This window comes from Camelus ferus, chromosome X (genome assembly GCF_009834535.1).
Source record: "Camelus ferus isolate YT-003-E chromosome X, BCGSAC_Cfer_1.0, whole genome shotgun sequence".
In the NCBI taxonomy this organism is placed as follows: domain Eukaryota; kingdom Metazoa; phylum Chordata; class Mammalia; order Artiodactyla; family Camelidae; genus Camelus; species Camelus ferus.
In genome coordinates, this window is record NC_045732.1 from 41,134,496 (window position 1) to 41,248,855 (window position 114,360).

Below are 114,360 nucleotides of genomic sequence, written 5' to 3' on the forward strand. Positions count from 1 at the left end.
GGTTCCTGGTGCAACTATGAGGGTAAGGTAGAGAAGGTGGTACAAAAGGGACGCTGGGGAGATAAAACAATAGATGTTTACCTATAGTCCTCCTTTGGATTGCCCCATAAACCCGTATGCCATTTTCCCCATATCTACAGCTCCATAAATGCCCACACCTAACATAACCTATGGACAACTGGAAGTCACATGTAACTACTGCATCTAGAAGCAATTACATGGCATGGACATGCCCCTTCCTCATCTAGTTTAGTGACAGTCTATATGTGGCTCCTCTTGATTGTCCAACTTCCTGATAAACTTAACTGCCACCAATGTATCTAACACAACAGTAGAGAAATACTTAGATTAACCACAAAGTTCCCTTTTAGGAAAGGAGAGGGGCACACCATTATCAGCCACCCAGTCTGAGTCTGCACCATTTCCAGCTGGATTAAGAAGGAAGAAAAATAAATTACGAGTATAGAAAAACTTACGGGAGTCAGTTTATTGATGCTTCTTCTTTCTTAACCAGCCTGGACTTGGGCCCACTCTAGAAGAGCAGTGATTCTCAAACTTGAGCGTGCATTGAAATCAGGTGGAAAACTAGTGAGATCTGCAAAAGCTCTCGACACAAAAAGTCCATTCAAACACCAGCGGCACCAAGAGACTTAACCAAACTTTAATATGGCTTCTAGCTGCCTGAGTCTGGGATGACCCATCCGGAAAAACTCAGGGCTGTAAAAAGAATTTATAGTTTGCTCTAGCTGACACCTGACGATAGACTCCTGACCTCCCTTTCTTAGAGCATTTACCAAAAAGGACTTACAATTGTGACTTCTTCCCCATCCCTTTGAGATGTATATGTATTTCCTAACACTAGAGTGTGTGTTTCAAGGACCGGTCCTTTGAAATGTAATCATCAGAAGGGCTAGGGCCTCTGTTTAACTGTGGGAGGACAGAATCCTAAATTCAGTAACTGCCAGCTAGCAGACACAGCTGGCCTAACTGCATTTACATTTGCCAACTCTTTTTAAGTTTTCACTTCCCTGAGTCTACTTCAGCCCCTGCTCGCTCCTCTTCCCTCCGTCTCCCTTTAAAATGCTTGGTCACCTGTGCACAAATGGGAATGGAGCTCTGCTGTTTCCCTACTGTCAGTAATCTGTTCTCACTGTTTTAACTGATGTCGGGCTTTGTTTACCTTTGACATCACTTAACCACAGATTGCTGGCCCCACCTCCAGAGTTTCTGATTCAGGAGGTCTGGGGTGAGGCCGGAGAATTTATATTTCTAACAGTTCCTAGGTGCCAATGTGCTGGTCCATGTGCTTTGAGAATCACTGCTCTGGCTCATGGTCCTCATTCACCATATATGATTTTCTAGGGATACAACTTCCTCAAAACCTCATTTGACTGCCTGTTGATTTCATTTGAGGGGACTCACAACGCTAATAACAAAGTGCCAAGAATCTTGGCAACTTATGCTCTTTGAATCTTCAGATTTGCTAAAGGGAATAACCTGCCTCATCTTGTTGCAGCTGTTTCTAAGCTCTCTACCTAAGGACTTGGCTCCTTCTCCCTGGCATTCTGCTCAAGGTCTCCAGTTCAGAGCATGGATAGGAAACAGTAGGCTGAGTTCAAGGATGTGAAGCCTCTTTTTTCTAATCTGCTCTGGGAATGTTACACCTACCCTTTCTTCTTTGCATTCCAGCTGAATGCATTTACAGAGGAAGATATCACATTTGGGGGAGTTAGAGAACAAGGAACGCTATGGTGGTTTATACAGAAAATCTCATTCCAGTTGCCTGGATGCCAGATTTCTAATTAGTGAAACATTTGAAGTGAGACAGAATTCTACTGCTATAAGTCAGCAAAGCCCGTGAGTATCTGACCACCAGCAATTGCTGAACTCTTGATACAGGCAGAAGGGCTGCTCTGTTTTTGAGCCTCAAGACCAATAAGAAACTGCTTCACTGCCAAATAACACAGAATGTCAACTTCAAATAAATGATATGGGAGATCTCCAATCTCTGCCAGTTCCATAGTTTAGGGTCTGTAATTTGCCACACCCCATTTCTGGAATCAGTTCTTGAATTAATTTTTTTTTTGGTCATAAGCAGTTTCTAATCCAACTCTATCTTAAACAAAAATAATAAGGATATGAGGTTGCCTCAGAGAAACCAAGGACAAGAATGCCTGAGGAATGATCTAGAACCTGGGACTTAAACACAATGAAGACTCCCTGTCTCCCATCTCTGCTCTGAGAGTGCATTTTTTTTCCCTGCAGATCAGCATCTTTTACTTCTGTCCCTCTGTTGGGAAAACTGAGTGCTGAGAGCTTCTAAGTTTTACACTTAGAGAAAAACGGATCTCTCTGGTCCAATTCCCAATTTTTAGAGAATGAGATTCTGATCAACCCATATTGGATTCGTTGTCTACCTTTGACCCAATCAGGCACGGTTATGGTTAACCTGACAGTTTTTGCTGTAACTCTGTAAATGGGGGGAGGGTCGTGCTTGAAAAGGAGGGCTGAGCAGATAATCCAATAGGCATCCATTATACTAGAAAACCTCTATTCCTTCCATCCTCCATCCCTTCAAGCCACTGTTCTCCCTTCACTGTTTTCAAAAGCCTTATCTATGTGCATAGCTTCACCGTCTACTCATTCTTTGCCGGTCTGGCTTATTCTAGCTCCGCTATTCTTTTATGACAAATTTCTTTATGGAGCTTGAAGCTTTCTCAGCTTTTGCATCCTAATACACTGTTACCAGACTTCATTCACCTTCTTTACTCCTGGGTTCTGCACTTTTGTGTTCTAGCACGGCCTACCGTTTTCTCCCACCCTCCGTTAAGTTCCAAGTCAGATCTGGCTGCTACTCACTGTTACAGAACAGAAAGGATCTTGTTTTCTGTCCTCATCTTGCTGAAGCAGTGGACCCTAAAAGCCAGTCAGAAGACTGGCGCTATGTAAGAATCAACTGAGCGGAATGCCGAAAAATAGATTTTTCAAGATTTTGATTCTGTAAGTCTGGAATGGGGGATTTTACCGCTATTCTGCGAGAGCTCCCCGACAGAATGATTCACAGTGAGGTTTGGGAACAAGGGTCCTAACCATAGGACGTTGTAGCTCAGTGAGTGCCAGTAAGGTTCAACTTGTAGTTTAATTTGTGTCAGTGCTTATCTCCCTGACCAGAGATTCCGGGTACAACGGATATTTGATTTCACTGTGTTTCTGCATTGCCTTGGGCAAATAAATAATATGTTTCACCATTCATAAATTGGGACCAACAACTCATCTTCAAAGAATGACAGTAGCTAAAAGTTAAGTGTATTGCTACAGAAATGGTGGTGGTGATTATTTTTACATTTCATATGTGTCCTTTTCATTCATCAAAAGCTACGCACATTATCCTTCTCCCCCCACCCCCAGAAAAATTCCTCCTGGGGAATTTTAGCATACTTTAGCTGAATTCAATTAATCCACTCAGCTTCCTTTCCCATGATGCATCACCTCCGCCTCCTTTTCCCTGGAAAGGCGGTAAATAGCCTGAAGCAACTCGGTAGATGCAAAGAGATGGAGGGCAAACTTAAACGCATATCACGCCCCGCCACTTGAGACATTCTGAACGCAAGGGTTGACAGGCTTGGTAATCTTGTTACAGCACTATATCCCGAGGCCACAGAGAAGACTACAAATCCCAGGATGCCTCGCCGCTCCGCCCAGCTCCCCCTCCTCCAGCTAGAAAGCGTGTACCATAGAGAAGACGAGGCAACATGGCTCCCGGAGGTGGAAGGAAGAGGCTTCACCTCTTTTGACGCGGTGAAGAGCGGCCGGAGAGGGATAAAAAAGAGAAGTGACTAGAGCCCGTCATCGCTTTTATCCTCCCAGCCTCTCCTCAGTCCGGTCGGCCTCACCCTTCCTCTCCACCCAAATCCAACCTGTGGTCTCCTTCCCACCCCGCCCTCATTCCCTCGCTCGCTCACCCCTCCCCTCGGGAATCCTTTTCCCGCCCCCTCGCCCCCCGCGGAGTGCGCACGCGCCCGCCCCCAGCTTCGCGCCCAGAACGCCGCCTAGCCTGCTCGCGCAGCCTCCGTCTCGGCTGCCCACCGACGAAGCATGGGCGTCCAGGGCTTCCAAGAGTTCCTGGAGAAGCGCTGTCCCGGGGCCGTGGTCCCCGTGGACCTCCTCAAACTCGCGCGCACGGTCTCGCGCCAGCAGCAGCAGCACCAGCATCGCCAGCTGCCGCCTACGGCAGCCCTAGCGCCCGGGGCTCCACGCGCCGCCAGGGGCTCCGCGCCTCTGCAACCACCGCTCCCGCCCGCTGCCTTGGGTTCCTACTCCGGGGGCGCGGGGCCGACGCGGCACCATCACCCCGCTCACCACTTCCACCACCACGGCCAGGCGCACCCCGGGCTGCACCCGCCGCCGCCGCCGCCGCCCCTCCGCTGCCCGGGGCCCGGGTGCTGGTGGACGCGGGCTCGGCGCTCCCGCGGCTTTATGGCGGCTACCAGACGGATTGGGTGTGTGGCGGCCAATGGAACGCCATGCTGGGCTACTTGTCAGCGCTATGTCAGGCTTGTGCCTATCCCGGCGGCGACGGCCTGGAGCTGGTGGTCATGTTCCCCGGGGGCCTGGGCAAGGACCGGCTGGCCGAGTGGGGCCGTCGGTGCCAGGCTGAGCGGCAGACAGCGCAACTGATCGTGGGACACGTGGGCAACAAGGGCACCCCTCCTCCACGGGCCTGGTTCCTGCCACCGGCCTGCCTGAGCCACTGCGTGAGGCTAGCACTCATCCGCTTCCGGGTCAAGGTGAGGGAGGGGCCGGATCTTAAATAATACGCCCCACACCTATTCCCTCCCAACTAAACACCTAACCACCCACCCACTTACCTGCCTCCCATCTACCCACTCACCGCCCAATCAGCTAACCCACTTGCCCAACTACCCTTGGTCATTTTATCCATCTATCCAACCCTTCATACCACCCCTTACTGATTCGCTCACCTGCATAATCACATCTCTACCTATGTCATCCCAATAACTCCCTTTACCTTTACTTACCCAACTGGCCTATCCCTAGGTTTTAGCAGAATTTCTTTTGTAGCCCCATGTTTCTCCTGCTGTCTTCTGCCTCAGCTGAAATACCTTTTTCCCAGTTGATATCTCTGTTCTATATGTCTCTTTCCAACCTTGCAGCAAATCAATTAAACATGTTAATTGAACACCTTTCTTCTGCAACTTTCCCCCCGTTTTGAACCAGTGCTTCTTTTTCAAACATCTGTCCGTTCAACCTTTTTCATTTCAACATGTTTCTGCCTCATCCTTCTTTAGCCTAAACAACCAACCAAACCCACTGATTCAGTCACTTTTCAACAAATATTAACCCATTGAGAGTAAGGGGTTTAAAAGACGTGTGACATGGTTCCTGCCTTTGGCAAATCAAGTATATCAAATATATACACATGAAACATTTATTAATGATATAAATGTGTGTGATTAAGCTTTATGGTACAGTTTGTAAGTATAGTAGTTGTTTGGTGTGTGTCTGTGGAGGGAGGATATCTGTGGGTTAGAACGGTCGGAGGAGGCTTCCTTGAAGAAGCTGAACCTCAGCTGGGTTTCAAGGATAAGTTGGATTTGAATTGGTTACAGGTTTTGGAAGAGGCTTCTTTAAGTGGGAGAGGGAAAACGAGCATAAGCAAATGGGAATATCTAGCATGTGAGGCCCCATGGGCAGTTCAGTCCAATCTCTGCATGTAGTTGGTCACTGCATATGGGTCCTGGGGAACAGCTTGGCAGCATCCCCAGTTCTTGGCACAACTGCTGTTGCTCTGTTGCTTTCCCATACTCTTAGGTTTCAAGTTCCTACGTGTAGGGAATAACAAGGCTTGAGAAGTAGAGGAGGTAGGCAGGAAAAAGAAAAGTGGTACAGGGTTGGGTAGGATGAAACGGCAAACCCATTCCCCAACCAAGGCTCTTGGGGATGTGCTCACAGAGGACAGGAACATGGAATTGTGAGAATCATAAACTAAAGAAATAGTGCTGGGTGGAGTAATGAGGAGGAAAAATAAAATCGCAGCTGAGAGACTGAAAGATCTGCATAAAACTACTTGCAGTGATTATAGAGCTTGTGGCTGGAGTCCAGCCTCCTTGTGCCCAGCATCTAATCTGTGCCTAAACTGGGTAGGTTATAGCTGTTTTTAGTAGTTTTTAAAAAATTCCCTCATGAGCTATCTCAAACATACAAAGTAGAAAAATAACAGTGTATCAGACACTCATTTGCTTGCCTTCCTGACCGAGCATTTCTCAGTAGATTCTTCATTCATGGCCATTCTTTCCACTTGTTTTCACTGCTGCCACCCTCGCTTTAAGGACATTTTACCTCATTGTCATTAACCTGGTTATTGGCACCAATGACTAACACTGATGAAATGCTTACTGTGTGCCAGTTGCTAATCTATGTGCTTTAACAAAAAGCAGTTATCTCATTTAATCCTCACAATAACCTGAGAAGCAGTATTATCTATTTTTCAAATGAGGAAACTGAGGCACAGGAGGCTTAGAAACTTGCCCAAAAGTCACACAGCAATAAATGGCGGAGCTGGTATTCTGGGATTTGTGCCCAGGCAGTCTGGCTCCCAAGCTCATGCTCTTGACAGCAGTTCTCTAAAATGAATCTCCTAAAGTGCCAGTGTGATTAAATCATTCCCACAGGCATCAAACATCTTCCCTGGCTCCTGGGTAAAGACAGGTCTGAGCTATTCATTTATATTATTCAATTATTGAGTGCCTGCTCTAGGCTAGATACTGTGCCAAAGGAAAATAAGGGGATCCCTGCCCTCAAGGAGGTCAGAATTAAGTAAAAGAGACTGAAAACAAAGTGGCAGATACTGTGAGCTAATGGCTAATGATAAAAAATGTGGCATGGTTAATTCTGGGTGAAAGTTGGGGGAGGTTTCAGAGATGGGTGCTGAGCCTTAAAGAGGTCTGGGAAGGATGGTCCAGATAGTGGACAAGGGTGTGGAGACCTAATATGTCCTGCTAGGACCTCCGAATAGATTTTGATTGGAGGTTGGCAGCAGAGTTGAACACTGCTTACAGGTTTGTGGTTTTCAAACTTTTGTTCATGCACTCCATCAGTCAACATTTTTGAGAGGCAACCCTAATAGGGCCTGCCAAGATTTTTCATCATACATAGTCTTGTTCCCAAAATCCCAGCAGTTCATCAAGAAATAAGATGGGTTGGATAGATGGATTGATATGTGATAAAGCAAGTACAATAACAATGGTAGAATCTCAGTGGTGGGTATTTGCCTGTTCACTGTGAAATCATTTCAGCTCTGCCATATGTTTAAAATTTTTTATAATAAAATATTGGGGAAAAGAATTCCCAGCAATCCTCTTCAGTCATGAGTACTACAGTTGGGGAAATACAGAAATCTTATTCCCTATGCTAGATTATAAACTCTTTGGTCTTTTCATATTCTACATAAAATTTTGTGTATTTTAGGTATAGGATACATTTTTTTTCCCATGAATGAAGGGGTTAGTGATTTTAACAGAAGGGATTGTAGAAGTGACTTAAAACGTGTGTAGTGTGGCTGTTAATATAGTAGATTTAAGACTGGCCCAAAATTGTGTACATAAAGTATCTACAGATGTTACCAGTGAAGTTCTCTCTCCTGGTTCTGGTCAGTGATCTGTTGTTGGAATGATGGAGAACTTCCTGGTTTATAACACAGATTTGAAAGGTATTGGTTAATAATTGATGGTAGTTTGCCTTTTCAGAGGTGTATTGCACTATCTTGAAGTTTTTTCACTTGCGTGATCTGCATGCCTGCCATTTCTTCTGACTGAAATGCTAGTGCTTCAGAGCAAAACCCACCACTGAATTTCTCCTCCCCTTGGTTCTGTTCTTGAGGCTAGGCCACAAGATGGGCCTTTATTCCTAGTCTCGTTTTCATTTGTGATAGAGAAAATAGAAGTGGAGAGATTAAGAGATAAATTGCTGGGTTGTCTGTTTAGCTTTAGACAATTTGGGACTTCCCATGAGAAGATTCAGTGTATATTACTGGGATAAATTTTGTCACTTGATTGGCTTCATTTGTATGTTCTGCAACCTTTGTAAGTGGTAGTTGCCAGTAGGAGAAAAATGAAGTAAAACCAAAAATTGCTACCTGATCTCTGCCTAAGGGTCTCAGAAGTAGGGCAACCCTAAAGCAGTTTTAGAATGTGGTTTGAGAGATGATGTTGGGTGGTTAATGGGATGAATGCTTTTGTTTTAATGGTTATTGTATATATTAGAAAAAAAGATAATCAACACATGAAACTCACAATTTCACAGCTATAATTTTTTAGAATGGGGCCAATTAAAGAAAAGTGCGTTGACTTAAAGAAAAGTATTAAGTTGGCAGTACTTGGATATGGCATAAATCATGTTGATGGTAAATGAATAACCCAAATTTGAGAAGTCTGATCAAGAGCTGATGCCATTTTGTGCTTTTGTTCTCTAGAATACAGTATAGCAATGACTACTATTCCTCTTGATTGTTTACTTATCCTCAGTCATAGACACATCTTGAAAAGTCAATGACTCTTCTAGGTGCACTAGTGGTAGGAAAAATCATAATGCTAATCATAATAGTAACTATTACTACTTCTTAAGCACCAAGTTGTATAGAAAGTGCTTTTTAAATATCTTGTTTAATACTCACAAGCTCGCAAGAATGCATAGTAGTCTTCCCACTTATCAGTTGAATAACTGAGGTGCAAAGAGGTGAAATAATTTTTCTTTGGTCTGGACACTAACTAGTAAGTGGTGGATAAAAATCTTTGTTCTGGGTCTGTATTGCACAGCGTCTCTTTCCGCAATTCCACCACACGGTTTCCTTTTTGTACATTCTTTTGTAAGATTGTACACTTTTATTGGCCAGATAATATGCATAGATACATGAAGAAAAAACAATAATAAGTAGATTTAATGAGCACTTAGTTTGTGTCAGCATTGTTAAATGTACAGTACTGCCAGTACAAGGCAAACGTGTAAGCTAAGTGCCAAGTGAGTGAGGCATACAGTGAAGTTATAGGACTTCAAAAGTAGCAATCTCTTTTCTGCATTTTCAGTCTTTCCCCTCTGGTTTCCTTCACTTCTAATACTCAAATAACCTTAAAAAAAACAAAAACTTTTCCTTTACTTTGTAATTCCCTTAAGCCGTTATCCTTATTCCTGTTCTTCCCTTTTAACCATTATTTAAAAAAATAAAAGACTGCATTCATTCCCCATTCCCTAGTTTGTTGCTACTTGGTGTGTGATGTGACCATTCTGAAGCTGCCACATCCATTTCCATTCTCACCCTTCCTTGGTCCTCTTGGAGATACTGACACTATTGAGCCATCCTTTCCTTGAACTTCCTTCCTTAAATTCCATAATTCTGCTCATTGCTGATTCTCCTTATAAGTCTCTAGTTCTTTCTTCTTTCCTAAGTTATTCCTCCTTCTCTTACTGCTTCCTTAAGCCTTGGCGCTCTCAAGGCCTCTGTCCTAGTCATTTTTTTCTCCTTTCATTTCCTGAGCAGTGTCACCCTAAATTATTACGGCTTTAAGTATTAACAATATTCTGGTGATTCCTATAGCTCTTTCTCGACCCCTAACCTCTCTCATGAGCTTTTGACACATCTTTTCAGCTCTCTTCTACTCAATATCTTAAGGTCATTTATACTAAAAAATATCCAGAATGGAATTCATTATTTTTCCCCAAAACTTGTTCTGCTTTTGGTATTCTCTTTTTCTATAGATGTTGTCTTTCATCCATTTCGAGCCATAAACTATGGAGTCCTCAATTCTTCACTTTCTTGTCACTTCCCATATTCCCTTGATCACCAGATCCTGTCACCTCTACCTCAGAAATGTCTCCTGAGTCCAGCCACTTCCGCCCCCATTGCCATAGTTCAGGCTGCCATCGTTTCTTATCTAAACTGTGAAAATAGCCTCAACTTGTTCGTTTACCACTCTCTGGACATCTGGATCTGGAGATCTGGGCATCATCTGGTCCATCTTCCACAATGCTGTCAGAGACGCCATCCTGAAAACCAAAGCTGACTTTGTTGTGTGCCTGAGGATATCCACTGGCTACTTTTTGCCTACCTTACCAAGTCCGGACTTCTCAGCATAGCCGACAGTGCCTTTCACAGTCTGATACCAGACTCTCTCCAGACTTACTTGGTGCTTACCTTTGCCCACACCTGTTCCAACCATTGGAATGTCCCAACTATTCTGAACTTTTTTGGTTTCCTAGGCATACCATGTCCTCTCACATGGTGCTTTTCTTATGTAATGCTCACTCTCACATAGCAAATTCATACTTATTCTTGCTTAACAGTTATCACTATGAAATCTTTCCCAGCCAAGATGAATGATGCCTTTCCTTGTGCTACCAGAGTGTTCTTTTTTTTTTAACCTCTCTCATATTTTTTCTCCTGTAGTATTTTCATATTACATTATAATTTTCTTTCCCCCCCCATGTTATATGTTATATCCCCAGAACTTATCTTATAACTGGAAGTTTGTGTATAATTATCTGTCATTTGAGTTCCAAGAGGGCAGAGATTTGCTCTAGGGCTTGACACGTTATGTACAATAATGGTTGTTGAAAGAGAGAGATTTGTTGATTGACTGAGTGACTGTAGGAGACTTTGAAAGTCAGATAGGGAAGAATGTAGAACCAGTGTTTCATAATGTTACATGTTAATTCCATGTAAATTAACTCGATTCCAAATGGAATTGCCAAACTGTTAAATAAAAGTAAGTTTTGTAGCTGCTTAGCAATGCATTTATAGAATAAATTCCCCTTGGTGATAGTAATAATGGCTACCACATGGGCTGGGTACCTCACATAGATTCATTTTGTCATTTAATCATCACAACCACCTGTCAGGATATGTATTAATCTCCGTTTTCTAATAGCTAAAGTAAAAACAGGCTTAGCATACTCACTGGTCCAAGGTTACACTTCTGGAATGTGGTTGAGCCAAGATATGAACCTAAATATATTTGACATTAAAATCCTTCATCTTTAATGTATCTCAAAACAGTATAGTTGCATTTTAGTAACTTTTTCCAGAACATTTTTCTTATATTTCGTTTGTGTAGCGTAATGGTTAAGAGAACAGACCTTGGAGCCACATTGCCTGGGTTTAAATTCTTGTTCTTTTACTGACTAGTTATATAAAACTTGGGCAAATTAACCTCTTTGTGCCTCAGTTTCCTCATTTCAAAGAGGTAGATAGTAATAAGACTTACATCGCAGACTTCATTCTGAGTGTTAAATGGTTTGACATAAGTAAGATGCTTAGAATATTATGTGGCACATGGTAAATGCCATGTAAATGGTAGCTACAATTACTTTGACCAGAATATCTTGTGTGCCAAGAAGGCTGGACATTGATCATTTCACTCTCATGCTTTAAGTTTGGCATGGCATGGCATGGCATACAGGATACTTCATGATCTGCCTACCATTCTCTGGCCTCATTTCACCCCATTTTTCTTAACAGGGCAATGAGTGCTTTTCAGTCTAATTAACATTTTTTGAGCACGTACTCTGTGCCAAACACTGTGCTATGAACAGTGGAATTCATTCATTCAGCAGATGCTTATTGGGCTCCTACTGTTTGCCAGGCACGGTTCAATATTGAGAAGATAAAGCAGTGACCAAAAGAGATTTCTGACCTCATGAAGTTTATATTCTAGTGGGAAGGACAGACAATAAACAAGATTAAAAAGACTATATAGTATTTTAGGTGGTATAGTAAGTGCTGTGGAGAAAAATGAAGTAGGAAAGTGAGATAAGGGAGTGTTGAGGTCAGACGGGTACCCTAACCCTCCAGGAGTTCATAGTCTAGTAGGGGAGACAAGTAAGAAAATACTAACAGTACGAGCCCTGAGGATCTTTTCTGTGACCCTTGTCATAGGCCCAAAGACATAGTGGAAGTGGCAGAACCACAGTTTGCATATCAGACACCAAAACTTTTCATCCATACCACAAAGGAAATTACAAGGGTTATGGCAAGGATGGCAAACTGGCAGCCCATAGCCCCACACATTTTTTTAAAAACTTCATTGATTTTCACTGATAAACAGTGTTCATCAGAATCGAAAGTCAAATAGTGGGTTTGGATTGAATATTAGGCATCATGTAGCTGAATGATTTTTTATTTCCCTCTTATCATTTAACTTGCATTTTACAAATGTATTTCTTTTTTTTAAACAAATAGGAACTTGTTGCCAATATTTTAAAAATTATGAAATATTACCAAGAATTCTGACTTACCAACCACTCTTGAAATATCAGATCCTCTGGCAACACTGGTTGCCCTATTTTGCTAAACCACAAGGTCTTCATTTATTGGAGTCTCTACTACTCCATGGTGTCTCAATGACACAGTGACCAGGTGCCACTTGCCTTTCATAATAACCATCTTCTGCATGGCTCCCACTGATTCCTGCCTCCTGCTATTCACACTCTTGTTTAATCCACCCCCACCCCCTGTGTGTGGGCTGGACTTAGTAATTAGCTTTTAATGAATACGCTAAAGCAAAAGTAATAAGGTGTCACTTCCAAGATTAGGTTATAAAAAACTGGGACTTCCATCTTCTTTGCACTCTCTCTTGATCTCTCTGGCTCTTCTTGCTTGATCATTCTGATGAAGCAAGCTGCCATATTGTGAGCTGCCCAATGGAGAGGCCCACATGAGAAGGGACTGAGGGCAGCCTCCAACCAACAGCCAGTGAGGAACTGAAGCCCTCAGTCCAACACAACCCACAAAGAACTGAATTTTGCCAACAGCCATGTGAGTGAGCTTGGAAGCGGATCCTTCCCCAGTCGAGCCTTGAGATGACTGCAGCCCTGGCTGACACCTTGATTGCAGCCTGTGAAAGACCTTGAGCCAGAGGACCCAGTTAAGCCACACCCACAGATACTATGAGAAAATAAATGTGTTTTTAAAGCTACTTAAGTTTTGGGGGTAATTTGTTACATAGAAGTCAATAACTGAAACACCATTGATTGTTGTGCCTGTACTTTTTCATAGAAGTTTTGAAGAACATGAAATATTTCTCATACCCACATCTATGTAAAGTGAAAAACAAAGAAAAATGATCTATACAAGAAGATCATATATTTAAAGGAAAATCAGAGAGAGCCTATTTCCTAGTGGAAGTGATGAGTATTCCTTTATATCAAAATAAAGTATATTTGTTGAAAGACTACAATTTAAGAGAGCATTTAAAAATAAACTGTTGTAAGAAATATGACCAGTATACAAGAATGGTGAGTGCTTAAATAAAAAGAACTTGTAAAAGGGCTTGGAATTTCAATAGGTTGTGTTTTCGAATACAGACAGAATTAAGTAGTACTGCCATGAAATGCAATCATGTATTACATGAAAAAATTGCCAGGACTTGAAAGCCTTTTATAGGTAGTTGTTTCAGAAAAGAATATCTTTTGAGTACAGCGGAATTTATGTCATAAACAAGCACTTGCAAAAGGTAGTTAAGTACTGCTGCTCAGGATGTTAAAGATTGATGCCTGTACATTTTTTATGTGACAAATTGGGTCAAGAAGTTAAATTATTTGTGAAGTTTCAGATTAACGCTGGTTACAACAGATATAAACACTATACATGTAACTATACACTTAGCTTATATGCCTAGCCAGTAGTTCTCTAAGTATGGTCCCTGATCAACAACACTGTACTACCTGGAAGCTAGTTAGAAATGCAGATTGTCCGGCCTTGACCTACTGAATCAGAACCTGGTGATGGGACTTGTCAATCTGTTTTAACAAGCCCTCCAGCTAATTATGATACACCCTAAAGTTTGAGATCCTCTGCACCTAGATATATAATTCATGCATTAAGAATTTTGATGCAGTCTAATTCTTTTGGACTTGCCTGTGACAGGTACATCCAGAAATACCTGGATTTTGTGTGCTGAGAAAAGTCTTGAAATTTTTAGTATAGATTGGTCAAAATTAGTGACTATGACTACAGATGGTGCTTCTGCAATAGTATTACTGTTGGACTTAGGAAATTTCAGTTTGAATCTGAAACACTTTACAAGGACTTAAACTTGGAGCTATTCATTGTATCACTCCTTAGAATTCCACTTTTGTGCACAAATGTTCAAAATGAATTATGCCAAGAACTAGTAATTAACACTGGTTTGCTCCAAACATAGATTGAATACTTTGCTTGGTAAATTATTAGATTAATGTCATGGAGATCTGACCTATTATGGAGATTAATTGACCTAGATGAGGAATGGTACTGAATATACTGGGAAAAAAATGACTTATTTGGCATCCAAAAGGCATTCAGCACACCAGCAAAGACTGAAATTAAATATTTGACCTGTTTGGTTGACATTACAACTCATTTAGACACTTTGAAGAAAAGCAGTGTTGTTCAGAAATACCTTCACAATTGTATGGTTGTATTTGCTCATTCCTAGCAAAATTCTGGCTTTGGGAAACTCATTTGACAGGAGATAAACTGGTTGAATTTCCTTTGCTGAAATTAGTTTCCAAGAAATGACTGTGATGGCCTGAATTACGTTCCCCAAATTGTAGAGTTGTCTATCAAATTCCAGAAAAGACTCTGACATACTTTATGAAAATGAACAAGTATATAGTTCAGTTAATCTTTTCTCAATTAATGTTCATGGTGTGAAAGAATAGCTAGAGTGGAGATAGTGAATTACTGTGCCATGGTACTGAAGATGAAGCATGATGTCATTGAAATAGCAAAATCCTGCGAATATCTTGGGAGTAGTAACCCTAAATATAAAAAACATTGTGCAGAACGTCTGTCTGTGTTTGGAAATGTCTGCATTTCTAAACAGATGTTTTCCATTATGAAATAAGATAAAATTAATCATTATAAGGATTTAGGGCTAAATTCTTTCTTGCACATTGTAACACAGAAATATGAACTAACATTGACCTCGTGGTGCATAAGAAAGGCATCAGATCTCCTGTTCCAAGTCAGAGAAGAAATCACAGACACAAAAATGTAATTCAATTTTTTCTATTTTTAACTTGTGTTTTTAATTTTGAACTTAAAATGTAAACTCCAGTATTTTGCATGTTTATATTGTTACCACCCACAGCATAGTTTAGAAGAAAAAAAAAATTAATGCAGTTGATTTTCTTAACTCACCCCCTTCATTCATTTATGTTAGCCGCCCAGACCCTGTAAGCATTTTCAGCCCCTGATTCAAGGACTCAGAAATTTCTTACCATCACTGTCCTCTCTGCAGTTCCTGGCTTCCTTTCTAAGGTAACCCAAAAGCTACCTTGGACTCTTGTTCTCCTCTTATTCCTAAGAATACCTTTGATCAGGCCTTCTGATTTTTCTATCATGAAGATTTGCGTTGGGCAGATCAAGTGCCTATTTTGAAATCTACTTGTTTCAAATGATTTCTGAGGACCTGTAGAAAGCAGTTCATACTGTAGACTTCATCTCTGCAGAATAAACAGTCTATGCTTTATTTCACAATCACTTTTTCAGAGCCTGTGTGCTAGGCATTTTATATAATAATTTGTAAATCTTACAGTTAGGTAGGAATATAGCAAAATATTCATTTTATAGATGAAGAAGCTAAGTGACTTGCCCGTGATTTGCTCCACCGCTTTGAATTTGAGTGTAGGTTCCCTGAATGCTGAAGTTCTTGCTGTATCCACTGTTAACGAAAGTTATTCTCAAAGTAGAGTCTCCAGCCCCCAAATGAGCCACAACAGATTAAATTAAATCTAAGTTTTTCCTTTGTTCTTAGAATGTGACAGGCAGTTTCACCTACAGATATGGGCTGGCTCCTGGCAGCCTAAGAACAATTAAAGGTACTAAAATTGGGTATTTACAAATTAAAATTAGCACCTTAATAGCGTTTACTGAACACTGGACCAGTATTCTACTACCTCTGGCTTGACTGTAGCATTTAATGGCAAATACTCTAACGTGCGTATGTAGATAACTAGAATTCCTATAGTTGAGAGGGAAGGCCACTTTGTCAGTGTTGCCTTGAATTAGCTATGGTTTTCGATTGCTGCTATTCTTACTGTTGCATTTTGACAATATTCCTTAGCTTCGTGTTTTGTCAATTTAGTTTCTAAATGGTTATTGAACTCCACAGAGTGTAGAGATGTACATTTGCATCAACAGTAGTTTTGGTCTGTACTTTCAAAATAGACTTCATAGGCCTTGCAGTTGAAATATAAACCATCCAAATTTCTACAGCCAAAGCAGATTTATACATAATCCACCCCTCCCCTTGACTTTTCTTCTAAGGTGATGCTTCCTTGTTATCTCTGATTTCTTTTTGCTTTGGAATTGAGAACAGGTGGAGAAGGTGAACCACAGAGCTCTGCCTGAGTCAGACACCAGTTTGATGTATTTAGCGTGGTATATGAGAGTGCAGCTGGTATCCCAATGGAATTTGGGACAAGCTGGAGGAAGTCGTAATACAGAGATCAGAAAGTGATACTGCCTCTGGATTAAGCTCTCTATGGTCCAGGCAAGGTTCTAGAGACCCAGATGGGTGTAATACAATCATTGCAATGAACAGTCTCACAATATTTGTTATTTATGGCCCTGTGCTTAATGTATTACTTTATGAATTGATCTAAATAGTGTATGTTCAGTTTTCCAGTGGCCTTTATTTGAGAAACAACATATTTGATGGAAAAAGCACTATTTTGAAGTCAGACCTAACTGGGTTCAATCCAAGTTCTGCCATCTGGTTAGGTGTGTGATTTGGGGCAAGTTATTTAAATTTTTCTGTTTAAAAAAAAAGAATGGGGAGGAAAATTAATGATAACCCATTTCATAGGGTTAGAAAGATGAGTGAGATATGTCTTAAATTGCTTAGCTCAGTGCCTGTCATGAAATATTAATCACTAGAATGTCAGCTCCGTGAGGACAGGAATTTGAGTCCATTGTTCACTGTTATATCCCCACACCTAGATTAGTGCCTGGCATGGATCAGTGCCTGGCTCAGTAAATATTGCTTGAAAGTTGAAATGGTTCATTGGTTCCCTACTTTGTATGGCTATTCTATGCCCTGGAGGTACAGCAGTAAACAAAACAGACCAAGAAATCCCAGCTTTCTTGGAGCTTCCCTTCTAGTGATAAATACTTCTAGTTGTTTTTAATAAAAAGTATTCTTCAGTAAAATATTTCCAAAAGAGCCAAAATATAAAATAGATAAAATGGAGAATATGAACTCAGATTGAAGAGAAAATAGGAGCACCTGTCCTATTATTTGGTCCAATTCTCCATCTACCCAAATCCCGGTTTGGGAAGCACAGTTTGAAAGCCAGTGCTTTACACTACCTGTAATTGGAAATGAGACATTGAACTTTTCTCAGAGAGCTATTTTCCCCTGAGTTTTACAAATAGGTGTCGCTTCGTCTAGAAAGTATTACCCCACTGAGTGCTCAGATGCCTTTCCTCTGTGTTTCCATGGTACCATGCTTATAACTTCTCACATGGATTTTAAGTGTCTTTGTCTTACTCTGTGATGTCTGCATCCTGGCACTTAGTAGTCACTCGATTCGTATTTGTTGGACTGAACAGTGAGCCAGCAATTAAAAGCTATAGACAGTTGTTCAGAATCTCAACTCTCACTTTCTTTGAAGCTCAAATGTGCTGTTTTTCTGATTATTTTGTTTGCATATGTTGTTGTTTAATCTCACCTAAATTATTTCAGTCTCCTGGAAAATTGCAAGGTTAACAATTAGGCTGGACCAGTTTGGGCCAGGAGCTCATGCTGCTTTAGAGGGCAGCAGTCATCATAGATATGGAAATGGAGCCAGGGTGCTCAGCTATTCCGAGGGGCATTGTGGCTGGAAGGCCTTTCCCTTGCCTTCGTCAGGATTTAATTACCATCAGCCATTCTAGATTGTATTTTGCTAGGAATAAGTTGCCATGCTATGTGATCTGACTACAGAGTACTGTTTCTTAAACTTGACTCTCATTGTGACAGTCACCTGTGGTTCTTGGAAGCAACCTAAGTGTCCCTTGTTGGATGAGTGGATAAAGAAAATCTGGTCTATACATACAATGGAATAGGAAGGAAATCCTGCCATTTGGGACAACATGGATAAACCTGGAGGACATACTAAGTGAAATTAGCCAGACATAGAAGGACAAACACTTCATGGTACTCTTACATGAGGAATCTAAAATTGTCAAACTTACAGAAGCAGAGAGCAGAATGGTGGTTGCCACGAGCTGGTGGGAGGGAGAAATGGAGAGATTCTGATCAGAGTATAAAGTCTTGGTTATACAAGTCCTAGAGATCTACTGCACAGCATAGTGCCTATTGTTAATACTGTATTGTATACTTAAAAGTTTGCTAAGAAAGTAGATCTTAAGTCTTCTTATCACAAGAAATAATAATAGAGGCAAGAGGAAACTTTTGGAGGTGATAGATATATTTACAGTATAGACTCTGGTGATGCTACTTATCTCTAAACTCATCAAGTAGTATACATTATGTGCAGTTTTTTGTATGTCAATAAATCTCAATAAAATGGTTTAAAAAATAGATCCCCAGCCTAGCCTTAGACCTATGAATCAGACTCTTCAAGGGAGAGCCCTAGAATGGCAGTTACCTCCAGGGAATGGAGATAAGAGGACTAATCTCATTGTATACCCTTCTGTATTGTTTGATTTTTCCTTTAACTTGGAGTATGTTTTGCTTTTATTCAGTAGTAATTTATCTTTTAAATAAGTTTGCAATTCATGGTACAAAAATTCAAAAGGTACAAAAGGATATATGCTGTTGTTGCTTTTTGGGGGTGGCAAGAGGTAATTAGGTTTATTTATTTATTTTAATTTTAATGAAGATACTGGGAATGGAACCCAGGACCTCATGCATGCTAGGTCACACTTGACCACTGAGCTATGCCCTCCCCGCACTAAAGGATGTATGGGAAAAAAGAATCTCTTTTACTGTTATCCTTAGCCACTAGGTTCTCCCCAGAGATAACCAATATTATCAGTTTGTTGTGTATTCTTCCAAAGATATCATGCATATAAAAGCAAATCTATGTAACTATACAAATAAGCACATTATATATATACATATTATACACACACAAATATACTTTTTCTCCTTTTTCAGTTTTATTAGATAGAATTATTACAGTTGGACTGCACATACACATTATATTGCATGTAAATACATGTATACAGTATACTGCACATTTTTTTAGTTTACATATATGTACTAATTATTGTTTCTAAGAACAGATTAGATCTTTAGCTTTTTAAACTTACATAGTTATCAAAGGAATAAAGCCAACTAAGAACTAAGAATCAACAGAATATGGTAATCCAACCATAAAGGACAGTCAAATGTGCTTACACATATTCAAGAAATTAAAATAATAATTAGTTCATTTGTGTCATTATGTTATTATTTTTTAGATTCCTCATATAAATGATGTCATATGGCATTTTTCTTTCTCTTTCTGGCCCACTTCACTTAGAAGGACGGTCTCCAAGTCCATCCATCTTGCTGCAAATGGCATTATTTTATTCTTTTTTATGGCTGAGTAGTGTTCCATTGTATATACGTACCACTCTTCTTTATCCAGTCATCTGTTGATGGACATTTGGGTTGTTTCCAGGTCTTGGCTATTGTAAATAGTGCTGCTGTGAACATTGGGGTGCATGTGGTCTTTTTGAATTTTATTTTTCTCCAGATATATGCCCAGGAGTGGGATTGCTGGATCACATGGTAAGTCTATTTTCAGTTTTTTAAGGAACTTCCATACTGTTTTCCATAATGGCTGCATCAAACTGCATTCCCACCAACAGTGTTAGAAGGGTTCCCTTTTCTCCACAGCCTCTCCAGTATCTATCACTTATAGACTTTTCAATGATGGCCATTCTGGCTGGTGTGAGGTGATATCTCATTGTAGTTTTGATCTGCATTTCTCTGACAATTAGCGATGCTGAGCATTTTTTCATGTGCCTATTGGCCATTTGTATGTCTTCATTGGAGAACTGCTTGTTTAGCTCTTCTGCCCACTTTTGTATTGGGTTGCTTGTTTCTTTGATATTAAGGTATATGAACTGTTTGTATATTTTGGAAATGAGTCCCTTGTCAGTCACATCACTTGCAAATATTTTCTCCTATTCTGTAGGTTGTCGTTTCATTTTGTTGATGGTATCCTTAGCTGTGCAAAAGCTTTCAAGTTTAATTAGATCCCATTTATTTATTTTTGCTTTTATTTCCAGTGCTCCAGGAGCTGGTTCAAAAAAATATATTGCCGTGATTTATGTCCAAGAGTGTTCTGCCTATGTTTTATGTTTTCCTTTAGGAGTTTTATAGTAACTGGTCTTACATTTAGGTATTTAATCCATTTTGAGTTTATTTTTGTACATGGTGTTAGAGAATGTTCTAATTTCAATCTTTTACAGGTAGCTGTCCAGTTTTCCCAGCACCACTTATTGAAGAGACTGTCTTTTCTCCATTGTATATTCTTGTCTCCTTTGTCATAGATTAATTGACCATAAGTGAGTGGGTTTACTTCTGGACTTTCTATCCTTTTCCACTGATCTATGTGTTTGTTTTTGTGCCAGTACCATACTGTTTTGATTATTATAGCTTTGTATTATAGTCTGAAGCCAAGGATTATGATCCCACCAGCTCCATTTTTGTTTTTCAAGATTGTTTTGGCTATTTGAGGTCTTTTGTGTTTCCATACAAATTTTAACATTTTTTTTGTTCCAGCTCTGTGAAGAATGTCTTTGGTAACTTGGTAGGGACTGCTTTGAATCTGTGAATTGCTTTGGGCAGTATGACCATTTTAATAGTATTGATTCTTCCAATCCAAAAATGCAGTATATCTTTCCATTTGTTTATGTCGTCTTCGGTTTCCTTCATCAGTGTGGTATAGTTTTTTGCCTACAGGTCTTTTGCCCCTTGGGTAAGTTTATTCCTAGATATTGTATTCTTTTTGGCATGATGGTAAATGGTATTGTTTCCTTAATTTCCCTTTCTGCTATTTCATTGTTAGTGTATAGAAATGCAACTAATTTCTGTATATTAATTTTGTATTCTGCAACTTTACCATATTCAGTGATGAGTTCTAGTAGTTTTCTGGTCGCTTCTTTAGGGTTTTCTATGTATAGCATCATGTCATCTGCAAACAGTGACAGTTTTACTTCTTCATTTCCAATTTGGATTCCTTTTATTTCTTTTTCTTCTCTGATTGCTATGGCTAAGACTTCCAAACCTATGTTGAATAAAAGTGGTGAAAGTGGGCATTCTTGTCTTGTTCCTGATCTTAGAGGGAATGCTTTCAGATTTTCCCCATTAACTATGATATTAGCTGCAAGTTTATCATATATGGCCTTTATTATGTTGAGGTATGTTTCGTCTATGCCCACTTTCTGGAGCGTTTTGATCATAAATGGGTGTAGAATTTTATCAAAAGCTTTTTCTGCATCTATTGAGAGTATCATATGGTTTTTATTCTTCAGTTTGTTAATGTGGTGTATCACATTGATTGATTTGCTTATATTGAAAATCCCTGTGTCCCTGGGATAAATCCGACTTGATCGTGGTGTATGATCCTTTTAATGCATTGTTGGAGTTGGTTTGCTAATATTTTGTTGAGGATTTTTGCATCTACATTCATAAGTGATATTAGCCTATAATTTTCTTTTTTTGTGATATTCTTGTCTGGTTTTGGTATCAGGGTGATTATGGCCTCATAGAATGAGTTTGAAAGTGTTCCTTCCTCTGCAATTTTTTTTGAATAGTTTCAGAAGGATAAGTGTTAACTCTTCTCAAAATGTTTGGTAGAATTCACCTGTGAAGATATTTGGTCCTGGACTTTTGTTTGTTGGGAGGTTTTTAATTACTGATTCTATTTCAGTACTGGTAATTGGTCTATTCCTATTGTCTATTTCTTCCTGGTTTAGTCTTGGCAGGTTGTACCTTTCTAAGAAATTGCGCATTTCTTCTGCATTCTCATTTTTGTTGGCATAGAGTTGCTCATAGTATCCTCTTATGATTCCTTGTAAATCTGTGGTGTCAGTTGTAACTTCTCCTTTTTCATTTCTGATTTTGTTAATTTGGGCCCTCTCCTTTTCTTGATGAGTTTGACTAAAAGCTTATCCATTTTGTTCATCTTTTCAAAGAACCAGCTTTTAGTTTCATTGATCTTTTCTATTGTTTTTTTTTTTTTTTTGGTCTGTATTTCATTTATTTCTACTCTAATCTTTATGATTTCTTTTCTTCTACTAACTTTGGGGTTTGTTTGTTCTTATTTCTCCAGCTGCTTTAGGTGTAGGTTAGGTTGTTCACTTTAGATTTTTCTTGTTTTCTGAGATAGGTTTGTGTCGCTATAAACTTCCCTCTGAGAACTGCTTTTGCTGCATCCCAGAGGTTTTGGATTGTTGTGTTTTCGTTTTCACTTGTCTCAAAGTGTTTTTTGGTTTCCTCTTTGATTTCTTCTGTGATCCACTGGCTGTGTAGTAGCATATTGTTTAGCCTCTACGTGTTTGCAGTTTTTGCAGTTTTTTTCTTGTAGTTGATTTCTAACCTAATAGCATTGTGGTCTGAAAAGATGCTTGGTACGATTTCAATTTTCTTAAATTTGCTGAGGCTAGCTTTGTGGGCCAGCATGTGGTCGATTCTGGAGAATGTTCCGTGTACACCTAAGAAGAGTGTGTATTCTGTTGTTTTGGGGTGGAATGCTCTATAGATATCAATTAGGTCTCTTGGTCTAATGTGTTACTTAGGGCCTGTATTTCTTTATTGATTTTCTGTGTGGTACTCTATGCATTTCCAGGACTTGGGTGACTATTTCCTTTCCCAGGTTGGGGAAGTTTTCAGTTACGATCTCTCCAAAAATTTTCTCAGGTCCTTTCTCTCTCCTTTTTCTGGGACCCCTATAATGTGAATATTAGAGTGCTTCATGTTGTCCCAGAGTTCTCTTAAACTATCTTCATTCCTTTTTATTCTTTTCTCTTTTTTCTCTTCTGAGGTAGTGATTTCCACTAACCTGTCTTCTAGCTCACTGATCTGTTTTTCTACCTCATTTAGTCTGTTCTTGGTTCCTTCTAGTGTATTGTTCATTTCAGTGATTTTGTTCTTAAACACTGTTTGGGTATTCTTTATATTTTCCAACTCTTTGCTAAAAACTTCACTCTGTGCATCTATACTCCTCTTGAGTTCTCTGAATATCTTGTCCATCATTACTTTAAACTCTTTCTCAGATAAATTACCTATCTCCTCATCATTTATTTCTTCTTCTGGGATTTTATCTTGTGTCTTGGCCTGGAAGATATTCCTTTGCCACCTTGTATTGTCTATCTTTCTTTGTGTTTGTGGATTACTTCCACAGGCTTTGGGTTGTTGTTTTCTTATTTCTAGTATCTGCCCCTGCTGGATGAGGCTGGCTAGAGGCTTATGCAGGTTTTCTGGTAGGAGCAGCCAGTGCCTGCCCACTGCTGGGTGAAGCTCGGTCCTGGACCTCTGGTGGTTAGGGCTGTGTCTAGAGGCCTTTGTGGCTTAGGAAGTCTGATGATGGGTGTGGCTGTGTTCCCACCCTGTATATTGTTCGGCCTGAGGCTTCCCTACAGGCTGTTGGGTGGAGCTAGGTCTTGGTGTTAATGATCCAATCAATATGTGAGCCTCCAGGAAATCTCATGTAGATGAACATTCCTGGAATGTCTGCCACCAGCTTTTAGGTCCCCTGGGTGAGCCGCAGCCATCCCCTACATCCCCAGGAGACCTTCCAAAACCAGCAGGCAGGTGTCTGGCCAGGTTCCTTTGCCACTGGACCCAGTGCACGCAAGATTCTGTGAGTTGATCCCAAGAGAATGAAGCCTCTATTTACCCTAGTCCTGTGGGCCTCCTGGAGCTAAGCCCCGCTGGCCTTCAAAACCAGATATCCTGGGGTTTCCTTCTCTTCCCAATGCTGGGATGGAGCTGGGGAGCCTGATATGGAACTTAGAGCTCTCACTCCTGTGGGAGGGCCTCTGCGACTTAGCAGATCTTCAGCTTGTGGGTTGCCCACCCAGGGGGTATGTGGCCCAATTATATCACGAGCACGCCCCTCCTACCATCCTGCAATGGTTTCCCCTTTATGTTTCCAGTTGCAGAAGATCTTTTTTGCTAGGTTCCAGTCTTTTTTTGATGGTTGTTTAGCATTCAGTTGTGGTTTCATTGTAGTCGCAAGGAGAGGCGAGCTCCCGGTCCTACCACTCCACCATCTTGACCCTACTTGACCCTACCATTGTTATATCCTCTTCTTTGATCCCTTAAGCATTATGTAGTGCCCTTCTTTGTTTCTTGTAGCAGTCTTTATTTTAAAATCTATTTTGTTTGATATAAGTATTGCTACTCCAGCTTTCTTCTGGTATCTGTTTGCATGGAATATCTTTTGCCATCCCCTTACTTTCAACCTGCGTGTGTCTCTAGCTCTGAAGTGGGTCTCCTGTAGACAGCATATATATGGGTCTTGTTTTTATATCTGTTCAGCCAGCCTGTGTGTTTTGGTGGAAGCATTTAATCCATTTACATTTAAGGTAACTATTGATAAATGTGTTCTTACTGCCATTTTGTTAATTGTTTTGTTTGTTTTTGTAGGCCTTTTTTTTCTCTTTCTTCTTTTTGTTCTCTTTTCTTGTGCTTTGAACTAGAGAAGTTCCTTTAATATTTCTTGTAAAGCTGGTTTGGAGGTGCTGAATTCTTTTAGCTTTTGTTTATCTGTGAAGCTTTTGATTTCTCCATCAAGTCTAAATGAGAGTCTTGCTGGATAGAGTATTCTTGGCTGTAAGTTTTTCCCTTTCAGCACTTTAAATATATCATTCCACTCCCTTCTGGCCTGAAGGGTTTCTGCTGAAAAATCAGCTGATAACCTTATGGGAGTTCCCTTGTATGTTATTTGTTCCTTTTGTCTTGTTGATTTCAATATTCTGTCCTTATCCTTAATTTTCTGAATTTGATTAGTATGTGCCTTGGTGTATTCCTCTTTGGGTTGATCCTGTGTGGGACTCTCTGAGCTTCCTGGACTTGGGTGAGTGTTTCCTTTCCTAAGTTAGGGAAGTTTTCAGTTATTATCTCTTCAAGAATCTTCTCAGGTCCTTTCTCCCTTTCTTCATTTTCTGGGACACCTATAATGTGAATATTTGTGTGCTTCATATTGTCCCAGAGTTCTCTTAAATTATCCTCATTTGTTTTCATTCTTTTTTCCTTTTTTGTTCTGCAATAGTGATTTCCACTATTCTGTCTTCTAGCTCACTAATCCGTTCTTCTGCCTTTTTTAGTTTATCTTTGGTTCCTTGTAGTGTGTTACTCATTTCAGTAATTTTATTCTTCATTTCTGTGTATTCTTTATATTTTCCAGCTCTTTGCTAAAAACTTCACTTTGTGCATCTATACTTCCCTTGAGCTCTCTGAACACCTTTACCATCATCATTCTGAACTCTTTCTTGGATAAATTGCCTATCTCCTCATCACTTATTTCTCCTTCTGTGGTTTTAACTTGTGCCTTGTCTTGGAGGATATTCCTTTGCCACCTCATTTTGTCTGTCTTTCTCTTTGTGTTTTTAGATGGGCTAGTTATGATTCTAGACCTTGGAGAGGTGGCCCTCTGTGGGAGACGTCCTTTGTGTCCCAGCAGTACATTCCTCTCTTGTCACCCGAGGGGCAGGGTCTACCTGGTCCCAGTGTAGAGTCTGGCCTGTGTTTGTGGATTCCTTCCATAGGCTTGGGACTATTGTTTTCTTATTTCTGGTATCTGCTCCCTGGTGGATGAGGGTGGGCTAGAGGCTTATGTAGGTTTCCTGGCAGGAGGGTTCAGTATCTGCCCACTACTGGGTGAAGCTTGGCCTGGAACTCTGGTGGTATGGCCCTGCCTAGAGGTGTTTGCTCAGAAAGTCTGCTGATGGGTAAGGCTGTATTTCCACCCAGTATGTTGTTTAGCCTGAGGGTTGCAAGCCCTTAAGCGTACAGGCTGTTGGGTGGGGCTGGGTCTTGGTGCTAATGATCCAATCAAGATGTCAGCTTCCAGGGAAGCTCATGTAGATGAACACGCCCAGAATGTCCACCACCAGCTTCTATGTTCCCTGGGTGAGCTGCAGCAGTCCCCTAACTCCCCAGGCGACCTTCCAGAACCAGCAGGCAGGTCTGGCCCAGGTTCCTATGCAATCACTGCCTCTGCCCCTGGACCTGGTGCACATGAGTTTTTCGTGTACGCCTCTCAAGAAAGTCAAGTCTCTGTCTCTCCCAGTCCTGTGGGTCTCCTGAAGTTAAGCCCCACTGGCCCTCAAAACCAGATGTCCTGGGGTCTCCTCCTCCCACTGTCAGAACCCTGGTCTGGGGAGCCTGACATGGGGTTCAGAACTCTCACTCTTGTGGGAGCGCCTCTGTGACTTAGTTGTTCTTCAGCTTGTGGGTTGCCAAGCTGGGGGAGTTGGGGCCCAACTATATTGTGAGTGCACCCTTCCTACCTTCCTGTTGTGGTTCTGTCTCAATGTTTCCAGTTGAAGCAGATCTTTTTTGCTAGGTTCCAGTCTTTTTTCTTGATGGCTATTCAGAAATTGGTTGTGGTTTTTTTGTAGTTGTGAGGAAAGGTGAGTTCGTGAGTTCCTACTACTCCGCCATCTTGACCGGAAATCACAAATACATCTTTTTTTAAAAAAAATGATAGTACACTTTTATATAATATTCTGTACTTTGCTACTATCATTTAATATATCATGTTGATTTTTCCACATGAGTACATAGAATTTTGAACTTATTCTTCACATTTCCACCCTATTCCATTGCATGCATATGTTATAATTTATATAATTAGTTCCTTATTGATGGGCAGTTAGATTGTTTCCACTTTTCAGCTATTACAAATAATGCTGTAGTGAACACTTTGTACAATTGCAGTGCCATTGCTTATACTTAAACACTTGCTTTCTTGTTCCAACTGCTTTACATATCTAAAAGGTAAATCCCTAAAACCAGAATTTCAGGGTCAGAAGGTCTGTGCATTTGTAACTTTGAAAGATCTTGTAAAATTGCTCTCCCTAGAGATTATACCATTTATACCCCTAACTTAATATCTCCGAGTGCATGTTTCCCTCACCAATACAATAATTGCTAATCCTATAGGCAAAATACCATGTTTCAGTATTGTTTTAATTTTCACTTATCACAAGTGAGTATGATTACCTTTCTATATGCTTAAAATCTATTTGTGTTTCCTGTTTTTGTGAAATGTTCTCTTGGGTTGTTAGGCTTTTTTTTTTTTTTTTTCTTCTGTGCTACAGAAATGAGCCCTCTGCACTATGACTTTCAATTTTTTTTTTTTGCAGTTTGTCATTTGTCTTTTGAGTTTACTTACATTGGCTTTTTCTAAGCAGAAATGTTTTGTTTTATGTAGTCAAGAAGATTGATCTTTCTCTTTACTGTTACTGGGTTTTCTCTTATATGTAAATTTTCCTGACTCTGAAATTATTTTTAAAAAATTCCCCTGCAATGTCTTTTATTATTTTTATGGTCATCTCAGTTAAAGTGTAAGGGAATAGATCCATTGTATTTTTTTGCAAATAAATGTCCAAATATCCCAGTATCATTTGTTGAATAATCTATGTTACCTTTATAGTTTAAAAAATGAGGAATTTTTTTTCAACAAATAAATGGTATTTAAATAGAAGGAAGGACAACTGCTATAAATTTAAGATACTTGGGAGCCGTATCAACCAGATGCAGCATGTTGACCCTATTTGGATCCTGACTTGAACAAACCAACTATCCAGAGGTGTTTTTGAGGCAATCGTGAAAAATAGATTAGAGACTGGATATTATTAAAAAACTACTAATTTTATTGGGTGAAATAATAGTATTATGTTTGTTATTTTTAAAGTCTTTGTCTGTTACAGATAAATAATGAAGTATTTATAGGTGATTTGATATCTGAAATTTGCTTTAAAGAATGCCCCAAATGACCAACAATCATATGAAAAGATGATCAACATCACTAATCATCAGAGAAATGCAGGTCAAAACCACAATGAAGTATTACTTCACACTCATTAGGATGGCAACTATTTAAAAAAAAAAGAAGAAGAAAGAAAGAAAAAAGCAAGTGTTGGTGTGGTTGTGGAGAAATTGGAGCACTTGTGCCCTGTTGGTGGGAATATAAAATGATGTGGCCACTATGGAAAACAATATAGAGCTTCCTTTAAAAATTAAAAATAGGATTACCATATGATCTAGCAATTCTTAATTTTTTAAATTTTATTTTCTGGGGGGCAGGTGATTGGGTTTATCTATTTATTTATTACTTTTTGGTGGAGGTACTGGGGATTGAACCCACAACCTTGTGCATGCGAGGCATGCGCTCTACCACTGAGCTATACCCTCCCCCCTAGATCTAGCAATTCTACTTCTGGGAATTTACCCAAAAGAACTGAAAGCAGGCTCTCCAAGGGATATTTGCTCACCCATGTTCATAGTAGCACTATTCACAATAGCTAAGAAGTGGAAGCAACCCAGATGTCCATTGACAGATAAATAGATAAAGAAGATAGGTATATACATACAATAGAATATTGTTCAGCCTTAAAAAGGAAGGAAATCCTGTCACATGCTACAACATGGATGAATCTTGAGGACATTATGTTAAGTAAAATAAACTTGTCACAAAAAGACAAATGCTGCATAATTCCACTTATATGAGCTATCCAAAGTAGTCAAATTCATAGAAACAGAAAGTAGAATGGTAGCTGCCAAGGGCTAAGGGAGGGGGAAATGGGGAGTTGTTTAATGGGTATAAAGTTTCAGATTTGCAAGATTAAAAAAGTTCTGGAGATCTGTCTCAGGACAATGTGAGTATACTTAAAACTACTGAACTGGTATGTACACTTAAAAATGGTTAAGATGGTAAATTTTATGGTATGTGAGGTTTTACCACACACACAACAAAAACATATTAAAAATGCCAGAGGGGGAAAAAATGCCATAGAAAAAAAGGGGCAAGGTAGAGGAATAAGAATGACTTAACATTGATATTTGAAAGTAGATAATGATATCATGGGGATTCATTATGCTATTCTCTTTACCTGTGTATGTTTACAATTTTATGTACTCAAAACTTTTTTTTTAAATGGAGGTACTGAGGATTGAACCCAGGACCTCATGTGTGCTAATCATGTGCTCTACCACTGAGCTATTACCCTCCCCCCACCATAATCAAAACTTTAAAAAGTGAGAGGGAGCTTTGTAGGCAGAGCTGAATTTTTTTAAATTGAGATAAAATTCACATACCATAAAATTAACTGTTTTAAAATGTGTAATTCAGTGGTATTTAGTTTAGTCACAAAGTTGTGCAACTGTTACCACTATCAAATTCCAGAACACTTATCACCCCCAAAGGACACGCTAGTACCTGCTGTCAGTGAGTCTCCATTTTCCCTTTCCCCCAGTCCCTGGCAGCCAGTAATCTATTTTTTCCATCTCTGTGTGCTTTCCTATTCTGGACAATTCATGTAATTTTTTCAAGATTCATTCATGTATTAGCATGAATCAGTACTTCATTCCTTTTTATGGTAGAATAATATTCCTTTGTTTGGAAATACCATATTTTGTTTATTTATTAGTTGATGGACATTTGGGTTGTTTCCACTTTGACTGTTATGAATAATGCTGCTGTGAACATTCATGTATAAGTTTTTGTGTGAACGTATGTTTTCAATTCTGTTTGTTACATACCGACATGTAGAATTTCTGGATCATATGATAGCTCTACATTAACCATTTGAGGGCCTCCCAGACTGCTTTCCAAAGTGGCTGCACCATCTTACATTCCCACGAGCAATGTATGGAGGACTCCAGTTTCTCCACACCCTCACCAACACTCGTTATTTTACATTTTAAAAATTACAGCTATCCTAGTATGTGTCAGTTGATTTTCTTTTGTGGTTTCTTGATTGGCATTTCTCTAATAACTAGGGAATCTTGAGCATCTTTTCATGTGCTTAATATCCAGCTTCAGTTTTTAGCTGTGTGACTTTGGCAAAGTTCTTCAACCTCTGGGTCTCATTGCTCCCTCATCTGTAAAAGGGAGATAATAATGCCTTATGATGTTCTTGCAAGATTAGTGAAACACAGTGTGCTTGGAACAGTGCCTGGTACAGAGTAGGTACTTGATTGATACTTAATATTACTTTGCTGCTTGAGCTGTAGTAGCTAACCTGCAGTCCCGGCAGCCTTTTCCTGGTGACTTTGGTATGTCTGTTGTACAAGTCAAATACTGAGATGATGGTGCCCTTTCATTTGCCAGGGCGGCTTTTCTTTTTAACAACCTCTGTAAGCCTTTCTTTGCTTTTCTGTCGACTCCAGCCCTGTGTCCTTAGTGCTGGTCAGGACCATGGAGGATACACACAAGAGTAAGAAAGAATCGATGATCTTAAAACTTAGAGATGATGGTATTGTCAAGCTAGTTCCATAACTGTGTCATGTGTCTCAGTGCTGTCAGAGTTAAGAGGAGGGAAATAATCAAAGAATTTATGTAAGAGGAGGTAGGCCTATGGAAAGTATTTGAAACACCAAGAAAGAGAAGCAGTTAAGGCATTCTAAGCAGGGAACCAAGTGAGCAAAGAGAAGAAACAGGAGTAATCTTGGAGAAGGGTAGTTAGGAAACTAGCCTGGTTGGAGAATTATGAGAGAGATTCGTGAAGTTCTTATTTTATTGTTTTCTATTACTTATTGCAGAATATGTAGTGAAAGAATTTTTATACCTGGAATCATGAGACTCTTGTTCTAATCCTGGTTCTGCTGCAAATTAGCTAGGTAATCATTTATCCTTTCTAGGCCTTAGTTGCCTAAGCAGAAAATGAGTGATTGGTTATATGTGTATCAAATCACCATGATGTACACTTACAGTTCTTTATCAATTCAAATATCTTACAATTCTATATGTCAGTTAAATTTCAATAAAGTGAAATCTTTTTAAACTGAGTAGTTGGATTAGTTCAATGGTTCTTAATTGCGAATGTGCATCGGAACCTACCAGAAGCTATTTTGGAGTATAGGCATTTGGATTATACTCAGGAAATTGTTTCAGCAGGTCTGAGGTGAGGCACAGATTTGTACATTTTGAAAATGCTTTCCAGGTGGTTGTGATTTACATTCCTAGTGTTATAAGAGCCACCAGGTTTCTTGAAAGTCACTAGACCTTGGCTCTCTGGAGTTGAAATCATTTGGATGGTGGCATAATCAGCTTCAGACCAGCTAAAGGTAATATGTTGTTGTAGAAAAAGCATCATGGACTGTCATGTTAGTCTGACCTAGGCTCCCATTTCCCAGCTCCGTGGGTGGCTCTGAGCATGGCACATTGCTTCTTTGAGCCTCAATTTATTCATCCATAAAATGGGGCTTATAATGCCTACATGGTCAGGTTGTGATGTTGAGAGAGAATGCGTCACATTCTGCACTATGCCTGGTACAAGGTAGATGGATGCTCAATCAGTGATTGGTATGAGGGGTATATGCTGGAAGCAGCTATCACCAGGGGACAGCATAAAACTACTCCTACCCTGACCCACCTGGAGTTAATCATAACTCTAGGCATAAATATGTTGTGGTGCAAAGTAAGGATTTTTGCTTCCTTTGTCTGGATATCAAACAAATACTGACTGTTTTGCTATCTGCTTGCCAGTGTGCCTCCCCTTGTGCAACTTAATGTGGTGACATGACTATCTACTATGGTTGGACTCTCTTTCTGTAGCTTAGCAAAAGCTTAATGCATTGAAACTCCTGTCAGACTCCAGAAAATTACCATTCCTTTACAACTTAAATGAAAAAAAAGTAAAAAGGTCAGTTGAGTTCAACGAAATTTTCAAGGTCTACAGGCTCTAGAGCTACAATGCAGGCTTTGCTCCTTATAGCCGTGTGACCTTAGGAATATAATGTAAAACAGGGATAATAATAGCAGCTATGTCCTCATGAGATTGTTTTGAGTATTAAATGAGTTAATGAATATAAAGCAATTGGAGCATTGCTTAGCATATGGTACATGTTCCTTATCTGTTAGTATTTATTATTCATACTACCATGCCTCAGGTCTTATGTGGGAGCCAGGAATACAGAGGTTGTAAGTAAAGCCTCTGCAGTCAAGGAATTTAGTGTAGTAGACCCAGTGTGCAGATCATTTCAGTACGCTTTGTATAAGGCAGGAGCGGCATGCATAGGAAGGGCACTCAACAGTCTGCCTCTGTTACATTAAAAATACTGCTCTCCAGGAAGAAACCTCATACAATGGAAAGTGTGCATTCTGGAGTCAGCTCAACCTGGTTTGAATCCTGTATATGCTCACTCATTATGCAACTTTGGGGATAGCCAACCTCTCACAGCCTTAGTTTTCCCATTTCTAAAATGGGGTGATACTTCTGACGTCTAATTGTTGGAAATGCCTGATTTGGGTGCCCTGCGGTTTAAGGTGCTCCTAAGAAAGAAAGCAGGGATTTTTTGAAAAAGAGTCAGATGAACTTAGACTCAGATTCTAGCTGTGTATTATTTAACATTTCTATGTCTGTTTCCACTTGTTTTTTCATCCATATTTACCTTGCCCACGGTTGTTCTGATGATGAGATAATATATGTAAAGTACACGCAGTGTTTAGAAGGTGCTGAGCAATATATAATAGCATTATCTTTCTGACAAAGGTCTCTTCTGTTATTGTTTAAAGTAAAAACTTAAATAGTATATACCACATTAATTTCAGTATTCTCTTAAAGAGCCTCAGATTATAGTTTCATGCGAGGAGTCAGAAAAAAAAACTGGTCATTTGAATGAACACATGGATAATGCTGCCTGTGTTTACAGTAATAATCAAGTTCTAGTCTGGGAGAGGCTTTTTTTTGGAAGAGTATTTTGTTCACTCTCATCGTAATCTTATTTTGAATTTTTTTGGGGGAGGAGGCAATTAGGTTTATATTTGCTTATTTTTTGACAGTGCTGGGGATTGAACCCAGGACCCTGTGCATGCTAAGCACTCACTCTACCATTGAGCTATACTCTCTCCCCGACCCTCATCATAGTCTTAAAATTTCAACAAACTATAAAATTCAATTACTAACTTTCCTGACTTCTAACCAAATACAGATCAGCTTCTGTTGCATGATGTCTTCTCTTCTTCTCTCCTAGGTCTTTCAGAGCCTTGAAGACCACCATTTGGAAGTGGTGGCTTTTTTCAGGGAAAATGGTTTCCACGGTCTTCTTGCCCATGATTCCGAGTATGCTCTCTACAATATTCCCTCTTACTATAGTTCCCATGCTCTGAAGCTTAGCTGGAATGGGAAGAACCTTACTACCAACCAGTTCCTGATGCAGGAGGTGGCCAAGCAGCTGGGCCTGAAGCGGATGAATTTTCCCATATTTGCTGCACTGCTAGGTAGGTGGTCCAAAGAACAGACTTTTGTGATCAGCCTTTTGGAGGAAAGTTTCCTCCTCCAGTGTTAAGGGATGTAGACCAGAGCAATTTAGCCTATCATGATTGAATTTAGCTTCTGAAAGTCCACGTGCCAAACACTGTGCTTCTGGACTTCTTACTAGAGACTCAGCATGTTTGCCTTATGAATTAATACAGGATATTCCAGAGCATTATTTTGATTCTTAAAACCCTTTTTCTTTTGTTAGTTGTGATAACCGTTTTATGCAGAGTACCATCTTAGCCCTAGACAGCTTTGGTTTCCCACTCAAAGCATTAGCACTTCTACTCCAGTGTTTAAATTTAGATCAAGAACACAAATTTTTCTTTATGGTTTTCTTCTTGTTTTTGTTGTGCTAACAGTTTTAGTATGAAAATTCCCAAACGTACAGCAAAATTGAAAGAATTTTGTGTGAAAATCCTATATCTACCACCTGTATTCTGCCATTAACATTTTACTATACTTGATTTATCATGTATCTATCCATTCTATCCATCTATCAGTCTTTCCTTTAAAGATGTATTTCAAAGTAAGTTGCAGAGTGTTGATTATGTTTCAGGTTGGTTTTCTAAGTACTGATTGCATGAAGGTTAATATCTTGAGTTGTGACCTCTGCTTGTAATCCCAAAGGAACTGAGCTTGGATAACCTAGTGGAGTCAGCACAAGTTTTGGAATTAGGCCTTGAGCAAATTACTGAAGTTAGACCCCTCTGGTTTCCATTTCCTCATCTGAAATGGAATAATAATACCTCATGATGTTGTTGATAAGGTTAAGTGAAATAAGATATATAAAATGCCCAACACTTAGTAGGCAGTCAGTAATTGGTGGCTGTTATTATAAAAGGCAGCATGAGTAGGTGATAGAAAATATGGGCTTTGGTATCCAACAGTTCTAGCTTCTTATCCTAGTGTGGGCACTCATTAGACGTACCCCCTTGGGCAAAGTCACCAAACTTGTTCAAACCTCAGTTTCCTTATCTGTGAAATGGGGATAATGACATTAGCATACACAGTTATTATAAAGACTGTACATATAATGCATGTGATACATGGTAGGTAATCAACACAGAGCTACTGTAGTTATCACATTAAGAACATAGACCTATGTGAATTATTTGATCATTTTCTCTCCCAGAAGTCCTTTCATGGCCTGGGAGTTCTAAGAAAACATTTGTAACATCAATAAATGACCAATATACTTTATAGGTAATCACATTCTCCCAGATGAGGACCTGGCTGCTTTTCACTGGAGCCTCTTGGGACCAGAACATCCCCTTGCATCACTTAAGGTAATGTACCCCACTTCCTGCCTATACATCCCTGCCTAGAGGACATCAGGTTTTGAATTTTTGATAGAATATCTTTCAGTGAACCTAACATATTTCAGATACTCACAGACAAAAAGTTTATAAACTGTGATCAATACACTTAAAAAGGAAAAAACTCAGTTTTCCACCTTCTGTGCAGGGAAACATCCAGTTATTCCCTCTTATGTCTTTCTTTCCTTTGTGTCTCATTTACTCCCCCACTACTGCCACACTCACATATAACACCTCACTTCTGATACTTCTGGTCACTGAGCATGTGGGGGGTTCTCCCCACACCAAGCAATTTTCTGTGACACCAGCTGGGTATCCTACAACTGAACTCAATTCTAACACTATCTACCTGGAGATGGTGTCAGGTCCCACAGGTTAAGGGCTCAGTCCCAGAAGCCTTCCCCCTAACCCTTGCCCACCTCAGACACCAGTCATAAGCCTAGGTTATCACCTGTGCTTCTGACCAACCAACTGGCTATAGATTAGAAGTTCCAATGACCCCCTTCTCTGATTCAATTAATTTGTTACAGCAGCTCACAGAACTCAGGGAAATGCTTAAGTTTATCAGTTTATTAAAGGACATGATAAAGGACACAGATGAAAAGCCAGATGAAGAGATACAGAGGATGAGGTCTAGGAGAGTCCCAAGTACAGGACCCTATGTCCTCATGGAGTTAAGGTACATCACCCTCCTGGTATGTAGATGTGTTTGCCACCTGGAAGCTCTCCAAACCCTGTCCTTTGGGGATTTTATCGTGGCTTCATCACATAGGCATGATCAAACATTAACTCCATTTTCAGCCCTGCTCCCTTCTCAAGAGAATAGTGGGGGAGGGGTCGAGGAAGACTCCAAGCTTCTAATTGTGGCTTGATCTTTCTGGTGAGCAGCCCTCATTCCAGAACCCACCCAGAGTCACCTCATTAGAGCAAAAGATGTTCCTAGTGCTCTTACCACTTAGGAAATTACAAGAGTTTCAGGAGCTTTGTGTCAGGAACTAGGGGGCAGAGAAAAATACATATTTTCTATTGTCTCATACCCTTATTATCTTAAAGATCCATAAAAACCTATGAAGAAAAATACTAATACCCCAATAAGTGAAATAATGAGCAAAGGACAGAAGCAGACAAGTCACAAAAGAGGAAATACAATGGCCAATATTATGACTAGGTATTCATCCTCACTAGTGATCAGACATACAAATTAAATGAGCAGTGTGATTTGTTTTTAACCTAACAGTTTACAAAATATCGAAAAGTTAGTCTACCTACTGCTATCAAGGCTGTGGTGAGACTGATACTCTCATACACTTGTGGTAGTATAAGTTGGTGGTGGTATTATTATTTCCCCAGTTCTTTCACTCTCCTAGACAACCATTTCAGACCTTTTCCTCTCTCCTCAAGCCTCTAATGCTCCCTCCTCCTTTCTCATCCTCTGCTCATGACCTGGCTTCCTATTTCACTGAGAAAATTGAAGCACTGGGAAGAGAACTTCCATCAGCTCCCATCTTCTCACCTGCATGCATCTGTGTGCCCACATGCTCTGCCCGCCTCATGTTCACTGTGGATGACCTGTCCATGTCCCTATCTAAGGCCAACCCCCTCCACTCTTAAGCTAGATCCATCCCCTCTTGCTAACTTAAGGGCATCACTTCAGCAGTTCTCCCCTCTTTCTTCCACGTCATCAATTTCACTCCTTTCATTGGCTCTTTCCTCATCAGATATATAAGCATGCACCCATCTTAAAAAGTAAAACAAAACCTGCTCTTGACTTCACTCCCTCCACCCAAGCTACTGCTCCATACTTATTCCCTTAGAGGAGACTCTTCTCAAGAGCTGTCCGTGATTGAGCTGTTTGCTATTCCTTTTCCCTGTTCTCTCTTCAATCTGCTTTGCTGAAATTGCTCTTGACAAAATCACCAATGACTGTGATAATAAATCCAATGACCAGATCTCAATTTTCATCTCACTTGACCAGTCAGCAGCACATGACCCAGTTGCTCACTTCTTCTTTTTCAGAACATATTCTTTACTTGGCTTTAAGGACACCACTCTCTTCTAGTTTCCTTCCTGTTTCACTGGCTGCTGCTTCTGTCTCCTTTGCTGCTTCCTGGATATCTTCTCTACTTAACTTTGGAGCGTCTTAGAGTTCTATCTTTGTCCCTTTCTCTTTTCTGTCTACACACACTGCCTGGATGATTGATTTCGTCTAGACTCATGACTTTAAATACCATTTGTCCGTTGATGACTCCTAAATATATGTCTCCAGCTTTGATCTCCCCCTTTGAACTCCAGACTCTAATAGCTAATGGCCTACTAAGAAACTCCTGATCATTACCCTAAACCTGTTCTTCCCACAGCCATCCCTAATTTTCATTATTGGCAACCTCATCCTTCCAGTTGCTCAGCCTAAAAATCTTGGAATCATCCTTGACTTCTCTCTCACGCCCCACATTTCCTCTGGCAGCTAATACGATCAGTTCTTCCTTCAAAATACATCTACTTCTCGCCATTTTCACCGCTACCACCTTGGTCAAGCCACCATTCTTGCTTGGATTATTATAACAGTTTACTAACTGTTGGTCTTTTGCTTGTGCTCTTCCCTGCCCTGTGCCCCACCTCACCCCTACCCCAAATTGATTCTCAATACCACAGCCAGAGTGATCCTTTAAAAAACTGACTCAGATCATATCACTGCTCTTTTCAAAATCCTCCAGTGGCTCTTCATGTTACCATGGCCTACTGTGCCCTCTGCCCCCTGCCTCTCCATACCCCCACACCCCTGTACAGCTCTGATTTAATCTTCCCTTCTCTTTTGCTCATAGAACCTTTGCACTTAACCATTTCCTCGACTTGGCATGCCTTTTGCTCCCACATAGCTATTTCCTCACTCCTATAGGTTTTCTCAAATGTTCTTTTCTCAGTGTGGACTTTCCTGACACTCTATTTTAAATTACTTGCCCCTTTCCCCCAAATCAGTTGCATTCCCTGGCCCTTTCTCTGCCTAGATTTCTCTGTAGCACTTTTCTACGTCTAGCACACTATACATTTTTTTAGGTCCTTCAACAACAAATTCTTTTTATTATAGATAAAAGAAATATTTTGGAAAATGTATTATAAAACATTTCAGTGAACTAGAAAGATATATCATTAATTAAGATTAATAAATCATTTTATAAATTGAGGTCTCAAGAATTTGGTCATGTGACTCATTTTCACAGAGCATGAATGCAGTGATAAAATTGAATACCTGAACATGCAAAGCTGAAAATCTATTTTTTAAAACACCTATATTGTAGTATGATTCCTGTACAGTAAACTACACATATTTCAGATGTACAATTTGATGAATTTTGATAGATGTATACACCTATGAAACCACCACCACAATCAAGATAACTAACATTTCCATTACTTTCCAAGAGGTGCAAATTTTGAATTTCCAATTTATTCCTTCCCACCCTCTTTACTCCCTGGTAACCATGAGTTTGTTCTCTATGTCTGTGAGTCTGTTTCTGTTTTGTAGATAAGTTCATTTGTGTCTCTTTTTTTAGATTCCACATATAGTGGTATCATATGGCATTTTTCTTTCTCTTTCTGGCTTACTTCACTTAGAATGACAAGCTCCAGGTTAGCACACTATACATTTTACTTGTTCTGTTTTTTTGACTCTTCTTATCCCATCCCAGCACTCCTACACTAGAATTTAAGCTCCCATGAGAGCAAGGATTTTTGTCTGTCTTGTTCACTGCTGTATCGCTGGTGCCAAGGACAGTAGGCAGTAAGTATTTGTTGAAGGAATAAATGGTACAGCCTTTGGGCTAAATAATTTATATAAAAAGCCTTTAAGAAGTTTATACCCTTTGGCTCAGTAATTACCATGCTAGGACGCTTGTAATTAAATAATAGAAAAGTGGACAACAAAAAATACCTACATTTCATCACAGCATTAAAAAAAATTATCTAAAAGAATTTAAAGCATCACAAAAATAGACAAAGGTATAATAATAATATAGTGAACTACCATTGCAACATCTTCCAGATCCAACAGTAATCACAGTTGTTGGGGGGTTTTTGTTGCTGTTACTAATGTATTTTAAAACAAATGCCAGACCTCAAGTCATTTCATGCTCACGTTCTTTGAAGTATTATTCATTTATTCATTAATGGAGGTACTGGAGATTGAACCCAGGACCTTGTGCATGCTAAACGAGTATTCTACCCCTGAACTATACCCTCCCCCCTCACACTCACATTCTTTGATATGCATCTCTGAAATATATGAGCATTTTCTTACGTAAGCACAATGCCATTATTACTCCTAACAAAATTAATGATAATTTCTTGGTATCATCTTAATATCCAGTCCATTTTTAGATTTTCCTGATGTCTCAAAAAGACCTTTTTGTGGTTAGTTCAAATCAGGATCCAAACGTGGTCCACACATTACAGCATTACCTTTAAGAGCACAAATTTGGAAGCAGCCAAAATGTATCATGAAAGAAAACTAATTAATTATAGCAATGTCAGAAAACAGTGGTTATCTTTGTAGTAGGGTTATAGATGATATGATTTTATCTTTCTTTATACTTTTCAATCTTGGTCCAAGTGTTCTATACTGAGAATTAGGAGGGAAACTAATTTAAATAAAAGGATTTAACTCTCTCAGTGAATTACTGAATTGAACTCTGTATCTCACCCCATCTTACCCCCTTTTCTTGGTGATCCATCTCTGATGTCAGTGTGCCTTGCTCATCTTACTTCTTCTAGGTCAGAGCTCATCAGCTGGTTCTTCCTCCCTGTGATGTGGTGATCAAGGCTGTTTCTGAATATGTTAGCTCCATCAAAGACCCCTCAAACCTGGACGTGGTTGGGAAGGACGTTTTCAAACAGTCTCAGGTAAGCTAGCCTTCCCCTTCCTAAGAATCACTAATTTTCCTACCTTCACCAATACCACCAGCACATCTGATCTTTTTTGTGCTGCCAACCTTCTCTCCCCCTAGCTGCTTGTCTTCTCCCTGCTTACAGACTGGAGCCCCAAAGTTTCCTTTAGGAAACATTACTAGGCCTGGGTTTAAAGGATTCTTTAGCTTTTCCCGCTGATTATTAAAGTTATACAAGCTCATTCTGGAAAATTTAGAAAACGTCACTTATAATTTCATTATCCAGAAGCAATTTGCTATAGTTATCACTCTGGTATATATCCTTCTCTCTCTTTTTTTTTTTTTTGTTTCAATGTATATTTTAATATAAAGGAGGTTTTGCTGATTAGAAGATAACGGGTCCTGAAGAAAACGACATAAGTAGGTCCACATAAAACAAGGACCAATGTTTCATTGTTAATAGTGAAAAAAAAAGAGCTCAACTAGGATTTTGTCTTGTAAAATGAAACTAAAAGTCAAGAAAATAAATTAGCTTTATTTTTAACAATTTCATTTATACTTGTACTCTGGGTTTTTTCAGTTTTATTTTTTAAATTAACATGTAGTAAAATGTACTTTTGCATATGTGTATGTACAGTTATATGAATTTTTAACACATGTATAGATTTATATAACCACCATCACAATCAGGATCAGAAACCTGGTTGAACCACCCCCAGAAGTTCTCATGCTATTCCTTTGTAATCACACCAAACCCATCCCTAATCCCTGACAACTACCAGTCTATTCTTTGTCACTGTGGTTATATCTCTTAGAGAATAGCCTATAAACAGAATCATACAGCATATAGTCTTTTGAGAGTGGCATTTTTCATTCAACATAATGCTTTTGAGGTTCTTCTAATTTGTTGAATGTTGCATCTATCAATAATTCATTCCTTTTTATTGCCAAGTAGTATACATTGTGTGGCTATATATACCAGTTTGTTTATCCAGTCACCCCTAGAGGATACTTGAGTTGTTTCCAATTTTTGGTGGTTTAAGTGGAGCCTCTTGATAGCAGCACTATATACAATAGCCAAGACATGGAAACAACCTAAATGGCCACTGACAGATGACTAGATAAAGAAGTTGTGGTACTTTTATACAATGAAATACTACTCAGCCATAAAAAAGAATAAAGTAATGCCATTTGCAGCAACATGGATGGAACTAGAGATCATCATTCTAAGTGAAGTAAGCTAGAAAGAGAAAGAAAAATACCATATGTTATCACTCATTTGTGGAATCTAAAAAAAGAAAAAAAGAGGACACTAGTGAACTTACCTACAAAAGAAAGAGACTCACAGACATAGAAAACAATCATGGTTACCAGGAGAAAGGGAGTGGGAAGGGATAAATTTGGGAGTTTGAGATATGCAAATGTTAGCCACTATATATAAGAATAGATTTAAAAAACCAACTTTCTTCTGTATAGCACAGGGAACTGTATTCAATATCTTGTAATAACCTTTAATGAAAATGAATATATGTATGTATATGCATGACTGGGACATTGTGCTGTACACCAGAAATTGATACATTGTAACTGACTGTACTTCAATAAAAATAATAAATAATAAATAAATAAAAATAAATGGAGCTTCTATAAACATTTCTGTACAGGTTTTTGTATGAACATAAGACTACTGAAAGAGGATATCTTTGTCTTGTTCTTGATCTTTGGAGGAAGCATTCAGTCAGCATTAAGTATAATATTAGCTATAGGTTTTACAGATGCATGTTACCAGGTTGAGAAAGTTCTCTTCTATTCTTAGCTTACTGAGAGGTTTTTATCATTAATGGATGGTATATTTTTTCTAATGCATATTGTTTGTTTATGTTGATAGGATCATGTGATTTTTCTTCTTTAGTCCATTGGTTTTTGAATATTGAACCATCCTTGTATTCCCAGGCTATAGTAAAAATGTATTACTCCCTTTTTATATTGTTGCATTTGAATTACTAGTATCTCACTGAGTATTTTTACACGTATTTTCATGAGTAATATTGCACTGTACTTTTTGTGTGTGCATGTGCTGTCTTTGTCTGGTTTTAATATCAGAATAATATCAGGATAATGCTAGACTCATAAAATGAGTTGGCCTACTCTTTTCTGCAGCAAGAAAAATTGCTCTCTTGGGTTTCCTTAAACGTTTGATTTCTGCTGTTGTTTTGACTCCCAAATTATAAATTGCATGAAAAAAATACTCTCATATTATTTCTTCTTCTGAACATCTGATGTTCCAACATCCAGTCCAGGACAGAAGATAAAATAGAGCGATTCAAGAAAGCAGTTGAGTACTATTCAGTCACAACTAAACTCTCTTCACTGCCAGTTGGTCCCTCCTCCTTTCTAGGTAAGGCTTCTACCTGACCCCAAGCTGGTCTGTCTGTAGGGGAAACTGAGTTAGTCCCTCAGGAACTCCTGGGCCAGAGTGGAATCACTTGTTTGTACTGCACCCTCCTAGAAGTCATTCCTGTTTGGTAGACATTCTCCTTTTGATTTCCATGTAGTAAGAGAAATGACATGAGACAGGGCCCTGATTTCTTGAATTTATAGATGAAATCCAATGCCATTTCCTTAGGTTGGACTTCTTCTGGTGCTAACCTCCATTGTGGCCTGTATATGTAAAATAGCCCTGTCTGTGGGATCAGGCCTGAGTTTGAATTCCACCTCTGCTATGTACTAGCTGTGTGATCTTGGCAAGTCACATTTGTATGAAATGTGACTCATGGTACCTCCTTAATAGGGTTGTTATCAGAGGAAATAATTTACGTAAGGTTCCTGGCATGGCACGCAGTAGCTGCTCAATAATTTGTAGCTTATTTATTAATAATTGCTCAGGTGATAGGGGGTTAGCAGAATGTAACAGGGCCGAATTATTAGGACTGATTAAATTATAGCCCTTTCTCTTTGCATCAGGTTTTCGGAATAACCGGCTTGGAAATCCTCCCCTTCCACGAAATCAAATGGGCACTATCTCTGGTGGAAAACCAATGGTAAGTATCTTTTAAGAAGCTTGAGACCATTTGATAGCGTTAGACTCAGCTTGCTTCCCAGTTTTTATAATCTAAGTTAAGGAGTTAGGATGATTCAGTATTATGAGAACATCAAAGCTGTATATACCTATGTCACATTCTCAAATGGAGGCTGGCAGACTGTGTAAACATCCAAATCAGTAACCACTAAGACATGTGAAGGTAGATTAGCTAATGTTGGAAGAATGGTTTTAGGAGACATAGATTGGTCCATTGTCCTGCCTTGGGAAGATTCCATCTGTACATCACTGTTAGAATTATTTCTTGTTATTCTCAGTAGGTTCTTTGTATCCCAACAATTCCAGCTACTGGCACCATCCACTATGTCACAGCTTCTGGGGCAGCCATCTTGGAGCCTGGTAAAATGTTAAATAAATAGCTTTTCTGTCTCTTTTGTCCTTTAGTTTGCTCACCATGTGCCCCAGAAAATGAAATATCCACCACCATTCCCAGTGGGACCCAACTCCTCTCTTCTCTTCTCCTCCCACGCTTTGGGGGAATCCCATGCTTTTTCTGAGGATCCCATGCTGCAGGACAGCCCCTTTGCCAGTTGGGCTGTCTCTTACGATTCCTCTGCATCCCAGTTTCCCAATTACCTGACTTCCAAAGCCTCACCTCCTTTGGGACCAGACTCTTCCCACTCCTCTTCCTCTGATGGTGATGAGCCAAATGGAGCCAGCTCTGAGTAAGTATCTGTATAGGCACCCCAGGGAACAGACTTCTGAAGCATCTGTGTTCTTTTGCTGGTAACCTGGGTAGGGGGTGTGGGAAAATGTATTTTCCTGGCTTTTTTTCTGGGACTTTCTGCTCTTAAGTGAAGTAGGAAAACTCTCTCTATGCTTGGCCACTTCATGCTCATTTGGACTGTGTGTAGGTGGTAATTTTCAGATACCCAGGCCACTGAGGTAGAAGGCATATAGTGGCTGGTTAGGGAAGCCCTGCCTGGTAGGAATGTGCTATGTATCATGGCTGTCATTTCTCAATTTGTGAGGGGGAATAGACTGAATGTAAAAAAAATAAAATTGAAAAGACTTTATAGAGTTGAAGTATTAGAACAGTTGAGTATGCAGTTATATTGCTTAGCAACTCAGACAGGGTTCTGAGGATTAAACAGTGGGATTTTGTACGAACTCATTTGTTTTTAGATAATTCCTCCAAGCAGATTATTCCTCGGAGGCAGAGCTGCTTCACGGTTTCAATTGTAATTATTTTCTCAGAACATAAGCAAATTCTAAACATGGCCTCTTAAAAGATATAAAGGATTCAGGATGGTTCCCATGGCTTTTGATCACTTTGGTTTATATCAGATGAAAGAAGCCAGGAGGGTAGTAATGGCCACTAAGAGGAAAGCTATCAGGTCCAGTGCTAACCCAGTGTCCTGGCTTCCAGAGGATTTGTAAGATTCCTTGGGATCAAAGCCAACATCTTGAGTTAGAATATTCTTATCAACCTCCTTTCTCTCTTCTACACTGTCTTTTTTTTGGTGTATATATATATATTATATATTATATATATATTATAATATTATATATATTTTGAAGTATAGTCAATTTACACTGTTGTGTCAATTTCTGGTATACAGCATAATGCTTCAGTTATACATGAATATACATATATTCCTTTTCATATCACACTGCCTTTTTAAACCTTTTAGTCACATCACAGAAACACTTCAGCAGCAGCCTGGATGGGAGGATCCAAATGGTGACAGAGGGTCCTGGGTGCAGCCCATCGATGCTGGAGTTTCAGATGCTAGCCTGGGTGATGGGGAGCCCCACATCCCATCTCTGCTGTCTATGTCTACGAGGAACCACATGGACATCACCATTCCACCCTTACCTCCAGTTGCTCCAGAAGTCTTGCGGGTTGCTGAACACAGACATCGAAGGGGTCTTATGTACCCATATATCTACCATGTCCTCACTAAGGTAAGAGAGTCTATCAACACCTACCTCCCTGCTCTCAACACTGTACTTCACACTTCCTAGGACAGTAAGTTATGAGAGAAAATTCTGATCATTGGTATTGAAGGGAGATCAAAGGAGACCAGGTGTGCTGGGGCCCCTTATTGTATTAAGGGTCCCTCATGAGGTGATACCAGCAGGAGATGGGACTGTGCAGTAAATGAGGCCTGGATGTGTAATGGTGAGATTTTTTTTTTCTTTTTAACCTTTTTTTTTTTAAAAATATATATATCTTGTTTAATGCATTTACCTATCAATTCTTGTTTGGGAGAAGAACACAGTCATGAGATTAGACTGCTGGGAAAATTTCAACAATCCCTTTGGTCCCAACGCTGAAAACAGCTGAGAAAAGCACACATCTAGAAAGGCAAACAAGAAACTGAGGCCACCAAAGAATCTTTTGAGCATTCTATTTGCTACATTTCAGAAAATGTAACATTGGTAGTATAGTTATTTTCATTTAAAAGATGGTTCTTGCAGCATCATTCATGTCTGCCTTCAGGAATCATGTTTGCAAGGATCAGTTTTTTGTTTGTTTTTTCAAATAAGTAATTTGAAAACAAAAAACAGTGTGATATTGGCCCTCTAAAAGGAAAGAATGAGACCCTTTTCCTTGTTTCAACCGGTGCTTTAAGAAAAAGCAGGCTAAGCACTGAGGCCGGCCATCACAGGTGAGCAGAGCCATCAAGAGTTTTGAAGAAGATAATGCACCAAGTTTGTGCATCTGGTCTAGGGACGGACACAATCTAAGAAGAGGTATTCTGCTTTTGTTCTTTACTTCTTCCTCCACTTCTCCAGAACTATTCCCCTTCTCCGGCCTTCCCATACAAGTCTAACCCCTAGCAAAATGTCTAAGATAAATTTTCCGCATTTAGTCAACTATAGTCAGTCATAGCAGAGACTTTAAAAATAGAAGATAGCTTTTAAGCTGGCTGTGGTCAGCTGGGCTTGTTACAGCTTCTTTTTAGTCTGAAATTCTGTCTAAATACGAGTAGAAAATTTAATAGGTGACTACAGAGGCTACAGTTCATTACTGGGGTTGTTCTTAGCTCAATTTGGTATTTCAAAACTCCAAACCTTGAGGTAATTCATTTTCTCCTTTCTTCTGAACCATTTTCTTGTTAGGGTGAGATTAAGATCCCTGTATGTATTGAGGATGAGTGTAACATGGAGCTGCCTCCAGCTGCTCTCCTGTTCCGGTCAGCTCGTCAATATGTATATGGGGTCCTTTTCAGTCTGGCAGAGACACAGCGGAAAATGGAACGCCTGGCCATACGGCGGCGGCTGCCTGTAGAAGGTAAGTGTGGTTCTCGCTTTGACAGTTTTCTCAAACTTTGGACTCAGAGCAAAATGTCTATGCAAGTACATCATATTTTTGCTATGGAACAGTCTTTGACAAAATGCATAATTCCCAGAATACATATTGGTATGGGAAATGCATTAACTTAAGCCCCAATTCTTTAATTATTAAGCATTCAAGGGTGACTGGTACTTATAAGAACCAGGCTGGACTTAACAAATGTGGAGGCGTGTCAGACAGTTTCTCCTCCTCCGTGAGGTTTTTGCTTTGGGATTTGATCCTGTAGGTAGTTGGAGCCATTGAAATGTTTAAAGCTGCAGAGTGACATGATCGAATTAGTGTGTTCAAAAGAAACAACTAGATTTCTGCTTCTGGGAAGATGGAGTAAATATACTTTTCCTTATTCCTCCTGCTAAATAAATCTAAAAGCTCAGGATATTATATATAAAAGAAGCACAAGAGGGAGGAATAACTTAGATCAATTAGGAGTTTGAGATTAATATATACACACTGCTATATATAACATAGATAAACAAGGACCTACTGTGTAACACAAGGAACTGTATTCAATATCTTGTAATAACCTATAATGAAAAAGAATATAGATAGATACATATCTATATCTATAGCTATATATCTGAATCACTTTGCTGTACACCTGAAACTAACACAACATTGTGGATCAACTGTACTTCAATTAAAAAAAAAAAGTACAAGACATTCAAGAAATTGAAGAGAAGTTGGCAGACTGGCTAAGGACCTTGGGATCCAAGGAATGACGTAGTAGTGAGTTCCCTGGGTTTTCTTTGTGCCTTATATATTCCAGACTGGGTGCAGGACAAGCTGACAGCCCAGAAACATGAACAGTTGCAGACTAATAAAAAAAACCCCAAGAAAAGCCTGCTTTCTCTAGCCAAAGTACCCAAAAGGAACAACCTAACAATAGAGAAAATTTTTGTATAATAACAGTTCTACTCCAGCCAAACACAAGAGAAAAACTGTAGCCTACTCCTACCCTGACCAGCAGAGGCCAAATAAAGAACCTAGCCTTCAACCCTTGCCAGACCATAGCAGAGTGTGCCGCCTGCCCCTGCTGTGGAGGTGTAAGACAAGGCCAAGTGGGGAACTAGAACTTCCACTCACACTTGGCAGTAATGAGTCAGCATCCTCCTTCACCCACCAGAGTGGTATCAGACAAGACCTGCTAAAACACAAAATTTAAATAAGATCCAGAGTCTTTCAAAATAATACCACAAATATCAAGTTTTGAATTGAAAATCCCTCATCCTACCAAGAATCAGAAAGATTTCAAACAGATCTCAAACTGACTGAGGAAGAAAAATCAGTAGATGCCAACACTGATATCACGGATGATTGAATTACCTGAAAAGGATTTCAAAGCAGCCATCATAGAAATGCTTTGACAAACAATTCTGAACATTCTTGATACAAATTAAAAATAGAAAGTCTTACCAAAGAGATATAATACATAGATAAGGACAAATGGAAACTAAGAACTTACAAAAAACAATAACTGAAATAAAGCACTCAGTAGATGGGTTAAACTGCAGATTGGAAACAGAAAATAATCAATGAACTTGGAGACAGAACAATAGAAATTGTATACTCTGAATAACTGAGAGAAAATAGACTGGAAAAAAAGAACAGATATCAGTGGAACTATAACAAAAGACCTAATATTCATGTCATCAGAGTCTCAGAAAGAAAGGAGAAAGGGGTTAGGGCTGCAAAAGTGTTCAAAGAAATAATAGCTGAAATATTCCCAAATTTGGCAAAAACATAAGCCCACAGATTCAAGAATGTGAGTGAATTATAAACAGTATAAACCCAAAGAAATCCACACCAAGATACATCACAGTCAAACCTTTGAAAGCTAAGGACAGAAAACTATTGAAAGCAGCCAGAGAGAAGTGATGCTTTACCTATGGAAAAAAGAAATACAAATTTAACAGCTGATATTTTATCAGAAGCCATGGAGTCCCTTCTGCCACAGCATTTTCAAAGGTCAAAAGAAAAGAATTGTCAAGGGCCAAGATGGTGGAGTAGGAAGACCCTGAGCTCACCTCCTCCCATGGACACAACAAAATTACAACTATCTACAGAGAGAAACTATCCATGAGAGTGACCTGAAGACTAGCAGAAAACATCTACAACTAAAGATATAAAGAAGGAAACAGAACAAGACTGGTAGCAGGGGTGGAATTGTGGTATAGTCAAGAGCCATTCTGCCAGGTGGGTGACCTACAAATGGGAGGATAATTACAATTGCAAAGGTTCTCCCCAAGGAGCTAGGGGTCCAAGCTTCACATCATAATCCCCAGCCTGGGAGTCCTGCACCAGGATGATAAACCCCTAGAACATTTGGCTTTGAAAGCCAGTGGACCCTATCTTCAGGAGGGCCAGAGGGCTGTGAAAAATAGAAACTCTACTTATAAAGGGTGTATACAAAATCTCATAAGCTCTAAAACCCAGGGCAGAAGCAGTCATTTGAAAAGATCCTGGGTCAGACCAAGTGCTGGTCTTGGGAGAGCCTCCCAGAGAGGCAGGAAGCAATTGAAACTCACCCCGAGGGCATAGAATCTGGCAGCAGCCATTTCTGGGAGCTCATCCTACCACAGGGATATTGGTGCTTGTAAGTGCCATCTTGGAACCTTCTCTCTAGCTTATTAGTGCCTACACCTGGCCTACCCACCAGCTGATCAGCACCAGTTCTGGGACATCTTAAGCCAGGTAGCTAGCTGAGTAGGGGCATAGACTCACTCACCAGTAGGCTGGCTGCCATACTCAGTCCCCAACCACCTAGGACCCAGCCTCGTCTACCTGCAGGCTGATAACAGCTCCAAGACCCTGGGACCTGACTCTGCCCACAGATGGGCCAGCACTAGCCCCAAGACCTGGCCTCACCCACCAGTAGGTGAACACCAGATACTACATCCCCTGGGCCCCAGCCCCACCCATTAGCCTGCCAACACTGGCTCCAGGACAAGCAACATAGAAGAGCATTACATAATGATCAAGGGATCACCCCAAGAAGAAGACATAAAAATTGTAAATAAATATGCACCCAACATAGGAACAACTAAATACAGAAAGCAAATATTAACAAACATAGGGGGAGAAATGGACAATAACACAATAATAGTAGGCACTTTAACACCAAACATACATCATCCAGACAGAAAATAAATGAAACACTGGCCTTAAATGACACATTAGTCCAAATGGACTTAGTAGGAATATATAGAACATTCCATCCAAAAACAGCAGAATACACATTCTTTTCAAGTGCACATGGAATATTCTACAGGATAAGTCACATGCTGGGTTACAAAACAAGTCAGAGTAAATTTAAAATGATTGGCATCATATCAAGCATCTTTTCCGACCACAATAGTATGATACTAGAAAGCAACTACAAAGGAAAAAAACCCTGCAAAAACCCCCCAAATACATGGAGGCTAAACAATATGCTACTAAACAACCAATAGATCACTGAAGAATTCAAAAGGAAATCAAATAATACCTGGAGACAAATGTAAATAGAAACACAATGATCCAGAATCTATGGGATGCAGCAAAAGCAGTTCTAAGAGGGAAGTTTATAGGAATACAAGCCTACCTCAGGAAACAAACAAAAAAATCACAAATAAACAACTTAACCTTACACCTAAAGAAAGTGGAAAAAGAGGAGCAAAAACCCCCAAAGATAGTAAAAAGAAAGAAATAATAACGATCAGGTCAGAAATAAGTGCCACAAAGACTTTAGAAAAATAGAAAAGATCAATGAAACTAAGACCCTGTTCTTTGAAATGGTAAAATTGATAGACCTTTCGCCAGACTCATCAAGAAAAAAAGAGGGCCCAAATCAATAAAATCAGAAATGAAAAAAGAGAAGTTACAACCAACACCACAGAAATACAAAGGATCATAAGAGATTCCTATGAAAAATTTTGTGCCAATAATATGGACAACCTAGAAGATATGTACAGCCTCCCAAGACTGAATCAGGAAGAAATAGAAAATATGAACAGGTCAATTATGAAATTGAATCAGTAATTTAAAAACTCCCAACAAACACTTGCATCAAAAAGAATAAATACCTGGGAATAAATCTAACCAAGGTGGTAAAAGACCTGTACTAGGAAAATTATAAGACTTTGATGAAAGAAACTGAAGATGACACAAGCAGACACAAAGGTATACAGTGCTCATGGATTGGAAGAATTAATGTTAAAAAAGACCATACTACTCAAGGTAACCTCCAGATTCAGTGCAATCACTTTCAGAATACCAATGGCATTTTTCACAGAACTAGAACAAACAATTCTAAAATTTATGTGGAAATACAAAAGACCCCAAATATCAAAAATAATCTAAAGAAAGAACAAAACAGGAGATAGCACAGCCCCTGATTTCAATCTGTACTACAGAGAGTTACAATAATTCCTAAGTATTTTATTTTTGGATGCAATTTTAAAAGGGATTATTTCTTTTCTTTCTTTTCATGCTATTTCATCATTAGCGTAAAGAAATTCAACTGATTTCTCTATGTTAATCTTGTATCCTGCTACCTTGCTGAATTCTTTTATCACCTGTAGTAGTTTTTGTGTGGAGCTTTTAGAGTTTTCTATGTATAGTATCATGTCATCTGCATATAGTGACAATTTTACCTCTTCTCTTCCAGTTTGGACCTCTTTTCTTTATTTTTCTTGCCTGATTGCTGTGGCTAGGACTTCCAAGACTATGTTGAATAGAAGTGGTGAGAGTGGGCATCCTTGTCTTGTTCCAGATTTTAGCAGGAAGGCTTTGTTTTTCACCATTGAGTATTATGCTGGCTGTAGGCTTGTCATATATAGCTTTTATTATGTTGCGATATGTTCCCTCTATACCTACTTTGGTAAGAGTTTTTATCATAAATCGGTGTTGAGTTTTATCAAATGCTTTTTCAGCATCTATTGAGATGGTCATATGGTTTTTTTCCTTTCTTTTGTGGATGTGGTGTATCACACTGATTGATGTGCATATGTTGAACCATCCTTGTTTCCCTGGTATGAACTAAACTTGATTATGGTATATGATCTTTTTTATGTACTGTTGGATTCTGTTTGCTAATATTTTGTTGTGGATTTTTGCATCTATATTTATCAATGTTATTGGCCTATAGCCTTCTTTTTTTGGTAGTGTCTTTGTCTGGTTTTGGTATCAGGGTAATAATGGCTTCCTAGAATGAGTTTGGGAGTATGCCCGCCTTTTCAATCTTTGGGAAGAATTTGAGAAGAATTTGTATGAGTTCTTCCTTGTAGGGTAGAATTCCCCAGTGAAGCCAACTGGTCCTGGACTATTGTTTGTAGGGAGGCTTTTTTATTCCTTTTTCTAGTCATTTCTAATAATCAATCTATTCAAGTGGTCTGTTTGTTCTTGATTCAGTCTTGGTGGACTGTATGTTTCCAGAAACTTTTCCATTTCTTCTAGGTTGTCCAATTTCTTTCCATATATTTGTTCATAGTATTCTCATGGGGTTTTTTTGTATTTCTGTGATATTGGTTGTAATTTCTCCATTTTTTTCTTATTGTATTTGTGTTCTCTCTTTTCTTCTTGGTGAGCCTGGCCAGAGGGTTGTCGATTTTATTTACTCTTTCAGAAAAATAGCTCTTGGTTTGATTGATTTTTTTCCTATTTTTTTTAATCTCATGTTTATTTCCTCCCTGCTCTTTACTATTTCCTTCCTTCTGCTGATTTTAGGTTTTGTTTACTCTTCTTTTTTTAATTCTTTTAGGTGACAGTTTAGGTTGTTTACTTGAGATTGCTCTTGTTTTTTGAGGAAGGCCTGTGTCACTATGAACTGTTAGGACTGCTTTTGCTGCATCCCATAGATTTTGTATTGTTGTGTTTTCATTGTCATTTGTCTCGAAGTATTTTTTAATTTCTTCTTTTGATTTCATTGACTCATTAGTTTTTTAGTAGCATGTTGTTTAATCTCCATGCTGGCATTTGTTTCTTGTTTGTTTTTGTGTGGTTGATTTCTAGTTTCATGGCATTGTGGTCAGAAAAGATGCTTGAAATAATTTCTATCTTAAACTTGTTGAGGCTTCTTTTGTGTTCGAGTATATGATCTATCCTAGAGAATGTTCCATGCGCACTTGAAAAAAAATGTATATTCTGTTTTGGGTTGATGTAATGTCGTAAAAACATCAACCAACTCCCAACTGTTCTATTGTGTCGTTTAGTTTTTCCATTGCCTATTGATTTTCTGTCTGGAAGATCTGTCCAGTGATGTTAATGGGGTATTAAAGTCTTCTACTATTAATTGTCTTCCCATCAATTTCTCCCTGTATGTCTGTTAGTATTTGCTTTAGTATTTAGGTGCTCCTATATTGGGTTCATATATGTTAACGAGGGTAATAGCCTCCTCTTGTATTACTCCTGTAATCATTATATAGTGTCTTTCTTTATCCTTCCTTATGGCCTTTGTTTTAAAGTCTACTTTGTGTGAAATCAGTATTGCTATACCTGCTCTATTGTCATTTCCATTTGCATCTTTTTCCATCCTCTCACTTTCAATCTATGTGTGTTCTTCACCCTAAATTAGGTCTCTTATGCAGCATTCTTGTTTTATTATCCAATCTGCTACTCTTTGTCTTTTGATTGGAGCATTTAGTCCATTGACATTTATGGTAATTATTGAGAGATGTGTGTTTTTGCCATTTTGAACTAACTTTTCCAGTTGATTTGGTATTTCCTCTTTGTTCCTTTTTCTTTTTGTGGTTTGATAATTTTCTTTTGTATTATCTTGGTTTCTTTTTGGGTTTTGTGACTCTGTTGTATGCTTTTGATTTCTGGTTACCTTGTTTTTCAAGTATATTCACCCATTACTATATCTGTTTGTTAAAAACTGATAGGCACATAAGCTCAAACACATCCTAAAAAGAACAGAAAACATAAAAATCTATGTTTTCTTGCTCCCCTCTCCCACCTTTAATAATTTTGATGTCCTCTTTTACATCTTCATGTTTATTCTATTGCAACTCATTGTAGTTATTGCCTTTCCAATTATGGTTTTCTCCTTTCTATAGCATCCTGCTTCTTTTCTATTTAGAGAAGAGCTTTCAATATTTTTTTTAGCATAGGTTTAGTATTGCTGAATTTTTCTTCAAGTTTTTGCTTGTCTGTGAAGTTCTTTACATCTCCTTCTATTCTAAAGGATAGTTTTGCTGGATAGAATATTCTAGGTTGCAGATTTTTCTCCTTTAGGAGTTTGAATATATCTTGCCACTCCCTTCTGTCCTGTAGTGTTTGTGTAGATAAATCAGCTGAAAACCTTATTGGGGTTCCCTTGCAACTAACTCTGTTTTTTTCTTGCTGCTTTCAGAATCATTTCTTTACCTTTAAACTTGGCCATCTTGATTATAATATGTCTTGCTGTAGGTTTATTTGGGTTCTTCTTGTTTGGGACCCTCTGTGCCTCCTGTACTTGGATATCTGTTTCCTTCTTTAGGTTTGGAAAGTTTTCTGTCATGATTTCTTCAAGTACCTTTTCAATCCCCTTTTCTCTTTCTTCTCCTTCTGAGGCCCCTATTATGCATAGGTTAGCATGCTTTATATTATGTCATAGGTCCCTTATATTGCTTTCATTGGTTTTTAACTTGCTTTTCTCTCTTTTGTTCTGATTGAGTGACTTCTGTTATCCTGACATCTAAGTCACTTATTTGTTCCTCTGCATTATCTTGTCTGCTTTTGACTGCCTTTAGCTCGGTTCTTACCTCAGCAATTGAGTTTTATCTTTTTAATTGTCTCCTCTTTATAGTTTCTATTTCCTTTTCATAGTATTCTGCATGTTTATTCATAGTCTCTTAATTCCTTCAGTGCTTTGATCACTCCCTTTTTGAAGTCATGATCTAATAGGCCATCGAGGTGTATTTCACTGATCATTGTTTCAGGGGATTTTGCTTGTTCTTTTAATTGAAAGTATTTCCTCTGTTTCTTCATTTTACTTATGTCTCTGGCACTATGGAACATCAGTTATCTACTGTGGTCCCGAAGGGCTGTTTTTTATTTTTCTTTAAAGAGGATGGGTTCCTGTGTCGACTGTGTGCCTCTAATAATTTTGTTGTGAGGTCTGTTTTTAGTATGGATGTTTGCTACGTCTTTCTTCTGTGAGTGTTGGCTGTTATCCCTTTGATTGGGTGTGTGTCCAGTGCTGTAGTGATCGGACCCTGCCCTGGTTGTTGAGCAGGGCCTCCTTTTTGTTCTGTGGTTGTCACAGCCCTGATAGGGGCTGGCTCTGTTCCAGTTTTATTGGAATGGAGGCTTGCATACCGTTTCTGAGCTGTGGTGCGTGGTAGGCGGGGTTGGAGCTCTTCAAGTACTCTTTGTTGACTTTGCCCTTGTCCCTCCTTTTGCTGTGGAAATGTCAATACTCTGCTCTGGTGTCCCCCATGTTCTCTGCCCTCAGAGGTATCATTGCAGATCTGCCAACATCTGGGTGTTGTGGCGTGGTGTGCTATCAGGTCAGTGCCATCTCCTACACCATGTCCACAAATGGTACACAAGTCTGCTGAAAATGCGGTTCCTGCACTCACCCCGCTGTGCAGACTCCACTCATTTATCTACAAGGCCAGCAATCACAGAGCCCCTAGACCCACAGTGATTGTGCAGGCATGCTGCCGGGTCAGCACCATCCCCAGTACCCCGTCCACATAGGGTATGCAGTTCTGCTGTAAACTGTGCACCTGCACTTGTCCCTGCTGTGTGAGAACTCTGCTCCTTGCTCATTTGTCTTAGAGGCACGGGTCCACAAAGGCACTCATGGAGCAAATCAGTCCCCTCTCCCTGGAGATTTAAAGAAATCTCCATCCCGCCTATTACATTGCAGAGTCCTTGCGTACAGATTCAGGTTTCAACCCCACTTCCACCTGGGAGCCATGCACCAGCAGATATGGTGGCTATGGCAGAGCCCTGCCGCTCTTCTGAGAACACACCAGCAATGGTGCCGCAGGCCTGCAGAGACAGAGGCTTCCACCCAGCTGCATCGTGCCCCTCCCCCCAACATGCACCAGCAGTGTTGCTTTTTTATGGGGGACCCAGGCTATTCTGTACTGTATACACTCACAGCCATGGCCCACAAAACACTCCTGCCCCCTGAGGCTGCCTCTACGCAGTGTGCCTCAGCCCCTCTGCCTGGCTCAGGCAGCCTGTTCTGGCCTACCCCTGCCAGCTCGCATCTAGGGCTGGGGATCACAGGGACCCTTTGTGCTGGTTTCTCTCAGTCCTTTTGGCTACGTGGTTGCTGTGCACTCCTCTGAGCCTCAGAGGTTCCCCCTCCGTCCCTGCTGACTTCTCTATTGGAGAGAGGTTGTCCCAGTGTAAGAGCACTATTCCTCTTTTGCCACTCCTTCCGCATAGGACAGGTCCTGCACTGATTTCTTTTTTTTTTTTTTCCTCCTGCCAGATTTTTGAGGAATTTTATCTTTTGAAGTGGGCAATGTTCTGTCAAAGTTCAGCAGGTGTTCTGAGTGAATGGGTGGGTCCGTGGATGTCTCTCTTGGTGTATTCACGGGAGAGGGTAAGCTAAGAGCTTCCTTCTCCTCTGCCATCTTGGCGCCTCTACCCTTGTCTTATTCTTGATATTAGCAATTTGTGTTTTCTGTCTCTTTTTCTTTGCTGTCTTGCTAGAATTTTGTCAATTTTATTGTTCTTTTCAAAGAACCAGTTTTTATTTCATTAATTTTTCTCTATTGTTTTCCTTTTTCAATTTCATTAATTTCTGATTTTATCATTATTATTTCCTTCCTTTGGTTTGCTGTAGGTTTGGCTTTCTCCTCCTACTCTGCTTAGATGATCAGTTAAAGACTTTTCCTCTTCCCTAAATGTGAGCATTTAGTGCTATAAATTTCCCTCTCAGCAATTATTTAGTTCCATCTTACAAATTTCAATATGCTGTATTTTTATTTTCATTTAGTTCCATATATTTCTTTCTTTACCTTGAGATTTCCTTTTTGACCCATTAATTATATAGAAGTGCTTTGTTATTTTCCATGTATTTGTAGATTTTTCTGTTACCTTTTGTTTTTAATTTCTTGTTTGATTCCATAGTGGTCTGAGAATATACTCTGTATGGTTTCAATTCTTTTAAATTTTTCGAGGTGTGTTTTATGGCCCAGGATGTGATCTAACATGGCATATGTTCTGTGGCCATGTGAAATGAACATGTGTTGGGCTCTTGTTGCGTGTTCTGTAAGAGTCAGTTAGATACTATTTGTTGATGGTGTCGTTGAGTTCTATATTCTTGCTGATTTTCTGTATAGTTGATCTAACCATTATTGAGAGGGGGATTGAAGTCTCTAGTTATAAGTGTGGATTTGTCTGTTTCTCATTTCATCTCTATCAGTTGTTGCATCATGTATTTTGGGGCTCTGTTATTTGATGACACACGTTTGGCATAGCTATGTCTTCTTGTTGGATTGACTCTTTTACTATTATATAATGTCCCTCTCTGTCCCAGGCAGTTTCTTTGCTCTGAAGTCAACTTAATGTGGTATTAATATAGCCATTGTTTCTGTCTTTTCATTGATGTTTTCATGGTATATTATTTTCTATTCTTTTCCTTCCAACCTACCAATATCATTTATATTTGAAGTGAATTTTTTTGTAGAAAGCATATAGTTGGGTCATGTTTTTTATCCAGTCTATCAATGTCTGTATTTAATTGGTGTAGTTAGAGCACTTACATTTAATGTAATTATTGACATGTTAGGACTTAAGCTTGTCATTTTACTTCTGTTTGTTCTCTCTGTTTTTCATATCTCTCTTTTCTTATTCTTCCCTTCCTGTGGACTACATGAACATTTTTTAGAATTCCATTTTTATGTATGTATAGCATTTTGAGTATATTATTTGTGTAACTATTTCAGTATATTCAGCTATTTCATAACACTAGGTAGTATGTCGTATATACATAACTTATCACAGTCTACTGGTGCTGATGTTTTACCAGTTCAAGTGAAGTGAACCTGACCTCTTCTGCATCTCTTTACCTTCCTTCGTCTATAGCTATCTTAAGTATTTTCTCTACAGACATTGAGAGCCATATTAAAGTGTTGTAGTTTTTGTTTCAACTGTGAAACATAATTTAGAAAACTCAAGAGAAGAAGGAAAAATCTGTTGTTTTTACCCATATTTTTGTTTTCCCATTGTTTTTCCTCCTGCATGATGTTACAAGATTCCTTCTTTTATCATTTCCTTTCTGTGTAGAGAAGTACCTTTAGCCATTCTTTCAGGGTAGTTCTGCTTTTTAAAAAAAGTATCCTAGTTTTCCTTCATCTGAGGATGTTTTCATTCCTGGAGGATACTTTTGTTTGATATGGAATGAGTTTGAAGGCATTCCTTCCTCTTTGATTTTTTTGGAATCACTTGAGGAAGATAGGTGTTAGCTCTCCTTTAAATTTTTGATAGAATTCTCTATCAAGCTATCTCATCCTGGACTTTTGTTTGTTGGGAATTTGTTTGTTATGTTTGATTCAATAGAAATTAGTTGTATTTCTGTATACAGGTTTAGCATAGTTCCTTTCTAATCCCAGCAGGATTCTGTGTAGATATAGACAAGATTATTCCAATATTCATATAGAAAAACAGAGGAACTAGAATAGCTAAAACATTTTTGAGAAGGAATAATACATTGGGAGCAATCACTCTACTTGATTACAAGACTTATTGTGTAGCTACATTAATTAAGACTGCATGGTACTGGCAATGGTATAGACATATAGGCCAATGGAACAGACTAGGGAACCCAGAAATAGCTCCACTCCAGTACAGACAACTGATTTTTGACAAAGTTGCAGAAGCACTTCATTGGAGGAGGGATAGTCTTTTTAACAAATGATACTGGATCAGTTGGACATCCATAGGTGAACAAGTACCACACATTTAGCCTAGAATCTAAAATATATAAAGAACTCTCAAAACTGAACAATATAAAAACAATCCAATTAGAAAATCAGTAAAAGACATGCACAGACATTTCACTGAAGAAGATATACATATGAAAAATAAACACAAGAAAAAATGTTCAATATCATTAGCCAACAGAGAAACGCAAATTAAAACCACAATGAAGTATCACTATATACTTATGAGAGTGGCTAAAATGAATAATGGTGATAATACCGCATGCTGGATTGGATGTGGAAAGACTGACTGGACCACTCATAATTTGTTGGTGGGAATGTAACATGGTACCACCACTCTGGAAAATAATTTGGCAGTTCCTTTTAATACTAAAAATAGACTAAGAATAAGTGTGTGGCACTTACCTTTTGGGGCATTTATCCCAGAGAAATGAAGACTTATTTTCATGCAGGAACTTGTACACGAATAATCATAGCAGCTTTATTCATAAGAGCCCCAAATTGGATACAAGATAGATATCCTTCAAAAGGTAAACCATGGTACCTCTACACCGTAGAATACTACTCAGCAAAAAAGGAATGAGATATTGTTATCTGCAACAACAGGGATAGGTCTCAAGGGCATTATGCTGAGTGAAAATGCCAATCTCAAAACGTTACATACTGATTCAATTTATATAACATTCTCAAATTGACAAAATTTTGGAGATGGAGAGCAGACAGTTGCTAGGGATTAAGAATGGTGCTGGAGGGTGTTAGGTGTGACCGTAAACGGGGTAGCAAAAGGGACATCTTTGTGGTGATGGAATCATTCTGTATCTTGATTGCGGAGGTGAGTACATGAATCTCCACATGATACAGAACTATACACACAGTTGTACCAATGTTAATTTCCTAACATTGATACTATAGTATAATTATTTTAGATATAACCATTGAGAGAAACCTCTTAAAGGACACATAGGACGTCTGTCTACTGTCTTTTCAATTCCCTGTGAATCTATAGTTATTAAAATAAAAGGGCCTTTTTAAAAAAGCACTCCAGTGGTTGTAGAGCATGGATGTTAGGGTGGCACAGACAGGACGAAGGCAGGGACAACAGTTTGGAGACTCTTGCCAGGTGAAAGATGATAAGATCTAAACCTTGACAATATTTGTTGTGATGAAGAAAAGAGAACAGACATAAGGGATGATAAGACAGTAGAATCAGCAGGACCTTGGAGATAACCTGATGTAGGAGGTGAAAGGCAGTAAGGACTCCGGGATGACTTCCAGGGTAACAATAGATGCTAATGTCTTAAGTAAAAGAAGCCATAGTTTAGCAGTCTGAGGTGTACTAGAAGTAGACAGAAGCCATATTCTCCTTGTCTGTTACACCTTTATAAATCTAAAAGATGTTGGTTTTTTGAGAATTTTGTGAAATTCTTTTAAGTCTTTAGGGATGTCCTATAGTCTGTTATGAAGCCAGGTATTCATGAAATTCTTCCTTGCTTCTTTCCTTGCCTAGCCTGGTACATCTACTTAAGAAATGAGTTTCAAAGTACAGTAGTCTTCCCTTATCCTTAATTTCACTTTCCATGGTTTCAGTTACCTGAGGTCAACCATGATCCAAAAATATTAAATGAAAAATTCCAGAAGTAAAGATGACATAAGTTTTAGATTGCACACTATTCTGAGTAGTGTGATGAAATCTCACATTGTCCTGCTCCCTCTCACCCAGGATGTGAATTATCCCTTTGTTCAGAGTATCCTGCCTATTAGTCACTTCATAGCCATATTGGTTATCAGATCAACTGTCACAGTATCACACTGTTTGTGTTAAAGTCACCTTATTTTATTTAATAATGGCCCCAAAGTGCAAGAGTAGTGATGCTGGCAATTCTAATACACCAAAGAGAAGCTGTAAAGTGCTTCCTTTAAGTGAAAAGGTGAAAGTTCTCGACTTAATAAGGGAAGAAAAAAAATCATGTGCTGAGGTTGCTAAGATATACAATAAGAACAGAAAGATCTATGGTAATAACGAGTCTCCTGTCTGTGAAAGTGTGAAGAAGGAAAAAAATTTGTGTTAGTTTTACTGTTGCATCTTGAACTGCAGAAGTTATGGACACAGTACATAGGTGCTCAGTTACAATGGAAAAGGCATTAAATTTGCACAGTAAGAGATTTTGAGAGAGAGAAACCACATTCACATAACTTTTATTACAATATATTGTTATAGTTGTTCTATTTTATTATTAGTTATTGTTAATCTCTTACTGTGCCTAATTTATAAATTAAACTTTATCATAAGTCTGTATGTATATCAAAAAACATAGTATATATGGGATTCGCTGTACATCCATGGTTTCAGGCATCCACTGGGGATTTTCAAAGATACCCCCTGAGAATAAGGGGGGGACTACTGTGTGACAGCAGAACTGTCTGACAACTGAGCTCTGATTTTTTTAATCTGCAGAATGAGCACTGCATTTTGTGATAATATAGTCATAATTCTTCTCTCTCAGGTTTGTTATGAGGAGTTAAGATTTACATTTATATGTAAAGTACTTAACACACACCAAGCACCTAATAAATACTACTCTTGCTGTTACTACTGCTAATAATACAAAATTACAGTGACAGAAAAGAAAAAGATGTTGAAATGTGATGGCGTGTATCAGTTGTGGCCAGCTGCAGAAATGCTTAGAGATTCTCTAGAGCCTGTTTTCCCTCAATTTCTATTTTCTAGTTCCTTCAGTGATCCTTAAGGAGTGGTCTGCCTATAAAGGGAAGTCACCTCAAACCCCTGAGCTGGTGTCTGCACTGACATTTCGGGAATGGACTTGCCCAAACCTCAAGAAGCTCTGGCTAGGCAAAGCGGTTGAGGACAAGAACAGAAGGATGCGTGCCTTCCTGGCCTGTATGAAGTCAGACACACCCAGTATGCTAAATCCAGCTAATGTCCCCACGCATCTGCTACTCATGTGCTGTGTACTCCGGTAAGCCATGTGACAGGGAGGTGAGCAGTTCATTTCTCTTTTACTTTCGTGGTATTTCCCTTAAGCAAATGTTTTTATGGTGTTTGGGGATGGGGTGGTTTTGTTTCATGTTGACCTTAGACATCAGAAACACTGGAATTGATTGCTATGATAGTCTTCCTAAGTTTATGATCCTCTGTCATAATCAGCCCATGCATGAACCCTCTTTTATGTTGGGTTTTATATTTGGTTTTTTTCCTCTTCAGGCTATTCCTGCTCCAGTTCCCTTCTCTTTACCCATAGTTATCCACTCTTCGGTATTTGATGTGTATCCTTCCAAGCCGTCTTCCATATATTTATTTAGACATATACGTATCCATGCCCAGTCTATAGTGATGTCTTTATGTATAGATCTTTTTCCTTTTTTAACATGAAAGATATTGTGCTGTACATCTCCTTCTATTTCTTTTTTCACTCAGTGTTATTTTTCAGATCTATCCATATTCATATGTGGTTCATTCCTGTTGACTGCTGGATTATATTCTACCCATATATCTTTATTTGTTGATCAATGGATACTTGTTTCCTGTTCTTGGATATTGTAAACAGTGCTGCAGTGAATATCATCCTAGATGCCTCTGACTCTTTGTGTTCCTCTGTCAGTTTATCTAAAGTATGTACTCAGTAGTAGAATTCCAGGGTCCTGTAAAATATGCATGTAGATTTTTCACCAAATATTGCCAAATTGATCTAAATTATATCTGCTATAATTTATAGCCCTATGAACAATGCATAAAGATTTCTATTTCTTCATATTACTGTCAGTTCTCATATATAACTTCTTAATTTTTGCCAATCTGGTGACTTTCAAGTACTACCTTTTATTTTATTTTACTTTTTAAAATATATTTTTATTGAAGTATAGTCAGTTTACAATGTTATGTCAATTTCTGGTGTACAGCACAATACATCAGTCATATAGGAACATACATACATTTGTTTTCATATTCTTTTTAACCATAAGTTACTACAAGATATTGAATATATTTCCCTATACTATACAGTATAAACTTGTTGTTTATGTATTTTATATGTATTAGTTAGTATTTGCAAATCTCGAAGCCCCTATTTATCTCTTCCCACCCCCTTCCCCCATGATAATGATGAGTTTGTTTTCTATGTCTGTGAGTCTGTTTCTGTTTTGTAAATAAGTTCATTTTTTTTTTAGATTCCACATACAAGTGATATCATATACTAAGTGATATCATATAGTATTTTTCTTTCTCTTTCTGCCTTACTCCACTTAGAATGATGATCTCCGGGTCCATCTATGTTGCTCCAAATGGCATTATTTTATTCTTTTTAATGGCTGAGTAGTATTCTATTGTATAAATATACCACAACTTCTTTATCCAGTCATCTGTGGATGGACATTTAGGTTGTTTCCATGTCTTGGCTATTGTAAATAGTGCTGCTATGAACACTGGGGTGCATGTGTCTTTTAGAATTAAGGTTCTCTCTGGATATATGCCCAGGAGTAGTATTGCTAGATCATATGGTAAGTCTATTTTTAGTATTTTGAGGAATCTCCATCCTGTTTTCCATAACGGCTGTACCAAACTACATTCCCACCAACAGTGTATGAGGGTTCCCTTTTCTCCACAGCCTCTCCAGCATTTATTGTTTGTGGACTTTTGAATGATGGCCATTCTGACTGGTGTGAGGTGATACTTCATTGTAATTTTGATTTGCGTTTCTGTGATAATTAGCGATATTGAGCATTTTTTCATGTCTGTTTGCCATTTGTATGTCTTCACTGGAGAATTGCTTGTTTTGATCCTCTGCCCATTTTTGGATTGGGTTGTTTTTTTTTATTAAGTTGTATGAGCTGTTTATATAATCTGGAAATTAAGCCCTTGTCAGTCTCATCTTTTGCAAATATTTTCTCCCATTCTGTAGGTTGTCTTTTTGTTTTGCTTATGATTTCCTTTGCTGTACAAAAGCTTGTAAGTTTAATTAAGTCCCATTTGTTTATTTTTGCTTTTATTTTTATTGTTTGGGTAGATTGCCATAGGAGAACATTGCTGAGATGTATGTCAGATAATGTTTTGCCTATGTTTTCTTCTAAGAGGTTTATAGTGTCTTGTCTTATTAAATCTTGAAGCCATTTTGAGTTTATTTTTGTGTGTGGTGTGAGGGAGTATTCTAACTTCATTGATTTACATACAGCTGTCCATTTCTCCCAACAGCATTTGCTGAAGAGACTTTCTTTACTCCATTGGATGTTCTTGCCTCCTTTGTCAAAGATTAATTGACCAAAACTTTGTGGGTCTATTTCTGGGCTCTCTATTCTGTTCCATTGGTCCATATGTCTGTTTTTGTACCAATACCATGCTGTTCTGATTACTGTGGCTCTGTAGTATTGTCTGAAGTCTGGAAGGGTTATTCTTCCAGCTTCCTTCTTTTTCTTCAGTAATGCTTTGGCAATTCTGGATCTTTTGTGATTCCATATAAGTTTTAGGATTATTTGTTCTAATTCTGTGGAAAATGACCTGTGTAATTTGATAGGGATCACATTAAATCTGTAGATTGCTTTAGGTAGTATGGCCATTTTAACAATATTAATTCTTCCAATCCAAAAACATGGGATATCTTTCTATGTCTTTAAGTCATCTTTAATTTCCTTAGTCAGTGTTTTGTAGTTCTCCATATATATAAGTCTTTCACCTCCTTGGTCAGATTTGTTGCTAAGTGTTTTATTTTTTGGAAGCAATTTTAAAAGGGATTGTTTCTTTACTTTCCTTTTCTGATATTTTGTTGTTGGTGTTAAGAAATGCCAGTGATTTCTGTATGTTAATTTTGTATCCAGCTACCTTGCCACATTCACTTACCAGCTCTAGTAGTTTTTGTGTGGAGCCTTTAGGGCTCTCTATATATAGTATCATGTCATTGAAATATAGTGACAATTTTACCTCTTCTCTTCCAATTTGGATCCCTTTTATTTCTTTTTCTTGCCTAATTGTTATGGCTAGGACTTCCAATACTATATTGAATAGAAGTGGTGAGAGTAGGCATCCTTGTCTTGTTCCAGATTTTAGCAGGAAGGCTTTCAGGTTTTCACCATTGAGTATTATGCTGGCTGTAGGTTTGTCATAAACAGTTTTTATTATGTTGAGATATGTTCCCTCTGTACCCACTTTGGTAAGATTTTTTTTTTTAATCAAAGTGGGTGTTGAATTTTATCAAATGCTTTTTCTGCATCTGTTGAGATGATCATGTGATTTTTGTCCTTTCTCTTGTTGATGTGATGTATCATATTGATTGATTTGTGTATGTTTAACCATCCTTGTGTCCCTGGGATGAGTCCAAATTGATCATGGTGTATAATCTTTTTTATGTGCTGTTCGATTCTGTTTGCTAATAGTTTGTTGAGGATTTTTGCATCTATTTTCATCCATGATATTGGCCTATAGCTTTCTTTTTTTGGTAGTGTCTTTGGTTTTGGTATCAGGGTGATGGTGGCTTCATAGAGTGAGTTTGGGGGTATTCCCTCCTCTTCAATCTTTTGGAAGAGTTTGAGAAGTATTTCTATGAGCTCCTCTTTGTATGTTTGATAGAATTCCCCAGTGAAGCCATCTAGTCCTGGACTTTTGTTTTCAGGGAGGTTTTTTATTGCTGATTCTATTTTACTTCTAGTGATTTGTCTGTTCAAATGATCTATTTCATCTTGATTCAGTTTTGGTGGACTGTCTGTTTCTAGAAACTTATCCATTTCTTCTAAGTTGTCCAATTTATTGCCATAAATGTTCATAGTATTCTCATAATTTTTTGTATTTCTGTGGTGGTGGTTGTAATCTTTCCATTTTTCTTAGTTTGTTTATTTGTGCACTCTCTCTTTTCGTCTTGGTGAGCCTGGCCAGAAGTTTGTCAATTTTGTTTACTCTTTCAAAAAATCAGCTCCTGCTTTGATTGATTTTTCTGTTGTTTTTATAATCTCTGTTTTATTTATTTCCCGCCTGATCTTTATTATTTCGTTTCTTCTGCTGACTTTAGGTTTTGTTTGTTCTTCTTTTTCTGATTCTATTAGGTGCTGGATTAGGTTGTTTATTTGAGATTGTTCTTTTTTGAGGAAGGCCCATATCACTATGAACTTCCCTCTTACGACTGCTTTTGTTACATTCCATAGATTTTGTGTAGTTATGTTTTCATTGTCATTTGTCTCAAGGTATTCATTAATTTCTTCTTTGATTTCATCGTTGACCCGTTGGTTTTTTAGTAGCATGTTGTTTAGTCTCCATGCTGTTGTTTTTTTCCACTTTGTTTTTAAGTGGTTGATTTCTAGTTTCACAGCATTGTGGTCAGAAAAGATGCTTGAAATAATTTCTATTGTCTTAAATTTGTGAAGGCTTCTTTTGTGCCCAAGTATGTGGTCTATCTTAGAGAATGTTCCATGAGCACTCGAAAAGAATGTATATTCTGTTTTTAGGGCATGTAATGTCCTAAAAATACCAACCAAGTCCAACTGTTCTATTGTGTTATTTAGTATTTCCATTGCCTTATTGATTTTTTTGTCTGAAAGACTTGTCCAGTGATGTTAGTGAAGTGTTAAAGCCTCCTACCTTTATTGTATTCCCAACAATTTCTCCCTGTATGTCTGTTAGTACTTGTTTTGTATATTTAGGTGGTCCTATATTGGGTGCATATATGTAATTGAGTGTAATACCTTCATCTTGTACTGCTCCTTTGATCATTATATAGTGTCCTTTATCTCTCTTTATGGCCTTTGTTTTAAAGTCTATTTTGTCTGCTGTGAGTATTGCTACTCCTGCTTTCCTGTCATTTCCATTTGCATGAAATATCTTTTTCCATCCTCTCACTTTCAGTCTGTGTGTGTCCTTCACTCTGAAGTAGGTCTCCTGAAGGCAGCATGTTGTAGGCTTTTGTTTTATTATCCAATCTGCCACTCTGTGTCTTTTGATTGGAGCATTTAGTCCATTAACATTTATAGTAATTATTGATAGATGTGTGTTTATTCCCATTTTGAACTTTGTTTTCCAGTTGATTTGCTATTTCTTCTTTGATCCTTTCTTTTCCTTTTTTTTTTTTTTTTTGTGGTTTGAAAATTCTCTTTTGTATTAGCTTGGTTTCTTTTTGTTTTTGTGACTCTACTGTATACTTTTGGTTTGTGGTTACCCTGTTTTTCAAGTATCTTAACCCATTAGTATATCTATTGCTTTAGATTGATAGTCATGTAGGCTGAAACACATTCTAAAAAGAATGAAGAAAAAAGAAGAGAGAAAAAAATCTATATTTTATTGCTTCCATCTCCCACATTTTATGATTTTGATATTCTTTTTTTTTTTTACATTTTCATGTTTATTCTCTTGCAATTTACTGCAGTTATCATATTTCCAATTATGGTTTTCTGCTTTCTATAGCTTCCTGTTTGTTTTCTATTTATAGTAGACCTTTCAATATTTCTTTGAGTATGGATTTAATATTGCTAAATTCTTCTTCAAGTTTTTGCTTGTCTCAAACTTTATCTGTTTTTCTACTCTAAAGGATAGTCTTGCCGAAGAGAGCATCCTAGGTTGCAGCTTTTTCTTATTCAGGATTTTGAATATATCTTGCCACTCTCTTCTGGCCAGCAGTTTTTATGTTGAGAAATCAGCTGAAAGCCTTTTGTGAGTTACCCTGATATGCACCAAGAATCAATGCAGGCCCTCTTCCTGCCCTGCAGTGTGGCTCCACAATAGGGCAGGGGCAGCAGGGGATGGGGGCAGTGATGGGCTGTGAGGGTCAAAGGGGACTTCGACCTGAGGTTGCATCTCAGCAGAGCAGTGCAGTGGCAGTGCATTGAAGACAGCTCAGACCTCTGTCTATGTCTGAAGTAAGCCCAGAGCCCACACAGCCTCACTCACTTTAGCACTCCCTGCCTCTGGGGTAAGAGTTTCAGTGCAGGGAGATGTGAAAGCATACACTTAAAGAGAACAGAGCCAGTTTGGCCCGATCCTAAATGCTTCTACTCCAACAGCTTTGGACCTATCCCCCTGCCCTGAGCAGAGATCCTACATCACACCGGCTCCAGCCCTTGCACCTTCATCTCCAGCCCCACCGCCTCCCAAGATGATAGTTGCTAGCACCCTGATGAAATACATGATTTGCATCCATGTCAAATCTAGCTCTCCAACCAAAGGCATTGGTCACATAGGGATGATACCACATGAGAACACCCTTTCAAGACTGCAGTAGGTAACTGTTTCACCTAATTTCATAGAGGCAGAGAAATTTAAGCAAAATGAAAAGGCAGAGGAACTGGTCTCAATTGAAACAGCAAGAGGAAACCCTTGAAACATAAATAATGAAAAGAAATAAACAATTAACTAGATAAAGAATTCAAAGCATTAGTAGTAAGAATGTTAACTGAATTAGAGAAAAGAATAGATGAACACACTGAGAATTTTAACAAGGAGCTCAGAAATATGAAAGACCCAGTCAGAAATGAAGAATTCAATAACTGAAATAAAAAAACACACTAGAAAGAATGAATAGCAGACCATGTGATTCAGAAGAACACTTAAATGATCTGGAAGATAGAGTAATGGAAATTATCCAATCAGAACAGCAAACAGAAAAACAAATTTTAAAAAATGAGAACAGTTTGAGATCTCTGAGATAATATTAAGCATACTAACATTTGCATTATAGGAGTCCCAGAAGGAGAAAAGAGAGGTAAGGTTATTGAAAATATATTTGATGAGATTATGGCTGAAAACTTCTCAAACCTGAAGAAGGAAGCAGATATCTACGTGCAGGAAACACAGAGGTTCTCCAACAATGTGAACCCAAACATACCCACACCAGACATGTTATCATTAAAATGGCAACCTGAGTGTCCATCAACAAATTAATGGATAAAGAATATGTAGTTTTTATATACAATGGAGTATTACTCAGCCATAAAAAAGAGTGACGTTCTTCCATTTGCAGCATTGTGGATAGACCTAGAGAGTATTATGCATAGTGAAATAAATCAGATAAAGACAAATTACTGTATGATATCACTTATTTGTGGAATCTAAAAAGTAACACAAATGACTGCATATAGCAAATCAGCAACATTTTCACAGGTGTAGAAAACAAGCTAGTAGTTACCAGAGGGGGTAGTGGGGAGGGCCAAGATACGGTTCTGCGGTTAAGAGATACAAACTACTATATATAAAACAGATAAGCAATAGGGATCTATTGTACAGCACAGGGAATTATACTCATCATTTTGTAACAACTCTTAATGGAGTATGATCTATAAGAATACTGAACCACTATCCTGTATACCTGACACTAATATAATAGTATAAACCAATTATACTTCAAAAAAAAAAGAGATAGAAATTACAAAATGAAACCAAATATATATTCTGGAGTTGAAAAGTACATTCATTGAAATGAAAAAATTAACTTCAGCTCAACAGCAGCTTTGAACTGAGAGAAGAAAAAATTTAGTGAATTTGAAGGTACATCAATAGAAATTATCCAGTCTTGAGAACAGATGTAAAATTAATGAATAAAAATGAAAAGAGACTAAGAAACCTGTAGGACAACATCAGGCATACCAACATATTCATAATAGATGACCCAGAAGAGAGTGAGAATGGTTAGAAAAGAATATATGAAGAAATAAGAATTGGAAACTTCCCAAATTTGATGAAAAACCTAAATCTACACATCTAAGATTAAAATTTCCATGTAGTGTAACCTCAGAGATCCACACTTAGACACTGTTAAAAGAGAGAGACAATCTTAAAAGAAGCAACAGAAAAGCAACTTATTACATGAAAAGGAACCAGAAAATTAACAATAGCCGAAAGGTAAAAGCAACCAGTTTCCATTCATGGATGAACTGATGAACAAGAGGTGGTATATACATACAATAGAATATTATTCAACCTTAAAAAGGGAGAAAATTCTGACACATGCTACAACATGGCTGACCTGTGAAGATATACTAAGTGAAGTACGCCAGTGACAAAAAGACAAACACTGTATGATTCTACTTATTAGAGGTATCTAGAGTGATCAAATATGGGGACAGAAAGTAAAGCAGTGATCTCCAGGAGCTGAGGGGAGGGGGGGAATGGGAAGTTAGTATTTAATAGGTACAAGATTCAAGTTGGGAAGAAGAAAAAGTGCTGGAGATGGATAATGGTGATGGTGCACAATAATGTGAATATACTTAATGCTGCTGAACTGTACATTTATTTACAAATTATTAAAGTAGTAAATATTATGTATCTTTTACCACAAGAAAAACAAAAAGGAAGACAAGGGGTGGGACTTTCAGAGTAAGGAGGTGAGCAAACCCTGTCCTGAGCAACATCACAACTTGACTGGTGAAAATTATTTTTTTTAATCATTTAACCCTCAGGCATATATAGCCAGGAAGACAGGGGCTCCTCCTCCCAGCTCTCATTCTTGGGTTATGGTTTCACCCTGGAAGGGGAATACTGCCAATTCTTATCAACCTCAGTCCTGTTTTCAGGTAGGTGTGGTAAAGAGGATCACATACCCAGCCTCTACTCAGGACAGAAGCTCTAATCCAGAGCAGCATGCCAACAGTCCTTGGGGCCCCAGTCATTCCCACCCAGCTCATGTGTCAGAAGGAGTTTCCACACTGGAGTGTCAAGCCGAAAAGACTAGGGGCTGCCAATCCCTACTCTAGTCCTCAGTACCCACTTATAGAGCAGGATGTCACTTGTCACTCTGGGAAAAGCAGCCCCAGCTCTAGTGCAATGACTAGGAGTCCTTCTCAGGGGAACTTGCACACCATAAGAAAGAGAAGCTCCATACCTCTGCCTCAAGTGACTTTCTTTTTATAGAACAGAGCATGGAGAATTCCATGCCTAAGAACATATCAAGAACAATAGGGATCTTGATGGTGAGGAGTTAAGAGAAGGCAAGTAGCTCTATGAAACAAGTAAAATAGCATAAGTTTTATGGAGAGAACCAGGTAAAGAATCAGCCAAGAAGAGCCCTCCTTGAATCACAGTCAACTCTGGGGATCAGGAAGGATGTGTGCATGCACTAGATGGGACTCACTCAGGAGCAACTGGAACAGAACATGGGGCGGACAGACTTCAAGGCATTCCCCAAACCACACAAAGCCCCGTTAATACAGAGCAGATACCTCACTGGCATAAAGCAATGAAACACTGCCTTTGACCCAGCAGTAACTTCTAGGAAGCTAGGCTTAAAACTAGAATCAAACTCATTACTGCTAGACTGGAAGACTGAATACCCAAATCTATGCCTTCTCAACAGTGAAACAATGATCAGAGAAGGAACCTACAAACTGCTACTCCCTTGCTGAATATGAGGCAAAAAAAAAAAAAAGTGTAAACTCCCTGAACTATGATAGCAGCCTTACTCCACACATATTTCAGTGGTGAAAGATAAACATTTAACTAAGAGGACTTAAGCATAATCTTTGACCAATTTGTGGCTTATGACCAAGGGATGACATCTATTTTCCCAGGCTAAAGATAAAAACAAGAGGGAAAGTTCTCAGTAAAGGCATCAGAGGCTGCACACTTTTTAAGAAATAAACCACAGAATTAGTGAAGCCAAGTCACTAAATAATACAGTACCAGAACCTCCAAGCAAAGAACATCAACCAGCCTTGGGCTGGAAGGTGGAGTCAGTATGAAGTATTGTCAGACTACATTATCTAAAATATCCAGCTTTCAACAAAAACTTCCACAACACTCTGAGTAACATGAAAGTGCAACCCATACACAGTAAATAAAGCAGACTTTTGAAGGCACCTAGATGGTAGACTTAGCAGACAAAGACTTCAAAGCAGGTATTTTTAAAATGTTCAAAGAACTAAATGAAACCATACATAAATAATTAAAGGAAGACATGATGGCAATGTCTCCTCCAATAGAGAATATCAATAGAGAGTTTTAAAAAGAGCCAAGTGGATATTCTACAGTTGAAAAGCACAATACACCAAAATGAAAAATTTACTAGAGAAGATTGACAGTAGACTTGGCAGGAGAAAGAAGCATCAAACTTGAAGACAGATTAATAGAGATCGTGTGATGTGAAGAGCAGAGGGACAAAAGAATAAAGAAAACTGAGCAGAGCCTCAGAGAAATGAGTGACACCATTAAGTACACCAACATACATGTAGTGGGACCACCAGATGGGGAGGAAAGAGCAAAAGGGATAGAAAAAAATAAAAATAATAATGGCCAAAAACTTCTCAAATTTGATTAAAACCATTAATCCATACATCCAGGAAGCTCAATGAACTCCAAGTAGAGTAAACAACAACAACAAAAAACTACACCAGACATATCATAGTCAAAATGATAAAAGACAAAGACAAAGAGCATCTTGAAAGCTGTAAGAAAAAAAATGACTCATTACTTGCAAGGGAACCACAAAGATTAGATTCTCATCAGAAACAATGGAGTGGGACAACAAAATTCAACATGATGAAATAGGAAACTCTCAACTTCCAACCTTATATCCAGTAAAAAGATATTTCAAAAATGAAGGTAAAATGAAGACATTCAAAGACAAAGAAAAATTGAGAGAATTGTTGCGAGTAGACTTGCCTTATAAGAAATACTAAAGGAGGTTCTATAGGTGAAAAGCAAGAGACAACAGGCAGTAATCCAAATCCATATAGAAAAACAAAGAACACCAGTAAAGGTAATTAAGTAGGTAATTACAAAAGAGAGAATCATTGCATACTTCCTTTTTTCTCTTAACTTATTTAAAAAGTAATTATATCAAACAATATATTTATAATATTGAGCCTGTAAGATATAGAAATATATTTGACACTATCAGCAAAAAGGTGTATGGGAACAAAGATGTATTGGATTAAGGAAATGACACCACATGTTAAATCCACAAGAAGAGAACCAGAAAGAATTAGATTACTACAACAAAAACTATAAATATATACTTGCTCTCTTTTCTTCTCTCAGCATTTTAAAAGAAGTAAGATTATATAAGGTAATAATTATAGCAATGTATTCTTGAGTTTGGGTAGACATAACATGTATAGCAATAATACCACAAAAAAGAGGAGGAGAAAATAGAGCTATATAAGAATAAAGTTTTGATGTGTCTGAGGTGGATACTGTTAAGATGTGTATTATAAACCCCAGAGAAAATAATTCAAAAATATAATTTAAAAATTATGAAAGGAATTAAAATGTGCTAGAAAATGTCTACTTAAAAGAAAGAAGAAAATAAAAAAGGAGTAGAGTAACAAATAACACATGAGACATATAAAGAGCAAAATTGAGATTCAAATCTACCATATCAATAATAACATTAAATTTGAGAGGATTAAAAATCCAATTAAAAGGCATAGATTGCCAGATTAAATAAGAAAATAAAACCCAACTATATGCTGTCTCCCAGAGATACACTTAGATTCAAAGATATAAATAAGTTGAGAGTAAAAGGATGAAAAAAGATACAGATACAAACAACAACCATAAGATAGCTGGAGTGCCTATACTAATAACCAGACAAAATAAACATTAAGACAGTAAGATAACACTAAAGACAAGAGACATTTGATAATGATAAAAGCATCTATTCCTCAGGGACGTATAAGTATGATAAATATATGCACTTAACAAAAGGGCCTGAAAACACATGAAGTGAAAACTGACAGAAATGAATAGAGAAATAGACAGTTAAACAATAATAATCAGAGACTTTAATACCCCACTTTCAAAACTGGATGCAACAGCTATGCAGAAGATCAACAAGGGAATAAAAGATATAATCTTATGTGTATAAAACCCTAAAGACTCAGGAAAACCGTTAGAACTAATAAATGAATTCAGTGAAGTAGCAGGATATAGAGTCAACACACAAAAATCAGTTGGTTTTGTATATGGAAACAATGGACAATTATAAAAAATTCCATTAATAGTAGCATCAAAAAGAATAAAATATTTAGTAATTAACTTCACCAAGGAAGTGAAAGACTTGTATAATGAAAACTACAAAATGTCGCTAAAGAAATTAAAGACAAATAAATGGAAACACATCACATCCTCATGAATTAGAAAACTTAGTATAGTTAAAATGTCAATACTACCTAAAGCAATCTACAGATTCAATGCAATCCTTCTCAAAATCCCAGTGATGTTTTTGGCAAAATTAGAAAAACCTATCCTAAAATTCATATGGAATTTCAAGGGACCACAAATAGCCAAAACAATCTTGAAAAAGAAAAGCAAAACTGGAAGATTCATACTTTTGGTTTCAAAACTTACTAAAAAGCTACAGTAATCAAAGCAGTGTGCTATTTACAAAAAGAAATATATAGACCAATGGACTAGAATAGAGAATCCAGAAATAAATCTTCACATATATGGTCAAATGATTTTTGACAAGGGTACCAAGACCATTTAATGGGGACAGGACAATCTTTTCAACAAATGGTTCTAGGAAAACTGGATATCCACATGCAAAAGAATGAAGTTGGACTCTCACCTAACACCATATACAAAATTTAACTCAAAGTGGATCAAGGATCTAAATGTAAGACTTAAAAACAATAAAATTCTTAGGAGAAAACATACAACAAAAGCTTCACAGCATTGGATTTGGCAATGATTTCTCAAATATGACACCAAAGGCACAGGTAACAAAAGAAAAAATAAACAAATTGGACTTCATGAAAATTTTAAAAAGTTATTTATGAAAGATACTATCCACAAAGTAAAAATACAACTCAGAATGGGAGAAAATATCCGCAAATCATATATCTGATAATGGATTAATATCCTGAATATATAGAGAACTTTGAACCTCAACAAGGAAAAAAAAAACCAATTCAAAAGTCGGCAAAGGACTTGAAATTCTCTAAAGAAGATATATGAATGGCAAATAAGCATATGAAAATATGCTCAACATCACTAATCATAAGGGAAATGCAAGTCAAAACTGCCATAAGATACTACTTCATACCCACTAGGATGGTAAATCTGAAAAAAGAAAATAACAAGGATGTCAAGGATGTGGGGAAATTAGAACCCTTGTGCACTGTTAGTGGGGATATAAAATGGTACAGCCACTCTGGAAAACAGTACAGTGATTCCTCAAGAAAAAAATAGAATTTCCATATGATTCAGTAATTTTACTTCTGGGTGTATAGCTAAAATAATTGAAAGCAGGGTCTTGAAGGAATATGTGTATATCCATGTTCATAGTAGCATTAGTCACAGTAGCTAAAATGTGGAAGCAACCCAAGTGTCCATCAACTGATGAATAGATACACAAAATGTGGTATATACATACAGTGGAATATTATTTAGCCTTTAAAATGAGAAAATGTATATACTACAACATGGATGAACCTTGAGGACATTATGATAAGTGAAATAATCCTGTCACAAAAGACAAATACTGTATGATTCCACTTATATGAGGTACTTAGAGTAGTCAAAATCATAAAGACAGAAATTATAATACTAGTTGCCAGTGTTAGGGGGAGGGAATAATAGGTAGTTATTGTTTAATAGGTATAGAGTTTCAGTTTAACAAGATAAAAAGAGTTATCAGGATGGATGATAGCAATGTTGCATGATGTGAATGTATTTAATATCACTGAACTGTACACTTACAAATGGTTAAGATGAACAATTTTCTGTTACGTGTATTTTACCACATTTTTTTAAAGTGCAATGACAACAAATAGGTGATTAGAAGCAATAAATGAATTCTACAAAGTCACAGGATATACGATCATATACAAATATCAATTGTATTTTAATACACTAGTAATCAGTATTCCAAAAAGAAAATTAAAAAAACAACTCCTTTTATAATAACATCAAAAATACTGAAATACTTGGTATAAATTTGACAAAAGAGGTACAAAACTTGTCAATTGAAAACTACAGTTAAAGAAGATTTAAATAAATGGAAAGACATCTCTTGTTTATATACAAGAAAGGTTGTTAAGATGGCAATAGTCCCCAAGTTTGATCTACACAGTCAGAGTAATCCAAAATCCCAGATGGCTTCTTTGCAGAATTAACAAGCTGACACTAAAATTAATATGTAAATGCAACAGGCTCAGAGTAGCCAAAACAATCTTGGAAAAAAGAACAAAGTTGTAGATTTGCACTTCTCAATTTTGAGATTTACTACAAAGTAATCAAGACGGTGTACTGGCATAAGGATAGGCATATAAATGAATAGAGTATAGTTGAGTGCCCAGAAATAAACCCTTCCATTTATGATCAATTGATTTTTGGCAAGGATACCAAGACAATTTAATGGAGAAAGATAGTCTTTTCAACAAATAGTTCTGCGATAATTGGATATCCACATGCAAAAGAGTGAAGTTGGACCTCTATCTCATATGATACACAAAAATTAACTCAAAATGTGTCATAGACCTAAGTTTAAGAGCTCAGATTATAAAACCTTTATCAGATGTGTAAATCTTCATGATCTCAGTTAAGCAATAGTTTCTTAGGTATAATGCCAAGAGCATAAGTGACAAAAAGGAAAATATATAAATTGGACTTGATCAAAACTAAAAGCTTGTGTGCTGGAGACACCACCATGAAGAAAGGGAGATTATAACTCACAGAATGGGAGAAAATATTTGCAAGTTGTATATCTGATAAGGGTCTAGTATCTAGAATGTATAAAGAAATCTTACAACTCAACAATAAAGGAGAAATAATTTAATTTTCACAATGGGCAAAAAAATTCAATATTTCTCCAAAGAATATATGTAAATGACCAATAAGCATAAGAAAAGATACTAACATCACTAATATTTAGGGAAATGCCAATCAAAAACACATTGAGATCCCAGTTTATACCCATTAGGGTGGCTGTAATCAAAAAGACAGACCACAAGCGTTGTGAGGATGTAGAGAAATTAGAACACTGCTGGTAAGAACATAAAGTGAAGACACGTATCCACACAAAAACATGTTCACGAATATTAATATAGCATCATTCATAATATCCAAAAAGTAGAAACAACTCAAATGTCTATCAATTGATAAATGGATTAAACAAAATGTGGTATATTCATACAATAGAATATTATTCAGCTGTATAAAAGAATTAGCTATTGATTATGCTACATTTATGGATGAACCTTAAAAAAACATTAGGCAAAGTGAAAGACAACAGTCACAAAAAGACATATATTATATAGTTCTATTTGTATGAAATGTTCACAATAGGCAAATCTATAGATGCCAGGGATCTGGGGGAGGGGCAAATGTACAGTGATTGCTAATGGATATGAGGTCTCTTTTTGGGGTGATTTAAATGTTCTGGAATTATATAGTGGTGATGGTTTCACAGCCCTGTGAATATACTAAAAATATTGAATTATATACTTTTAATACATGAATTGTATGGTGTAATAATTTTATCTCAATAAAGCTATAAAGTAGAAAGGAAATTGAAATAGATCACCCAATAACCAAAGATTAAGAGAATATATGGCTACCAACTTGCCTTACAAGAAGTATTAAATGATGTCCTTTGTACTTAAAGGAAATAACACTAAATGAATAAAGAGTAACCACCTGGAAAGGTAATTACATAGATAAATATAAAAAGTGGTATAAATATATTTTTCTCATTTATTCACTTGACTGATTTAAAAGACAACTGCATAAATCAATAATTATAAAATTGTGTATTGGTTTTAGAATAAAGGTATAATATACATGACAATAAAACAATGGAGGGAGGAAAGAAGAGAAGTATATTGGAGCAATGTTTCTACCTCCTACTGGAATTTTTTAGTATTAATTTGATATAATGAGTCAGTTAAGGTATATTTCATAATCCAAACAGCAACCACTGTGAAAATAACAAAAAATGTAGTTAAAAAAAAAAGAAAAAATTAAAATGCTACGCTAGAGAATATCTGTTTAACACAGTAGAAGGCAGCCTATTAATCTAAACATATCAACAACTACATCAAATGTAAATGGACTGAACATTCCAATAAAAAGGCAGAGATTGTGAGATTGGATAAAAAGTATGAACTATCTAAAGGAGATATATTTTTTATATTCAAAGACACAAATAGGTTGAAAGAAAAAGAATAGAAAAATATCCATATGATAATTGCAATAGCTATACTAATACCTGACAAAGTAGACTTCAAGACAAGTGATGTTACTATAGACAAGTAAGATTTTGTAGTGATAGAAGGGTCAAATTCATTAGGAAGATACAGCAATTATAAATATGTACTCATAATGACAATGCCCCTAAAGATATGAAGCAAAAACTGGTAGAATTTGAGAATGAAATAGAAGCTTCAACAATAATAGTTGAAGACTTCATACCCTACTCCCAATAATGGCTAGAACAACTAGACAGAAAGTCAGCAAAAATGTGGAAGACTCAAGCCACATTGTCTACTGACCTGATAAAAATGATGAATTTAGACCCTTTATACTATACACAAAAATTACAGAAAATGGATCATTTTTATACAGGAGAAAATTTTTGTAACTTGGGGTTAAGTGAAGATTTCTTAGATACATTAACCAAAGCATAATCCACTAAAAAATAGATTTCATCAAAATACAAAACTTTTACACTTCAAAAGCCACCATTAAAAAACTGAAAAGGCAAGCCACAGACTAGAAAAATGTTTACAAATCATATATCTGATAAAGGGCTTAGAATATATAAAGAACTCTCACAACTTATAAAAGAACAAATCAATCTAAAAATGAGTAAAAGATGTGAATAGACATTTCACCAGAGAAGATACAGGATTGGAAATAAACACATGAAAAGACTCAACTTCAGTAATCATTGGGGAAATACAAATCTAAACCACAGTGAAGCACCACTTCACTCAGCTAGAATGATTATAATGAAAAAGACAGACAAGGACAAATGTAGGTCTGGCTGTGGAGAACTGGGATTTCTTAATACGTTGCTGGTGGGAACTTAAAGTGGTACAGCTACTTTGGAGATTAGTTTGGCATCTTCTTAAAAGGTTAAACATAACTTTATCATATGACTCATTTATTTTACTCTTCTGTATGTACCTAAGGGCATTGAAAAGATGTGTCCACACAGAGACTTGCACATGACTGTTCATAGAAATATTGTTCATATTGGTCAAAAAGTGGAAATAACTCAAATTAACTGGTAGATGGACAAACATGTGGTATGTCCGTCAATAAAATACTCCTCAGCAATAAAATCAAGCTACTGATGCATGCCAAAGCATGAATCGGCCCAAAAATCATTATGCTATATGGTGATGAAAGAAATCAAAGAAGAAAAGTTCATGGACTTACCATTGTAAAGCTGTCACTTCTCTTCAAATTGATCTGTAGATTTAATACAATTCCTGTGGGCTTAACGCAAGGTTTTTTGTGGACATACATGAATTTATTCTAAAGTTTATATAGAAAGGCACAGGCCCTTATAGCTAAAACAATCTTGCAAAAAAAGAAAAAAGTATAGGAATCACTCTACTCAATATTGAGGCACAGTATGTAGCTAAGGTAACCAAGACAGTGGGGGTATTTGCTAAGGGATAAACACATAGGTCAAGGAAAAAAATAGAGAACCTAGAAATAGAACCACACAAATATGCTCAACTGATTTTTGACAAAGGTACATAAAGAATTCAGTGGAGAAAGGATAGCCTTTTCAACAAATGGAGCTGGAACAATTAGACACCCATAGGACAAACAAACACAAACGACACTTCGACCTAAACCTCACACCTTATACAAAAATTAACTCAAAATGGATCATAGACTTAAATATAAATATAAAATTATACAAGTTTTAGAAAAAATAGAATTTTTTCAGGATCTAGAGCTAGGCAAAGAGTTCATAAGATTTCTCACCAAAAGCGTGATCCATAGAAGGAAAAATGGATAAATTGGACCTCATCAAAATTTAAAACTTTTGCTGATTGAATTCCATGTGGGGAGGATGAAAAGACAAGCTGCAAACCAGGAGAAGGTATTTGCAAACCGCATATTTAACAAAGGACTAGTATCTAGAATATATAAAGAGCTCTCAAAACTCAACAGTTAAAAATAATAATAGTAATTTAATTAGAAAATGTCAAAATACATGAACAGACATTTCACTGAAGAGGATATACAATGGCAAATAAACACATGAAAAGACGTGCAGTGTTGTTAGCCATTAGGGAAATGCAAAGTAAAACTACAATGAGATAGTATTACATACCTATCAGAAATAATGATAATACCACATGCTGGGGAAAACACAGAGAAACTGGATCATTCATACATTAGTGTTGGAAATGTAAAATGGTACAGCCACTTTGGAAAACAATTTGGCAGTTTCTTAAAAAAACTGCTGTACAACCCAGCAGTTGCACTCTTGGGCATTTATCCCACAGAAATAAGCATTTATATCCCCACAGAAACCTGTATACTAAGGTTTATGGCATCTTTATTCTTAATACTCCAAAGTTGGAAACAGCCCAGATTTCTTTTAATGGATGAATTAGCCAACATATGATGGAATTCTACTCAATGATAAAAAACAACAAACTTTTGGTGACACACAGCCACTTGGATGAATCTTAAGGGAATTGTGCTAAATGGAAAAGCCAATCCCAAAAGATTACATACTGTGTGCTTCCATTTATATAACATTATTGAAATGACAAAATTAGGGAAATGGAGAAGAGATTAGTGATTGCCAGGGGTTAGGAACATAGAGTGGAGGAAGAAGATGGGTGTGGTTATAAAAGGCAATACGACAGATCCTTTTGGTGATGGAACCATTCTATATCTTGACTGGGTCAGTATCAGCATCCTGGTTGTGATGCTGTACTATAGTTTTGCAAGATATTACCATTAGGAGAACTGGATAAAGTGTTCAAAGGATTCCTATTTTATTCCTTACAACTGCATGTGAATCTACAATAGTATCAAAGTTAAAAGTTTAATTAAAAGAAAAACTCTGCTAAGGAAAGAAGCCAGACACAAAAGACCACATATTATATTATTCCATTTATATGAAATGTCCAGAAAGGCAAGTCTATAGAGATAGAAAGTTGTTAGAGATAGTAAAGTTGATAGAAAGTGGTTGCCTAGGGGTGGGAAGGGGGAGTAACTGCACAGAGGCATGAAGGATCTTTTGGGGACAATTCAAATGTTCTAAAACTCAAGTGTGTTGATAGTTGCACAACTCTAAATTTACTAAAAACATTAAACTCTACACTTACTATGGATGCATTTTATGGTATGTAAATTATATCTCAATAAAGCTTTTTAGGTAAGTTTCTATATATGTAAAATTATTGCAAAATACAAAGTTTATTTTAAAAAATGAGTAGTGTTAAAGAAAAAAATAGACTTAGGATCCCCCCCCCAAAAAAGGGAAATATAAAAAGGAGATTAATAACTATGACTGTATCTTTATGTCAAAATACATAAAATTAAAAGACAAATGACAAACTGGGAGAATATTTGCAACAGTTGGAACAGACAGTGTGTGAGTATTCTCAATATATAAAAGCTTTTTAAATACTAGTACTCCAAAACAAAAATGAGTAAATTACACTCTTCAGATTCATTTGTTTACAAGAAACAAAAGCCACTCCAGCTATCCTATTGTAAAGATATATCAGGTAGCCTCATAATCATTCAAGGACAAGAAAAGTGGTTTAAGCAGGGAATAGTCCTGGAGAGACAGGAACAGAGACCACACACTCTCTCCTGGGCTTGCATAGCTCTTCTTTCTGCTTGTCTGTTTCATCAGTCTCTGAATCTCTTAGCTCAAATTCTCAAGACTCTGGCAAACCATGGATTGATTTGACTTGGATCAGCTGTCCACCCTGTATCCAAATAGCTGTCACTATTATAAAGATAAGGCTTTAGATTATCTGAGAAGAAGCAATAGACAAAACAAGCCAATTAACTGATATGTCTATGATAGAAATAGACCAGTCACAGAAGTAAATATTTGTTTGGAAAAAATATGCAACCTCTTCATTAGCAGTCAAAGAGACAGAAAGTTAAATAGCAAGAGACTTTTTTTGCCAATTAAATCATCAAAGACTAATGATAACAGTCTTTGCTGACACACTGCTGGAAGATAAGACAAATAGGTCCAGAGAAGAATTTTGCAGTATGTATTGAGGACCTTTAAAATGGACATAACCTTTGACATAATAATCCTACTTCTAGAAACCTATCTTCAGGGAATGAATAATCAGATATACAGATAAGATGTATATATATGAATATCTTTGTAGTATTGTTCATAATAAAAGAAAAAGTATGAATAGTATGTTTCCAATATTGCACGGATATTTAAGTAAATTGATAACATTCACGTGATGAACATGCAGTCCTTTAAAATCATGTTTTTGAAAAGTAATGAAAGAAAAGTTCTTATAATGTTGAGTGAAAAAAGGAAGATATAGTAGTCTATATATAGTGTGAAAAAGAGAGGAAAAATTGAGATTTGAGATGCTAAGAAGAAAGAAGCCAATCATAACAATCTCAACAGTGGTATATTATATCTGAATGGTAGATTACAGATTATTTTCATTTTTATTTTTCATTTTCTTTATACATTTTTGGCTTTTTAAATGTTTTCTGAATGAGAATAAATTTCAACTTTTGTAATCAGAATAAAATCATAATTTTTTAATTAAAAGAAGTAGAATAAAAGTAGAGACCACTAAATATGAAAAGATATTTAAAATTTAAGTCAGGATGGTACTGGCATGAGAAATAAACGTAGGATAAATAAGGTAGAAACCGATCCATGTGTGTATGAGAATTTAATATATGATATGGGGGGTTGCTTCACCAAATAGTAAAGGAAATACTATCATAATTGGCTCAGTTACAAGCAGTAACCAAGGTTTCTGTTCTTCCAGACACTTAGGTGCCTTTACATGCATTTTCTCCTTTACCTGTTACAACCTTTTGAGATGTAGGTAGTATTATCCTCATTTTCGAGATGAATGAGCTAAAGCCCCCAGAGGTTAAGGCAATTGCCCAGAGTCACATAGAAAAGTAGCGAGACCTAGATTGGAACCAGGTATGTCAGACTCCCAGTCTGTTCTTTGCTACCACATTCTAGGTATATAAAGTTCCTGGCAAGATGTTGTAGAATACAACAGGCATTTAGTAAATGTTGTTCTTATGAGTAACTTACAGTTTTTGCATATGTTATAATGTAATATTTAATGCTTGTACATAGTATGTGTAATAATATAAATACTACTAATAGTAATAATAAGGATATCATCTTGTCATTGAGATTGAGGAAGTTCCTTGGGAAATCAGTAATGCTGTAGTTTTTCCAGAGAAAACCTCCAATGGAATAATATATTTTAAAAAAATAGCCCATGATGAGCATCACTAAATATTGGTTGATTTAATAATTAGTATTTCCTGCTGTTTCATTTATGAGCCTCTCACTCTTCTGACTCTTTGGACCTATCTCAGAATTCTTTCAAGGCTGGTTGGGTAGCAGTGCTGGCCAAAAGATGGAATTAGCATTTCCTTTTTTTTTTCAATATTTTTAATTGAAGTGTAGTTGATTTACAATGTTAGTTTCAGGTGTACAGCGAAGAGATTCAGTTATATATATACATACATACATATATATACATATATACATACATACAATATATATATATATTTTTTCAGATTCTTTTTCATCATAAGCTATTACAAGATATTGAATACAGTTCCCTGTGCTATACAGTAGGTCCTTGTTGTTTATTTTATATATAATAATGAAAATGCACAAATCTTAACAATTCTGACAAAATTCCATTTAGTTTTTCTTTTTTAGCATTTCCTTTTGAATATCCTGACATTGACTCATTTGTTCATCAAACATTTATTGAGCAGAATGGTATTCTGCCATGCACTATACTAAGTTTAGAGGGGCATGAAAAATTAAAAATTAACATTAGAGTATAAACCAAACCAAGCAACTCAAATTCCTAGGAAATTAAATGTTCCTTCCTCTGTGCAGGCTTCTCGGATTCTCCCAAGTAAATTTAGTCACTCCTTAGAGCACCCAGAACAATCTGTTCACTTGTAAAATCACACCCTTCCCATTCATTGTACTAGTCTTTCAGTGAGCCTGCCTGTCTCCCACACTTAACTCCTTTAGGTCAGTTTTTCTTGCGAGGTGGTCATGATGTGACTGGTAAAATTCTGCTTTGGAGGATTTTTGTTGAGGTTTTTTGTTTTTTGTTTTGGCATGACTTGATTGATGCATTTAGTAAGTACCTCAATAAATATTTACCAGTTACTCAATGCCATTTAGTATACTATACATTTCTCAACACCATGTAGTATACTAGATAGTACATAATAAATAGAAATAATAAACAAGACAATAGACAAAGGCAAAGAAACAAGGTCCTAGATCTCATGGGGACTCCCATGGGCACTTGAAAAGAATGTGTTTTCTTTGTACAGAATCAGTCAAGCATTTGAACCTTATTGTATCTTTCAAAACTTCTGTGACTTTAAATGTATTTTAGATATATTTTACATGTCATAGCATGATGGTAATATAACTAAAGTTTCCCACTGTAAATGCATTTTTGTTCATTTTCTTCTATTTTTGCCTCACATTTTGCCAACAAAGAAAGATGAAAATAATAAAAAAATAAAAAGAATGGGTGAAGGTAAATCAAGGAACTACAAATCAAAAGAAAGAAACAATATTAATAGATAATAAAGTTCTCAAGACAAAGAAAAACATTAAGGAGGACAAATGAGAATATTTTATATTGATGGAAAATATAATCTATGAATTACACACTATAATGGAGCATCAAAAAGTACAAAATAGGTTGTAAAATAAGAATAAATTTCGCAAGTGGATACAAACTACTATATATTAAATAGATAAACAACAAGGACCTACTGTATAGCACAGGGGAATATATTCAATATCTTGTAATAGCCTATAATGGAAAAGAATCTGAAAAAGAATATATATATGTATGTATAACTGAATTGCTTTCTGTACATCAGAAACTAAATCAACTATACTTCAACTTAAAAAAAAAAAAGAATAAATTCCCCAAGTGGAGAATGGGCAGGGAAGAGGGTGGAAATAGTTCTGGGCAAAGGGAAATTTTATGTGGCCCAGGAAGATTCCTCATGGGAAGCTCAGTCATTTAGAATTTAGTTCCTAAAGAAGCAACAAGGCTTATTGGCATGTCCCACAATCCCAGAACCACCCTGGATAGTTAATAATGAGGGTCGGGCTGCCTGTGCTGCTGTGATCATTCTAGGTGAGGAACAGCAGGTTAAAGATTCAAAGCCAGGCAGTCTGGCTGTAGAGCCCTGGCTTTTTCCAGGTTACCGCACTGCCTCCTGGTAGTAGTAACTGGGCCAGAGTCCCCATGAACCCATCTCATACGCCACTCAGAAGAGACTAGCTGTTGCTTTAAATGCCAAGTGTGTGAAGTCTCTCACAGCTCCAATAACTATGAATGATCATTGTCTTGTGGGCCTCCAGGGAGCTAAGGACATAGACTGAACTGATGTAGTTGTTTTTTCCCCTCTCCCTCTCTTTCTAGAGCATTCTCGGTGCCTGCAACAGTAAGGTATATTCAATTCATGGAATTCAATGCAAATATTCATCAATGAATGCTTATTTACTTAATTAGTGGATTTCCCATCTCGGGGAATGGACCCCACCATCTAGCCATCTACCCAAGCCAGAATTCCAGGAATCTTAGACTCTTCCCTATCCTTTACCCACTACCCATAAAAATCCATGACCAAACCCTATGGATTTATCTCTTTGGTGACTCTTGTCTTTGTTCCCTGGCCCTCTCCATCCTCTCAGCCAGTGCCTTTGTTCAGACCTCTTCAGCCACAGGTTGCTGCAGTTGCCCCCTAACTGGTATCCATACCTCTTGTCTCTTACCATCTGAGCCAGTCAGTATCAAACCAATTAATGTCCCTCTCTGGCTGATAATCCTGAAGTGTCTTTCAGGATGAAGGTGCAAACTTCTTAATATTGTTTTTGAGACCCTTCAAAATGATCTGGCCTACTTTCTTCCCCGCCCCCCCCCCAGTTTTATTGAGAAATAATTGACATATATCACTGTATAAGTTTAATGTATACAGCAGGATGGTTTGATTTACATATACTGTGATTACCACAATAGATTTAGTGAACATCCATCATCTCAGATAGATACAATAAGAAAAGAGAAAAAAAGTCTCCTTGTGATGAGAACTCTTAGGATCTACTCTCTTAACAACTTTCCCATATACCATGCATCAGTGTTAACTATAGTCGTCATGTTGTACATTACATCCCTAGTACTTACTTATCTTATAACTGGAAGTTTGTACCTTTCGATCACCTTTCTCCAGTTCCCCCTCCCTCCACCCCCTACTTCTGATAACCACAAATCTGATCTCTTTTTCCATGAGTTTGGTGAAAGTTTTTTTTTTAATCACTATATTCCACATATAAATGAGACCATATAGTATGTCTGTCTCTGACTTCTGTTGCTCAGCATAATACCTTCAAGGTCCATCCATGTTGTTGGAAGTGGTAGGATTTCCTCACTTTCTGTGGCTGAATAATGTTCCATGGTATATATGCACCACATCTTCTTAATCCAGTCATCTGTTGATGGATGCTTAGGTTGTTTCCATGTCTTGGATGTTGTAAATAACACTGAAATGAACATGGGGGTGCAGATATCTCTTCAAGTTAGTGTTTTCTTTCCTTTGGATATAGTATTCCCAGAAGTGGAATTGCTGGATCATATGATAGTTCTATTTTTAATTTTTTGAGGAACCTCCGTACTATTTTCCATAGTCTGGCCTACTTTATAATCTTGCTTCCTGTCACTGCAAACTTGCTTAGCTCCAGCACTGTGGAACCTGGTATATCATACTGAACTCCAAACTTCCATGCCTTTACACATACTGTTCCCTCAATCTAGAAAATCTTTTCTTCACCTTTTGTCTGATTGATTTCTACAGGCCTTTTGAAACTCAGCTCCTGCTGACTTTGTTTTCAGGGTGCCTTCCTCACTCTTCCAATAATAGCCCTGTCTGTGCTCTCATAGCACCCTGGGCTTTCTTCTGTCTCAGCACTTAACACACTATCCTGTCATTGTTGACATATGTGCCAGTCTCCTCTACTGCCTGGACTGTAAGTAACCAAAGGCAGACATTCTTTTACTTTATTCCACTGGAATTGCCAAAACCTAGCTAGGGTCTGGCCCATGATAGGTTCTTAGCTTAAGTGTTTGTGAGATGGGTAAATGAGCTTTTATGGCTTAGTAATGATGCTTTTCTCTTCTAGGTACATGGTTCAGTGGCCTGGTGGCCGAATCCTGCATCGCCACGAGCTAGATACCTTCCTTGCACAGGCAGTATCTACCCAGCTTTATGAACCAGATCAACTTCAAGAACTCAAGGTGATGTGATCTAGCCTCATTTAAATTCTTTCTTTTATGAGCTCATAGCTTTATTTTGGGTCTTCTTTTCCTGGAGCTGTGAAGAAGAGTAAGTTCTGCAGGTAAATGTTTGATGTACTTTAGCGAAATATTTATGTCTATTGATAAAACCAAGAGGTACCTGCAACACTGTCCACATACTGATGGGTGAGAATGGATAGAAAAGATGGAAAAGACAAATAAGTTGTGACCCATAGACCACAGGAAGATTTCCATATCTTGCAAAAGACATTACGGGGAACTTATCCTGGTGTTCCCTGTTTGTCTCTGAATAAATGTCCACCCTCCCCTTTTTTTAAAATTGAAGTATAGTCGATTTATAATGTTAATTTCAGGTGTCCAACATAGTGATTCAGTATTTTTTCAGATTTTATTCTGCAAGTAGGTTATTACAAGATAACAGGTATAATTCCCTGTGCTACTGTCCCTTTTTAATAATACTTATTGATTATTAGAGGGAAGTCTAGAAAAACATAAGGAAGAAAGTAAATCCACATATAACTGAAGGCAGTAGAACATAGTAGGTTGGAGAGCAAGCTCTGCAGCCAGGCTGCCTTGAGTTAGAATCTGAACTTCATTACCTCCTAGCTGTGTGTCCTTGGGCAGGTTGCTTAACTTCTGTAGCTTCAGTTTCCTTACTTCTAGGATTATGAGGCTATTAAATAAAATAATCCATTAAAAACACTTACAACAGTATCTTGCATATTTTAAGTACACAGTACTCAGTAAATACTAGGTATTAATGCAAGACATTCTTCTTCCAACCTCAGTAGCCATGATCCTTTGAGGCCCTAGTACAAACTGGAAGAAGGATCAAGACTTACAAAATCTTAATTTAAGAGACGTCAACTGAGGAAAAGATGAAAACAGTATTAGACAAACAGTGTTCATTCCTTTTTACAGTAAATGTATTATTGCTTGGTACTAGAGCAGGTACTTACTCCAGACCACTCCTAGGAGGGGATCTGCAAATACTTCCCCTTTTCCTGTTAAAGCCATCTAACATGCCAGCTTGAGATAACCACCAACTGTGAACATTTTGATGGTTTCTTCCAGTCTTTTCTCATGCATTTTCTACATAGTTGAGATATTGTTTATGTAATTATATATGGCATTTTTAAACTTAACATAGCACGTTTTTCTGTGCCTTAAAAAATTTTAGTAAATATTTTATATGGATGTATCGTTGAATTAATCTAATGTTGGCCATTTGGTTTCATTTTCCTCTATTATATGTCATGTTATAATTAACATCTTTATGCATAGAGCTTTATTCACATCTCTGCTTCCTTAGAATCGATTGCTAAAAGTAGAATTTCTGAGTCAAATGTGAACATTTTTAAGGTTGTTGATACATATTACTTAATTGTAATGTACATTACTCATTAGTTTTATATGAGTGTGCCCATTTATTTCACTACTTTCTCATCAGCTTTGGGTGTTTTATTGGTCTTCAGTTTTTTAATTTTTTCTAATTTGACAGGCAAAAACATGCTATGTCAAATTGGTGTCTTTTTAAAGTTTTAAAGCTGATGTCTTTTTTTTTTTTTTTTTGGAAATAATGAGTATCTTCCAAACCGTCTCAGGGCAGGAAACTGATAGAAGCTGCTCGTGCACCCACATGTCTGTATTGAAAGGCAGCATGTTCTAATTTAACTGGAATAATCAGCAAAACAGGAATAAGAGCAAATGTAACCAATAACAGTAAATCCTTAATGGCCATTTTTCCTCCGTGGTGATTTCAGATTGAGAAGCTGGATGCTCGCGGGATCCAGCTTGCTGCCCTCTTCATGAGTGGGGTCGACACAGCTCTGTTCGCCAATGACGCCTGTGGCCAGCCAGTCCCTTGGGAACACTGCTGCCCCTGGATTTACTTCGATGGCAAGCTGTTCCAGAGCAAGCTAATTAAAGCAGGCCGGGAGCGAGTATCCCTGGTTGAGCTCTGTGATGGCCAGGTACCAGCGTGTCAGGCAACTGCTAAGACCATCTCTGATCCGCTGTAGGGATGAATGGGCAGAGAGGGGAAAAGGAACAGACGTTGGGGAGGAAGGTAGCAGAAGTGGGAGAATGTACCTGACCCTAACCTGGCTTGCTCAAGGATAGTCCTAAAGGCCCACAGTCTGATATGTCCACGTTACAAAATCGTATGTTGGGAAGAGTTTTTTTTTTTAATGAGCTTCAAGTTTTCACATTTTTTTTTTCTCCAAGTATTTCTTCCCCATGGAATATTCAGGTATACATTGGGCCCTGCCCTCACTTCTTAGAATTTCATTTCCCTTATTTACAAAAACTGTAAGTCATTTTTGTAAGTGATAATATTTTTTGTAAAATAACTATTTTGGAACTAAAAGAAGGTAGTAAAGTAGATGACAGTAAAAGCAGGGGTTTTTGTTTTGTTTTGTTTTTTTTGCAATAAAACCTTGGGAAAGATGAGGGAAGAAGGCAAGGGAAAGGAACCCTTATTTACTCCTTTGTCCATTTGGGGGAGTAAGCTGAGAGACTAGAGCAAGAGTCAGCAAACTACAAAAAAAATCCAAACATTGGAATTTTTATTCCAATAAATCTTCACTGGAACATAGCCACATTCATTCATTTACATATTGTCCATGACTGCTTTCACACTACAATGGCAGAGTCACATAGTTGTGGCTGAGACAATCTGACCTACAAAGACTCTGGCCCTTTTCAGAACAAGTTTGCTGACCTCTGGACTAGAGGCATGGACTTATCCCAGACAGAGGCCATGGTCTCTGATTCTGGGTATGTGGGAGAAGGTTAAAGCATTTGTATGTGTCAAATTTTGTTCTCTCTTTTACCTAATTCTGTTATCTCCCCCTTAAAAAGTAACCTAGCCTATTGCTGGACATGTAACAGACCATTAATAGATACTTGTTGTTCTATTTGTTTTCCTTGACCTAGTCACTGTGCCTCACAAGGTCTCAGTCAGAACCAGTATAATGGTAGTTTGGTGTCATGCAAAGAGTGGGGACTTTGGGGCCAGGCAGGCTTTCCTGAGTATGTGGCCTTGAGCCATTTAATTCCGGACCACAATTCCTTTCATGGGAATAGACTTGTAAGACTGTATCTAGACTGTCTGGTACTGTGCCTAAAACATAGCTGGAGTTCAACAAATGGCAACTGCTATGATTATTCTCTTCCTCATCTGAAGGCTGACCTGGCAACCAAAGTGGAAAAGATGAGACAGAGTATCCTTGAAGGAGTCAACATGAACCATCCACCGCCTTCTGCTCTACTTCCATCACCTACTTTTGTGCCGCCCATGGTGCCCTCTCTCTACCCTGTTTCACTTTATTCCCGAGCCATGGGCCCAATGCCACCTCCCCACCAAGGAAGGAGCCGGGGGTTTGCAGGTCAGTACCTAAGAATGAGGTATTTGTCAACCTCAGTCTATTTCATAATAACCCAGCCAGTAATTACTGCCAGTTATGGAATCAGCAGTTTCATGTTTATCTTATCTCACTTACCTTCTGTGCTATGTGGTGGTAGTTTGAAGAGGAGCTTATTGAGATGGAGGGCTGTAGCCTGGGGAAGAAAGTCCATGACTTCCCAGATCACTCTCCACAGAGGTGATTGGTCCCTAAAAACTTGACCCTCACCACCCAAACTCATGAAGTAACTGCCACAGAAAACAGGAGCCACTTTGTGACTTTTGAGAACAGTGTTTCATGTGAACTGGATCTTCATGGTTCCTGGTTGGCTCACCCACTCCCCGTAGGCAGATGTACACAGGCACTTGCAAGAAAAGTGATGGGAGGCAAGTAAATGACCGGTGTCAGCAGGTAACCATAGCTTGATGCACCCATTTCCATTCTGAGAGTAGACCTGATACATTTCCAGAAGTGTGGAGAGAAGTAAGTCACAGTCCATACCCTCCAGTGGACTGCATATTTAGTGAGGAAAACAAATATGCATATTTACATGTATACACACACACACACCCCTATATATATAGATTATGGTGCTATTTGAACTGTGGCTTAATGATGAACAGACAGTCGTGCTTAGGTAGCTCAGATACTGATCCTGATACTTCAAACAACCTGTGCCCTGCTGAAACAGGGTATTTTAATGGGGACATGTTAACACAAAATGTTGAGGTTCTGTGATCAGGTGAGAGTGTCATTGCTATGGTTGAAGTGTTTGTTGTGTATTGCCTGTACACATTAAAATAATAAAGCTGGAAGTTGAAGTTTGTCTTAAATTTAGAGTCACAAAATTCAGTATGGATGTTTAGCTCAAGGCCATGCTTAGATGAGCAGTGTGAACATCTGCTGTGTTCAGTCAGGTTCTGATCAAGTCTTACCAACCAGGGAGCCAGCCATTCTTTCCATCCTTTGAAGGCATCTTTACAGATGACTACTCTCATTCTTTGCATGTTGATGATTTTATCATGTCTCAGAAGACAGTCTTAATGAAGACGAGGTTCTCAGGAGGTCCTCTCCATTGCCCCAGCTCCCAGTGATGCTTAGTTTCCAATTACTGGTGGTTCATGAGGAGCCTCCTGCCTCCTGAAAGGCCACAATCAGATCACCAAATGCATGTCTTTCTTGCCCTTTTAGGATTAACTAGCACCCCAGTTCCCTTAGGCTCCCACTTGTATATAAATGAAAGGCTCTTTGCTAACAGTCTGCTAAATAAGTGAAGGGTTATTCACATTTGGGTTTTTTCCATAAACTAAAATTAAACATTTACTGGAATTCTGTATTCTGTGAAGGCTTCCTTTTGTGCCAAATTACAAAGCTGTACTGTGCTTGTGAGCTCACACACAGAGCTGGAATTTCTGTTTTAAGGAGCTGTCATGCTATCTCATCTTAAATTGGTTCTGGTTTTCAACTATTGCTATTCTTGCTTTTTAATTATAAATTATTGTTTCATTTAGTTTGATTATTTTCAGTTTCATTTGGTTGTTTGGCTAATCCTCCAGTGTGTAGTGACATGTATTAGAATCAGAGGTGGTTTTGGCCTATAATTTTCCAGTAGCTAGATTTTAAGACTGCATTCTCTCAACAAATACTGAATACCTACTGTGTACCAGGCTCTGTGGTTGAAAAATGAATCAGGCATACCCCACTTGCTAAAGCGGATGTGTGCAGATCTTCACCCCCTCTCCCTAACTTTGCTTCCACCGTGACCCTTCATTGTTATCAGAGTCTTTTTATCATAGAGAAGTAAAAATAAAGCAGAGTAGGTGGGCTGTAGATCTTTTGTTCCACTTATCTTACCTCGCACTTCCTCTCTTTCCAGGTCTCCATCCAATCCCACCCCAAGGAGGAAAACTGGAGATTGCGGGGATGGTTGTGGGCCAGTGGGCTGGCAGCAGATCCTCCAGGGGCCGAGGCTCCTTTGGCATGCAAGTGGTTTCTGTCGGTGGGCCGGGGAAGGGGTATGTATTTGAATAGTTTGGTATAAGCTAGTGTCAGTCAAGGTGCTCTTGGGAAAATGCCCAGCTATTGAATCTTTCTGTTAAGGTAAGAGGCATTAACCATCTTTCCATTTTTAAAGCCAGTTCTCAGTTTAGTTTGGCAAACATAGAATAAATGCCCTGCCTTGATGAAAAAGTTTTTGTCCCAGAGGAGGACATAGGACACAGAACAATTCAACATAACATAGAAATGGCAGAGATAGAGGTTTACAGTGGTACCACAGAGGAGGGGCATCTAACTTAAGAGGGTCAAACTTCCTAGAGGAGATGAGTAGTTAACTAAGTAAAAATGGAGGTACGTGTTCCTCATAATTACTCTTTCCCCTACTTTCTAAAGGCATGGAAAAGAACAGACTGGTAGAGGAGCCAAAGGACATAAAAAAGGAAGTAAACAAGTAAGTACCTTTTTGAGATTATTTTCGGTTTGCTACCTCTTGTCTTTTTTAGCTAAATTGCAAGAGATCAGATCAGACATGGAAACCTGGGAGCTTTCATAGCTTCTCTCAGCGTTTTGATTTCTCCGCCTGCCCTCTGGCAGTCTAGTGAGGGTTAACCTGCCCAGGCTGTTCCCACAGGCTTGCAGAGTGTCATCCGTTTCCCTGAGTGAGGCCACAAGCTAGAAACCAGGTACTGTGTCCTGGTGACCACACCTAGCATAGGATGTGCTACATGCAGCCATAAAGGGGCCAAAGTGAAGTTAACAGTGGGGTTGCCAACAGCATGCCTGAGGTCCTGAGGGATGACAAGATATGCTTAGAAAACTGGACTTTTGCCTTTGCTGATATTGGGAGGGGAGGAGGCATTGCCATTCTGCTTATTCTTAATAGTTCAGAATGGTCTTAAACTCACTGGTCTTGATTAAACACATGCCCCCCTCCAATATGAAAGCCTATTCTTGTAGTGATCCAAAATCTTGTACTGAACTCAGGCTGCTGGGCTCCTAATAATATAGCAGCTACCACTGCTTGACTGCTTACTTTCTCCTTGTCCTCTACTAGACATTTTACATGCAATTTCTAGTCCTCACAAGGGTCACTGGCTAGACCATACTGCAAGGCAATTATGTCGTCAGTCCTCAATCCCAGCTCAGCTCTCCTGTAGCCAGCCCTCACTGCATCCATGTTAAGCCCCACTGTCTAATGTTTTCTCAAAGAATACAAATTTGCTTTAATGTTATTTTGAGCCCAAAAGGAAACTAGAATGGTAAGTCCCCCACACAGAGCATTTTGTAGCATACTCCAAAGCCAGAAAGCAATGATTTAGGATTTTAAGCTTCTCAGCTTTTTCCAGAAGCTACTCAGTAAGGTAAAAAGGATTGCACCTAGAAGGAAAACCAGTCACTCAGATAGTTTCCCATAAGGTAGTAATGCCTTGGTGACCTCACCATGATTTGGGGTCTGATCATTAGGCATACAGTCTGAAAAACCTGAATTTTTGGTACAGTAAGAATGGATCCATCTTTCAGTGGTTGATTCAGGTTAACCAAGAACACAGTAATAGCTATGTGGATATAGCTAAAGGAGTGGGGGAGGGGAGAAGAAGGGAGGGAGTGAATGATAAAGTACTGATTTATAGTGAGAAGTAATTATCGCAATATATTGTATACTTTTCTCTAGTCACTCTTTTAAATATATGTGAGGTATTTATTATTCCCATTTTAAAGAGGAGAAAACTGAGGCTCAGAGGGGTGAAGCATCTTGCCAAAAATTACCAAGTCAGGATCCAAGTCAACATTCCAGCCTGAGCAGACTGATTCCAAAGCCCTGTGCTGTGCGAATTCCAATACAGTATAACAACTCTAATTGCAAGATTCAGACCTAGGCCTGGCTGACTCTGCTATGCATGCTCTTAACTATGCCTACCAGAGCTTTCTGTCTCTAAGAACAAGCTGCAGGGGAGGCCACGGTATGGGGTTTGCCTGGGGGCATGGAATCAAAACAGTAACATTAGCTAACATTTTTTGAGTTCTTACAGTGTGGCAGGTGCAACATGTTCTAAGTGCTTTACTGGAGTGTATCAGTGAATCCTCATGGGAACCTTGAAATAGATACTATTAGTGTTTGTAGTTTACAGATGAGCAAACTAAGGGAAAACAAGGGATGGTATATGGTCTTAAGTTTCTCTTAGCTAAGATTGCTGGGGGCACTGTTACCTCCTCTGGAGGTAGCCTGGCCAAGGAAATCCTCACGTTTTTGTTTTTGGCTAAAGCATCTTCCCTGGACAGAGCTGCTGCTGATTGCCTTGCTAACTCTCCTTTTTCTGTCCAGTCGCCCTTTCTCCAGAGTCTGAAATAATTAATTATCCCTGCTTCTTAAGTCTTCTTACATTATAGTCCTGTCTTGTTGAGATTATTCCCAGGTCACTAGAATTTTGGGCATTCTCAAATTCTTCAGTCACTTATTTGTTCCCTTTTGATTTCTTTGTTGACTCCTTTAGGTGGCTAAGTCTATCTATTACAAATTTCATCTTATTTCAGGTTCTTGAGCAAGACTTCACAATTGCACCCGTGTTGTACAGGCTTTGGAGCCAGATGATCTAGCCTTGAATCTGGCCCTGCCACTTACCAGTTCTGTGACCATGGGCAAGTTCCTTAACCTCTCTGTGCTCTATAGTTTCCTCACGTATAAAATGGAAGACTTGGTATCTTATGAGTAGATTATTAGAATTAGAGTTCTTATGAGTATTAAAGGAGATGATACATGTACTTAACCCAGAACCTGGAACATGGGAAGTACTCAATAAAAATTAATAGTTATTGTTTGTAATTGACCACAAATTCAACAGGTATTCGATTTCCATTATGTATGCTGTCTTAGTGGAAAGAACAATGTCTTTGAAGTCAAACAGACTTGGATACAAGTCTAAGCATGCAAGGGACCTAGAGCAAGTCATTTTACTTTTTTGAGCCTTGTCTGTCTTATCTGTAAAACCCAACATCAGAGTACCTGGCATGCCCAACCACTTAGTAATCATCAGAAACTGTTATTATTCCTAACAATATTCATTGAGAGCTAGCACCACACTGCAAGGTAATGCAGTTCATGTCATTAGCATTTCAAGAGCAGTCATATTTTTGAAATGAAAAGAAAAACAGGTGATTGTTTTTAGTTATGGAAGATGCTGTGGAATATTGCACAGAGATCTTATGGCTTGGTTTTTTTTCCCTTCCATTTACATGTCCAGTTTCAGCATTGGACAGTGTTGCTTGGAAGTTAAGAGAATACACTTTAGAGGCTGACTGACCTGGAGTGGAATCCTGGCCCCACCACTTTCTAGCTGTGTCTCCTTGAGCAAGTTACTTTAATCTTTCTGAGCCTCAGTTTCCTCATATAAATGGGCCATCATAATATCTACCATTTAGGGTCCCTTTTAGCATTTGAAAAAATATATTGTAAAGTTTTGTAAACGGCAGCTGTGTCGTTATCGTGTTGTCGTCATTGCCATTGGATTTGAGTCAGATCTATTTGTTGTCACCTTGAGTTCTCAGGGCAGTATCAGAGTGGACTAGGTGTGAACAAGCTGTGGGCTTTCTGGTATTTTTGAAGAACTGAAGCAGCTTCCACAGGCTAGCTTATGATCATGCTTGGGAAGGATCGGCCAGTTTGGGCCTACCATGTCTATTAAATATCTCTGTTTTTGGCAGAGCACTTCAGATGGAGTTTCTAAATCCCTGGAGCCTCATCAGAGTCGGTCCCGCTCACAGATAAATGGAAACGATGGCACATTGATCAAGGAAGAGAAGAATGATCACCTTCTGGCTCCATCACAGTGTGCCTTATCCAGAGACAGCAGCGTGTGTAACAATGGTAACCGCTACTTCCCCGGGAAGAATGGCGAGAAGAGCCGCTTACGAGAGCAAAAGCTGGGAACTGTAGCACAGCAGAAAGAGGAATAACGAGCAGAAGATGGCTTCATCAGATCAGGAAAAGGGGAAAACCTATACTTTTCTGATTTGAGGCCCAAGTTAGAGGAGGACATAAAACGCTTACCCTAGTTTTATTCAGGATTTTGATGGGGTGTTCTACCGTAGCCATCTTTCCCCCTTCCCTGTGTCTTTTCGGGGCTTCCAGACTCAGCGGTCTGCTTCTGGGGAAGCTCTGGTCAAAGATGAATGGCAACGAGACTAGTTCCTATTCTCAAATTGAATATATAGTGCCAATATTCTCGTTACCTCCCCTGAGAGTCTCGTAAGGCAGTGACTATCAGAAATCGGGTGTTATCATGTAGGATCCCTTAGAAAAGTTCCAGCTTTGATTTTCTGAGTCTTTATCATGATGCTCAAAACCCACGGGGTGGTGGAGACTGCTGTCTATGGCTTCCTAACTTGCTTTTTCTTTATGAAGTAGGAGAGCCTTCGTAGAATCAGTATCCACCTTCTTCTAACTCTTTCTCCCCACTCACCTGTGCCAGGATGTTGCACCATTGCCTCTAGCTCTGGCCTGACAATCAGATAGGTAGATGTTTTCAGGGAAGTGAGTTAGTATTGGTTATTTTATGTTATTTTATTTTATTTTATGTTGTTAATTTTATACACTTAAAAAACAAACTACCAATGGCCTTTGTACTGGGGGATTCAAGTGAGTCGGAAAAGTACTGGGCAGATTTTTCCTGCCTCTGAACTCATACATTGTTTGTAAAATAGAAGATGTGGTGCAGTTCACCCACTCCCTGCTGCCCACACCCTGAAAGAGTGGGAATCAATGTAATGAAATTGAGTATGAAAGGGAACTCAAAAGACTGCATGTGCTTACGTGTGTGTATGTGTGTATGTGGGTGTGTGGGTGTGTGTATGGGTGTTTGGGTGGATGTATATATGAATGTGTGTATCTATATGCATACACATACCCTTTATATAAAGAGACAGATCTATTTATCTATACGTATTTTATATATAGAAAAATATACGTGTATGTGTGTATACATAAATATAAATATATATATTTTCCGTATATATATATTTATAAACACGCACACACATACATACATACATGGTGATGTCCCAGAAGATTTACTGAATTTCCCAGAAACGCTTCCACTGCTATGGAGTGGTAGGTTTCAAAAGACCATATTTTAAAATCCTTACTAAGTCACAGCCCATCCAAATTATAAGATGGGCTTCTCTAAAGCAGACAAAAAGTACTTTCCAGAGATCGCCTGTTCAGAACAACAAACAGTTGGGTTGTCACAAGCTTAATCTTGAACAGAGTCCTCACATCCCATATGGTAAAAACAGGAGGTTGGAATGGGATTGGGAAGAGTCGGGCATTTCCTAATGAAGGAGAAGCCTGGCTGGGAGAGAGAAAGGGGATGGGAGGTGATTAGCAGGGCTTGCAGCCAATGTGGAGGAAATCTCATCTGCAACTCCAGGCGCAAACTGGCCTCAGGCTAGAATCAATTGCAATGAATCCCTGAAGGAGAGAGGACTAGCATTGGAAAGATGGGGTAGGGAAGTGTGAGGAAATTGACAATTTGATTTTACACGCCTAGATTGTTTCATTTGTTCATTGACATTTTGACTACTGGATCTTTTCATTTGCTTTGCAAGGAAGACTTCAGAGGACTCTGGCCCGGGCCTTAGAGGTATTCTGTAAAAGGTTCCCAGCTCCCCAGGTGAGGCCAGAATCTGCCCAGGATAAAGAAGCTGTTCCTCCTTGCCGGAGATACTCTTGAGACAACCTTGCATTTCCAGTTTCCCTCCTCAGCAACCTATGTATGAGGGATGGGAAGATGGCTTGCAACAGATTAGCATTGTGTCTTCATTCAGGAATTGAGGCTTCCAGCCTCCTACACCTCCTTTTGGGCTTTGTTATATTCTTGCCCAAGAAGTACCATTTCTACAGGAATACAACTGACTAGACTCATAGCAGGGTTCTCTCTTTTTGAAAAACCCCATGCACCTTAACCCAGAGCAGGTCCTTGGTGATTTTTTTTCCCCAGACAACCAAAGGGCTGTTTGCTCGCTACCCATTTACAATGAGTGTATCATCATGAGAGATTGAAAACAGTCTCAGACTGTTTTATCCTGGTCTGGCCCAGTTTAAGAGAACCCACAATTTGCAGGGGGAGGGAGCTCTAGAATGCCTCTCCCCCTGCCCAGACACTTCTTACATAAACCAAAGCAGGATGACAAGACTGCATACCCAGCCAGATATAACCAAGAACAAGGTGTACGAAAGCCTCAATGGAATTGGCTCCCCTAATTTGCTTCCCTCCTCTTTTCTTAACCTGCCCAGCCTTTCACATCTTGAAGGTTAGCACTTCTATATCCAGTAAGAGAGGGATTTAGTCGTGAACTTAGGTGGCTTGGAAATTTCTTTCTCCAACCACGGAGGGAGGAATCCTTTGGAGCTCTAAGAATAACCAGAATCACTGAGCTGTGTTAAATTAAATCATGTATCTATCTATTTCCATTTGCTAATAGGAAGTACTTGGTGTTACATGGAAAGGTATTGTCTTCAGTTGCTGTTTCTGTGCATCTTGAATCTATCAGACACAATCAGATGACAGTATTGTTAACTCTCACAGCATTAAGAAGATTTCTTATTTTGTAGGCATTCACTGTGAGAAGTAAACTTGTTGCTTTGACAGGGATGATTCCAGTTTGCCAAAAGGCCTGCTTTCTCCCTTCCACACACCTCTACTTTCTCCTAGCCTGGCCCAGGATGAAACAAGTGGCTCACTTCCAACTTTGATTTTTATTTGGATTCAGCATGTTGGGTTGGGAAGGTTAAGGAAAGAGCCATGAAGGGCCATATTCCTATATTTTAATTCACCTGCCAAAACATACTACTTAGAAGCCAGAAAGACTAAGGTTTATTACTGGAAGATTAACTTTTTCTAATCAGAAGGTTAACTTTTTGTAATTTCTTTCAAATTAGGGAAGATTAGTCTGATTTTTGCTGTGAGTACCACTTGAAGAGATTGTCATCCTTCACTTGAGGTTCAAATTCTGACTATGATGTGGCCTCTCTTGAACAAAATCATGTAGGGACCCCCAGAAATGACCCCTTTACCTTGTGGGGCCACAAGCAAAAGCACCCTGGATGTATATAGCCACTGGTTCCCAAGGACTTGCAGTTCTTGATTTCTGCCAGTGTGTCTTAGGGTCAGCCTATAACTCCCACCCTTATTCAGTGGCCAGTCTAGTCTGGACCAGGCCTGACAAACTTCTGCTCTCTTGTATCATTTTCATTCTGAGCCAGTAGGACTTCAGATAGACTTTAAAGCCCAAGACATGACACTTGCTTTGGCTAGTGACATTTGATTTTTGTCTCCATCCTGATTTTCTGGCATCGTTGGCCAAGTCACATTAACTTTTTTTTTTAATCACTGAGAAAAACCGCCAGATAAGGCATTAGGGAGGGTGATTAAGGAGGGAGGTGGGGGGAGGAAGGCTTCTGTAGGGTAGAAAGAATGTAGAAGTAACTGGTTATAGTGATACAGTCCGCTGGAACCTTAGAAGGCTCCTGTGGGCATGTCAGTGGTACTCTTTCTGCCTCTAAGACACCCCCCCCTACTTTGAAATGACAATACAAGTAGACCACAGTTTAAAGTAGTTAGTGTAATTCTACTAAGGTTTAATCATTATACTTGTTCATTTCCTGATGCATATTTCCTAAATATGCTTGGGGGTTGGTGGGGGTGGGGGGGTGGGTAAGTTTTCACTGTTTCACTGTTTATCACCCTATGTTTTTCCCTCTCTTGTGACTTTGGCATCTTTTATTTGACTTTCCATTTTCTTTTCCCTTGGCTTATTGCAGTAGTCTGCTGGTGCAGGTAGCGCTCAGTGCACCTCTTCCCCTATTACTGCTAATTATCTTCAGTATTGTCAGAGGTTATTTTGATGTTCTAAGAAGATAACTTCATTTTTTACAAAAAAAAAAATCTTTTCCAAGTTAAAAGTGAAACAAAATACCCCCTGTGCTAGGGTGCCCATTGCAGCTTTTGACATTGCCCTTGTACTTTTATAGATGCTCTTTTTGTCCGTGTTGATAGTAACTAATGACTAGTGAATTTTCATGTGAATGAAACAAAATAAATATTTCAGACTTTTTTAATCTCTCATAACCCTGCCAAATCTGATGACTTCATTTTAGTTACTTCCCAGAAGACACTTCCCTTCCCACCTTTTATTTTATTCTATTCTATTCTATTTTTAGAATAACATACTAGGTAAAGAAACTTTAACTGCAGAGTCAATAATTTTTAGTGCTCCCTGGTAAATGATGTTGCTGACAAAAGTAATAAATTCTTTCATTGTTTTTTCCTGTGTTAATATCTCTTCTGTGCTCTTGACAGTGTGTTTAGTGGATGGATAATATGTGTTTCTCTTCCAAATCCCCTGCCTTTTTGGCCCACCTCACCACAAAAGCTCCATAGTTTATTAATGTAAGTTTGAATGGATGCTTCTTAGGGGAAACTGCAGGAGTTAACGAAATCATGTTTCAGAAAGGAATGAAAATGTCTCAGGAGTTGTTCTGTGATGGAAATTGGTCTGTTGTTCTGTTAATGCTGATGGAAAGAAACTTACAGTGCTTAATAAAAGTCTATTCTTTTAGTTAAAAAAATTGTGAAATAATTTGGGGTGTGTGAAGTTTAATTTCTTCTCCCATTTCTGGACTCCTTTCTGCAAGTGGAAGATACACTTGGCTCAATTCTGAAGTGTTGTGCAGATATTTTGGAGCCTATTTGTAGTTGAATATCAGGGCAAGAGAGCCAGTACAAGAATCATCGAAAGGAAGGGCATATTTTGCTTCCTGCTGAACATCTTTATTTGGATGTTCTAAAGGTACCTTTGACTTGCCATTGCCCAAGCTGAACCCATCCTCTCTTCTGAAGCCTGCTCCTCTCCATGAGCGACACTACCTTCTACTCAGATGTCTAAACCACAAACCAGCCTGGGAGTTATCCTAGACCCGTGCCTTCCCCTCATTTCTCAAATCCAATTCATGACAATATCTCTTGGTACCACTCAACCATCATTCTGTTTCTCGCATCTGTTTTCTCTCTTCACTTGCTGTGGCTTAGTTTAGGCCTCTTCGTGTCTCACCGGAACTGTTGCGGTTGCTCCCGTCTTATTCCTAATCAGGAAATTGTGAACAAATTTCGTGTCTAAATGTGTGTACCTTTTCCCAGTGAAAGGGCCCATACCTTTTTCAGATTCTTAAAGAAGTCTATGATCCAAGAGACGTTAAGAACCACTGCTTTAATCCACCATGCTTCTTAGCTTCCAGAGTAATCTGTCTTTCTAACATGCTGCATGCCCTCTTCCATGGTCCCTTCATGATCTGGCCCCTGACCACTCCTCTAGCTTCATTTTCTGCCACCTCAACTCACTCTAGCAATAGAAAAATGCATCCTATAGACATTAAGCTGTTAATATCCTCTTCTCATTTGCTTATACCATTGCCAAGAATGCCTCTCTCCACTCATCTCTGGTACAGTCTCAACTGCCCCCTCCCCGTGCCCCAAGGTTCAGCTCATGTCTTTGTGATTCTTTTCCTGATCCCTTATAGGGATCCCTGTACAGACTCATCACAGCCAGTCCCTATAGCGTTTTGCTCCATCTCTGCCCCTAGAATAAACTTGACCATCTCTGTCTTCTTGGCATCTGCCACCCAGCAATGCACTTAGAAATGTCTGATGACTAAATCAGGAACAGCTAAAAAACACCTTTGAAAATGTTCCCTGGTGCAAAGGAGATGGTAGACTTCTTAGGCAAAGCATGTGATGGTGGTAAAAACGCAAGATTAAATAGGAAGGTTCATCACTGAATGGAATTCATTTAAATATGCTTTTTTACTGAAGCATAGTCAGTTTACGACGTGCCAATTTCTGGTGTACAGCATAATAGTTCAGTCATACATATGCATACATATATTCATTTTCATATTCTTTTTCATTATAGGTTACTACAAGATATTAAATATAGTTCCCTGTGCTATATATATAGTAGAAAACTTGTTTATCTATTGTATATATAGTAGTTAGTATCTGCAAATCTTGAACTCCTAATTTATCCCTTCCCACCTCCTCCCCCCACTGATAACCATAAGTTTGTTTCCTGTGTCTGTGAAAAAATTGAGCTCTGAGTCATCTTTGAGCAATAGACGGATGCTTGGAGCAGAGTCTGGAGCCAGGACTCTAGGGCATTCTTACCTTACTGCTTCTGCTGAGTGATGCTAGCTGGGCTGGGCCTCCCTGACTGCTCTGTGCCTTATGTTTCCTGATGATAAAAGGAAACAGCTGAGCCTAAAGGTGAACATTAGCAGTTAATAAAGCTTGTAAACACCCTTACATGAAAACTCTATTATTTGTAACACACTTTGTTTTATATTTGGTTTGTTATGGCGATAGATGTCTTTTCCTAGCCTTTGATCTTTGGGTGTTGGGACTCAGAATGTAATCGTGGGAAATCTTTAGCATTTGGCTTTTAGTTACTGCTTATTGAGGACCTGTGAGGTACCAAGCATAGTACTGGGCTCTTGTACATTATGTCTAATGTCTCTAAAACTGCAAAGGAAGCACTACCCTCACTTTACATGTGAGCAAACTGATTCAGTGGTGCCCAAGTTCACACATAGCTAATAAGTGATTAAAAACCAAGGTTCTAAATCTAAGTTTGCTTTGACTATGTATATAACTTTTTCATGGACTTGGGGGAGAAAGTGACCAAGAATGAAAATATCTCTTCTAAAATCACCAAGCATTAGGAACAATGTGAACCTGGAACATTGTCTTCTGTTTATATCTTCTACAACTAGTCTTCATTTGTGTGTGAGAAATACGAAAATTCTGTGGTCATCTATTAGAAGCAGACATAGAACGTCATCTATCAGGCGCTTACTATGTGCCAGAGAGAGTTCTAGGTACTTTATTTTATACATTTTAAAACATTTTCATTTTATGATTTAGTCCTTATATATTCATACTCTCTGAGCAAAGGGGAGTGTATCAGTTAGGATAGGCTAGATTTTGCTGCAGTAACAACCCCAAAATCTTAACATAATAAAGGTATGTTTCTTGCTCATTATGTCCAACATGGATTGGCAGGAGAGCTCTGTTCATCCAAAGTCACTTGAGAACTCAAACCAAGTAAGGGGAAGGAATGTGATCAAAATCCACATTGACTTTTTTTGGTAGAGGGCAAGGTAATTAGGTTTGTTTGTTTGTTTAATGGAGGTACTGAGGATTGAACCCAGGACCTCTGTGCATACTAAGCACGCACTCTACCACTGAGCCACTACCCTCACCCCAACACTGACTCTATAAAAACTTAAAATGTCACACATCACTTATCTCTTTTCATTGCCCAAAGAAAGTCACATGGTTGCACCTAATTTGCATAGAGATGAAAAAGTACAATTCTGCTATGTTCCTGGAACAAGGGAGAGGTAAGTTTGGTGAGTTGCAATAATAGTATCACAGGGAGAAATGACCCATTTCTGGGTAGATTTGATTCATCGACTTTTGGCTGGTTGTCATTAGCTGACACTTGAGTCATTACACCTAGAGTTTGGAACGAAATAGTGAAGCATTCATTCCCATTCCCATGTCAGAGGGATTCTCTGCATGTGGGCTCAAGTGAATATAATCTGGTGGTAACACAAGCATTGAGTTTAGCTCCTCTAGCCCACCCTTTGGGCGTGGTTGTGAGGATGAAATGACACAGTGTCTGTGAAGTGCCTGGAATAAATTGCAGCCTCAGTAAATGTTAGCTGTTGTTATGGGTTTGGCTGGAGGAGGGGGATAGGTTGGAGTAGATGAAAGACTTGTCTCCACTCCCAGTCCTGATTTCCTCATCACACATTCTTTCCTAGCCTATAATCTGGCGTCAACCCTTCCCATTTGAATGTGGCTACTTCCAAAGGTGACTACTGTGCTCCCAGTCACCAAGTCCAGGGTTTTCATGAGGACTGCATCTTGCTGAGGATGTCCATGATAATTGACACCGAAATACAACCCATTTCCTGAAACTCTCTGGTTTCCCTGACACTTTTCTACTGTTTCTCTTTCCTTTTTTGCCTCCTTTAAAAAATGATTAGGTACTATTTGATAAACACAAAAGGACATATGTATAATATATGTTATGAAATCGATAATAAAATGAACACTGAGAACACTAAGAACCACCCCATCTCTCTGCCTTCCCCAGAGGTAAACAGTATCTTGAGTTTTATTTTTCATTCCCTTATCTTCTTTTTAAATAGTTTTATCACATGTAATTATCCCCCAAACAATATATTGTTAGGTTGTATTTGCTTTTTAATTTGATGAAAATGTCATTTTTATGTAGTCTTTTGCAACTTCCTTTTCTCACCCAACTTGATTTCTCTAAGACTCAAACGTATGGTTTGTTGTAATGGTAGTTAATTTATTTTCACTTCTGTATACTCTTCTGTTGTGTGACTATACCACAATTTATTTACCCATTCTCTGCCCAATGGAAATACGGCTTTTTTCCATTAATGTTGCCACAAACGCTCACACACACATGTCCGACTGGGACCTAAGGCATGCAAATGCTCACCTTTATAAGATAGTGACAAAATTGTTTCAAAAAGTAGAATTAAATAGGAATAATAATGCCTGCCTTATCTCCCTTTCAGGTAGTTGTGAGAGTTACACAAGATAGTGAATGTGAAAATACTTTCAATACATTAAGAAGACAGTTGACATACTGGTTTTGAGTCCAAGCTCAAAATCCTCAAAGTTGCCTCATGTGCATACTGGTTTCAAGGACCAGAAAGACTAAGACTGTTCCATGTCAGTTTGAAGTATTTATAGGATTTTCTGATGACAAAGACTAGACTCTTGGATTCTGATGCTGATATCTGTCTGTCTGTTTTTTCTACCTGACCAGCAGCCTTTCCTCATTTCTTCCAGTAGTAGCACGTCAATTTTCCAAGGAAATAACTCTTCCATTTTTGGAAGCATCCTCAAGTGACCTGCTCTTCCCAGCCAGCTCACTGAGGTTATTAACTGTTGTTGTCATGGCTTTGTTTGCCTGCTTGCTTTGTTCTGCTTGCTCTTTAAAGACTCCTTTTACTTCTGATAAACCCAGCATGATAATTTGATTACAAAAATGGCCACAGTTGTTCACATCTCCCTGCATCTACATCTTTTGCAGCTCTTCCCATTAAGAGATGGCATCTATATCTCCACCCTTCAAATCCGGACTAGTCTTGTGTTTTGTTTTGGTCAGTAGACTGTTGCAGAAGTGATATTATGTCAGTTATAAGCCTTGCATGCTTTTGCTTACTCTCTTGGACCTCGGGAACTACCATGTGAATGAGCCTTCAGGAGGATGAGAGACCCATTTGTCCAGTTATAACCAGCCAGACCAGCCTAGACCTGTCAGCCCCCAGCCAAACCACCAACAGACTACAGATACATGAGTGAGCCCAGCCAAGATCAGCCAAGCCTTGTCCACATCAACAGAGCACCAACTCACAGACACATGAGCAATAATAAATGGTTTGGTTCAAGCTACTGAGTTTTGGGGATGGTTTGTTATGCAGTGGTTGCTAATTCACACATCCAGCAATACAATAAAAATTGTGTTTTAGGCAGGATCTAGTTGTTCGGTAGCAGGAAGGCCCTTCAGGATATTTAGCCTTCTGTACTGCCTCTGACTACTTTCTTTCCTTCTTAGCATGTCTCTTAAGATTAGCATTCCTCAGAGTTTCTGTTCTCAGACATCTTGTCACTATTCTTTCTTCCTGGTCAGTTTCATCCTAGCCTCCTGGCCTCAGCTCTTACCTGTATACAAATGACTCCCAAATATACCTCTGTGTGAACTGTCCTGAGCCAGGGCAGAGTTCAAATGGTCGGCTGGACACATCCAGATAATTGTCTCCCAGAAAAATCACGACTCAATATGTTTCAATGTGAAGTCTTGCTCACACCCCTTCATTGTTTCCTGTACCTCCTCTTCCTCCATCTTGATTCCTCTGTCTCTGGTTAATGTCACTACCATCTTTATCCTCGTATAACCCAGGCCAAAAACCTCATCATCTCAAGCTCTCCTCATTCCACATGCCCAATCATTCTACAGTGTCTCGTATCTGTCCCTTCCTCTCTATTTTCAAAGCCCTTCCCCCCTTCCTTCTTTTTCCTCTTCTCCTATTTCTTTTTTCTTGCTGTCAATGTGTGATCAGTGGTCCAGCAACATTAGCATCACTTGGGAACCAAATTAGAAAAGCAAAATATTGGGCCGCACCTCATGTCTATTCAATCAGAATCTGCATCTTAACAAGATCCCTATATAATTCATATGCACATTAAAGTATAATAAGCAGCTCCTTAATTAAGCCTCAATCTGAACAGGTATAAGTCCTCATCAGTTTATAACCTGTGCACCATGTTGGTGGCACTCAAGCCTGGCTACTGATCAGAATATCTGAGAAGTGTTTAATTTTCTATTCCTCTTTTCAAGATTTAACCTTTTAGTGGGGAGGGTGTAGCTCAAATGGTAGAGTGTATGCTTAACATGCATGAGGTCCTGGGTCCAATCCCTGGCACCTCCTCTAAAGATAAATAAGTAAATGTAATCACCTCCCCCTGCCTGCCCCCCAAAATTTAAAACTTTTAAAGAAAGAAATATTGATTTAAAAAGAGTTTTAAAAAGACTTAATCTTTTAAAAAATAACACTTATTAGTTGTTTTTCCAATACAGAAATACAAAGAAGGAAATTAAAATGGGTCTATGCCTTGCCCAGATAACTCCAAATGACATTTCTTTAAAAAAAAAAAAAAAAAAAAAAAGGAAAATTTACCTAAGGTTAGACAACTCAACAGAATAAACATGTACAAAATGAAGACTGAGACACCTCTAGCACCACCTCAATCCCAACCCTTTTCATCAAACATAGCCATTCTTAATCAGAATTTACCTTCCAGGAAATAATCAAACATATACCTGCAGATATTTATCTGTTTATCTATTCTTTTGTTTTAAAAAGTATAAATTACTCCCTTTTAGTCAGCATGATTTTTTATACTTAATATATCTTAGCGATATTCTTCTGTGAGCACATACAGAATATTTCATAAATTTTAACACTACATAGTATTCCATTAGATGAATGATTCCATCAGATGGATCAATTCCCTATTGACAAGCATTTTGATTGCTTTCAGTTTTAGCTATTACAAAGAATGCTGCAATGATCATCCATGGACATATATTTTGGTAAATTTCTACAGGTATATCCATAGGGTAAATTTTAAATGGCAAGATTGCTGGGTATATTGGTTAAGATGTTCTGGTTACAAGTAACAAAACCCAACTCCAGTGGTAGGGTGAGCTAGAGCTACCCAGTGTCTTTAAGTCTCTCTGCTGTGCAGTTCCTACTTTATCCAAGTGGTTTTCTAAGTGTGGACCCTGAACCAGCAGCATCAGCATCATCTTGAACCTCTTAGAAAAGGAAGTTCTTAGTCCCTACCACAGACCTTAGCATCTGAAGCTCCGGGAATGGAGATCAGCATTCTGTGTTTTAACAGACTAGGTGATTCTGATGCACACTAAAGGCTGAGACCCGGTACTTTAGCCAAGGTGGTCATGAGATGGCTGCCAGTGGCGATGGAGGCTTTGAGTCTCTTCCTTTAAGTCCAGCAGAGAAGAGAAAACTCTGATTCAGCATTCCAAATGAGCAGGACTCCCAAGGTGCTCCCTAATTTGCTTGCTTAGGTCACAAGTCCTCCCCTGAAACAATAATGTCTGAAGTCAGAAGAACTGCAAGTAGGATCAGTTTATCCCAAAATACATAGGCTATGAGTGGGAAGAATAGATACACAAATAAAAATCTACAAATTGTTAGGAAAGAAAGAGTGGGGAATGACTACTCAGAAGGCACTGGCAAAGCCCACAACATTCAGTCAAAGAACATGTGTGTGTTCTATTTTGATATATATTGCCAACGTATACTTGAAAAAAGTTGTAGTAACTTCAGTCCCACCAATAGTGTATGAAAGTATCTGTATTTCCTCATACCCTCACTTACTCTACATATAATCTAAACATCTCCCAGTCTAACAGGTAAAGATGGTATTTTATTGTTTTGATTTACATGCCTTTAATCACAAATGAGCTTGAACATCTTTTCAAATCTTTATTGATGTGTGTATGTCTTTCTCTGTAAATAACCTGCTTATTCTTTAGCTCATTTTACCATTGGGTTTCGTCTTTTTCATATTAATTCTTCTGGCTCATTGTAAATTAAAGAAAGTAGCCCTTTGTCATATATGATGCAAATGTTTCCCCCATTTTGTTGATCTTTTGCATTTGTCTATGTTTTTGTTTTTTGAGTTTTTTTTGCCCCACAAAGCTTTCGACTTTCATGCAGTAAAATTCCTCAGTATTTTTCTTTATTGGCCTCTGGGTCTGGGATTCTTCTTTAAAAGGGCCTTCCCCCATGTCTACCTTTCCAGGTGAACATTTATATCATTTGTCAAGTCTTTAAAGGTTTTAAGAATTTCCAGACCTAGTGAAGCAGATTTTTAAAATGTGACACTCTGTACTGGGTCGAATAGTGCCCCCCCAACCAAATTCATGTCCACCCAGAACCTGTGACTGTGACCTTATTTGGAATACAGCCATTGCAGGTATACCCATGTTAACATGAGGTCATATTCCATTAGGATGGACCTTAATCCAACATTGGGGTCCTTATAAGAAGAGAGAAATTCAGGTACACAGAGAGAACACCATGTGACAATGGAGAAGGAGATATATCTACAAGTCAAAGGATGTCAAGAACTGCAACCACCAGAAACCAGAAAGAGCCAAGGAAGAATTCTCTGCTAGGGCTTTCAGAGTGAATGTGGCCTGCCAACATCTTGATTCCAGGCTTCCAGCCTCCAGAACTGTGAGACAATAAATTTCTGTTGTTTTAAGCCACCCAGTTTATGGTGCTTTGTTGCAGCAGTCCAAGGAAACTAATACACACTATCTAAATTTTAAAAAATCTCCAAGTGTGATTCCAATACATCACCAGAGTTGAGAACCACTGGTTCTCATTTTTGGGGTGGACATATATTTTTTCTATATTTCTAGGAGAGGAATTTCTAGATCACATGGTAAGTCTATATTTACCCTGTTGAGGAACTGCTGGACTGTCTTCAAAACTGGCATTTTATATTCCCACTAGTAGTGTAAGAGGGCTCCAATTTCTCCACATTCTCACAATATTTGTTATCTGACTTTTTGAGTCTAGCCATCCTAGTGGCTATGAAGTGGTATCTCATTGTGGTTTTGATTTGTATTTCCCTGATGGCTAATGTTGTTGAGCATATTTTGGTAATTTGTATGTCTTCTTTAGACAAATATCTATTCAGATCCTTTACCTATTTTAAATTGGGTTATTTGTCTTTATTTTATTGAGCTGTGGGAATTCTTTAATCGGAACCATTCCTAACCCACTCAGTATTTAGTAGAAGTAGAAAAACAGAATGACTGAAATAGTTTTCCTTCAGAAAAGAGTCCTGGTGTTGAGACAATCAACTATCCTTTTGGGGGAAAAAAAGCTATCCTTATATCATATCAAATTCACTATAATAAACTCTAAACATTTTCTAGAAGCTGGGAACAAGACAAAATCATGGAGTTCCAAATCTAAGGAGAGATAGATCATGAACAAATGAACAAAAAAATTTGGAAAACTTCAGAAAGAGGTGGTCTATGAAGAAAATAAATCAAGGTAATGAACTACAGCACATCTTAATGGGGAGTGGTGGTTAATTTAGTTAAGGTGGTCAGGGAAGGCCTTTTGGAAGAAGCAATATTTGAGCTGAGCCCTGAAGGTGTCAGTCACAGGAAGATCTGAGGGAGGAGAGTTACAGAGAGCAGAAATGCAAAAGTTTTGAGAAGAAAATGAGTTTAAGGTAGGTTAAAGACCTAAATGGAAAGCACTATAACAGAATGAGAAGGAAAAAAAAGATAAAATATGGTTATTGCCTTGGATAAGGAAGGCCTTCCAAAACAAAAAACAAAATGGAAAAGCCACAGAAGAGAAGACTGATATAAATATATCAAATGACTATGCAAACATTTAAAACTCTGTATGATCACACAAGCCATAAACATGTTACACATTATGGGAAAATATCAGCAAAATATATAAAGGTTTAATATACAGAAATATAAATAACTCCTACAACTTAATGTGGAAAAGACAACCCTGTAAGAAAAACCAGGCAAAGGTTAACAGTTCACAGAGGATGGACCAATAAACATCATTTGAGAAGATGCTCAACTGCACTAGTGAGGGAAAACGCAAATTAAAAACAAACACATGAAATCCCAGTCTGTCCCTTCCCACCCGCTGCCTAGGATTTCAAAATGTAGAATAGATAAACAAGATTATACTGTACAGCACAGGGAAATATACACAAGATCTTATGGTAGCTCACAGAGAAAAAAATGTCTCAGTGAATATATATATGTTCATGTATGACTGAAAAATTGTGCTCTACACTGGAATTTGACACAACATTGTAAAATGATTATAACTCAATAAAAAATGTTAAAAAAACAAAAAAAAATAAATGTCATTTTTTTCACACACACACACAAAAACACGTTACCATTTCTTCCTCCATCAGATTGGCAAACAGTTTAAAGGTCAGAGTCTTAGGAAATGTGAAACTACACTGCTGATGGGAGTGAAAATTGGCATGATGCTTTTGAAAGGCAATTTGGCAGTATGTATTAAGATTGAAAATATTCATACCCCATGGCCCAGCAACCCCTCTGAGTGTCCTTCTAGAGAAACATGCCTATGCACGAGGAGGCCCCTACTGGTATGTTCTCAGCAGCTTCGTATTACTGAGAAATAAAACCACTTTAAACATCCATCAGGGGAGTGAAAAAAGAAATCAAGACTCATGCGAATTATGGAATTTCCTGAACAAGAATTCAAAAAAGAACAAAGTTGATTTTTTCTTTCTGTAGAAAGATCTCCAAGACATTGCCAAGTGAAGAAAGCAGTTGGCCAAATGATACGGACAGTATGTTCCTGTTCACGAGAAAATGCTAAACAGCCACACTAACCTCCATATTTCTGTCATCATCTTGTCTCTACCCGCCCCCACCCCCTACTCCCAAAGGAGAGGAGTTTGGTTAGTGAGGCTGTTTGAGTGGCGACCATCCCCTCACATCATCTCACAAGTACCATCTAGCAGTAGTGGGAGCCTGCTACATAATTTGTGGGGCCCAATGCAAAATGAAAATGGAGGGCTCCTTGTTCAAAAACCAGGGTAGAGGTGGGAAGTACAGTTAAGGAGATTAATATGTGGTTTTTTCCTTTAAAAATATTTTATTACTTTTCAATATAATAGGGATAATAGTGACACATGAATAACAACATAAATTTACAAATTGCAGAACAACATTTTCCCGTAATTTATATAATAAAATAAATAATAACATGTTACTAATATACCTTGATAGATTTTTCTGGCTCAATTTTCTGCAAATTCAATGATATAGTCCTCAAAATTTGTATTTTTAGCAATTTCATTTTCAACCAATATAACTGAATGCAACATCAGTCACAAGAGTGCAAATGTTTGGTAAGTTTTTATTTTGAAAAGGAACTTTCAGCTGATGCAACTGTTACTGGCACTGTTTTCTGTAGGCTATGACAACATTAGGATAGATTTCTGATAAGTTATTTCAAACTACAAATTTTAATGCATCTAGAGCTGATGATTCTTGTAGAACAATTTTTCAAAAAAGATTTAACTCTTTGTACAAATCAGTTTTGTCTAAGTCTGATTCTAATTTTAAATGTAAATTTATACAATGGCATTTAATGTTTCCTGTGACATTTCCTGTAACTTGTAGAGATCTGCTATAGATTGAATGCTTGTATCCCTGCCCTCAAATTTATATGTGGAAATCCCAACCCCCAATGTGATGGTATTAGGAGGTGGGGCCTTTGGTAGGTGATTAGGTCTTGAGACTGGAGCCCTCATAAGTGAGATTTGTGCCCTTATAAGAGAGACTCTGAAGAGCTCCTTCACCCCTCCCACTACTGCAAGAAGATCACCATCTATGAACCCAAAAGTGGGCGTTCAATAGACAGTGAATCTGCCAGCACCTTGATTTTGAACTTCCCAGCCTCCAGAACTGTGAGAAATAAATGTCCATTGGACACTCAGTTTACAGCATTTTTGTTATAGCAGCCTGAACAGACTAAGACAAGGTCACACAAGAAATGGAAAATGACTTCAAAATTTATTTATAATTCAAAACGCATGTTTATGCATTCTACCACTGTATCTTCAATTCTAAGGAAGACACTTTTAAATTGCCTTCCTCATTAATAGCAGGTTCATCCAAAGCTTTCATCCACTGTGCCTAATGTGATGATCTTTAAACTTAATTTCCATTTCTTAATCTGTGGATATTTACTTTGCAATTTTGCACCTGTTTTCAAAACAACAGATTCCAAACTCTTCAAAGAGTTCTAATAACTCCCTGATGTACCTTACCGCAAAGTCCATGAGTACCTTTTAATTTTGTAATAATTTACTGGCAAAGTTCATTGCCTGAGTGCCAGCAGTTCCTGTCCCAGTGCTCAGGCCAGAGCTAATATTTGTGCAAATGCTGCAGGGACAGGCTCTGGTAACAGAAAGGCAAGGTTGCCTCTCACCGCAGGTCCCGTCACTGCCCCAATGCAGAGGCCGTCCTTTCTCTCAGGGCTATGACTACAGCCACCCCTGCTGCTGCTCCTGCTACTGCTGCCACCATTGTCAGTGGCCCAATGGCCCTCACTCTGGGCCCCATGGTGCCCCAGACTGCCCCAGATGCGCTTGTACATGCCAGGTGGCCTGGCCGATTGCTCAGGACACACACCACACACTGTGCCCACTGGCTGTGCTTACTGCCACCCAGTGTACCTCTTCTGCTCATGTGTATGCGCCATTGGCACACTGGACTATACAAGACACAGGTTCAAAGATAAAATTATTAAGAATGTCAAGACAGCGACAGGAGAGCACTGAACCAAGCCTGAAGCCCTTTCTGGGAGCAGAGCTCTGTCTAGGTGGCACACCCCTAAAGCTGGCCCTGGAGGAATGGGTTGGTGTTCTCTGCTACCTCGTTTGGCACCTGGGGGATCATCCTGCTAGTTGTCATTCCAAGTGAATGTCAACTCCTATCTTGCTTCTGTGATTCAAATTATGCGAAGAACCCTTGATCACCTTCCCCCATGACATGGGTCTTAGAGATACCAGTTGTTGTTAGATCCACACCTGGAGTGGTGAAGAGCCTAGATCCTGGACCTGTGTCACCAGGAACCCCAGCTTGCATACATATTAGTTATGAGACCTCAAGCAAGTGATTTAAAATCTCTATAACTCAGCTTCCTCATCCATAAAATGGGGATAGTACTAGTACCCACCTCATGGGGTTGCTGTAAGGATTGAGTGAGTTAATGCATGTAAAGAGCTTAAAACAGTGCTTAGCACACAGTAGCTTCTCAGATAATGTTATTTGTTATTATTTCGTCTTTTGTTTTCACTGTCCTTGTACTTTCAAACCCGTTTTGGAGCAAACCTGTTCTTCTTCATGTAATGTTTCCCCATTTCCCCCCATTTTTCTTCATGTATTTTATAGTGCACTTTGGCCCTTGTCATGTTTCAACTCAACAGTTATCTGTACGTATATGCACAAAGATGAATCAAAAAAGAGCTCGCTGAGATACCCTCTAGGGAAGTAAACAGGATTGAGTGGTGGTGGTGGGGTGGATCTTCAGCCTGTTTGAATGTTTACAATGGGAATGCATTTACTATATTGCCTACATAGTTAAAAATAAGTGTTTACAACTGTTAAGTGGAGGTGGGGTGGGGGAGGAAAGTTTCCAGGATGGACTCGCACTACATTGGCCAGTTCAGATCATGGACTGATGCTGTGGGAGAGACAACTGGTGCACATATTTCCAAGGCAACAGCCAGCAGCCTCCCATCCAAGGCAGGGCTGAGTTCTTTGGTCAGTAAATCTAACTGCCTCAGATTCAGCCCCCTGACAGCTTTGCCTTCCCCATTATCCTTTATGCTCCAAACCTGCCACCGAAGAACACTGGGGAGACGCTTGTAGGGGTGAGTACCACTGTACTTGAGTCAAATGCCACCTCCTGTCAAGCTTTTCCTGACATACCCACTGAATATGTTTGAATTAACTGTGGTTCCCTTTTTGTTCCTACACATGTTCGTACCTCTAGGTAGCCCTTAGGGTTTGACCCTTTTCAGCCTTGTTATTGGTCATTGAACCTTGCCTCCCTCATTAGATTGGACACTCCTTAAGGGTACACACAGGGTCTGTTATTCATGTCTGGAGACCCCCACCCCCAAACGCCACCTGTACCCTGCCTAGTCCATCATAAATGCTCAGGTGTTATTGAGAGGGTGCCCTGAACTGCCTCCCACCACATTAAGGCTTTTGCCCTTTTTAGTCCTTCTGCCTTGTCCCTGGCCAG

The 114,360-nt window shown here is 38.4% G+C and overlaps 1 protein-coding gene and 1 non-coding gene across 2 annotated transcripts; one reads left to right on the forward strand and one right to left on the reverse strand.

Annotated features, from left to right (window-relative positions):
- Positions 1-4,095: 4,095 nt before the first annotated feature.
- FAM120C (family with sequence similarity 120C) lies at positions 4,096-100,446 on the forward strand. The gene is given in 17 exon segments (XM_032475469.1): positions 4,096-4,414; positions 4,417-4,787; positions 33,204-33,450; positions 34,694-34,776; positions 39,574-39,702; positions 41,982-42,084; positions 42,651-42,727; positions 43,171-43,451; positions 44,421-44,694; positions 45,856-46,027; positions 60,686-60,935; positions 86,283-86,397; positions 88,182-88,391; positions 89,606-89,807; positions 91,702-91,840; positions 92,217-92,274; positions 95,523-100,446. Coding segments are annotated over 17 exon segments (3,282 nt in total). The 3' UTR covers positions 95,775-100,446.
- TRNAA-CGC lies at positions 28,350-28,421 on the reverse strand. The gene has a single exon. It is a non-coding gene; the product is annotated as a tRNA-Ala (tRNA).
- Positions 100,447-114,360: the final 13,914 nt, after the last annotated feature.